The sequence below is a fragment of the Mesoplodon densirostris genome, chromosome 4 (genome assembly GCF_025265405.1).
Source record: "Mesoplodon densirostris isolate mMesDen1 chromosome 4, mMesDen1 primary haplotype, whole genome shotgun sequence".
In the NCBI taxonomy this organism is placed as follows: domain Eukaryota; kingdom Metazoa; phylum Chordata; class Mammalia; order Artiodactyla; family Ziphiidae; genus Mesoplodon; species Mesoplodon densirostris.
In genome coordinates, this window is record NC_082664.1 from 145,951,381 (window position 1) to 146,093,218 (window position 141,838).

At 50.1% G+C, this 141,838-nt stretch overlaps 3 protein-coding genes across 6 annotated transcripts; 1 reads left to right on the forward strand and 2 right to left on the reverse strand.

The window, feature by feature from the left end:
- Positions 1-43,156: 43,156 nt before the first annotated feature.
- On the forward strand, positions 43,157-106,075 carry ACAN (aggrecan). 4 transcript variants are annotated; one of them, XM_060097352.1, is made up of 19 exons: positions 43,157-43,528; positions 70,073-70,149; positions 71,894-72,277; positions 73,226-73,400; positions 74,716-74,843; positions 76,581-76,874; positions 77,886-78,290; positions 80,147-80,321; positions 80,821-80,948; positions 82,279-82,572; positions 84,364-84,579; positions 87,884-90,964; positions 91,790-91,900; positions 98,784-98,897; positions 102,123-102,281; positions 102,705-102,787; positions 103,650-103,794; positions 104,606-104,788; positions 105,161-106,075. In XM_060097352.1, the coding sequence occupies exons 2-19, from the start codon at positions 70,080-70,082 to the stop codon at positions 105,235-105,237; spliced, it is 6,222 nt and encodes a 2,073-aa protein (XP_059953335.1). In that variant the 5' UTR covers positions 43,157-43,528; positions 70,073-70,079; the 3' UTR covers positions 105,238-106,075. The 4 variants fall into 4 exon arrangements, with proteins under 4 accessions (XP_059953335.1, XP_059953332.1, XP_059953333.1 ...); XM_060097349.1 differs by lacking the exon at positions 91,790-91,900; XM_060097350.1 differs by lacking the exons at positions 91,790-91,900; positions 98,784-98,897.
- Positions 106,076-106,972: 897 nt separating this feature from the next.
- HAPLN3 (hyaluronan and proteoglycan link protein 3) lies at positions 106,973-122,680 on the reverse strand. Its single transcript, XM_060097353.1, has 5 exons — positions 122,549-122,680; positions 114,546-114,725; positions 112,313-112,681; positions 109,588-109,890; positions 106,973-108,668 (listed from the first exon to the last, which is right to left on the reverse strand). The coding sequence occupies exons 2-5, from the start codon at positions 114,667-114,669 to the stop codon at positions 108,382-108,384; spliced, it is 1,083 nt and encodes a 360-aa protein (XP_059953336.1). The 5' UTR covers positions 114,670-114,725; positions 122,549-122,680; the 3' UTR covers positions 106,973-108,381.
- Positions 122,681-125,858: 3,178 nt separating this feature from the next.
- MFGE8 (milk fat globule EGF and factor V/VIII domain containing) lies at positions 125,859-139,799 on the reverse strand. The gene is made up of 9 exons (XM_060097354.1): positions 139,602-139,799; positions 136,754-136,882; positions 136,236-136,367; positions 133,847-134,028; positions 133,271-133,426; positions 132,432-132,576; positions 127,961-128,145; positions 126,725-126,880; positions 125,859-126,603 (listed from the first exon to the last, which is right to left on the reverse strand). Exons 1-9 carry the CDS (start codon positions 139,672-139,674, stop codon positions 126,466-126,468), a joined length of 1,296 nt encoding a protein of 431 aa, XP_059953337.1. The 5' UTR covers positions 139,675-139,799; the 3' UTR covers positions 125,859-126,465.
- Between the last annotated feature and the right edge of the window lie 2,039 nt (positions 139,800-141,838).

The following is a 141,838-nucleotide window of genomic DNA, read 5'->3' on the forward strand; positions in this document are numbered from 1 at the left end:
GGGCCCACTTCGTTAAAGACTAAATCAGGAACTTCTGGCTAAGATCCAGCCTCATCTAGTGGTCTCTAGTTAAGAAACACTGACACCAAAGTGTGCAAATTTGGACAGAAGGGGGGTTTTTGGGTAGAGGCCCCCATGGCTCAGTCTTTGGTTACTGCCATCGATTGCTCTTCCTACAGGGGCAGGAACTGTGGACTTAGTGATTTGGGTGTCCTAGATACATGTTCGCAAGGCTTTTATAACAGGCAGAGCTGTCCTTGTGTATATTGATTGCTAATGTCTCATAGGCATGGTAGAGTCCACACATTCGAGGGAGGGGCCAGCCATGTCTGCTTCTTATTTATGTCCATTTAAACTCTAAGCACTTTGGCCTACATTATCACATCCTGATCCTCACTACACTTCAAAGCCAGTAGGTCACGCTGCATTATGCATTTTCAAAGGAGAAATGATTTAATGCTTAGAGAAAGAAAATTAGTTATCCCAGGGCCCACAGTCTGAGAGTTATGCTAAGAGTGGCCCTAGGCTCTGAGGCTGGGAGGTAAATGGACCTCAGAGTTTCTTTACATTCAGTTTGTCAGGGGAGGAAAGTACAAGGGGTTATAGAGGAAAAGGCCTGCCCAAGATGTGTGCCTTTGCTGGAGCATCCTGGAGAACTGGGGTGACTGGATAAAGTCAGAGCCATAACTGGAAAGCAGATCACCTACCTGGTTCTAGATCCAGTTCTACTACTGGCCAGTGTGATCCTGGGCAAATCCCCTCCCCCTTCTCCCATCCCAGACCTCCTATTCTTTAATACAGGAAGAACTAAGTGGACAACTTCTAAGGTACAGGCTGCCTCTAGGATATAGATTCTTTCTGTTCATCTTCATTGTATTTGGATTCTTATGGTTTATGCTTTTGGAAAGCAAATCAATTTGATTTCTTATTGTAAATACTTCATCTTCCTTCATATAAATACTGGTGAATATGAAGTTATATGTCCCCAGAGGGACTTTATTTTCCATGCCAAACCACAGTGCCTGTTACATGACCCAAAAAAGTGGCAGCTTTAATCTCCTATTAGAGATATATGCAGAGGGCAGAGGAGGCACTAAGTCAGACAATATCAGGATATCATCCCAAACTTCAGGCTTTGAATCATCTTCCAAGTGGGTTTCCAAGGCTATAAGTGAGCCCAAGGACCCAACACCCCATAAGAATAATGTTTTAAGAATAATTTATTAAGCATTCATTATGTGCCAGTTTCTATACATTTGCTTATTTAATCCTTGTAACATCTCTATAAAGTTATTGTTGTTCCCATTTCAAATATGAGGGAAATGAGGCACAGATAGGGTAGGTAACTTGTGCCAGGTCACACAGCAAGTAAGTGGCAGAGCTGGGATCCAAACCCAAGCATTCTGCTCCAGGCTGGTTTATCACAACACATGTTGGCACAATTTATAATCAATAAAATCAGGAAATTTTACTATGGGATGAGAATATTGCCACTGTGCTTATATAATATTTTGAAATGTCAACTGTGGTTTTCTTCCTTTGAATCTTGTATTTCTTTGGACGCCATGGCCATTTCCCTATTCCAGCAGACACAGCATGTGGGATCTTTTGCCTCAGAGAAGGGATAATGAAGCAGAATGATAGAGGAAAATAAGAAAATGAGTCTTTTCCTGGCTTCTGAGTTGAGGCCCTAGAGGTAATGGGAAGGATTTTAGCAGAGGCAATCAGTTTGGGAGAATGTTCAATGTCAAAGCAAGGCTTGGAGCCCAGGGCTGGATGAGGCCCATGATTACGGGTAAGAGACTGGATGGGGAGTGAAGAGCATTGAAATGCACGTGTGTCCATGGGCAGTGGGGCCTGTTCTGCCCCACCCCTAGTACAATGGGGGTGATAGAGCCCAGTGGGTTCAGAAAATCTGAGAGCAGTGGAGAGGCAGCAACAACTCAAAGTAGAAATGTCTGGGTGGGGTGTGCAGGCAGGCAGGTCTCAGTGAGATCACCAAGTTCCCGTGGCCCAGCAGAGCCGGCAGGCACGCACCTGTGTGTGCCAGGATGGCCCTGAAGGACAAGGAGAGTTATCCAACCTGAAGGGTCTCTCATACGGGGACAAGAATGACATAGGAATGTGTCGCTGCCCTAACCCCAGCCCCTTGACACCACAACCCAAGGGGGAAGTGAGAGGAACCACAGGTTGACTGAGAGTGTTTCCCCCATGAAGGGGAATCAGGACTTAGAGCAGAGATTCGTCTCAAAAAGATGAAGTGGGCTTCCCTGGTGGCGCAGTGGTTGAGAGTCCGCCTGCCGATGCAGGGGACACGGGTTCGTGCCCCCGTCCGGGAAGATCCCACATGCCGCGGAGCGGCTGGGCCCGCGAGCCATGGCCGCGGAGCCTGTGTGTCCGGAGCCTGTGCTCCGCAACGGGAGAGGCCACAGCAGTGAGAGGCCCGCGTACAGCAAAAAAAAAAAAAAAAAAAAAAGATGAAGTTACTCTTTTTTTTTGCACATTGGATTTTGCGGATTGAAATTTGCACGTCATTTTATACCACAGGATGTGGAAAGCATGAAATATGGATCCTGTTTCCAAGTTACTATCAGTCCAGGCAGGAGACAACTGTGTCGTAACAGCCAGAACCCAGGGTGCGTGAGGTCCTAAGGCCTGAGCTCAGGACCAGTTGCCCAACTTTCCAAAACAATCTAAGCTGCAGGGTCCTTCATCTGTAAACTTGGCACATGGCGCTAACTCACTAGGTATCAGGTATATGAATAAAAGGCATGTGAAGAAATTTTGATCATTATTATTGTTACCAAGACACATAAAATGATTACAGACCTCAAGACGGGATATCGTTCTGTGGTGCACAGTGAGTGCAAATGAGGTCCAAGAAGGACTGGAATATGTTATCAGGTATGAAGTGGGAATTTAAAATGCCCTCTTCACCCCCTTCCAAATTATTGTGACTGCACAGAGCCTTTCCCTGTGTAGAAAATGTTGCCACACACTGTTTAAGTCACAACCATTTATCCTGGTCAGCACTCTTCACAGGCTGGCCCTAGCTTGTTCCTGCTTTTCCTCACAAACCAGCTCCTTACTGCCTGTGGGCCTGAGCTTGGGCTGGGTTCCCTCAGTCAACCACACACTTCCCACATTTACCCGGGTCCAGGGGCCCAAACCCCCAGGCCCAGCCCAGTGCCAGGAACAGAGAGGATATAAACTCAACCTTTATCTTGAGCTAAATGGGGCTCTTGCTTCTAGACCCACTCCCACCTCCATTTCTTCGGTGAGACCCTCCTCACTTCTCTGCTTTGCCTTCCATTGGGAAGATTTGCTGCCTCATTTGTGACCTTACCTGGACTCTTGTCATTGGAGCCTTTGTCACAGCTCTGCCTACCTCCCTGACCAGGCAGCATCCTTGTGTCCTCACACGGCATGGCACAGACCCTCCCATTTAGAAGGTGCTTGAGAAAGAAAACAATGAAGGGCTGAGTGTAAAACACATGTGGGTTTTTAAGCCATAATTCAAGGACGTGTTCATGGCAAATATTCCAACAGTGACAAAGGGGATAAATGTAAAAAGCAAAATTCCCCCGACTCTTCTCTCTCAGGCCCGAGAGGTGGTCACTGTTGTCATTTTCTTGTGTATCCTTCTGGAAATGATCTTGTATTTTTGTGTAAGCCCCTTGTACCCAATGAATGGAGACAGATAACGAAGACAAATTAACATGGGGAGAGGGGGAGTGCAGGCCAGGGATCTGAATGGATTCTTTGCCCATTATAGCTGACACTATAAATGCTCTATCTTGGATCCCCTTTATTTGGTCTGTGAGTCCTCTCCAGGTTCTATGTGCTTTGCTTTTAAAGGCTTGCATCTGTGTTCTTCAGAGGGCTGCTCTGGGCTGCTGGAGACATTTCCCCTCCAAACTACTCACTGTTACAAAGCAGGAAGTGCCCAGGAGTTGATATCCACCACTCCCCCCCGTGCCACCCCACACCTCCCCTACTTGTTTCTCCTGGGAAAATTTTCTTAATAAATCACTTGCCCACAAATCCTCACCTCAGGGTCTGCTTCTGGGAAACCAGACTAAAATACTCAACATTATAGACTGAGTGTCTGTGTCCCCCCAAATATAGGATGTATATATTGAAATCATAACCCCTAAGGGGATGGGTATTAGGAGGTGGGACCCTTGGGAGGTGCTTAGGTCATGAGGGTGGAAGCCTCGTGAATGTGATTAGTGCCCTTATAAAAGGAACTCCAGATAACTCCCTTGCCCCTTCTGCCATGTGAGGACACTACAAAAAGATAGCCGTCTATGAACCAGGAAGCAGGTCCTCACCAGACACAGAATCTGCCAATGCCTTGATCTTGGACTTCCCAGCCTCCAGAACTGTGAGAAACAAACGTTTGTTGTTTAAGCCACCCAACCTACGGTAGTTTGTTCTGGCAGCCCAAACAGACTGAGACACTAGAAAGCTTTTATTCTAGTAGTGGAGATAGACAATAAACAAGAGAAAGAATTAAAAAAATATGTAGTATGTTAGTAATAAATGCAAAGTTGAAAATAAAGCAAGGAAAGGGGGAATGTAGTATTTAGAGGAGATTTGGATTTTAGACAGAGTGATCTGAGTAGGTGGTATTTGAATGCAAATCTCAAAAGAGAGAGGGTGAGCAATGGAGACAGAGCTCTGAGCAACAACACATGCAAAGGCCCTGTGGCAGGTGTGTGCCTGGTATATTCCAGGAACATCATGGAGGCCAGAGGAGCTGGAATGGAGTAAGGAAGAGAGTAATGGAGATGAATACAGAGAAGGAAAGTAGAGCCAGTGAAGGGGGGAGATGATAAATGGTTTTGAGTAGAGAAGTGTCATGATCTGATGTGGGTTTTAATACTGGCTTCCATATGAAGACTAAAGGGGGACAAAATAGGAGAAGAGAGACCTGTTAGGAGGCTGTTGCAGTAACTCAAAGGGGACATGATAATGGTGGGGACCATGGTGGTAATGATGGAAGTGGTGAGAAGTGGTTGGATTCTGGATACATTTTGAAGACAGAGTCAAAAATATTTCCTGACATATTAAAGATGAGGTGTGGAAGAAAGAGGTGTCAAAGTTGACTCCAAGATTTCATGCCTCAGATACTGGAAGGATGAATTTACCTCTAACGGAGATGGGGAAGATTCTAGAAGGTGCAGATTTGTAAGAAAGGATCAGGAGGTCATTTTTGGACACCATATACTGAGATGCCAATTAGACACCCAAGTGGAGATGTCAAGTAGGCAGTGGAATAAATAAGTCTAGAGTTAAGGAAAGGCTCCTGTTCTACCTAAGAGCTGTGGCTTACCTGTAAAATCTATGCCCAAATTTGAGGATGCAAAGCATCCATTCTGCAAGAAAAAGAACCCCCCCTTGAGAGAATGGGCTCTGACAAGAAGCACAAGGCCAGCCAAAGCATCCCACCACCCAGCATCAGCCAGGGAGGATGGGGGATGCCACACAACACAGCTTAATTTGCAAAAACCTCTCACAAGTGGGCAAGATGGAAATTTATTGAGTGCTAAGCATCAACCACCAGGAAAGAGACTTTCTGCTGTGTTTTCTCTTGAGGCCTTTTGGCAAGGTTGCTGAGGCCACCCACACTCCCTAGATCACATTGTCACCCAGATGCTGCTGCTGAATGCAGTTCTCAGACAAGTCAGCCTGGCCTTTTTGCTCAAAGAGATTCTATGTCTATCAACAAATATTTATTGGGGACCTAATACGGGCCAAATACTGATCTAGGCACTAGGCAAAAAGCAGTGGACAAAACAGACAAACATTCTTGCCCTCATGGAGCTTACATTCTATTGTGCACAGCAGGGGAAGAAGAAGAGACAGACAATTAACAAAATAAGTAAATGAAATATGTGGCATGTCAAGTGTCAATAATTGCAATGGAGAAAAATAGAGTAAGGAAGAGGAAATACCAGTATGGAAATGTGCTGCAGTTTTTTGCAGGGAAGTCAGGGAAGCCTGACTGAAAAGGTAACAGATGAGAAAGGTCTTAGAGGGGATGAAGGAGGGAGGGTGTGTGTTCAGTGAAAGGGTAATCCAAGAAGAAGAGCCAGCAAGTGCAAAGGCCCTGAGGTGGAAGCAGGGTTGAAAAGAAACACACTCTTGTTCTCAGAGCCTTGTCCCAGACAGACCTACTCTTAAACCAGACTGAAGACAAGAAGTCGTTTTCAGCTTCTGAGCAGCTCCCCTCCTCAGACTGATCAATTATTCCTTTTCCTGAATCAGCTGGGTATGTATCCAGGGGAGAAATGTCCTTCCTGGCCTGCTCCCACCTCAATCCCATCCTTGTAGGGACTCCTCTCCTGATGTCTGCTCTACAGAGGTGAGTGGTGGCAAATGCTCTCCTGGGACTCCTGACTTTGAATTCACCCCAAGGTCACTGTGTTGGGCAGTGGATGCTCGCAGAACATAGGCCCTGTTCCAGGTGCCAGCAAGTACCCACAACGGGAGGACTGCAGTTCCCACAGCCATCTGGCTGCTCTGTCCCACGTACTCCCTGTTTAAAACGAGGCCTCGAAGCCTTAGCAGAAGCCAGCAAGGCAGACTCTGGGGAGGAGCCAGGTGTGTGGAGGCGAGGCTTGCCTCCAACCTCCCCTCCTCATTCTCCTTCCCCTCACTTCATCCTCCACCGTCCCACTGGCAGGCCACCCCCTTCAGAAAGCCTCCTCCTAGCTGAAGGAAATTCTCTCTTCTTTGGATTGACACAGCAATTGCTCTCTCTCCGAAGCAGAAGCCGCAGCCTACTGTATTCCAGTTGGTTGAGGCAGTTTCCCCACTAAACTGAGGCTCCTTGAGGCAGGAATTGGACTTGAGGCTCCTTGAGGCAGGACAGGCCCTTACAGGGGGCTCTAATTCAATAAAGCCTTCTGGATTGACTTGTGACAGGCTGCTTAAACACCTTCCTCCCAAGCCCCCAGGCTCCATTCCTCAAGACCCAATATCCAACCTCTCCCTGGTGTGGTAAGGGCATCCTGGGGTATAGTGGCCCCAATCTCCTCGGGAAACCTCCAGAAGATCTGCAGCTCAGAGACCCAGGGTACTATAGGTCAGAGGGTGAGGCCACAGCTTTAAACACAGAATAGGCTATAATAGTAAAAAGATTAAGCATGAGTGTTTTGTCTCAAAACACAAGACTATGCCCATCTTTGGCATCAGAGCCGATCTGAGCTTTTCGCTGGTGTTGATTGGGCTCAGCTCAGGAGGCACAGAATGCTTTACAACTGTTTATAGGAAAAAGGGGAAAGCTCAGAGGGGCCAAAGAAAGGCCTACTGTTGGGAGACCAGATGGACTGAGGTGCCCAACTGGGGGAAGGTCAGCATCTGTGGTCAGCCCTAGGCCAGGGCAATAAGGTCACAGAGAGGAGCTTTTTCCTCAGGTAAACAATACCAGGCATTTGAAGCTGAAGAGGTACTTTTGTAACCAATACTATTCAAATGTTAACCCTGTAATAAGGAGGTGGATGGAATGGGGGACCCAGGGCGCAGCAGAGAAGGGTCATTTGGCTTGAACTTCAAATTTCACAAAGTGTTTCAAACTCAGACTTTTGAAATTCTCCCCAATAAGGTATTTTGTACAGTCACAGATATCAGCTGCCAGGATGGACAGAAGAGGATGATCATTACTTGGTTTCAATGTCCCAGGACAGAGCCATCAAGCACTGTGAAATAATATGGTTTTATAAATCCCATTATTCACTTGCAAGTAGCTCAATTCTACTATATTGCATTTTTATAAAAACATCAATTTATGTCAATATTTTAAATACACCACAACTTCAAGAAGCAAAGCCACCCTAGTAGCAATGATCATGCCTAATGCTCAGATCTTGGTCTATAATATTCTTCTCCACTAAAAGAATCAAGGTTCCTTAAAGAAAAGTCTCATTCCAGGCCTGGGGAAGGGTTGGTACAAGATGAGCCTGGAACATCTTGTTATGCTGGAAAGTAAGTGCTCAAAAAATGATGGGCACGTGTCAAAAGGATATGGGACCCAGCTTGAAGGACCAGCCACTGACTAAATCTAGAACAATTTGAGCATCAAAGTAATTAAGTACAGTGTGTTACAATTAAGTACAGTCATGAATTATAAACCATTGGGGAAAAATGGGAATTCATGTCCATGCTGATAATAAATAGGTACATAAATAAGTAGGGGACAGGAAGGACTCTTGGTTAAAATACAATATGAGAGTCAACTATTAAATGTGGTGGGAGTACAGGAACTGGGAAATCATCATTTTGCTGCCATGATGGTAAAGACAGGCAAGAAGCATTAGTGGATGCTAAATCCAGGGGGAGGTTTTGATGAGGAACAGGATATTTACATGGTCTTAAAGTGTTCCCCATAGTTGCAAGGGAGAAAATAATTATACTGCAATGAAAAAGTTAGAGAACACCTAGACTGAGGGATCAAAATTAGCATCATCAATGAGAGACAGAGGGGTATCATGTACCTCCAGATGTGATACGCTGAGGAAGAACATATTATCACCCATGCAGTATTCCAGCCAAGAATACAAATACCAATTTAATCATCAAGAAACATTAGGCAGGGCTTCCATGGTGGCGCAGTGGTTGAGAGTCCGCCTGCCGATGCAGGGGACACGGGTTCGTGCCCCTATCCCGGAAGATCCCACATGCCGCGGAGCGGCTGGGCCCGCGAGCCATGGCCGCGGAGCCTGTGTGTCCGGAGCCTGTGCTCCGCAACGGGAGAGGCCACAGCAGTGAGAGGCCCGCGTACAGCAAAAAAAAAAAAAAAAAAAAAGAAACATTAGGCAAACACAAAGTGAGGCACATTCAATTAAAAGAAGGGGAGGGCAAGCTGTATTCCTTCAAAAATGCCAATGTCATGCACGACAAAGGAAGCTGTGGAACGTTCCAGATTAAAGAAAGCTAAAGAGACATGACACTTAAGCCTTGACCCTAGGCAGGATCCTATATGGGAGGGGGGAAAATGTTATTAAGAACATTATTGGGTTAACTGAAAAAACTGGAATACAAATACTAGATTTTATAAAAGTATTGTATCAATGTTAAATTAATGAAGTTTATAACTGTACTATGGTTATGTACAAGAATATCCCTATTCTTAGGAAATACACACTGAACTATGTAGGGGTAAAGAGCCAAAAGGTAGTGGGTTGGCCAAAAAGTTCGAGTTTTCCCATATGATGGAACGGAAAGCCCGAACGAATTTTTTGGCCAACCCAATATATAACTTACCCTTGAATGGCTCAGAAAAGAAAATAGATAGATAGGTGATAGATGGATAGATAGATAGATAGATAGATAGATAGATAGATAGATGATAAAGGAGAGAAAAGGGGAGAAGCAAATGATAAAGCAAATGGGTAAGATGGTAACAGGAGGTGAATCTGGGTAAAGGGTTATAGGTATGTTTGTACCAGTTTTATTTTTGTATGCTGTCTGTAAGTTTGGAATTATTTCTAGATAAAAAGTTTTTAAAATTTGCCACAGTTTCTATAACTATGTTCTGGAATTTGTTTATTTTTAATATAGCAGAAGTCTCCAAAAACACAGAAGAGGCCCAGATCTCTCTCGATCTTTCAATCCCAAGAAGCTCTCACCTTACACCTTGTCCTCTCTCTCCATAGAAGGGGAGGGGCAGAGACTCCTTGGGGAGACTGGGCCATCTCAAGCACCAGCAGAAAGACAGAGGCTCAGTTGGCCCCATCCGGATTTTGATAAATTGGAGACACCCAGGATTTTGCTAAAGTTCTTAACCTAGAATTCTTACATATCACTAGGCACCTCTGCATCGCCGGGTCCCTGCCGCCTCCCTCTGTACATTTTCCCAGGCAAGATCGTCCTCTCCACAGCTCCGTTTACAGGGAGCTGACTCTCAGGTTTGTGTATCTAGCCCCAGCCTCTTCCCTGAACTTCAGACTCTCATATCCAACTACCTCCTTGAAAACTACATCTCAGAGGTAGCCCAAAGTCACTGTTCCCAGATGCAAACTCTCATCTTCTCAGCTGAAGCTTGTCCTTCTCCAGGGCTCCCTCTCATAGATAAAGCACCACACAGGTGCCGAAGCCAGGCCCTGCCTCCTAAACATCTGCCCAAGCCATCCACTTCTCTCCATCTCCACGTCAACACTGCAACAACCTCCCAGCTGTCCACATTCACCTTCACGTCCGTCTTCCAGCAACAGCCAGAGGGCTCTTTCCAAAATGAAAATCATCAAGTCCCCTCCCTCTCTAAAAGCTTCCCTCTGATTATTCTTGGGATAAAATCCAAAGACTTGAATAAGATCTACAAAATCTCACTCGAATGGTTGATTCCAAGAGCTTCATCTCACATTCCCTCCACGGCAGTTCTGTACACCCACTGACAGACCATGTCCAAGTGCCTGGCATGCTCCTTGTTCCCCAGCATCTTTCCGGGGGCCATTCTCTACATCTGGAAGATTCTCCTCCCCCACCCTGCCTCCCCCGTGACCCAGCTAACCTCCATTCATCCTTCGACTCCAAGCTGCCTTCTCCTCTTGTGCGCTCAGTGTTCTCTGCACTAATTAACTGACATAGAGTACGCTGGTCACTATAGCTGTATCTGGGTTGACTGGTTTGGAAAAAGAGAATTTTGTGGGAAAGGATGTGGAGTTAGAAGTGGGGTAAACTGGACAAAAAATATGGGGTGGTCAGGGAGAAATAGTCTCCCAGAAGCAGATACAAGACAGGCCTTCCAGAAGGGCTTGGTCAATCCTGTCCTCCCCAAAGCTTCCCAACAAAACTGTCACCGGCAAAGTCCATTAACAATTCTCAGTGAATAAACAAAGAATCTGGATAATAAAATAAAGTCTAACCTTTTTGTGTGTGTGTGTGCTTAGTCTCGTCACAGGGTACAGCGTGCAGAGGCCTGGGCCCTGGCACTTCAGACCAGAGTTCCTAGTGTGAAATGGCCGCACCCAACACTTCAGCTCCATGGGCGGTGTGCAGAAACTCTGTGCACAACACCTCAATTCAAGATGGCAGCATTTGGCCATGTGCTGGAACTCCAACCTCCTTCCCGCCGACAAAAGCCCTATAAAGCAGCCCTGCCAAAAGCTTTTCAGGGATAGCATGAACTCTAGAGTGTGACCGCGCACCTCTCTATTCTTTGATCAAAGAATAAAGTTTTCCTTTACTTCTGAACCTAACTCAGTCTCATTCTATTGCCCCGAGCGACACCAGAAGAAGGACCCTGTTGGAAACCGACCCAGGAGAGATGGTAACAAAACTTGTCTTAAAAGGAAGAAATGAGCAGTCAACCCAAAGGGACTTCAGAATCGGAACAACAAGGAAACTGTGGGTCCTACTGACCTGAGTGAAACCGCACCCCTTGTGGGCCTTCTCTAGCCTGTGATGCTCTCTGGGGCCATGTGTGGCTGCAGGGCAGGGAGGAGCCAGGCCAGGGGCAGCATGGAGAGCAGGACCTGGAAGTTTGACCCTGAGTGTGAGAGCGAGTAGGGGTGCAGGACCCAGAGGACAGAGCCCTGGTGGAATTTCAAAAGGTCCTTCAAAGTTCTCAGAGCTTTAACCCACCATTTCTCAGAGTGCGACAGTGTAATTTCCCACTGTAGCCACGGCAGTTTCTCCCATCCCACTTGCTCTTCTTAATGTGACTTTGACACCCAAGCCTGTCATAAAAGACATGTAGCTGCTGCATGGGTTTCTTGGAACACTCGCCTGGGAGCCCTAAGCCACCAGGTAAGAAGTCCGACTACCGAGAGGCCGCTAAGCCCAAGGCACGCGGATGAGACACGCAGAGGTGTTCCAGCTCCCAGCCCTGGCTGAGGTCCCAACCACAGCCAGCATCAACTGCCTGGCACATGAGTGAAGACAGCCTCCAGCCATAGTTACCCCCAGCCTTCAAGGCCTTTCAGACAAGGTCCCAAACAGCATGGAGAAGAGACAAGCCATCCCTCCTGTGTTCTGTTCGAGTTTCTGACCCACAGAATCTGGGAGCATAATAAAACGGTTGTTTTATGCCACTAAGTTTTGACATGGTTTATTACTCATCAACAGTAACTGAATACACACGATGTTAATAGACATTATGCAAAATAGAGTGGGGGGTCCCTCTAATTAAATGTTTTGGAAAGTGCTCTGTTACACAAATTCCAAGTGAAACAGGGTTTTATTTTTCTCCAGGACTCCTCCCTCACAGCCTTTAATACACAATGTGCACTGTGAATCTCCAAGAGGGAGATATGGTATTTGGTGTTCCCAAAACATACTTTTTTAAATGAGCTGTCATCCTGCAAAAGGCTGAGGGTCCAGCCCTAATGGGATGGAGAATCCATGTGAGGCCCAGAAAGGTCCAGAGACCCGTCCAGTCATAGGCAGAGTCAGAACTGGGAAGCCAGGTCACCCGGCACCTGGCTTGGGGCTGGTTCCACGGTGCCAGGCTGCTCCCACGGGGCCAGCTCGGTGTCGGGCACGTGGGCTGTGCAGACTCAAGTGGAAGTGTGCGGTCCATCTGTTTCCCCATCCCTTCAGCCTCTCCCGTGGGCTGCACCTCTCACCCCTGCCTCCTTCTCACCCCTTGCCTGCTCCCCCCACCTCTTCCTCCTGTGAGGTCGCCTGTCTTCCTCCACAGGCAGCTGGGAGATGGGAAAGGAGAGGCAGGGGTGGGGAGCAGCACAGTCCTCACCCCACCACAACCCAGGCACGCACCACACAGCCCACACACTGCCACCTCCACAGCCAACCTCAGCCCCTCACAGCTGGGCCTGCCTCCGTGAAAGCTGCTTCTCTGCCCTGAACACTGCCTGTTGTCCCATCCATGCAGCCTGGGGCTTCTCCTCCTGCTTCCAGCCCCTGCTGGAAGAGGAACACAGCCCTGCCTTGTCCCTCCTCTTGATATTTCCAGTAAAAGCACCTCGAGCACAATCTCGCTGCCACAGCCCTAATTATGTGTGAAATAATTTTTTTTTTTTTTTAGCTCGAAACCAAAGCAAACAAGCGCACACAGAGAAGCCCATTCTCTGCGGCCCAGGAGGAGCAGCCTCGCTCCTGTTGGGTTACCTCAGGCCTGCACAGAGACCCCGCTGTGTTTCGCAATCTGCCCGCCTGGCCAAGGTGCCTCCCAGGCCTGACCAGGGAGGCAGTCCACCCGCTCAGGGGAAAGAGTTTGTTTCACACTGAAACTGGGTTTCAGTTTGTTCTGCACTCTCCACGCAGGCTTCCAGGAGCCTCACACAGGCCTGGTATACTGTGAGGCCACAGGAAAGGCCTCTTTAAAAAAAAGTGGGTTCTCGGGAGCAACATGGGGCAGAGCGCTTTCCCCAGAAGACAAGTAACTGTTTTCCTGATCCTGTCAAATAATTATGCACCTTGGTGAAATTTTTATCATTTTATTTTATTTTACTATTTTGTTTTATTTTAGGGTTTCAGGTAGCCACAAGAAGATCATACGCATCCTTGTCCCCACATGGCCACTTTCTCTTGCTTCCATTTCTTCCTCTTCTCCCCAGATCCTCACTCCCAACCTTCTCCATTGACAACTGCATTCAAACTTGTTTAATATGCATTTTTTTATGTATGTGCCTTTGAAAAGATAATACTATGGTAAGTGTTTGTGATTTTAATTTATGTAAGCAGTACTGTTAGAGATTCACTCTATTTCTAACTTTTACATCATGGTCCTATATTTGGAAAGTGTATAGTGTTGCTATTTAGCCCTTCTACATATGACCACTACTGCATAACAGCCCACCACACGCCCCCACCACCTAGGTCCATTTGCCTGTTGATGGATACCTGGGCTGTCTCCAACTCCTAGCTACCACAAATAATGTAATGATGAACAGCCATGAACATGTCCCTTTATGGATCTTTGCAAGAAATTCTGGGACTTACATGTCCAGGATTTGGATTGCTGACTTGCAAGACACACACTCACTTGGTTTCACTAAGTATTGCTGGATTGGTTTCCTGAATGCCTGTAACCAGTTTACACTTTCACCAATAAGGTATCAGGGTTCCTGTTTCCTCACCATCTGACCAGCACTTGATATTATTCAGCTTTCTAATGATTGCCAATATTTGCATTTAAAATGCTATTGCTTTTTAAAATTATTTTTCTTATGGCTACTGAGGTAAAGTATCTCTTCAAAAAGTTCAGGTTTCACTTTCTGTAAATTGCCCCTTAATATCTTTTCTTAACCATTTTTCTAAGTTACACACACACACACACACACACACACACACATCTCTGCTGGAATTGTGATTGGAATTGCACTGGATATAGATTGATTAAAGGACAATTTACATCATTACTGTGTTAAGTTATACCATCTATAATCATGATCTACCACTGTGAAACAGAAATATAATGTGAGCCACATATGTAATTTTAACAATTTAGTAGCAATATTTTTTAAGAAGTAAAAAGAAATAGGTGAAATTAATTTAACCCAATATGTCCAAAATATGATCATTTCAACATGTGATCAATATAAAGAAACTAATGAAATCCTTTACATTCTTTTGTTATACTAAGTCTTTGAAATAAGTCTTTGAAATTCAGCGTTTACACTTATGCCACATTTCAATTGGAACTAGCCACATTTTAAGTGCTCACATGTAGCTAGTGGCTATGGATTGGATAGCATAAGTCTATCTCTTCATTTATTCATGTATTCATTTAAGACCTTAATTTTAAAATTGTATTTATAAATATCTCAAGCATTTTTTTGTCATTAAAATTTTTCTTACTATTGCAAATGTTATCCCATTTTCTGGTTGGTTTTTCCTGGAGTACAGAAATGTTGCTGATTTTTTTCAAGTTGATCTTGAATCTGGTAGATCTGTTCAACTGTCTTAGTAGTGCCAGAGGTTTGTTGATTCTGCTGGGTTTTTATGTAATTGATCATCTTATTTATAAATGATGACTGTTTTAATTCTTCCCTCCTAATTGTTCTCCCTATTATTTTCTTTTCTTGTCTTACTGCACTCACAGCACCCCAATTGCTATGTCAAATAGCAAGCATCCTTGTCTACTTCCTATTATGAAAAGGAATGTCTCTAAAATTTCTCTTTAAGTATGATGTTTTTGGTAGATATCATTTATCAAGGGAGCTTCTGTCCATTCTTAATTTTCTAAGAATTTTAAAAGTCATAATTAGGTGTGCACTTTATCAAAAACCATGTATATATCTATTGCACAAAACAGATAAGATTATCTCTTTGTCTTTGGTGTGTTTTTTCTCCTCTACTCATTAACATGGTGAATTGCATTGACTTTTTTCCCTGATGCTGAGCCATTCTTGCTTTCCTGGGATAAACTCTACTTCATTGTGATTTTTTAAAAATACATATTTAGATTAGTTCAATTAATGTCTCACTTAGGATTTTCACAGTTATGTTTATAAATTAAACAGGCTTATAATTTTCTTTTCTTGTGATGTCTTTTATCAGTTTTGAAATCAAGATTATACTAACCTCATGAAATCATTTTATTCATTTCATTCCTATTTTCTGGAAAACTTGTATAAGATAGGGATTATTTGTCCCTTACATGGCTCATATAATTAACTGATCTTAGGGCTTTTTGATGTAGGGAAGTATTTGGTTACTACTCTAATTTTTTTTTATTGGTTTATGCGGGTTTTCTGTTGCTTTTTGTGAAATTTCGGTCGAGCTGACTTCCACTTATGTCTCATGGCATAGAACTGGGCCCCAAGGCCACTTTACTTGGAATGGAAATTATGAGAGTAACAATTTAATGTTTCAACCTCTATAAAGAAAAGCAACAAGGAAAAAGGAGTTAGGAATAACACTTTATCTGTCACAGGCTCTGGAAGACAACATATTGCTTAATCTTGTTTTGTTTTCATTTTGTCATCCAATCTGATCAGTGAGTTTAACTCACATTTATTTTAATTGCTGGTATATTGGGACTTATTTCAGCCATCTCACTTTGTGTTTTACTGTATTTACCATCTTATTTTGTATTTATTCTATGTGCTTTCCCTCTTTGTCTTACTTTCCATTGCATGAATCAGATTTTCTTATGCTAGATTGAAAGTTGTATATTCTATTTTTATTCTTCTAGTTATTTCCCCTAACTTTTTAAGTATGATACTTATGTTTACTTTTCATTGTCAATTTCTTTTCCCTTGGCACTCACTCACCTCTTTCCAGTCTCTACATCTCCTCAACATCATCCCCACCCTGCCACACTGGTATCACTCAGAATTGGTTCTTAATTGTCACAAACAATTTTTATCCCTTTATTTAAAATTTTATTTTTAGAGAATGACAAATCTTAGTAAGTTATTTACAAGTCCTTCTTTCCCATGCCTCATTGCTTCCTGATGAGAAATCTGACGTCAGTATAATTCTTATATTTGTACATGATCTGCTTTTTCTTAAAGTAAACTTTCAGAATTTTCTCCTGTATTTGGTGTTCTGAGACTTCTCTGTAATGCCTCTAACTTGAGTATTTGTTTGTCTTGAGTCAATGTGCCCCATTTAATACTCTATGAACTTTTAAAATTCGATTTATTTCTTTCGATTCTATGAAATTCTTAGTCACTATTTCCTCTTTTCCATACACTTTTTTCTATCTTTCTGGAAATCTTATTTAACGATCACTACTAAGTACCAAGTACTTTTCTAGGTGATGAGGTTACAGTGCTGAACAAAGCAAAGCCCTCATGGAACTTGCATTATGGTGGGGGGAAATAGGCAACAAACAAATTCCTATGTAATATGTCAAAGATGAAAATGCCATGGAAAAAAATTAAGCAAGATAAAAGGGGTAGGAGGTCCCAGGTGGGGCTGGGGGTAATGGGAAGGTGTCTCTGTGCAAATGCCTAAAAGAACTAAGGGAGCATTAGTTAGAACTAAGCCATGCAGACATCTAGAAGAGCACTAGGCAAAGGCCTTGGGACAAGAGCATGCTTGGCTTGTTTGAGGAGCAGAAGGCAACCAGGGAAGATGGAATGAGTAAGGAAGGGACAGGGCAGCAGGGAGAGGTATCTGGGAGCCAGATCAGGTACATCCTTGTGGTCATAGTAAGGACTTGGGCCTTTATACTGAGAGAAGGATAGCCATCAGAAGGTTTTGACCAGGGCTTCCCTGGTGGCGCAGTGGTTGAGAGTCCACCTGCCAATGCAGGAGACGCGGGCTCATGCCCTGGTCCGGGAGGATCCCACATGCCGCGGAGTGGCTGGGCCCGTGAGCCATGGCCACTGAGCCTGCGTGTCCGGAGCCTGTGCTCCGCAGCAGGAGAGGCCAAAACAGTGAGAGGCCCGCGTACCGCAAAAAAAAAAAAAAAAAAAAAAAAAAAGGTTTTGACCAGAAGAATGACATGACCTGGATTTCTTTTTAAAAGACTTATCCTGAAGGAGAAAAAAAAAAAAAAAAAGACTTACCCTGGCTGCCTGGGAATAACATGGGGAGCAAGGGGGACAGAAAAATTAAGAAGCTATTACAATAATCCAAGTGAGAAATGATGGTGTCTTGGACTGGAGTGGGGAGTGTGGAGGTGGTAGAAGAAGGTCAGATGCTGGATATATTTTAACAGTAGAGCTAATGGAATTTTCTGACATACTCTATATGGAGTGTGAAAGGAAGACATGAATCAGCAAAATTCAAAGGCATGAAATGTCTGCAACAGTTCCAGGCATTACATCCAATCCAACAATGTCCAGTAGAGGAAGAGATTATCTCTTGCATTTCTCTCTTAAGGACTAGGAAATCTTCCCAGAAACCACCCAGCAGAATTCTCCTCATGTTTCACTGGCCAGAATTATGTCACATAACTATGCTTAAACCAATCACTGGCAAGGGGACTAACATTATCTTAGACCAGTGGTTCTTCAAATGTGATCCTTTTCTAAAAATTGTTTTATTTTATTTTTGTTCTTATTTTTGGCTGCATTGGGTCTTCATTGCGGTGCGCGGGCCTCTCATTGCAGTGTCTTCTCTTGTTGCAGAGCACGTGGTCTAGGTGTGCGGGCTTCAGTAGCTGTGGCATGTGGGTTCAGTATTTGTGGCATGCAGGCTTCAGTAGTTGTGGCACGCGGGCTCAGTAGTTGTGGCTCAAGGGCTCTAGAGCACAGGCTCAGTAGTGTGGCACACGGGCTTAGTTGCTCTGTGGCACGTGGGACCCCTTTAAATGGGTCTGTAAGATTAAAACAATTTTCATAATAATAATAATTAAAATTATTAAAACAAAATAATTAAAACAATTTTCAAAATAATATGACTTCATACGTCTTGTTCATGTTCATTCTTTCCTGAGTATATAGTAGATTTTCCCAGAGGCTACATGATATATAACGATATATAATGTCAGATAGTTCATGAAATGTATACTTGTGTATTGCTCTGTTTTCTAGAATTTTCTAAGAAAAGTAAGCTTAGGGCATAAATATCAATACAGGCATTTTCAGAGATTAACTCAGTTTGTTCTCAGTACTTCTACTGTGCTTTTATTGGCTATTTTTAGTTATACCTGCTGTATTCTGTGACCTCATTATCATCCAACAAACCATTATTTTGAAATCCCAAAGTTTCTTCTGCACCTACACAGAAATATCAGAAGTACAACTTGTTGCTCGTTTTGAAATACTATTCACTAAATGTTCAAAAACTTTTCTTAATTTTTAAATTGGATCTCAAACTCTTATTTAGAATTTAATAATATTTTATTCTGAAATTTATAAATTTATTTATAATATATATTTTCTTACACTTAAGAGTCAATCATTAGCTTTAAAAGGGGTGCTTAGAAGACTCACTTTCTCAACCCATCACTAAATCTAAAGATCCTGAAGAAGATGAAAGTGATATGTCAGAGAGTTGGCTGACTACTGATAGGAGGAATCTACTCCAAAGAAATTGGGAGGAACCGTGAACAAGAAGCAAAAATAGGATGAAAGCAATCTCTCCCTCAGCTTTATAGAAATTAATTATTTACCTCACTGTGCCTTATGCAACAGAACATTTCTGAATGGCATTATGGTGCCCAGAGCTAGTTCTAGCGGGAGGCTAGTGAGGTTCCCAGGGTGCAGGATGTCAGGAGGCACTCGCTCTCAGGCTCCTGCAAGTGCAGGGAGGCAGCGTGGGCACCTCCTTATACCCTGTGCCCTCGGCTCTCGCTTGTCTCACCCCTGTTCCAGCCCTGATGGGGCCATTTGAGTTGCGGCATCATTTTAAAACCAGAGTTTAAAGAAAAAGGAATTAAATATTTTAAACGTAGACGTTATGAGCTCTTAAAAAGCCAGAAATAGTTTGTTACAGCTCTTGCAACTAGAAGTGAAAAAGCCACAGAAGCATCTGACAGAATAAGTCATCAAACTGCATTAATCGAAAGACTACGAAAAGTCTTGTCCAGTGGACACTGCTGAATGCCTACTGAATGAAAACCCAGTAAAAAAATAAATAAAATAAAATATCACAGCACTGCCATTTCCCAGTGATACGACAACTTGTTGAATTAACAATTTACTTGTCAACATGAAGACTGAATTGATCTCTCGTTGGCAGAGTTGTACGTTTGTCTTATAAATGGACAAATGCACAGGGGTGGCTGTGTCAGCTGCTTTGTTTGTATTTGTTCAAGATCAGCACTAGCTAATCATCAAAGATCTTTTATGTGAATGCTCAGCAACAGACGAGTGGTGCTGAAATATTCAGTGTTGAAGAACTTTTTTTGAATCTTATGGTTTATCTTAAGGGTTATCAACCATGTTGACATTTGCACTGCTGAAGCAAAAGCAGTGGTGGGTTAAACTGCTGAGGTCTTAGCACCCAAGCAGTGGCAAACAGTAGTATCATTGTATACTTTGGTATCATGCTCTCCCAGTTAAAAAAAAAAGCCAGTTTCACTTTAGGATGTCCTTGATGAAGCAGTAAGAATTATTAATTTTATTAAATCTCAACACCTAAACACGTCTTTTTTAACATGATATTTTAATATCCTGTGATGAAATGAAAATTATGCATAAAGCATAAAAGCAAACAGCATGTCTGATGTATGAAAATGGTTGTCTAGAGAAAAAGCATTTGTGCAATTGAGTTGTAAACTAAACTAGCCACTTTTTTCAGAAAACATTATTTTTACATAGAACAACAATTGCCAAACTATAGTTATTCAAACTTGTGTATTTGGCAGACATTTTCTCAAAAATTAACAAAGTGAGCCTGTCATTTCAAGGAAAACAACTGACAGTGTTTGTGGCCAATGACGAAATTCAAGCTTTCAAGCGAAAATTCAAATTTTGGAAAACTTGTGTCTGACATCATGACTTTGGCAGCTTCCCAATAAAAGCTTTTTGGTGGTGATGTTAACAAATATGATTTTATTTTTTACGCTGTATAACAAAATGTGTCAACATTTGGAGTATGTGCATACTCAGTAAGCCAGTATTTTCCAAATATCACAGATGGGTAGACGATCCACCCAAAGCACAAGGTACACCAATAGATTTTCCTGCGACAGGGTATGAAAAGTTCTTTGACCTCCTTTCAGATAGCAAATTACAACTAACTTTTTCAAAACTACCTCTCGTTGAGTTTTGGTGTAGTATCAAAGAAAAATATCCAATTATATGAAAGAGCTATGCAAATATTCCTTTTTTCTTTCTTTCCTTTCTCCCGCAGCCTTATTGAGGTACGATTGACAAATAAAATTGTATACATTTAGGTTGTACAACATGATATTTTGATACTGGTGTTACATGGTGAAATGATTATCTCAACCAAGCTAATTAGCACATCCATTAACTCACACAGCTATCTTTTGTGTGTGTGGTGAGATTTACTCTCTTAGCAAGTTTCAACTATACAATACATGAATACTCCTCTCTTTTACAACTAGATAGTCCCATGAAATATTTTTGTGTTAGAAAATATACTAATTTGTCATAAAAAGTATGTTAACATGTAATGGGTCTACTGTTGTTGTTTTTTTTAATAACAGAGTGGAGGTTTCTTTGATGTTTGTTTTTATAAATTTATTTATTTATTTTTGGCTCAATTGGGTCTTCGTTGCTGCGTGCAGGCTTTCTCCAGTTGCGGCAAGCAGGGGCTACTCTTCATTGCGGTGTGCAGGCTTCTCATTGCGGTGGCTTCTCTTGTTGCGGAGCACGGCCTCTAGGCACGTGGGCTTCAGTAGTTGTGGCACGTGGGCTCAGTAGTTGTGGTTCACCGGCTCTAGAGCACAGGCTTAATAGTTGTGGCACACAGGCTTAGTTGCTCCGCAGCATGTGGGATCTTCCCAGACCAGGGCTCGAACCCATGTCCCCTGCATTGGCAGGCAGATTCTTAACCACTGCGCCACCAGGGAAGTCATCTACTGTTATTTTTTATTTTTTATTTTTTTTATTTTTTTTTTTTCCGTACGCGGGCCTCTCACTGTTGTGGCCTCTCCCGTTGCGGAGCAAAGGCTCCGGACGCGCAGGCCCAGCGGCCATGGCTCACGGGCCCAGCCGCTCCGCGGCATATGGGATCCTCCCAGACCGGGGCATGAACCCGTATCCCCTGCATCGGCAGGCGGACTCTCAACCACTGCGCCACCAGGGAGGCCCTTACTGTTATTTTTTAAATGAATTAATAAATAATTTTTAAATTCTCAGCTATAATTTCTAATCTGGTAAAATCAATTGATATATCACATAAACAAAAGCTCGTTAGGGGTCCTCAATTTTTAACAGTCCTGAGAACTACTGGTTTAAACCCAATCAGGGTTCACCCTCTGGGATCCAAGGGTTGTCCACCCTTCCCAGAGGCACATGGCTGCCTTGATGTGAAAGGGGCCTGAAAACCCTTGAGGTTCCCTGAGGAAGGAGGAGTGAATGTGGGTAAGTGGCCACTTGGTCTGCTACAGTGGCTGCAGAGTGAATGATGACCTGGACCAGGGACTCCTGAGACACCTCTGGCCAGCAGGGCTGCGTTAAGGCCAGTACACACTGTGGCAGACGGTTGGAGTGAGAGACAGGGGACCTTTCTCCTGTAGAACAAGAAGGCTTTGTGAGGCACGAGGCATCTGCTCTGCAGTGCTGCATGACCTCTTCTGTGAATGGGCAACCCCCTGGCTGTGGAGGCCCTTCTCTATAGAGTGCAACTATGTATTTTGACTTTCCATACAACACCCCCTCATCCCATCTTTTCACTATATTTGCAAAGTGAAAAGCCAGAGCCAACAATTTAGTTCTCCTGCCTAAACATACAATCCTATCACTTACCCATTCAAAATTCTGAAAAATCCAGTGTGTACAGAATAAAGCCCAAATTTTTACCATGCACTTAAAAGATTTCCACATTGTGGCCCCAGACCATCTTTCCAGACTTTCAGAATAAGTTTAACCTAGTGGTTAAGAGCATGCACTTAGGAGCCAGGCTGTCAGGGTTCAAGACCAAGGCCTACCAACCACTTACCAACTGAGTGCCCTGAGAATGTTATGCCGGTGAATGTTTAACAACTGGCTCTCGGGGTGGGCTTGACACCCTGATTTGTGGCATTTGCCAGTTTCCATTAATACTTCCACTATGGCCAGTTTCAAACTACCAATATGACATCACTAAATTTAGAGTTGGGAAGAGATGCTTATAATCTGCTCTCAAGAGCCAGTGCAAGCCAGCTCCAGCACCCCTCCGGACCTTGGGTAAGTTACCTTCTCACTCTGAGACAGCCTCCCCATCTGTACAATGGAGATAATGAGTGCCCGGCTATGGCGTTGTTGTAAGCATCAAATTGGATGGGGTAATGGTTCTCAGTCATTAGCATGCATCAGAACCATCTAGAGGGCTTGTTAAAACACAGATTGCTGGGCCCCGCTCCCAGAGTTTTTGATCCCACGAGTCTGAGTGGGGCTCAAGAATTTTCATTTCTAACAAATTCCCAGGTGATAACATTTTGAGAACTACTAGTTTGGTGCCTATAAAAGACTGAACCCAGTGCTAGCACAGAGATGCCCAAGCACAGAATTAGCTCTCCTTTGCCTGATGCATCCCCATGCATCCCCCATCATAGCCACACCAGGCCTCCCATCTTTCCCTGAACCCACAGTACACTTTCCAATCTCTGTACGTTTGCTTCCTCCTTTTCCCTGCACCTAAATGCCATTCTCTCTGCACCACTAACCTTTCCTCCCATTGAAATCTTTTTTTTTTTTTTCTTTTTGCGGTATGTGGGCCTCTCACTGTTGTGGCCTCTCCCGTTGCGGAGCACAGGCTCCGGATGCGCAGGCCCAGTGGCCATGGCTCACGGGCCCAGCCGCTCCGCGGCATATGGGATCCTCCCAGACCGGGGCACGAACCCGTATCCCCTGCATCGGCAGGCGGACTCTTAACCACTGCGCCACCAGGGAGGCCCCCATTGAAATCTTAATTCACCTTAAATACCACCTCCCTGCTAAAGCCTTCCCTGAATCTTCTACTTAGAAATAATTGTTCCTAACCTGTCCTCTCTCAAATTTGCAGTTGCTCTTATTCTTCTCATCAAAGTTTGCCTCAAACTGGAATGACTGCCTCAATACCATCTCTCTTACTCAAGTGTAAGTACCTGGTGTGCAAAATACTGTCACATCCATCCCTGTCACCCTAGCCCAGCACCTTATATATAGAAGGAAACTCCAATCGCCTCTCAGTGGACAAGCCTCTTGCTAGCAAAGGAAGGTGTCCTGTTCAGGGATATATGACCCATCCCCAAATTACAGGCTTCCTCATGTTCAGCAGAGTTGTGCTAAGGGAGCTCCCAGGCACCCTCTGGGGTTAAATGAATGATACATACATAGAAAATGTAGCAAACAAATAAAAATATTCTTAAGTAGAGGGAAAACAAGAAGTTCTGTAAGAAAAGAAAATATATGACAGTATTCTACATGGCTGAGCTGTGAAGCACATTTCCACTCTCATAGTAATGCTCTTACTGACTTGTCCAAAATTATGATTTAACTCTACCAGGAGGATGATGGGGACAGAAAGTGTGCACATTTTGGGAGATGGTGGTGAAAGAGAGCTAAATCTTCATTTCCAACACAATGAGAAGTCAATAGATAATGCCTAGAACCTAAAAACCAAGAAGTATTACTATGTTCATACTACTTAAGGATATAGAGATGAATTCCAAATGAAAAAGATAAAAGAACTGAAGAGGTTGCCTCCAGGGAGCAAAAAACAAAGAGAGGCAGGGTCTGATTTGAGAGGTAGAGTAATAAGCCTTAAAGTATAATTGACTCTTTAAGCTGTATTCACACACAGACACACACATACATCTGTGAAAAAACAAAAACTAAATGTTTTTTAAAGTGACAAAGAGGAACCTATGACACAGCTATAATAAGCAAAATGGTGTGGCACTGTCATAAAGATAGATATATAGACTAATGGAATAGAATAGAGACCCCAGAAATAAGCCCTTGAATATATGGTCAAATGATTTTCAACAAGGGTGCCATGCAGTGGAGGCCATTCAATGAAAACAGGACAGTCGCTTCAACAAATGGTACTAGGAAAGCTGGACATCCACAAGCAAAAGAATGAATTTTGGACAGTTTGTAACTGGCTTTGAACAGAAGGATAACGGCACCTAGGACCCAGCTTGGGGAATGTCTACATTTAATGGCTTGTGAGAAAAGAATGAGTCTACAAAGAAGACTGAGGAGGAGTGAGCCGAGAGGTAGAAGGAAGTCAGGAGAGAGCAGGGAGGGGGGACCTGAAGAAGGGAGTGGTCAGCTGTGCCTCCTGCTGTTGACAGGTCAGGAGGTCAGTCAAACAGAGAGTAAAAAATCCAACAGATTTGGTTACATGGGAGTTAAAAGGTAACATCAGCCAAAGCTGTTTCAGTAGACTGATGGAGGTGAAAGCCAGTGGTTGAAAATACAAAAGAGAGAAGGGATCACCAATGGGAGGTCCTGAGAAGATAGTGGGGTTGGGGGATGCATGGGTTCTCCGAGGTGAGCTGGAGGACTGGCCTCAGAGAGGGGGAAGGAGGTTCCACTATGGCAACAGGAAGGTTGGGGGAAGGATGAGTGAGGACACTGCTGGGTTTGGAAGTTGCAGAATCTTAATCTACAGCTTCAATTTTCTCTATAAAATACAGGATGGGTGCAGGAGTGTAGGGGGCTGGCAAAAGAGTTACTGAAATGATAGGTTGAGTAAGAGAGAAGGAGAGGGTGAAGACTAGAAGAAAGGCGAGATCCCACTGAGGATGTAGCAGGATGGGGGCCAAAGGTGGCCGGAAGGAGAAGCCATCATGGTAGGAAAGCAGGATGCTTGGATTGGGGGTTTGTGGGGATGACAAGCCCAAGATGAGAATCAAGGCTGAGTCGTGAGGTGGGACAGGAGAAGCCTAAAGAATAAGCCTAAAGCCCCTAGACCAACCAGCTCTCCTGAGTCACTGCCCTGCTCTGCCACTAATCACCAATCTGCGGTATCATGGCAGCATGCAAAGGACGGAAAACACAGAGCCAAACAAAGCCTATGCCCTTTGCAGCCTGTTCCCCAGCCTGAGGTACTATGTTTTGCACCCAAAAGGTGATCTTAGGGTGGACACTGGAAGAGCAACAGTTACAGCTGAAATAGGAATTTAAAGAAAGTGGGGTGAGAGACTTCCCTGGTGGTCCAGTGGTAAAGAATCTGCCTTCCAATGCAGGGGACGCGGGTTCGATCCCTGGTCAGGGAACTAAGATCCCACATGCCGTGGGGCAACTAGGCCGGTGCGCCACAACTACAGAGCCCACATGCCCTGGAGCCCGCGCACCACAACTAGAGAGAAGCCCTCGAGTCACAATGAAAGATCCTGCATGCCGCAGCAAAGATCCCACACGTCGCAACTAAGACCCAGCACAGCCAAAAATAAATAAATAAATTAATTAATTAATTAATTTTTAAAAAAAGAAAGTGGGGTGATACCCCTATAATTTTAATCAAAAACAAAATAGACTGTGCCATGTTTCATCCAAGGAGGCATGTCGACTAAGGTTGGCTCCAGACCCCCCAACTCTGCCTCACCTCGTCTCAGTGTTGTCCTTTTAGATAGAGCAGCTGCTCTCACACTTAGCAGTGTGTTGGAATCACCTGGGGAACTTTACAGATACTGTAACCTCCGATCCCACCTCCAGAGATCCTGGCTGAATTGCTCTGGGATACAGCCCGGGCTCCAGGAGCTTTCAAAGTTCTCCAGGTGAGGGGCTTCCCTGGTGGTGCAGTGGTTGAGAGTCTGTCTGCCGATGCAGGGGACACAGGCTCGTGCCCCAGTCCGGGAAGATCCCACATGCCACGGAGCGGCTGGGCCCGTGAGCCATGGCCGCTGAGCCTGCGCATCCGGAGCCCGTGCTCCGCAACGGGAGAGGGCACAACAGTGAGAGGCCCGTGTACCGCAAAAAAAAAAAAAAAAAAAAGTTCTTCAGGTGATACTCGTGTGCAGCCAGGGCTGAGAACCACTGCTTCTGACCAATTTCAGAGCTAAAGCAGCTGTGCCCCAGTGCCCAGGCTACCTCCACTTCCAGGACAACAGCCAGTTGCTGGAGTTTCTGGACCATTCTATGGAACAGCAAACAGGCTCCCCTCTCCTTACAGAACTGCAGGGTTCTAACCCAGACCAGAAAGAAAACCATGTAAAGCTGAGCTTGGTTAATGCCTCCAGGGCCTGGATGCCCTGTCTATTGAGCTGGGTTTGCACATTTTGAGCAATCAGGCTGGACAACGTGCCCAGAAGCACTGATCAGGTGGAGGAGGGGTGGGGGGAGAAAGGCCAAATGGCTTCAGGTGTGGTGTGAAATTGGGCAAGAGGGACAGTCAACCCTACTAGGAGAAGCAACCCAGACGGCAAACAAACAGGGCAGGGTGGACCAAGACCAATTTACGTGGACAGCTCAGCAGTCACAAATCCACCAGACCCAACAGAGCTGCCTTCTCTCAGCACCTCCAGAGACCAAAACTTTCCACTAGGGACAGAGCACTTGGAGACAGCCTGACGTAGCTGTCCCAAGACAAAGCCAGAAAGTTCACAAGTGTAGGGAACGTGACATGCAGTCTTAACCTCAAGAAGGAATTCACACTCAGACTCTAACCAGCACGGGGGTATAGCTAGGTCTCATGGGGGTCTTTGCAGGACAAAGAGAGGCTCCCTGTATCCCCAAACTGCAGCATCCACAGTGGCACCCAGGACCACCAGATTCACCCACTCTTCCCACAAGGCTCTGTCAGACCCATCTGCACACACGGGGCTGCACTGGCCTGTTTGCTTGTTCAAACAAACCTTGTTCACTGAGGCACCTCAGAGCCCAGCAGAAGAGCCAGTCATTATGTGTCTAAGGAACACACGAATGAAAAGGAGAGGATGTATCCATTGTTCTTAAGCAAAGAATCAATAGCTCTTAGTTGGGGAAGTTTTCTTCTGGGGGCTTACTCTAGACCTGCTAAATCAGGCCCTGTGAAGGTGGAGCCCTGGCATTGGGTGATTATCATTTCTATTCCTGATTAGGAACCAATGCCCTATGACGCAAGGGTCTCATACTTTAGCCAGTACACGAATCACCAAAGGTGCTCGGTAAAAATGCAGATTTGAACCACAAACCATTTGGGAAAAGAAATCTAAAAAGTAATATCATCAAGTAGCTTCAAAAACACATGATCCGTCCATGGATGAATGGGTAAACAACCTACAAGCTGATTTTCAACAAAAGGGCCAAAGTAATTCAACGGGGATAAACTAGCCTTTTCAACAAATAGTGCTGAAAAATCTGAATATCTGTAAGAAAAAAAGTTAATCTTAGCTCTTACCTCACATCACACAAAAAATAACTCAAGATGTATCACAGACCTAAACATAAAAGTTAAAACTATAAAACTTCTGGAAGAAAACAGGAGAATATCTTTCTGACCTTGGTAGGCAAAGATTTCTTAGGTGGGACACAAAAAACACTAACTATACAGGGAAAAAACTGGAAATCTGAACTTTATCAAAATTAAAGACTTCCACTCTTTGAAATTCACTGTCAAGGAAATGAAAAGGAAAGCCATAGACTGGGAGAAAATATTTGCAATATTTGCAATATTTATATTCAACAAAGGACTTGTAAAGTTCAGTAAGAACTCTTAAAGTTCACTAAGAAATTAAACAACACCTCCTACACACACAATGGGCAAAAGATTTGCACACGCATTTCAGAAAGATATATAAATGACCAATAAGCACACCAAAAAATGCTTACTTAGGGAGATGCAAATTGAAACCACAGTGAAGTACCTCTATACATGGTACATATCATGGAGGAATATTAAAATCAAGCTGAGCAAAAGAAATCAGACACAAAAAATTGCATACCACATGCATTAATTTCCTAGAGCTGCTGTGAAAAATTACCACAACCTTGGTAGCTTAAAACAAAAGAAATTTATTCTCTCAGAGTTCTGGATGCCAGAAGACTGAAATCGAGAGGTCGGTATGGCTGCACTCCCTTTGGAGGCTCTGGGAGAGATTCCATTCCTTGTCTCTTCCAGCTTCTGGTGGCTGCCAGTATTCCTTGGCTTATGGCCACATCACTCTAATCTTTGCCTCTGTCTTCACACTGATTTCCCCCTGTGTGTGTGTGGTATTCAATCTCCCTCTACTTCTCTCTTATAAAAACATTTGTGATGGCACTTAGGACCCACCCAGATAATCCAGAAGTATTTCCTCATCTCAAAATCATTAACTTAATCCAATCTGCAGAGACACTTTTTCCAAATAAGGTAACATTTACAGGTTCCAAGGATTAGGACACATCTTTGGGACTACCATTCAACCTACCACATCACATGTTTCCATTTATATGAAATTCTGGAACGAATCTCTAGAAACAAATAGAAGTGGTCATCTGGAGCCAAGTTGGGTAGTTGATTGACTGCAAAGGGGCAAAAGAGAACTTTCTGGTGTGAAATAAATGCTCTATATCATGATGGAAATGATGGTTACATGACTGTGTAAATTTACCAAAACTCATCAAACTTTATTACAATGGGTACATTTTGTTATACATAAATTATGCTTCATTAGCATTAATTTTTTTTTGATGTGGACCATTTTTAAAGTCTTCATTGAATTTGTTACAATACTGCTTCTGTTTTGTGTTTTGGTTTTTTGGCCACGAGGCATGTGGGATCTTAGCTCCCTGACCAGGGATCGAACCTGCACTCCCTGCACTGGAAGGCAAAGTCTTAACCACTAGACAGCCAGGGAAGTCCCAACAGTAATTTTAAAAGAAATTTAAAAAGTGAAGATTTGGGGGGCCAACCTTGGAAAGTCAGATTTGGCAAGTCTGGGGTGAATTCTAAACAAACAGCCCAAGTACCTGGAAGGCAGGTGGCCCTGGAACGTCCCCGGAGAAGCAGCACTCTGGAAGATGGCGAAAGGACCCACCACGTCCTGCAGCCTTCCCCTTGGCTTCTCAGATACCTGAGAGCCAGGTGCTAGGCTGGGAGTCCCCTGTGGTGGGGTCCTGTCCACAGAGAGATCAGGCTGTTGGGAGAGACAGCCGTAACTAACTCGAGCACAAGGCACCTATGAAAAGAACTGACAGATATAGAATCATAGAAGAAAGTATATTTTGATCCTAGATTACAGTAGAACTCTCTAGATGGGGTAGCATTTGAGCTGGGCCCTGACAATGGGGCAGGGTTTTGACATGCAGAAATATCAATGCCAGTTTCCTCTTGCTCAGAACCCTTTAGTGTGTCCTGGGTCCTCTTGGCCCCTTCCCCATTCGAGTCAAGCTTACTCAGGGTGGCCTCTCCAGGCATTCTATTCTGCCTCCTGTCTTTTGCCCATGCTATGCCATGTGCCAGTCATGCCAATGCCTTCTCTAGATTCGTCACCAACAAAGCCCCAACGACAAGACATGACCTTCAATAAGGCCCCTGTTGTAGACAAGCTGCCTGGTTGTCCCTTCTCTTGACTCCTCCACCCCAGGTTCCAATCCACAGCTCCAGCCAGGCGTTCATGTTCCCAGGGTTCTACTTCTTTGACTTGAATCCTTGGTCCCTTCCTGCATCTGTTATAGCTCTGGTTCCTCATGAAGTCTTTACCTGCCTTCGGGTGAGCCCTATCTTACATAGTGCAGGGGGTGCTATGGATGGTTAGGCCTTCTCCTATGACCTGGCTCCTGATCCCCACCTCCACTCCCCATTCCTGGCTCTTCCTAGGCCACAGTATTTCAACTCCTAGATTCTCACGGATGGACCCAGGCCAAGGCCCCATGGCTTCCCTGGACCAAAAATGAAGCAATTTGAGGCTTCTCAGGCTTTAGTCCCAGCACAAACCCTTGGATTTTGTTCTGTGTGCCTTGCCTAAGGAGACAGCTTGGAATCCCTTAGCCTATATCCTCCCCTTGTCCCAATAAGCCAGGAAGCTTCTCCCTCCTTTGCTGAGTGAGGAAGGGCAGGCTTCCTGGAGCCAGGGCCAAGCCGTGACTAGGAAGGCGGAGCCCTGTGGCTCCAGGTATGCCTCCCTGCATCCTTGATGTCACCGCACAAGATGCTCCATTCCTTTCTTACAATCATTCCTTGTTTGTATCATTTTTAGGTGTCATCAGAGCTCCTCACTGACCAGCTGAGCAGGTAAGCCTGCAAGAGGTCCCCAAATGGGAATAACCGGCAAGACCACAACCAACTCCAGTGATGCCTCCACCTTTTGGAGAGCCCAGTGGCCTCCAAGATCTGGTCCCAGAAGACAAGGAAGAAAGCCATGGGGAAGAAAAGGGGCCTTCTGCAGAGCTAACAATCCTAGAGTGAAGAGGAGTCCTCACCCTGGCAAGCACACTGAACCCACCACCTTGTGTCAAAGACTTGAACACATCTTAAGTGGGGCCTCCAGGTCCCAAATGCCCAGGTAAGGAACACAAGGAGGAGGCTGCCCTCCTTTCTTTCCAGAAGAGTGGGTCTAGACCACAGGCAAATGGGCACTAAATGGGGTTCCACCAAATGTCCAAGACCCTTGTCAGAGTATGAAGGCTGTTCTGGCAACAAGGATCCAATAATGGGGCCATCCAGGCTGCACCCCCAGCCCCCCATGCATCATATCACCCTCACCTACTCTGGGAGATATTCTGACCCCTAAAGAAAGGATCCCAGGGACCGAAATAGCCAGGTACAACCCAAACCTTATTCGACCACTGAGATACTGACTAGAGACAGTAATCATGCCTTTCACAATATTCCAGCTTTTCATCTACCTGGCACATAGGATTACACTTCCTCTCCCACAGTAGCTGGATAGGATCACCTGACTAGTTCTAGCCAGTAAGTTGTAACCAGAAGTGACGTGTGCCAGTTCTGGGCTGGAGCATTTAACTACTGATACACAACATTCCAGGGCTCTCTTCCCCCTTCTGCCATGGAAACCTGCAATGTTCAGATGGTGGCTGCTCCATCAGGCTGACCTGGAGGATAATGACCTGGTGCAAAGCTCCCAACTATCCACAGTGGACGTGGGCAAGAGCTAAATCTTTGTTATTCCAACTCACTGAGATTTGGGGACTGTTGTTACTGAAGCATAACCCAGCCTATCCTGACTGAAACATGGGCCAAACGCCAACCAGCACAGCACAAGGTCAATATCACTATTCCCAGTGACCCATGCTGCTTTGCTTCCCCATCATCCACTTTTAATTTGGGGTCCAAGTCAACGCCTCAGTCCTAACACAATGAAAGAGTAAGGATGCCACAGAATCCTGCCCAGCTTGAAGACTCCAAATCTATAACCTTCTCTGAGTCAAAGATGCCAACTCTTCCGGATTTGGTAGATTCTGGTTCAGTGTTAGAGTCAGGGTTAGGCAGCTACAGGTGGCAAACTTTAGGCTGCAAGCAAATGCCAGAAATTGAACCATGACATATGAACTGACGTCTGACGTCAGACTCCGGAGCTCGAACACTTCTTGCCAGGTTTGACTAAAGAAAAACTAACTTTACATCTTCTGTGGTTTCATCTTGGAAAAGGAGAACTCCCATCTGTGGGTCCTGACTTGACGGCTCTGCTGGGTCATCATCTTCAGCTTCACGTCCTAATGCATCCTAGCAGTACTCCTCTTCTCCCGTCAATTGTCTAACTTGCTATCTCATGCGATTTGTAGCTTCTAGTCATTTTTGCTCCCCACCCTTGCCAGCTCAAGCCTCAGCCCATGGCCTTGGCCTGTCATCACCCTTCTCTCCTGTCATTTAGACTTCTCCTAACCCCACCATGCCCAGGAAATTCTCCTGGCTGATAGAGGCTGGCTGATCAGTACAGAGGCCCCACCCTACACACCCTTAGAGATTTTATACCTTACACATCCTTCCTGTCTTATATAGCTCTAATTTGACCCTTTCAACCAAGTGGACAGGGAGGGGGAAAGGATAAATGAATGTTTATGAGCCTCTGCAATGAGCTAGTTGCTCTCCTTCACTCACTTCTCATTCAAGCAGGATGGTGAGAGGTTAAAGGCACCATCTCTGGGACCTAATTGTCTGGCATTGAATCTCTGCTCTGCCTTTCACTAGCTATGATTTACAGCAAGGGGCTTGACCTCTCCGGGCCTCAGTTTCTTTTTTTGTAAAGCAGGAATAAGTTGTGAGGGCCATTAACAAACAGTAAGATTACTATGGTTACTAAATGAGTTACTAGACATAAAATGTTTAGAACAGTGCCTAACACAGAGTGCTCAATGCATGTGAGTTATTATGATTCACTTCTAGATTCTCTAAATGTGCCAGACACAGCAGATACAAAGGAGAGCAAACTAGACCTACTCATTCATTCAACAAATATCGATTGGGAGGCTGCAATGCCCCACACTGAGATGGGAGCTGACGATATGTGTCCCTACGCTCCTGAAGCTCAGAGTCTGGTGAGAGAGGGCGGTGGACACTACACAAGTAAACAGCTCAAAATACACACCAGCAAGGCGTGGTCTAGCCCAGGAAGGGAAGGAATGAGATGCCGTAATAGAAACTGGGGGAGGCAGAGAAGTTAGGTGGTCAGGCAAGGCCTCTCTGATATTTAAAGTACAATCTGAGGGACTTCCCTGGTGGCGCAGTGGTTAAGAACCCGCTTACCAATGCAGGGGACATGGGTTCGAGCCCTGGTCTGGGAAGATCCCACATGCCGCAGAGCAACTAAGCCCGTGTGCCACAACTACTGAGCCCACGCGCCACAACTACTGAAGCCCGCGTGCCTAGAGCCTGTGCTTGGCAACAAGAGAAGCCACCGCAATGAGAAGCCCGCACAAGGCAACGACGAGGAGCCCCTGCTCACCGCAACTAGAGAAAGCTCGTGTGCAGCAACGAAGACCCAACGCAGCCAAAAATAAATCAATCTATAAAAAAAATAATAAAGTACAATCTGAAGGTGAAATGGAGCCAAAACACAGAGGGGAAGAGTAAGGTGACTCGTGGGGAGATGAGGTGAGAGAGGCAGGGCCAGTTTGCTCAAGCTCTGTTGGCCGTGGTGTCTTGAATGCAACTAGAAGCCACTGGATGGTTGTAAGCAGAGAAGCAGCAGGATCCCATCTGCATCTTTCTATGGGAATATTGAAATTCCTCTTTTACTGAGGTCCAAGGTCACATCGTTGGTAAACGGTACAGCTGGACCTAAAACAGTTCTCATAAGGCCAAGCTCAGGGAACTTGCCAGTTCGCCCTGCACTGCTCATTCATCCCTGTCCCATACAACGGAACCAAGTGTACAAGGTAAGAGCTTATTACCTCTAAAAGCCCTTCACCTGCTCGTGGGGTCATGGTGCCTGCCTTGGGGGCCTGGTGACAGTTTTCACACCAGTGGCTTCTGCAAACGAGCTGCTTCCCTGCACTTCTTGCCACCACTTTTTCCGTCCCCCACAGTCACCAGAGTTGACACCCAAGCCAACAACCACAGGTAAAGGTGTTTCTCCCTGGGACACAGAGTTAAACACACAACCACAGAGATGCGTCTTGGGCCCAGAATGGAAGGGGCCAAGGTGCCAGGGATGACAAATCCCCCAAGAATCCAGCTCCAAGCTCCCCCAAGAGAAACCCCTTCCCAAAATAGGCAGAGGGGTCAGGAACACTCGTGCAAACAGCTGATCCACAAAATCCCACTGTGCCCACGGCTTTCCCCACCTCAGCCCCTTCTATTTTTATCAGGAGGGTGAGAGGGGGTTGCCAGGTGGGGCTACACGGCTGTTTATGTCTGAAATTTGAAAAGATGCACAGTGTACTTGGGAGAAGGCATTTGCAGTTAAAGGAATTTCGGAGGAGAATTTCAAACCCAGCAGCGTGAATAGGGGCCTTGTGCTCTGGCTTTTGACTCTGGAAAAGCCACGTTTCCAACTAAGGCATGCAGAGGGGCCCGCAATGGGGAGAACATTTACGGGTGTGAGATTTGGACAGGCAGTGGGACCCAGCTCACCTGGGCACAGGCAACAACTGATTTGCAGACTGAGGGTACTTGGGGAGGAAGCTCTCTGCCCCTCCAGTGTAATTTCTATTATTTATCCCCCAGATATTCATAGACTTTCCTTGCCCTCTTAGTCTTCCCTGATTCAGCCCACTCAATGCTAACCATTCTCTCCTCTGCATTTGTCATTTATCACCTCTCAATCAGGGAGTTTTACTGAGTATTAATTTTCTTATATATACATATTTGCTTGTTATGGCTTTAAGTCACTCTCATTTGTCAATTTTCTGTTTTTGAATTCAATTGTAAGTGTCCCTTTGGTAGCTATATGGCTACTATTCTTTTGACACACACACACATACACAAACACACACACACAACTTAGGACCTGGTCGACGATTTTACTCTGTAGGCACAATAGTGGGGCTCAATGGTCCTATTCCTTCAATTGTGGAAGATGGGAGGCAAGAAAGAACAACAATTAAACGACACCACCTCCTAAGCTGAATGAATTTTACCATGTCTCTTTTCTTCATTTCTCAAAGGTTAAACTGGCTCTGACACAACTCTGTGGAGAACTTCTAGCCTGAACTATACATGCCCTTATTAAGCCAGGGATCCTCAGGAAGGCTGGGGTGACTTTTGCAGGGCTGGACTTCTGAGTTGATCTGGGACCTAAGGTGGACTTGATGCCGTGGTTCCATGGTGAGATCTGGCCAGTGTATATAAGGTCATAGCTGTTGATCTCATTTATTTGGGCCTAGGAGTAAGTGCCATGAAGCATCAGATTCATATTGTATTTGTGCTTATAGCTGCAAAACTGCAATAGTCATTCAAAAAATGAATTTAAAAATTCATTAGCTACACGGTCCTAATAGCCACAAGATGCAGCTGTCATGCAGTCAAACCCTAGTTTTGTCTACGGCTGCTGGAAGCTCACCGCTTGATACTTGTCCACATTTCTTTTTCTCTAGAACCCCTTTACATGCATCGCTTTTCCTTGGTGCGTCAGGGTCTCTGGCATTCCTTTCCTGTTTCTGCGCATCCTTGCATTTCTCTCCAACAGCCTCTCTTCCTCCCCCTTTTCTGCCCTTCTACTCTCTCCCTTAATTAGTTACAGTATGAAATTAAAGTATATTTTAGCATTTGTTGATTGGAATTTAATGTTCCCTGATCTTATATTAAAAACAGATGTGTGGAATCTCAGGCCCAGCATTTCCCCAAGCCCCAGCCCCACATTCCTCTCCGCCTGCTGGCCACCTCCTTCTGGATGTCCCTACACCTCGGAAAACCTAACTTGTCTACAAAGGGGACTCCCTGTCTTTTCTCCCCTTTTCTTCCCCTTTTCTGCCCTTCCCGACTGCCCGGCTCTTGACAGGGACTCCCCATTCCCAGTCATTCAACTTCAAAAGGTTGAGGCCATTCCTTTCTTTCTTTCTTTCTTTCTTTTTTTAAGTTCCCCATGGAGTCTTAACCACTGGACCACCAGGGAAGTCCTGAGGCCATTCTTCATTCTCGCTTCTCTCTCTCTCCCTCAAGATCCAGTGTCTCTGATTCTTCCTTTCAGATGTCCTTTCCTGTCCATTCTCACTGCCATCACCATAGTATTTATCCAACCACCCATAGATGAATTTTGCTTATCCTTCAGTGTTTTGACATGTACTATAACTTTTCAAATTAATCATTTGATATTCCATAAAAATCTAGATATTTGGCTTCTCAAGGAAAACAACAATAATAACTACTACTACTACTACTACATGACCCAGCAACATTGAGCCTGAACTCCTGAATGGCGACATTTAGTTGGAGCTGGCTAGTGGCTGTCCTTTGGGTGGGCCATACCCTCTCCAGTTTGCCTCTGGTTTGAGTGAAAGAAGCCAGACAAAAAAAGAGTACTCATGTGAAGATCACATTTCTATCAAGTAAAAAATAGACAAAACTGGTCTGTCAGTGAGGTTAGAACAGTGATCTTCCTGGGGCGGGGGCCGAGGGGGGAAGGGGGCAGGAGATGGTGTACTCACTAGAACACGCACAAGGGAACCTTCTAAAGAGCTGAAAATTGTTCTACATCCTGATTTGGTTGTGATTACAGTGGTGTTTGTTGATGTAAAAAAATTACATAGAGGGCCTCCCTGGTGGCGCAAGTGGTTGAGAGTCCGCCTGCCGATGCAGGGGATACGGGTTCGTGCCCCGGTCTGGGAGGATCCCATATGCCGCGGAGCGGCTGGGCCCGTGAGCCATGGCCGCTGGGCCTGCGCGTCCGGAGCCTGCGCGTCCGGAGCCTGTGCTCCGCAACGGGGGAGGCCACAACAGTGAGAGGCCCGCATACCGCAAAAAAAAAAAATAAATAAAAATAAAAATAAAAAATAAAAAATTACATAGAATAAAGTGCATACTTAAGATGCACTTTATTCTACGTAAGTTATATATCAAAAGAAAGAAAGGGAGGGGGGAAAATGGTACAATGCCTAGCCTAGTACCAAGCACATAGGTGCTCAATAAATGACTGATATTGACATTTTCTTTAAGCATGAGAGCTCTGAAGCCAGGTGGCCTGAATTAGATGCCTGGTTCTACCATTTAGCAACTACATGAACTTGAGCAGCTTACTAAACTTCCTTGTCCTCAGTTTCTTCATCAGTGAAATGGAGGCAACAAGACCTCACAGGATCATTGTGAGGTTTAACAAAGCACTTAGCACAGGGCCTAGCACATGGTAAGTACCCAGTAAATACTACTGTGAAATAAAGAAAATTCTGACGCCTGCTACAACATGGATGAACCTTAGAGACATTAGGCTAAATGAACAAGCTGTCAATAAAGGACTAATGCTGTGTGATTACAGTTATACGAGGTACCTAGAGTAGTTAAACTCAGAGACAGAAAGTAGAGTGGTGGTTGCCAGGCGCTGGAGGGAGAGAGGGCATGGGGAGTTTACTATTTAATGGGTACAGAGTTTCAGTTTGTGAAGATGAAAGAGTTCTGGAGATGGATGGTAGATGGTGGGGGTGGATGCACAACAATGTGCATGTACTTAATACCTCTGAACTAAACACTTAAAACAGTTAAAATGATGAAGTTTATGTTACTTATATTTTACCACAATAATAAACATTAAATATTATAAATAACAAATAAACAAACCAATAAATATTACCACGATGATGAGGCTGTGCTAGCCCATGAAGAAACTGAAATCCCAATTTTAAACTTGGGATTTTTGAGACCAGTCAGAGAACCCTCCAACATTTTTAATGCCTATTTTTATGACTCTTTCAAGATTAAAATGCTAACAAGTAAATGTCCTAAGAATAAAAGATAATCTACTTAATTAAGACTTTTTCTCATATTCTGAGTTTTCTTATATATTCTGAGTTTTCTCCTCTTGAAGGACTACACATTAAAAAACCAGATAGATCAGGAGAAACAACCAAAATGTCAAGATGACTATTCTCCAGCACCGTATATCAAATGAGTACCAAATTTTGTGGGGAAAAGTCATGCCTGTGTCTTAGCAGATCATTTTCAAACTACGGAGTTGCTGTCTGTCCCTCTTATATTTCATTTCTAGCAAGCATTTGTTTGTGGGGTACCATATTTGTTCACTTTATACATATTTTGTATCTGTACTATAATGTGTAAAAATCCAGGAAAAAATTTCCAGAATAACACAATGTTTACCAGTGAAAGAAAATGAAAACCTCAAGCCCAGTGTGACAAGGGCTGGGCAGTCAGTCCCCAAAGACTCTGATGGTTGGAATAAAGGGAAGAGCAGAGAAGAGCCAGCTCAGCTCAGGCCCGGGTGTGGGAGGTGCCCCATAGGATGCAGGGTGGGAAAAGGAAAGATGGGGAGGCTTTCAGGAGCTTTGGGGCCTGGAGTTACCTAGGGAAGCATCCTTCTACACCTCTTCCTACCCCAGACCTGCTTGAAAAGTGTTTTTGTAATTGGTGACAATGATGATGAAGATGATGATGACGACTATGATGGTAGAAACCAACACGGTAACACCCCACTTAGCATCACTCCCTGCATATTCTCGGTGATAAAACACAACTGAGGGACTTTCCTGGCAGTCCAGTGGTTAAGACTCCGCACTTCCACTGCAGGGGGCACGGGTTCGATCCCTGATCAGGAAACTTAAGATCCCGCATGCCGCGCAGCACGGCCAAAAAATTAAAACAAAACAAAACTAACAAACAAAAAATACAAGTGAGTCACGAGTAAAATGCTTGCCCTGATTTTCTCTTTTATAAATGGGGTTTCTTGAAAATGGAATCTGCGATGAATTCGGGAGAAAAAAAATCAAACTGAATCTTCAAGAAATGAAAGTTTCCTTAAACGTGCCCTTCAACTTCTATGTCTTAAATGACACAGCACTTTCCTGTTACTGTACATCGTTATTCCACACAGTCCAGTGTGGAATTGTAAGTGTTTCATTAACGTACCCCATGCTCTTTATTATTAGAACATTTCCCTCTGAGTTTGTCATTCGCACGGTGTTAGAGAAATAAAACGGCACTTTTCAAATGTTCCACTAGTTCTCAGAAGACTGCACTCCCCGGCCCAGTTCTGCAATAAGAAGGCTTTTCTCTATCATGTTTCTATGGCCCTTTGCTTCCAGAAAGGATCACAGTGTTTTCTACACACATTACATATAGTATTAATCATTGACACACTCCTATGAGGTGAGTATTTTTAGCTTCTTTTACAAACCCAGAAACCAGCCTACAGAAGAGAATGCACTTATTCAGGGACATCAAACCGCAAAGAAGCACAGCAGGGAAGAAAACTAACCACCTTGCACCTTGAGCCAGATCATTTGCTAGGTGCTAACATCCTAGCTCATCCTAATTCTCACAACAATTCCATAAGGTAGCTCCATTTTTCAGATGAGAACACCAAGACCCAGAGAGGTTACAAAACTTGCCCAAGATCTCTGTGCCAGACATGGGATTCACATCCAATGCTCTTGAACATACAAGGAACCTTCCCCTCCTCAACCCTGTTTTGTTGCTTGAGATACACAGGAAGCCCTTTCGTGGTGGCCAGCATGAAAACAGTTTGATGGTTTCAACTGTCCACAAGTTTCAATATCAACCAAAAGCATAAGCTCAAAGACTCACCAATCTTTGGTGGCACCAATAGGAGCAGAATGCCCAAACGGTGAGAGGGAACTGTTGTCTTTGCTCTTCCCTGGTCAGTCCACAGCTGAGCTTGGGCATCCAATGCTGGGAATTACACATTTGAGGGGCACCACAAACAGGAGTTTCCAGAGAGTGAGGAAATCAGAAGGAAACTCCTTTGGGAAATAGTTGAAGGACCTGAGGGCATTCTGCTGTGAGGAGAGACATAGAGGGATGATATGAAAAACCCCTTGGTCTAAATGAAGCCTGTCCTGCAGAAATTGAGACAGATGTGTTGTCCCAGAGAGCAGATTAGACCCCTTACTCATACAGGGGTACTGGAAAGATGCTTCAGAGGAATTCTGAAAACACCTTCAACTTGGACTTAGTGAGGCATTTACGGTATCACCATGTAAGGAACAATAACATGATGATACAGTTAGATGGACTGGGAGACTGGCCATCCTCTAACAGTCAGTTTAATGGAGGGTAGAAGCCAGATGCCTCCAAGACGCCTCTCGGCAATCGCCATGCCCTGGTATTCACACCCTTGTATGTCCCTTCCCACACTAATACAGGGCTGGCCCTATGTGACCAATAGACTACAGTGGACATGACCATGTGTGACTTCCAAAGCTAGGACATAAAAGCATTGTGGCTTCCCCTTCGGCTCTTGTATCACTCACTGTGGTGGAAACCAGGTGCCATGCCATGAGGCAGCTCCACCAGAAGGCCCTGTATGGAGAAGATCTGAAGCCACCAGCCAATAGCAAACACTGACTTGCCAGCCATGTGAGTAAGCCACCTTTGACCTGGATCCTCAAGCCTCGGTCTAGGCTTCAGATGATGGGCCTGCAGCTGACATCTGACTGCAACCCCATGAGACAGCCCAAGCTAGAACTGCCTGGGCGAGCTTCTCCCAAATCCCTGACCCATAGAAACCATGAGAGATAGTAAATGAGTCTTAAGCCAGTAAGTTTTGGGGTGATGTGACACACAGCCATAATTACTGGGATATGGAGCCGTGGCGTCCTTGGAGGGCTGTCTCCAGGGCTCTGCCCTAGAACTCAGTCCCAGGCTGAGTGAAGACCCAGAAAAAGTTGTCCTCAACATTCTCTAAGAGCCCTTCCTAGCTCGGAGATTCTCTTGTTCTGCAATGAGTAAACCTGCTGAACAATGCCAGCACAGTGCTTCTCAAACATCAGCAGGTATAGAAAACACCTGAGGGGTCTTATTAAAATGCAGATTCTGAGTCTGGGGTGGGCATGAGAGTCTGCATTTCCAACAAGCTCCCAGCTGACTGTGCTAGTCTATAGACTACTCTGAGCAGTGAGAGGTTAGAACTTGCCCATGATAGCAGACCAGGTCAGGCAGCCTGGAAAAGGCAGTGGGCAGCTACAAAGTATTTGAGCAGAGGAGAGATGACCAGGATCAGAAATACTACATAAGGAGTTCCCTTGTGTAGACTCCTGCATTGAATAGGGGAACGTCCATATGCCACCAAGGGCTTTCAGACACTCATGTCCTTTGATTCTCTCAACACAGTCTTTAAAGTATCCAAATGCTTTCCCATCATGCAGCCTGTAAAGGTAGGCAGTGTGGAGTCATGCCAACCTGCACTCATTCACTACCTGGGTGGCCTCTTAATCTCAGCTTCTTAGTGTTTAAAATGGTAATAAGAGCCACCTGCCAGGCCGTGGTATCAAGCAGTGTCTGGCACACAATAGGTGCCTATTATAGGCTTCTTAGTTTCGTTACAAACTAGATGATCAATAAACATTCATTCCCTTCATTACAAAGATTAATTAGCTAATTAATATTTGTCCTTGAATTGAATTGTCCTTCACTAAACCCACGTGTCTTGGGATATATGTCAGATATGGCCCCATTTCACAATGAGGGTGCGGTTTGTTCTCACCAAGAGCATCTGATGAATGAATACTGACATGAGAATTCATGACCCTCCTGTTGGAATTTTAAAGATTGTTTTTTTCTAGAAGGGTCATGTCCCCTGGTCCCGACATTAGGGCCAGTAACTAATAAGATTTCATCCCATTTCTTTGAAAGTTGCTGTTTCCGCCTAAGGGGCTCTGGTCACTGTCCTGTCAGCAGTGCCCAAAGTGCTCTGCAACTTAGAGACCTGACTCGGAGAAGCCAACAGACTCAGGCAGAACACTGGTGAAGCCAGAATCGCCAACCAGTGGAACACCTTAACCCCAGCTCCCTGGACCAGCGGGTGGAGTGGGCACCACGCCCTCCCTAGGCTTCACTGTCCTGTGCAGGGAAGGGGTGGTGGGCGGCTCCAGAGAATGTGCTGGGCCAGGGCCAGTCCTGCCCCGCAGAAGAAACGGCCAGTAAAATACCCACACAATTCCAGAGGACTCACGCTGGGGAAAGTGAGGCACTCCGACTCCTTTTAACCAAGGAAAAGCTGGGTCTGTTATCTACGTAATGGGCAGCCCGCAAAGATCCCACTTCTTGTCCTTCTCCATTCAGTCCCTGCCCAATGAGGGGTCTAGCGGCTTCTACCACACTGACCAAGGCCACTAAATCTTAGTGTCAATCACCAGCAGCTTCCTCCATAAGGACCTTGAAGGCCACCAGCCAGCCTGGGTCCCCCAAAGTGCTAAGGTTGAACCAGCAGCTTGTGTAGCAGCAAAGAGTATGACCTTGGGTTTGAATTCAAACCCCACCTTGACTGGTAACTCCATTGCCCTCTGAGCCTCAGTTTTCACATATTTTTTTTTCTTTGCAAGGGGAGACTAGTTGTAATATTTACGTGTATTTGCCGCATTGGGCTCTTTGAGAAAATTAAATGAGACATTAATGTGTATTAAACAACCAGCTCAGAAGGTCTTCAAAACCTGTTAGTTCTTTTATTCTTTTGCGTGGAAACAAAATTAAGGAGGGTGGTCTCTGCAGCTACTGGAGAATTCCTGCTTCATTTGAGATGTCCTTGGTCTCCCCTAGATTTTGAAAACCCTCAGCCTTTGGTCTTGAGGCTCCCAGCCCCAGCACGCCTCCCCGCTGTCCCCTAACTTCCTCCCCACCACCACCCCCAGCCCCGCTCCGCACTCCCCTGCCATCTCGCCGCACCCCATCCCCAAAAACTTTCAGCCAGCTCTTCAGGAGGGTCCTTCCGAATTGTGGCCTGGGAGCAGGGGGCCACGCCCCTCCCGATCTCATCTTGAGGGGCGTCAGCTGCAGACCCCCGCGCGGGCGCCGGGGAGCCCTGTCCGGTCGCGGCGGCTGCGGAGCCGGGCCCGCAGGGGCTGCCAGTGCGGGTACAGCCCTCCCGGGCCCCTCCGACTGAGGAGCGGCCGACCGCATTGCAGACGCGGGCGCTCCAGCCCTTCCCGCGCCGCCGTCCTCCGGCGGGCGCCGGGGCTGCCGGGGCCGCACCGCGGCGGGGAGCGCTCCTCTCACGCCCTGCGCGCCCGGCGGCTTCCCTAGCCGCGCGCCGGTCCGGAGCTGGCGACCAGCGCGCTCCAGACGCCTCTGCCTTCCCCTCCCCTTGTCGGCCGCCCCTCTGGTCCCCCGGGGGTGGGGTTTCCCTTCGCGCTCGCCCCCTCCCGCCCCCCTCCTGGGCCTTCCCCTCCCCCGCCCGCCCCTATGTATGTGTCACCGCGCGCCGTGCCCGCCCGCCCACCTACCTTCCCGCTGTTCCAGAGGGGGCTCTCAGAGCTGAGGACGCGCGCAGCGCTGCTCAAGTCTCTCTCTCAGCACCCTCGCCGGCAGGCATCTGACACGGGTGCCAGGGGGCTACGGGCGCCTTTCAGTGTCCCTTCCCTAGGCCGGCCGGGACTCCGCAACCCAGACGCTGCCGCTGCGGCCACGGCCCGAGGGGACCTGCGGACAGGACGCCGGCAGGAGGAGGGGTGCGCAGCGCCCTCCCAGAGCGTCTCCCTCTCTGCGCGGCGAGACCCGGGCCTCCTGGCCCCAGGAGACCCCGCTGCCTCGCCAAGTGTATGGGACTGAAGTTCTTGGAGAAGGGACCCAACTCTTCAAGGTAACCGTCTCCTGCCCTCCAAAGAGAGGCTCTCCCAGGGCGCCTGGCGAGCAGGGAGCGGTGCTGTGGCTGCCCCCTCTGTGCTGGAGGCTGTGCTGCTTCCGTCTCCCCCCACCCGCCGGGGAGGTGTGTGCTGGGGGCCCAGACATCCACCGGCTGCGTCCGCAGTGGACTTGAGCAAACTTTCTGGCTGTTGCAGACTCAGAGTGAATGGGGCGAAGGGACACGTGAGGAGGGGCTCTTGTCTCCTGGTCCCCAGAATTAAGGGACCCACTTTTCAAGCCCCAGTGTCTGGGAGGAGCCATAGTGGACAGAGTAGCAGCTCCAGAGTCAGGAAACTGTGGGTCCAAATCCCGCTGTGCTATTTTTGAGCTGGGGGAGTTGATTCATCTTCCTGAGCCGTGGCCTGCCCTCTGTCAGGGGCGAAGGAGGAGGCCTCTTCAGCAGCAGAGTGGCTGAGGAATAAACGAAATGACACGGCAGTGTGTCAGATACCCAGCAGGTGCCTAAGTAGAGGCTGGGAGAACCCTTTGGTTCCACTTTCTTGGCCACTGGGCACCCGGAGGGGTGGGGGAAAGCCAGGAGGAATTGGCAGAGCCTGGGACAGGGCTTCTGAGCTGCCAGCAAGGGAGACAAGAGCAGCGCTCTGAACATGCCACCAAGAAGGGGCATTTCTCAAGGAAGAGGAGGGGAGGGGAGGACACATGGCCATGGGTTGCCTTTCCATCTCTGGATCCCTCTGCAGAAGCCAGTGATGGTGGAGCAGGAATCCTTTCTACCCCTGGGGTTGGGTAGGCAGTTGACAATGCCAATGGAACCCACATTCTATGCTACAGCAAACTGTAGGGCTGGGAGTCATGTCCTATTGGGGGACAGGATCCAACCCAAACTTCTTCATCATTCTCCTCCTTGCAGTCATAGCGGGGTTCTGATGGGGTTTTTCTAGGGTTTCACCACTAAGGAGCCCAGGTCTCTGCATTTTGATTGATGCGTAAATCCCAGTTCTGCGGGGGTGGCTGGCTACCAGGAGGGAAGGGAGGAAGATGCAAAGCTGAATTGGGTTAGTGTGGCATTTTGGTTCCTGGATGCTGCGGTGGGCGGGTAGCTGACAGTCTGAAACACACTCATCTCATCTCATGATAAGTGAAAGTGAACCTAGAAAGGTGTGATCATTCACTAAAGGTTGCACTGTGACTTAGGGGTAGGGGTAGGACTAGAATCTAGGTTTTCTGAGGCCATAGTTGATCATTAGTACTGATTGAAGGGTCCGGAGGTCTGGGATCAAATCCTCCTCTCTCTTCCTTGTCTTCTGGGCTGCCAAGGAGAAGGGGCAAAGGGGCTTAGGAGGCTCTGTGAAGATCCATGCTGGTGTGTTGGCCTGTCAGCCACTGAGCCAGGAAGAGACGACTCAGGAATGGAAAAGCAATGGGGGAGAAAACCCAAAAGCTTGTTAGGGGTGGAAGTGTGGGGTTGGGGAGACGCTTCTAACCTGAAAGAAAAAATTACAGAACCAAAGATCTCTCCAGTTTAAGAAGTTTTGGATAGAGGAATTATCAAAAGGAAGAAAATCTCTCTCAGAGAAATGCTGGAATTCCTCAGGTTACATCAAGTTGTGTTTAAATTAGATGTATTTCTGTGCAGTTTCTAGCTAAACGCATGGTATATTCATTCATTCCTTCTGACATCTACTAAGCACCACCTAGGTGCCAGGCTCTGTGCTCAGTGCTGGCCCATAGCGGGTCCTCAATAAACAGAAGCTGTGATGTGACCCAAGCAAAGCTCTTAGTACAGTGCCTGCCACTGGACAAGTACTCAAAGCTGTTCGATATTATTATTATTACTGATTTTAATCTTAAGTAGAAGTTTTTCCTTCCTAGAATTTTCAGTGAAAATCATACTTAAATTGGCATTCTTCCTTTATTATTTGAAAGCCCTCTGATCAACACAAGAGCAAAGAATCCAGAGGAGAAAACAACATATATTATTACTTCTTTGGAGGAAGTCTGTGCGCTTGAGGGGTGAGCTCCTGCTCTGTCTGGTGTGAGCCACACCTGTCCCCACGCCCTTCCTCACACCCAGGCACACATTTTGCCCCTGTCACCCTCTCACACACACACTCCTATCCCAGGCAGCCTGTACCCCCGCCTGCCAAGATGGGGCACTCTCCATCCTCACAGACCCAGAATGGCCTGTCAGACTCCCCAATCTGAGAGGGAGTCCAGGAGAGAGCTCACCTGCTGAGCTGGTGGGTAAGAGCCATGTGGGTGGGCAGGCAGCCTGCCGGCCAAGGCAGACCCGGGTTCAATAGCTACATGACTTTGTCAAGGTTTCCTTGACAAAGGAAACTCAGTTTCCTCTTCTCTAAAAAGGGGATGAAAACCTCCGATTGGGGATTTTTGTGGGGATTAAAAGACCCAATGTGGGTGCCTTGTTCGGCTCTCAGCAGGTACCACAAACCTGAATTCCTCTCCTCTAGTGGATTCTAGGCCCCTTTGGGGTCCCAGTTCTGTCTTAGTAAAAGACTGTGGGTCCAACTTTTGGTGTGGATTTTTTTTAATGATCCCTGCTAGAACCTGGTCCCCCCAAGGCCCTTCTTGTTGGATACTAGGAAGACCTCAGCTGAGCCAGGGGAAGCCCGCAGGACCCTGTTCGGAGTGTCATTTTTAGTCGGCTCCCACGTGAACATCTAGAACAGGAGTGGTCCAACTGCTGGTTTTGAAACCAATTTTGTGGAGGTTTAATGAAATAGGAAAGAATAATCTCATAGTGCCTCCCATGTCCTGAAGGTAAGTATTGCTTCTGGAAACTTTTCTTTCTGATATATACTTATGCAGGTCTACATAAGTATATATATGTTGATAATATATATGTATACACACAAATAGACACAAATTTGATATTTGTATAATGTATTTCTTACTGCGGGTTGTGATCAAAAGAATTTGAAAGACTCTGATCCTGATGATATTTCTGTCTCTGAGAAATTCCTGCCTCGTGGCTCCAGCTGGTGGACGCTGGGGCATATCCTTGCTGGTCCTATAGGAACAAAACCCTTAAGTATCGTGGGAGTAGAGGCAGCGAGGGATGGAAGCTGGAGGTGGGAGTGAAGGGCAAGTTCAAGGAAGAGGACAAGCCTGCTTACAAGTGGAGCAGAAGAAGCGACAGGGCTAATGGACTGCCCTGGTAAAGGGGGTCTGTGGATGGGAACACATCTTGAAATGGGAGCCGGGAGCCGTCCTCTCCTGCTGTCACCAGGCTGCCTCTGGGCCATGCTTTGGGTCCTGACAGGAGCTTTACTACCACCCTCCTTCCTTAACAAAGCCCTGTTCCAGGAGCCAAAGGTTGGGCTGTCCGTGTGGCATCTCCCCTGGGGAGGCTGCTCTCCTTCTCCTGACCTAACAGAACAGCCCCATCCCTGTCAGGGGGTCTGGGCCCCTGGGCACGGTGGGAGCTGGAGTGGAGACTGCAGAGGATGGGCTGCTGGGGGTGGGCAAGGGTAGGGGTAGAGGGAGGGAGCGGGATTGAGGCAAAGGGAAGACCAGAGAGATGGGAATTTGTAGGGAAAACGGTAAAACGGTTCCTTTTTTCAAAAGTTGAATCCAGGGCAAGAACGGAAACGGTAGAGTTTACTTTTAAAAACTCAGAGCCTTCTTGTAAGCGGCCGAGTATGTGTGTGTGTGTGTGAGTGTGTGTATGTGTGTGCTGGGAGGGAGGCCCTGTGGGCTGGCCTGGGCGTGTAAGAGGCGACTTTTCTCCCTCTCAATGGCCTTACAGTGTATCCTAAAGAAGCTTTTTGTTAAACTCATGAATAGGTGGATTTGGGGTGTGTGATGCTGGGCACCGTGATTTGGATATTTGGTTACCTTTGAGGTTACATGTTTTTCCTTTTAAGACACACACCCAAAAAAGGAGCCACCTCTGCTGCATATGGTCTTGGGGCGGGAGAGGGCTGGGTGGGGGGGGACTTCGCGTCTCTCTGTAATTGATTTGACTTGGGGAGCAAGAGTAGGAAGGAGAAACTCAAGACTGGGCAGATCTCAGTGTCCAGCCTGGGAGAGAGCCCCTCTCCTCAACCCCTGGACTCCGGGCCTCTGAGGTGGAACATGGCAGTTCCCAGGCCACAGACATCCAGGGCTTCAGGGCCAGTGAGGACCGTTATTTAAGAGATGGCAAAGGGGACCAAGGCCTAGAGAGGAAAAGGTATTGTGCTCCAGGCCAGCCCAATGCAGGTCAGTGAGGATCTGGAAGGGAACCTAGGCCTTCAGGCCCTCATCCTGAAACATACCGTGTCCGTGGAAACTACTCGTTCATTCATTCATTCTTCTTTCAGCAACACTTGTCACACGCCAGGCACGGCACTAGATGTGGGTAACACAGCAGTGAATAAAACAATTCACTCTTCCTGCCCTCCAGCCACTCATGGTCTAATGGGGAAGACAGGTTATAATCAACTTGACCCTGACCCCTCATTTCTATAAAGCAGTGGTTCTCAACTGGGGAGCTATTTTGTCCCCCAGGGCACATTTGGTCGTGTCTGTAGACAATTTTTGTTGTCACCGTGGGAGAGGAGCGATACTACTGGCATCTAGTGGGTAGAGACCAGGGATGCTGCTAAACATTTACAATGCACAGGACAGTGCCTTCTCCTCAACAAGAGAGAATTATACAGCCCAAAATGTCCCTAGTGCCAAGATTAAGAAACTCTGCTCCAGATCTTCATTTAGTCATTGGGTCAGGCCATGCCCCCCCAGCTGTGTGTAACAGCAGGAAGGTAAGCTGGGGGTAGGAGGGCAAGAAGGGAGAGTTTGGCAGGCAATGAAGAGGAGACAACAAATGAAAAAAGAGCCAGGGGCACAGAGGTAAAGTAGAGAGAACTTGGACTCTGGTGGCCCAGAAACAGGTTGAAATCCGAACTATGAGCACTTAGACAAGTCATCTTCTCTGAGCCTCAGTTTCTGCACCTGTGAAACTGGGCTTGTGAGACAGCTGAGAGAATTCAAGATAAAGCAAATAAAGGACTTGACACAAAGTAGACCTACAATAAAATAGCAGCTGTTATGATTATCTGAGGTTTTTAAAGGTCCCACTATGGAAAGTTACAGTATCAGCAGGTACGGACATGTGAACATGAGGTCAAAGAAGGTTGTTGTTTGGGACACGGTTGCCACAATAATGCCTTCTGCTTCTGGGGGTGCAGGGTCAGCACCTCCTCACACACACAGCTCCCAGCAAGGGGTGAGAAGATGGGAGAACGGTTAGCTGCAGCAAGAAGCCCAATGTGTGCATCCTCCAATGTGTGCAGGGGGAAGAGCACTGACTTGGAGTCACATGAACTGGGCACTGACTGGCTGTGTGATGTGGGGAAGTTGTTTCACCTCTCTGAGCCTCAGGTTCCTTATCTGTAAAATGGAGATACTAAGCCCTGCCCTCACAGGTAGAGATCCAGTGAGAAATTACTGTCCAGGAAGCTGCCTTCTGGGGGTGCCTGTGAAGCCCAAGCAGGACTCTTTTGTATCTGGTGAGCATTGTGCTCAAACCAGTGCTAGGCACAGACAGTCTGAATGAATGAATGAACAAACCAGTGGACCACTGCACTATAAATTCCTCTCAATTCTTGACAAGGAAAGTGCCAGCAACACCCAAACAGGCATCCTCCACTTTGCCACTCTATCCCAAGAAAGCCAGAAGCCAGGACCTGTGGTCCCCAGTGCCTGCTAGGGTCAGGTTACCGCACCAGGCAGCAGTGCCCTCTAGAGGGAACTGCAGATACAGCCATTGAGCTGTGACAGTCCCAAGAGCAGGATCCCCATTGGGGGAGGGAGGTAGGAATGGGACATCAGAACTGAGGAAGCTGCTGAATAGAGGACCAAATCAGGATCAGGAACCTGAAGACTTATCTCAGTGCAGGCATGTCATTGAACACCTCCATTTTCCTTTCTTTAAAATGGAACCATTACTCAGCCACATGGAGTTGAAATCACAACAAATCAAGGCCTAACTGAAAGCCACTAGCCAAATGGGTGGATTTGGGAAATCAGCAAACTTCCCTGAGCCTTCTCAGAATCATGAAGCATTAGAGCACAGGGGGACTAAGGAGACATTTAAATCACCTGGCTCCTTCATCATGCAGGTGAAGAGACTGAGTCCCAGAGAGGGGAGGGCCTTGGACTGGGAGGGCACAGGCTGCTCTTGGCAGAGCCACGGCTTTAACCAGGCTTCTGAGGCTCCTCCCTCCACATCATATGTCACATCCAAACCAGTAATAGGAGGTGCTAGTTCACATAAACACTGTGCCATCCCATCCAACCGTGGATACATTTTGTCCTGGGACTACCCATTGCCCACCCTTGGGCCACCTTCTGACTCTGTCCTTCCAGGGTCCTTCCTGGCCCCAGGGTTGCTTTTGGGAAGAAAACCCTTTAGAAGGGAAATGTCCAAGGCAAGGGGGGAGCCCAGACTCCCATCTCTCTCAAGAAACCTGGGCTTCCTTGTCCTGGCCACCACCCTGGGTCATACTTAGGGGAATTTTCCCCAACAAACCCTGGATCTTCCCTGACCTTCCCCCCGCTACTTCCCTTCCCCATCAAGGGTGCTCCTTCCTCCTCCCAACCAAACCCCCTCACTTTGACCTGCTTATTCAGATGGTTCAGGGGAACACCTGGATTTTAGGATGACTCAGGGATGTAGCAGATGTTTGCCAGTTTTACGAGGCACTGAAAAAGGGGCCTGGAAGGCTGTCACCAGAGGTAACCTCTGTCCCTAGAATCAGAAACATTTAAGGAGCTTTTGAGAAACAAGGGTTCCCAGGCCTCATGTGCCCCCAGAGGTTTTTGGTAGTGGGGGGCAGGTTAGTAATCTGCGTTTTTCAAAATCTCCCCAGGTGATGCTAATGCAGTCCTGATTCTGAACCCCTAGTTTAAAGCCCAAAACAGTTCCTCTTGTTGCATTTGGTTCTAAGCCCCTCCCTCTAGCCCTGCCTCTCAAGGTGTCTTGTCCTCCCTTCCCTGCAGACAGAACTACAGCCTCTGGCCTCACCTTTGTCCTTTAGGGGAGTGAGAAAGTGGAAGCCTGCCTCCCCTCTCCTGCCTGAGACAGGGACCCTTCTTCCTTAACACAATTGTCCTTGACCCTGGATTAAAGTACATTTGTCCCAAGGGGCAGAAAAAGCTAGGCCAGGGTTCCCCAACGTAGAACATTCCTTCCAGGGATGTCAATAGTGTTGCATGTAAAAAGGATCTCATCCCTAAGGGTTAAACAGAATAAAAAGTGCCCCTTTCTTGCAGGACTTCTCAATATGCTAAGGGGCATTGGAAATCTCCATCAAGTTCCTCACGTTGAATGTGACCAGAGAACTCTTCTTCCCTAGAGCAGAGTGAGGGACTCAGTCTAGAGATGCTGATCTAGGCAGTCAGCCAGGTCTGATGCTGCAGCAGGAATGAGGCTGCTGCACCAGGGCCCCAGGGCCAACCCAGGACAAGGGAGACCCCACCACACAGAGCTTAAAACCCTAAACTTCAAACGTATTCACTGATGCAACAAGCCCTCTCCACCACCAGGGCAAGGCTGGACCCAACCTCTCCTTTTCCACCTCCTACCTGCTACCTTCCGTTTAAAGGTTGGTCATGTTGGAAGTTCGTTTTAGTTCCTTTTTTTCCCTGGATTTAAAAGAAAAATGGGGAGAGGGGTAGAACATTCAGTGTGGTTTTCCAGAGGGTGGGGCCTTGGCTCCTTGGCTGAGTCCTGCCTCTGAACACTTTCTCTCTCCAGACCTGACTGCCCTGCCGGCTCCACACACACCCCTCCTACCCCATCGGCTGCAGGCCTAACCCTGTGTGCTCTACTGGCTGTCTGACTCCAGGGGGCACCAGTCTCCCAGAAGTCTCAATGAGTAGCATCCCCAGGGGGGGAATGGCAGCCCCAGAGCTGAGCAAAGAGGTGCCCTGTCTACCTACCTGTCTCTGTCCCCTGTCCTCACCACTCCATCGGTGGGCATCACCCCCACCCAGGCCCACACAGCCCAGCCAGGGGACTTCTTCAGCCCTTTCCTCAGCCCTTAATTCCCCTTAGGGCAGCCTCATTCTGGGATTCCTACTTGCTTCCTAAGCCCAGCCTGCAGTGGCTTCTGCTGTAACTCGCTTTGGTGATGTTTTAAGAGCCAGGGTCCCCCTGGTGTGAGGGAACCTGATTGCTTAGATTGTCTTCAAACCCATCCCTGAGGGAGAGGACTGCTATGTAGACGGTTTGGGGATTGGAGTGGCTTTGTTAGTCAAGGAAGCTCCTAGCACTGACTCAGAGCCTTGGCCTCCTACTGCCCCCTCCACCCACCTCGGCCTCCATCGCTCGTCTCTCAGGAGCTCCCTCTGCCCTCTCAGTGCCTGGGGGTGCCCGGGCTTTACCCACGGGGGTCAGCAAGACTCTTATATACACCAGATAAGGCTCAGGCAACTTCGATGGCTGGAAACTGGCAACTAGTCTGGACTACTCCTCAGTCACTGCAAGTACCCTGTGGGATGACCTACCCTTAGATGCAGGCAGCAATCATGCCTGCCTCAGCCCTCTGGGGATTGCAGGGGCTCTTAACAGGCCATAGAGATGTGGTCCTCTCACACTAAGCATAAAGCCCAATCCCCTTCTTTGGCCCAAGACCCTCAGGAGCTGTCTCCCTGCCGTCTCAGCATCCACGATTCACTCTCCCCTCACCCACCACCATCCAGCCACTGGCCTCCCACTTCGTTCCCACCTCAGGGCCTTTGCCCATATGGTCTCCCCTGCCAGGATGCCCTTCCCACATCACTTTGCTTAGCTGGTTCATTCTGGTCATTCAGGTCCAAATGTCACCTCCTCAGTGAAGCCTTTAAGTTGGCCACCCAATTTCAAGAAGATGAACACCTCCACCCCAACGCCCCAGCAATCCTTTGTTGCATTTTCTCTGTAGCTTATCACTATCTAAAAGTTGCTGCTTGGTTGTTTTCCTTGGTGGTTGTCTGCCCCCTTCCCAGCCCCTCCAAGAACAAAAGCTTCATGGGGCAGGAGCCCTGTCTGTCTTGATCGTCTTCTATCTCCAACACCTAGAAAATGCTTAGCATGCAGTAGGTGCTCGGTCAAAGTCTGCTCAGTGACTTCAACCCAGTGCTTTTCAAACCATGCTCCACAGGGAGTCGGCATGGGGGCGGGTGTCTCTGACACCCCTCAGGGGCCACAGAAGTGAGTTGAGAGGGGCAGTGATTGTGAGGGTCTGTGTCAGGTTCTATGAGAACAACTCTGATTTTATGTCTTTTGAAAGCCATCCTGTGGTGCATCTTTCTCTTGTCATAGATATGAAAGCTGGGACCTAGAAAAGAGTATGTCCTGGCTAGAGGTGTGGCTGTCAGAGCTGGAACTAGGGCCCAGTCTCCCAGCTCCCAGTGCTCTATCTCTGGAACATGGCGGCTGTCTAAGAACAGTCCCCACTGGCCCAGCCACCTTAGTAGCCCCATCCCAACCTCGCCAGGGCCCAGGGACTCTGCATAGTCACCTGAGCCAGCTGATGTTCTGCCATCAGTGGGACCCAGCTGAGGAGAGGAATGGCCACTCCCCTTCCAAGCTTTCCTTAGCAGTTCATGATGACTCGAATGTCTTGGGGAGCAGCTGCTTCTAGAAATAAATTTACATTTTTAGGTTCTACCACCTTTGGAGCTTCAAATTCTATCATTGGGCCACCCAACATGGACCATGGGCTATCTTTCATCTCATTCCCTGTACATCTTTCAAGCTGCAGGGTCCCAGCACTACCCATGACATGGTAGGAGGTAGGCCAGGCACCGGGGAGAGGATAGAGAAGAAGACGAGGTTTCCTTGGCCTCAGAGCTCAGCGTCTTCATGATTCTGAAGACCTCGGTGGGCAGCTCTTCTGCGCCTTCATTGTCCACACTGAGCAACATTACCCCCGCCCAGCTCTGCACCTGTCCTCTCAGGCCCCACCCACTCTGGGCCTTCCTTGAACTCCAACTCCACCTTGTCTTTCTTTTGTGGTGGAGAGTCCAGCGTATTGTCACCTACGTTTTATTCCCAGTTCCCTTCCTGATGACATCTAGCCCTTGGACTCACCAAGAAATCCATCAGGCCACTGTCTTCCAGGGGTGGAGTCAGGTCAAAGGGCTCCAGGCCCAGTTTGGCCAATTCGCCAGCGGTGTGACCTTGCCAGAGTTGATTAGTCTTGTATGCCTCAGTTTCCTTATCTGCAAATTGGGTATAATGACTCTCCCCTCATAAGTTTATTGGGAGGATAAAGCAAGATAACATAGCTAAACCAAGGTACGTAGCACAGAGCAAGTGCTCTCAAAGCACTCTCGAAGCTGTTCATCATGAATATCCCCGGGCCCATTCCTGGTGTCTCAGAACCTGACGTTTTGTAGCAGTGGGTTGGATGATCATGTGACTGCCTCCTCTTGCCCAAACTGAAGTTCCTCAGCTGCTTTCCTGCCCACTTATGCTCTTAAGGTAGTCATAAAAGCTTGGAGCAGGAAGGGACCTGAGGGATGCAACAAGAGCCTTATGTTCCCTGCCACCTTGAAGCTAGCACAAGTCTCCCCACACACCTGGAAACTGCTGCAAGCCTACTGTACCATTGTAATAACTTCATCTTAACTTGATTATATCTGCAAAGATTCTATTTCCAGATAAGGTCACATTCACAGGTACTGGGGGTTAGAGCTTCAACATATCTTTTGGGGTGGGGGAGAGACAAAATTCAGCTTATGGCATCCTTTATTGACTTGCTATTATGTTTTAGATCTATGCTTCATTTGTAAGGTATAAAGGAAGTTCTGTCAGTGAAGGCAGATTAAATAAATGATACATCTTCCAATAGGTCAGTGCGTGTAAGCTAACCAGAGACTGGACAAGTTGAGTACAAAGGATATAAATGCCCTCCCATGACCTGAACCAAACTCCCCATGTACACACACTTCATGCTGAGTCAGCAGGAAGCTCTATGAAGTAGGTCTAATTATCCCTATTTTATAGATAGTGAAACTGAGGCAAAGTTGGTAAGTGGTGGGGCCAGGACTTGCACTCATGACTATCTGATTATAAAGTTTATGGTTTCCTGGCTATTCCGTGCACTGTGCCCCGAGAGAAGATGAATTTCCCAGATCAGACCCTGACATCTAGCATAAGAAAGAGAAGCACCAGGGCTTGTTACCCAGTCTGGGGCCTGTCCTTCGGGGGTGTGTGTAAAGCCCTGTTTATTCCTGCGCACCATGCCCTTGAACTTCATGGGGATTCCTTGGCTCAGAGTCAGGGCCACCTTCAGGAGAGGGAGCCATGAGCTGGAAAGACCTTGGGCCTAGAGTCTGTTGAACACTCACTGTGACAGAAGAAAATTCTGTTTCCCAGCAGGTTTCCAAGACTTCTAACACATAGGGAACTGTCTCCCTCCTCCCTTCCTCCCTGAGACACTCCTCCCCACCTCCCCACACCAACCCTAATTGGCTGTCACCTTGGTCACTGGGGAGTCCGTTGGCTTTGACCCACAAACTCCAGTTCTCCTAACGGCCTGGCAGGACTGGAGCTTATTTTCTAGTGCGATTGTCCTGAATGTAGATTCTTTAGAAGGACATCAGCTCAGCTTTTTATTTATTTATTTATTTATTGGCTGTGTTGGGTCTTCGTTTCTGTGCGAGGGCTTTCTCTAGTTGCCTCAACTGGGGGCCACTCTTCATCGTGGTGCACGGGCCTCTCACTATCAGGGCCTCTCTTGTTGTGGAGCACAGGCTCCGGACACGCAGGCTCAATAGTTGTGGCTCACGGGCCTAGTTGCTCCGCGGCATGTGAGATCTTCCCAGACCAGGGCTCGAACCCGTGTCCCCTGCATTGGCAGGCAGATTCTCAACCACTGCGCCACCAGGGAAGCCCCTAGATTTTTTTAAAGGATATAAAATTTCATTTTATTTTTAGAAACATTTTTCCTTTAAAAAATAATAAAGAACAACATAGAAAGTTTAGGAAATAAAAATGCTCAAAATGGAAAAAATTAAAATCTACTATAAACTCTCCTCCCAACAATGACCAGAGTTAAATTTCTGTATATTTTTCTGGTCTGTTTTCTGTGAATAGGTATACATAAGAACAGAATGGAATTGCATTCTACATATTATTTTGCAACTTGCTTTTTGAGCTTTATGATATAGGGTGAACATGTTTCCAAGTCAGTAAACAGTTTTCCATAATTGGACTATTCTACATGCCAGGCTCTCTCTTGGACATGGTAGGGAATACAAAAGGAGAAATTAAAAGTTTTCCCTGACTTTCCGGAAAGCCCACAAGCTAAGTCGGAGAAAGTGATGTGTGCTCGTCATGTGATGCAGAGAGCCCTAGTTTCTTGCCCTCGTACAGCTGATTGTGCAGCTGTGAGTGAATTTTTCCATCAAGGGAAATTGGCATCAGGCTCTCCTGGGTTGGAGGCTCAGCTACAGTGCAGTGGCGGTCACTGGGAGAGAGCATGCTTTAGTAAAAAACTCTGCAGGCATTCCGCTGATGGGTCTGTGTTCCCAGTGAGCCAGAGACAAGGGGCTCAAATTTGCTGCTCCCAGAGTTGGCCTCTGTTCCCTCATTTCTCTGAGTGAGAGCATTTTGAGGCACCACACGTGTATCTAGTGTTTCATGACATGTATTCCTCATACAACATGGCCCTCCTAACAAGCAATTCATCTGCTGCTCAGATAAACAAACAACAGTCTCACCCAGTAATGGAAGAAAGATGATGTGTTCAACTCTTTAGGAGAGAATGTCGGGGGCTCCACCATGACACCTTCCTAAGAGATTTTCAAGGTGAGTTTTGATGGTACCTGGTTTCCATCTTGTGTGCGGCTTTAGAGCCCAACCCCATGAAGATGCAACTCCTCTCTGGGGTATGTGAAGGCGTCCCAGGATGCTGGAGGCCAGGTGGTACCCGGGAGAGCCCTGAGTATGTGAAGGCCTCCTTGGATATAAAAAAACAGTCCAGAAAAACATGGAAACTGTCCAATAGAAATAGCATGCAAAGATCTCTAGATGTTTCCAGTTACGGATATATATTTGCCTCCTCAAAAGGAAAGACAGTAGTCCAGTTCATAGAGACAGAAAGTAGAATGGTGGTTGCCAGGGGCTGGGCGAGAGGGGAGGAGGGGAAATGGGAGTTATTGTTTAATGGGTACAGAATTTCAGTTTTGCAAGATGAAAAGTGTTCTAAAGATGGATAGTGGTGATGGTTAAGAAACAGGGCTTCCCTGGTGGCACAGTGGTTGAGAGTCCACCTGCCGATGCAGGGGACACGGGTTCATGCCCCGGTCCGGGAAGATCCCACATGCCGCGGAGCGGCTGGGCCCATGAGCCATGGCCCCTGAGCCTGCACGTCTGGAGCCTGTGCTCTGCAACGGGAGAGGCCACAACAGTGAGAGTCCTGCATACCGCAAAAAAAAAAGAAGAAAAAGAAACAATGTGAATGCACTTAATGCAACTGAACTATAAAATATATGAACTTGAAAATAGTTAAGATGGTAAATGTTATGTTATGTGTATTTTATCACAGCTTTTTTAAAAAGGAGGTCAATTTGTTAAAAAGAGAAAGGTAACTTTCTTGTGAGGACAATGTTGTTGAAGAAACCCTGACTGGGAGGCAGCAGATGGCATGAATCCCTCGAAGGCGCTTTCATGAAGCTCGCGGCTCTGGCATCCTGTCGGGAGGCTGTTGGGCACCATAATCCTGACAGCCTTGCAGGGCACAGTTACACAGCCAGGAACAGCTGGCAGAGAACTGGGGACATGCCGGGGACATGCCAGGGGCAGCTGGAAAGGGAGGAAACGGGAACGGGGTGGGGGCAACATCATTTCATGTCGATGTTTGCGCCTCTTCGCCGACTATTCTCGAACAAGTCAAGAGTCAGAGAGGTCTGTGAGGGGCTCAGAGAGCAAGCTCTCTGCCTCTTGTGGGGTCTTATTCTATAGCACCGAGGTGCCTTGGTGCTTTGAGTCAAAATGTGAAGCCTCCCCGTGTAGGAGGCACACAACCAATGTCCGTTCTTTGAATTGTGCTTTTAAGCTGAGGCCACAGATTGTCAAAGGTCTTTGGGTGACAAGAACAAACCCATGACAGGCTGCATCCTCAGCACCTGCCCCCATCCCTTGCACGGGCATGGGAAGCAGAGAATTGGTTAGGAGCACTGGTTTTGGAGTCAGACTAATCTGGGTTTGAATTCTGGCTCGGCCACTCCTTGGCTGTGGGATTTACGGTAAGTCATTTACCCACGCCGAGCCTCGGTATCCTCCTTTCTAAAAATGGGACTAGTAATGGTGCCCCTCCCAGGACGATTGTGAGCCTTGAATGACATGATTTGTTTGTTCACACTGCTGCTGTGCACCATGCCCAGCCTGGGCTCAACCTTCAACAGACAGCCATTTTTAGAGGAAGTAGTTATGGTAGGTGCTCGTGGGTGAGGGAGACCCAAGGATGGGCAAGCCCAGTGTACACCCCAGTGGGTGAAATCTCCCAGCAGAGGCAGACAAATGCTCTAGGAGCATGTGCTCCTGCTGTAATGGAGGAGGTGAACCTGAGCACCATGGGAACTTCACAGAGCAAGGATCAGCCAGCAGAGATAGTGGGGGCTGTGATTTCCTCCTGACACACACCTTAGATCGGGTCATTCCCCAAACCCCTGAGAGCCCCCCATCACCTACAGAATAAAGCCAAACTCATTAGCCCAATCATGGAGGTTCCTCAGAATCTGGCCCAGCTTTGTTTCTAACTTTATTTGATCCTTCACCAGTTGGATCCACTCCTTTTGCCATGCCTTTGTTCATGTGGTCCCTTCCTCCTAGAATGCCCTCTCCCTACCTCCATATGCCCAGGGTGTCCTCATCTTTCAAGGCTCAGCTCAAAAGCCACCTCTTCTTCAAAGCTCTCTCAGGTCCTCCCAACAGGAGTGATTTCTGTATCGTAGCTTCTGGAGACCTCTCATTGAGAGAGGCTCCCCTCTTGTACTGTAGAATTTATTCCCACATCTTATCTCCCATCTCCCACAGTGAGCCTCAGGGGTGGATTCACACTGGTCCTTCCTTAAATCCCCCTCATCACCTGCTGCGGAGTTTTCCACATGGTGGGTGTTTGACAGAGGAAACGAGAGAGGGAGGAGGGCCAAGAAGTTCTTGGAACTTTTCCAGATGAAAGGCAATTATTCCTTCCACATGAGGGCCAAAAAAAGAATGCTCAGCTCTTCAGAGCACATGCTCCAAGAAGGGAAAGCAGTGTCACTGACGGACGGCTGTGGGAAGAAGAGGGCTTGTCCACTGTCTTGTCCACTCAACCCACACTGAACCACCCTGGGCAGGACAAACTAACCTGAGGGAGCAGAAAGGTGCAGTTTCAGGAGGTCTCCAAGACCTCCTCCTGGCCCAGTAATTCACCAGAAGGACTCAAAGAACTCAGCAAAGCTGCTTTGCTCACGACTTATGGTTTATTACAGCAGACGAATACAGATCAAAATCAGCAAAGGGAAGAGGCATGCATCACAGGGTCCCAGAGAGACCGGGCATGAGCATCCAGATGTGCTCGCCCAGGGCATTATGTGGACAATGCTTACTTCTCCCAGCAACAATGGGTTACAGCATGCACAGAGTGTTGCCAGCCAGGAAAGATCACTTGAGCCTGGCTGTCCAGGGTTTTCACTGGAGGTTGGTCATATAGACATGGCTGACCACCCACATGGCTGACCTTAGTCTCCAGCCCCTCCAGAGGTCAAGTTGATATCACATGACCCAAGACCCCCACCGTAAATCACCGTAAATGTTAGCATAGACTATCCAGCATGGCCCAAGGCCCCCAGCTAAATAAGGACTTAGAGATTACCTCCTGGGAGCCAGGTCCACAGCTCCCACTGGCTCTTAAAGAGAAGCATGACCCAGAAGGAGCTAAGTGGATGTTCTCTATGAAGTCTTCCCAGTCCTGGAATCAGGGCATGCAAACTAGAGTCAAAAGAATGAGGTTTGATTCCAAATGACTAGATCCCAGGACTAAACTCCAAGAACGTGCATCTGCCCCTAGAGTTTAAGGGGTTGGGCTAGTTGCCTCTTGTTTCCTTTCAGCTGCATCTCAGGCACCTGGCCCTCTGCTTTGTTCAGGAATTTGGCTGTAACCCCAAATGCCTGGTGGCCCTTTCTGGCAAGGACCCTTGGCTTCTAGAAACCTTTACTGAAGATAATTTTTGAAACCTGGGCTCAGCTTCCACCCAGAGAGGCCACCAAGGAGTCATGCTGGGTCCCCTAGCCCCTTCTCAAACTCCTGCCGGAAGGAGCACTCTGTCCTGCCAGGTTGGTGGTCAGTGCCAAGTTGAGGGAACTCAGTTCTTGGCCCAAGATTCCTGCCCCAAGAAAGGTGCTTGTGCCTGATGGAAAGTTTGGGCTGAAGGATACTCTTCCAAACTCCCAAGTCTGATATTTACACAACGTCTGAAATTAATGCAGAGAAAACCTCCAAAGTGCCCGGGCTGGAACGGAAGCCTGAGAACAGGAAGGGGTATGTCCCAAGTACCAGGTTTTTTTCCACAAAGAGAGCAGGGCAAAGCTCAGTGTCCCTGGGTGAGTGAATGAGGAGCCATTAACCTTGCCATGTACCACTCTCCACTTTAAACTGGTTTTACAAGGAAATTGCAATTGGGAGTGGGGAAAGGTGGGAATAATGGGGAAAGGTTGGTGGTGTTGAACTGAATTCTTCCCTCTGGTGCCCACCCTGGTCCAGTCATAGCCTTCAGGGACAGGTTTGGCTGCTTCCTTCCCACCCTAGGAAGTTCCATCATGGCTGGCCTTCCTTCCCAGCTCTGGACTTGGCTCACTTCCAGCACCTTAGAAAAGCAGCCTTCATCAGGCTGCCAGCATGACTCTGAGCTCTGTTTTGTCCCTGGATGCTATCTCCTGGGTCACCCACCACTCCCTGCTTGGTGGCCCCTGGGCCCATCCTGACCACTCCTGGTCCTCTCTTTACAGGAGAGGAGGGTGGATGAATCTTTCCAGGGGCCATGGCATGCTCTAGGCTACCCCTGTTAGCCGCATTTGGAGTTACCCTTCCTCCTAGAGCTTCTGACATATTCCAGGACTGCGGAGGCAAGAATGCTTTGAAATCACTTGCAACAGTTATGATCAGTCTTAAGCTTAACACTCCTTCCATTCCAGAACTTAATCCAGAAAGAACATTGCCCATTCATGAAGCACCATTCATTCATTTATTCAGCAAATATTTGTTGAACACCTGCTATGTGACAGGCACTGTTCCAGGCACCTGAAGTGTGTAGAGTAGTAAGCAAAGCAGACAAAAGTCCCTGCCCTCATGGAATGTATATTCTAGGAGGGGAAACAGACAATAAACAAACAAACAGAAAATGGCAATAATTTCTAATAATGATAATGATGTAAATAAACAATAATAGGGTGACATGATAGGGAGGCACTGGGTAGGGGTGAGGGAACAGGGTGGTCAGGGAAGGGACCTTTGAACTGAGGCTGAAATGATGAAAAGTGGCCAACTAGGGAAAGATCCAGAAAAGTGTACCAGGAGGAAGGAAGAGCAGGTACAAAAGCCCTTAGAGGGAAACAAGTTTTTATGTTCAAGAAACAGCTAGGGGCTTCCCTGGTGGCGCAGTGGTTGAGAGTCCGCCTGCCGACGCAGGGGACACGGGTTCGTGCCCCGGTCTGGGAAGATCCCACATGCCGCGGAGCGGCTGGGCCCGTGAGCCATGGCCGCTGAGCCTGCGCATCCGGAGCCTGTGCTCCGCAACGGGAGAGGACACAACGGTGAGAGGCCCGCGTACCGCAAAAAAAAAAAAAAGAAAGAAAGAAAGAAACAGCTAGAATGTGGCTGGGAATAGAGGTAGGATGAGGTGTGTGTAGGAGCGAGGGCATACCATGTAGGAACTTACAGGCCATAGGCACGGGCTGGACTTCATTCCAACGACATTCGTCCTGTTCTGCCATGAAATATAGGCCAAGATCCCTTTTTTTCCCCCCAGATTTCTGGATCTGAAATTCAATGAGAACATCCCCTATCTTCCCTTTAATTTAAATATGTTTGTTGACTGAAGAGTGGAATGAATAAGTAAAACTAATGAATGTAGAGGGGCTGGGAATGTTGAGAAGAAACATGGAATTGATAGCCATAAGACCTGGGTTCCAAGCCAAGTCCAGCCACTTACTATCTGTGTGACTTTTGGCAAGTTGCTTAACCTCTCTGAGCAGTCATCTCACAATCTGTAAAGTGAGGATAACAAAACCAATCTTTGAAAGGTTTTTTTAAGCATGGCGTTATGTACCATTATGATCAGAGTATAGTTCCTGGCACATAGTAAGCCCTTCATAAAGGTAGTCTTCAGATGGTCCCTGAAACCACTGTATAAGCTGATTCTGACTGTAAGATACTCACTGTTGCCGGAGGGTGGAACGGGGAGGGCCGCCCTCAGTCAGTGAACATGCAGAAGCTCTGAGAGTGACAGGTCTTGTGTCACTGGATACAACACCAGCAGCATTAGGATCTTACATACAGTCCAGAATTTTACTTGAACCCACATCCTGTGCCCAGGCTTGGTGCGAATGCAGGAATGAGCCTAGGTTAACCAAGTTGGTGGGGGAGGGGGTCCCATGGTTTGTTATCATTGCAGATCAAAAGTCCATCCTCATGGGGCATCATTTAAGTTAGATCGAGGCATAAACTGTATTTGGGTGTAACTTCTTATCAAGTCAGCACGTGTTGGTTGTGGGGCTACTATGTGCAGAGCCCTGTCCTTGGCGACCACGGCAGGTGCTCAGTGCGTCTATGCTAGACTGAATGCCGTGATGGGTGTACATGATGCAGCTATTCTCTTCTCCCTCCTCAATGAGGAAGGATTCAGTTGGACAAGACTTAGGAAAGGAGACAAAATTTACTGAGAGCCACACAGTGTCTCTCATTTAATCCCCACAAAAGCCCTATGCGATAGATCCTATTTGATCATCACTTTAGAAGTAAGGAAATAGATCCTTCAAGAGGTTAAATAATTGAGCCAAGGTTTTATGTTCCCATATAAATATCAGGACTGCGATTTAACAGCACCTATGTGACTCCACAGCCATCTTCTCACTACACAGCCCTGCCCTCCACCCAAGCCATTCCACCCAGCCACCCAGCCACCCACACACCCCCATAAGTGCTTGGCCTGGTAGTTTAAACCAGCAGTGGGAAAGAAGCCACAAGCTGGGTTGTATTTGTTAATTAATTGGTGGTAACAACAAGGAATGACAAGAACATGGGCAGAAAGGAGATGGTTTCAGGCCAGGGTACCTGGAATTTCCCAGGAGGTAGTATTTGCACTGCATTCAGAGAAGGCTATGATTAGGTCAGATATAGAGCTGTTCTACAGATGTAGAGTCTTCTGGAAAGAACAAACTGTGTGAGCAAAAGGAAGGATGGGAAAGTGCAGGGCCAGACCCAAGCCAAGGGCACTGTTGGGAGATAAGCCCATGGCCACATTAGCAGAGATACCAGGTATGACAACATCTGGACCTGTGTCATTTCTTGATTTCTTTATTTTTTCTCCCAATTCCACCACTTGAGCCTTGCTCCTCCCCTTAGAGCCTCCTCTAATTCCTCTGAGACTTAGGCAGGACCTCCACAACCTCACAGCTCCCCTCTTTGCATCCTGCTGCCCCTCACTTCTTCCCCAGCACATCGAGGGCACAAGGGACATCTTTCCAAGTGGGCTTGAACTTTCCCAGATAATGCTGATCTTAGTGCAGGGGCAAGTAACAGATGAGCTGGTTCTTAACCATGGGGGAGGCTGTGATGTGACTGTGAGATGTGACTCACTCTGACCCCATATCAAATGAGTCTCTCTTCTGAACTGTGTGGCGCTGGCATTTAGAATCTCAGAGAACTCCAGGGCCAATTTTCCCACTCTGCCCCATGTCAAAGATGGAAAAACTGATGCTCGGGGTCATACAGTCATTCTAGGCAGGGTCAAGGTTAGGATCCAGCGCCCACTCACTGATGTCTGCTACCTCTGGGTATAGGTTCGTCTCCATCCACGAGGCTATAAGCAACTCAGAGGAAAACCCTTCCTCCCCACCTCATTGTGCCCTTCTGTCTAAGCACAGTGCTGCTTGAGGCCAATCCTAGACAAAACTATGGGCTTGAAAGGTCGATCTACAGCCCCACACCCACTGCCAGCAGCCTTTTTCAGAGGACCCACTTAATTGCCCAGAAAGCAGGAAAACATTTGCAGAATTTACTATGCTTTGGTGATGACCAAGCAAGTAACATAATAGGAATAAGGAAATCAACTATATGGAAAGAGATATAGATGGAGAGAGAATACAGAAAAGGAAGAGAAGAGAAAGAGGAGGAAATACAAAAACAGTATTAGCATCCATGAAAATTACCTTCACAGCGTTCCTGGGGTGAAGCTTGCATTCTGATTCCAGTTTGCAGTTAGGAAAACTGAGGGCTTGCATATGTTCTCCTGGAATCAGTTTCCTGGCTCCCCTTTTGCACACCGCCCCCCACCATGTCTATTTCGAATATGTGGAAAATTAGCAGCTGCAGTTGGGGTCACTCTGGCCAGATGTGTCCTTGGTGTGGGAGCCCTACCACTTCCCCTATGCTGGGTTTAAAACTCCAATCCCAAGTGCATATGCCACCACTTGTATGCATGGATCTGTGAGTGGTAAGAGAAGAGGCACCACTGGGAAGTTAGCCTGCAAATAAATGATGTGCTGGAGGCTGGTGTCTAGGGGAATGGCTGACCTTGGTCTTCTTGAATTCCTCCTCAGGACTTAAGTCACAGACACAGAGCTCCTTGGGTACTGGCAAATCTTACTGGTCAACCAGTCTACTAAATTCCAGCATCCACCCATTCGTTTAATAAGTAGGTGTCAAATACCATTTTTTGTCATTCCTGACCCCCAACCCACTCCCCACCGGACCCGCACTGTGTGAATTAACACAGGAGGACTTTTTTTTTTCACTTAAGACTTGATTTTAACTTTAAGGAGGTCACAGTCTGCATGATGAGGCCAAGCTAATGTATGTAAAACAATAGAGAAAAATAAGTGCCAAAGTGGCTGTACAAGCAGTCACAGCTGGGAGAGCAGAACTGAGGGGCAGGGCCTGATGAGGCTTCATGGAGGACACAGGGGCCCTGCAGGGTCAGGGAAGGGGGAGTGAATACATTCACTTAACCAGCAAACATTTGCTGAGTCCACACTAATGTGGCTGTCAGGCTGGGCCTGGGAATATGACATGGAGATGACTGTGACCCCACCCTGCCCTCAGGCTGGCAAACTGGCCTTGGTTTCAGGGTCAGCTTCAGAACTCATGCAGGACAGCAAAACGAAGGAAGAATAAGGCTTCATTAGAAAAGGAGAAGTGCTCATTACCCTTCCGCCGGCCGCCTTCTTTATTTAGTGTTAGTAACTTCCAGGAGTGTGCTGGTAAGCCCACTCTCAAAAAAGGAAAGAAAAAAAAGAAAAGCCCTTGTCTGTAGTGTTTCCTGATTTCCATGGTGTAAATACTCCCATCGGGACCAATTTCAAGCACTGGCTCTCCCTGGAGCCCTGGGAAGGGAAGACCCTGGGGGGTCACACTCCTGGACTGCACCTGGACTATGACCTTCCCAAAGTCACACACTGTACTGATGCACTAGCGTTAATCATTACTGCTGTGTGCATCACAAGCAAGCAATATATGTCTCTAGCTGAGATTTCTTGACTGCAAAATGGTCTACCTCAAAGGGCTGTGTCCCTCATGGGTGCTCAACAAATGTGGGCCTCCAGCCCAACCCTCCTCCCTCAGAGGCCTGGGGTTGAAGGAGGTGACTTCTAAGGTTCTTGGGCCTCCATTTGTTCATTCATACATTAATTCATTTGGTAGATAATTCCTGATTGCCCTCTCTCTCTGCTGGGGGCCAGCGAGACAGTGAGGAACAAGCAGACACGGTCGCCGCCTTGTGGAGCTCACAAACCTGGCATTACGACAGCCAGTCCTGAGAACTCGGGACCAGAACGCTGGTCCTGGCTCCGTCTCCAACTTATTGTGTGGCCTTGAGCAAATCACTTACCTCCTTGGGCCTCAGTTTCTTCACCTGTGAAATGGAAGAGTTGGACTTGATGTTCACTAAAGTCTATCCCAGCTTTGACCTTCTGTGGCTCCAGGGAGGGAGGAGAAGCCACATGAGGAACATTTGAAGGAACTAGGAATGTCTCCATAGGAGAACAGCAGATGGGAGAGCAGATTAGACCCCTGAAGATCTGGTATGAGTCCCATAAAAGAGGAGTGGGCTTGTTTAGTGTGGTCCCTGAGGGTAGAACTCATGGGTGGAAATTGTAATAGGGGTGGGTCACCTTGACTCCGTCTTGAAATATATTGAGCACAATTGGAGCTATCCAGCCATGGGTGGGTCACCCCATGAAGGAATGAGCACTTCCTGTTCGATTAGAGGCTGAAGACCACCTGTCCCAGCCACATAGAAAGGATTTCTGGCAGTGAGGTCATGATTGTAAAACCCCAAAGCCATCAGTTCTGAAGGAACCAAAAGCAGTCATTTGGTCCACCGTGCTATGTGGAAGAAGCAAATAGGATGCAAAAAGATTACAACTCCGTGAAACGCAAGTAGATGCCTAAGGAAAAAGACCAGAAGGAAAACTATCAAAACACGAATAATGGTTGGATTAGGACTGAGGATTATGGTGATTTATTTTCTCTAGTTTCTTATTTTCCAAATGTTTGGTAGGGTGGTGATGTTGTTTTTGAAGCAAACGCAGTTTTATTCTTTATGGAAAGTCATCTAGTCCAACCCTCATCCCAGGGCAAGAAGCCTCCCTGTAACCGCTGAACTCTCTCCAGTCCCCACGTTCTGAGGGACTCACCCAGGCCTGACACCAGGGAGGTGGGAGGAGAGTGGCGCTGGTGGATGCCTGATGAGTGCCAGACCCTGGGCTGGGTACCAAGCCAGAGACACAGCTCCCGCCCTCCAGAAGCGGGGCCTGCCTGGCACATTATCCTGCTCAGTCTCTGAAACAGCGGTGAAGGTGGGTCCTGTGTTATTAGAGCAGGAGGTGGCCGAGCCAGGACTGGGACCCAGGTCTGGGGGTCTCCACTGCACGTTGCTGGAATAGGAATTCAGGGCAAGCAGGCAAGTTGCGCATTCAGTCCCATAATCTGATGGAATAAAGGTCAAAGGCCCAGCAGGGTTGGCAACCATGGGACAGAGTCTAGCTGATGAGGAGGTGGAGGGTTTTCCTGTGCTCAGCTATGGGTCTCTCTCTCTCTCTCTCTCCCTCACACACACACACGCACACACACACAAACACACAGCCTCAGCTCAGGTTCAGAGCACTAGCAAGCTTACTTTTCCCATCAAGGCTCCTAATAATTCTCTCCTAAAAAAGCCGATTCCTTGATGATGAACCCAACCTCACACACATGGCTCCCACAGAAGGTCCACTCACACACCCCGGCCTTCACCCAGCATCCACTTCCCACTCTCCAGGCTCCTCTTTCCCTCCATTTCAGACGCCCCCTTCCCCCTTCCTCAGTCCCAGCTACCCAATCCCCTCGCCACACCTAACTCTGCTTCCCACGGAGAAAGGCCTCCCTGTTGATGGGACTGGCAAAGTCCATCTCCTCACATAAAGACTCAGTGAGTCCTGGAGACACTTGGAACCCAGACAGAATGGAATTTCTCCCTATTTTCTTTACAGCTGAGAAAACACACACAAACACAAGAGCATATTTATTGCGATATTTCTATCCCAAAGTTTGTCTTAAAAAATAGAAGAAGAAATAAAATTAGTTTCTCTGCCCACACCCCACCCCCCCCATGCCCACTCCCTGCCCTTTTCATTCCTGGCCGAGGCCAGGGAGAAAAACAGAGCGGGCCCAAGCCCCACAGAGAACCATTGCCTCCCGGACAATGTCAGGCTTGTTCAGAGAGTGAGGAAAGAAGCACAACTCCGAAAACATATACAGAACTTCTCCGTGAAGGGTGTTCCTGAGGGAAGAAGAACAGGCGGTCTTGTGTCTGGACACGGTTTCCCTGAGGCTCTGGGAAGAGGGGTGCCCGCAAGTCTAGCCCCCTCCTCACAGTGGAGGAGACACCTGACCGTTTTAGCCTCCGGGGGAATATTTCTTGGCCATGACGGATCACACTGGACCTGAGAGAGCCAGAACCGGGAGCCCCAGAGATTTTTCTTTTTGAAGACAGCTTCTAAGGAGAAAAATCCCTGTGGAGAGGCAAGGGGCTGCTTCTTAAGCCTTTGGGATTTCCCAGACTTCCCACTCATTTTGTGCCTCATGGCTCCATCTCTGGGGCCCCAGCAGCACCCATACAGACAGCCCTTCACCCCTCAGGTGCCCAATGTATGTGGAATGAATGAAGGATAGCAGTGGAAAGATCACTCAAACGACAGACTGGGATCACCCAAGAGGGTCCCCAGAGTCCTGGGCCCTGCCTGCCCCTCCCGCACAGATTCCAGAGATGGGGACCACGGGAGGCCCTCATCCTCGCATCCATCCGGCCCCAGCTGACGGTGACTGAGCCAATAGCGACGCCTGCTGGGCCATCAGATGCTGACAGAGTCAAGGTCAGGGACACTGGCCGCAGCCTCAGTTGAGCATTACTCTCAGCCTCTGAAAGCTCCCCTCTTGTCTTCAGTTCCAGGCTTCCTCCTTCCTTCTGGCGGAGCATGCAAACACTCATTAAACCAAGACTAAATGCTCACAGACTGAGAGGAGGGCAGGGAAGGCGCCAATGCAGGTCCATCCAACAGAACAGCTCAGTAACCATCCTCGGGCACGTGTCATGGGGTGCAAGTCACAGGTGTCGGCAGTGTGACTGCCCACATCCTGGCTGCACGTTAGAACCTTCTGGGGAGCTTTTAAAACGTCTGAGGACCAGGCTGAAGCCCAGGTGATCTCAACGTGCAGCCAAAGTTGAGAACCACCGCTCTGGTTGATCTCTCGCAAATTCAGATGGGTTTTCTTGGGGTCTACCTTGCACTCGCCCACTTGGGGTCAGGATCCCAGTAATGCAGGGGATGCCCTTCAAAGATTAGTATACTTAGCGTGACAGTTTTCCAGCAGATGGCAATAAGGAAAGTTTGTTTCTCTAATTCACATGAAGTCATTGTTTGGGCCAGCAAGAGAGCTCCAGGGATCCTGGGCTCTCATTTCTCTCCTAAATGATTAATCTGTCCATCCCACAGAGCTCTCTGGGTGAGCATCCTTCCCCTGACTTGAACCAGGCCCCTGAATTGTGCCCCAAATCTTGGAGCATCCTCCATCCTAAAACACACAAGATTCCTGAATTTGAAATTGGTGGCAGGTCCAGATTTCATCAGGGAGGTTGGGTAACTCATGTCACTTTTCTGGGCCTGGGGACTTGTGTTAGTCAGGGTTCTCCAGAGATATAGAACCATTTGGCTGTGTGTATACATATAGAAAGAGATTTATTCTAAGGAATTGGCTCACATGATTACTGAGGTTTTTGGCAAGCTAGAGACCCAGGAGAGCCAGGGTGTTGTTCCAGCCTGAGTCTGAAGCCTTGAGACCCAGGAAGAACCAATGTTTCAGTTCGAGTCTGAAGGCAGTTTGAAGGTCATCAGGCAGGAGAAATTATCTCTTATTCAGGGGAGGTTCAGCCGTTTTGTTTGACTCAGGCCTTCAACTGATTGGACGAGGCTCACCCCCATTAGCCGGGCAATCTGCTCTACTCAGTCTGCCAATTTAAAAGTTAATCTCATCCTTGGGACTTCCCTCACAGTCCAGTGGTTAAGACTTCACCTTCCAATGCAGGGGGTGTGGATTTGATCCCCAGTCAGGGAGCTAAGATCCCACATGCCTCACAGTCAAAAAAAACAAAACATAAAAAGCAGAAGCAATATTGTAACAAATTCAGTAAAGACTAAACAATGGTCCACATCAAAAAACAAGAAAAATCTTTTTAAAAAATGTTAATCTCATCCCAAAACACCCTCATAGACCCACCCAGAATAACGTTTGACCAAATATTGGAGCCTGGTCAAGTTGACATAAAATCAACCATTGCAGGGATCCTTTAGGATGAGCCTTTGTTGGTCAGAAGATGAGAGGTTCCCTAGAAAAGGTAGGAGGAGGTTTCCAGCCTCACACTGGTAATTAAACTGAGAAATCCGTGAAGGTTTTGTGAGGAGGGGATTCTTGGAGAAGATATCTCTCGAGTCACATGCAGCTTCCTTACCTTTTTTTTTTTTCATTTTTATTGGAGTATAGTTGATTTACAATGCTGCATTAGTTTCTGCTGTACAGCAAAGTGAATCAGTTATACGTATACATATATCCACTCTTTTTTTAGATTCTTTTCCCATATAGGTCATTACAGAGTACTGAGCAGAGTTCCCTGTGCTTATACAGTACAGCCTCCTTATCCCGATGCAAGTTCAGAACCACAGGCCAGGAGTTTATCACACTTGTCATGTGACACATGACCCTCATCCTCACTGTATCTGAACCTCCGAATAACTCCTCTCTTCCAGGTGAACTATGACCACTTTACTCTTCGTGTTTGTGACTCTGAGAGTCATCGCAGCAGCCATCTCAGTAGAAGTTTCAGGTGAGGACATTCCCACTCATGTCTCATCTACCCAGCAGGCACTGAGGACTGGACTCTGGGGATAGGGGAACCGAACCTAGTCCTGCCAGAGTCCTGGTGCTTACTCTGGGCCATCACCCTAGAGGCCCCTCTTACCCTCCTCCAGCCCCAAAGCTCTCTAAAGAATGAGGAATCTGTAGGGCCAGTGAGATGTGTCCGCTCAGGTCTATGCTCCCTCTGGGTACCCAGAACGCCCAGAATTCCCTGTCCACCTGGACCCAAGTCACATTCAGGGCTGCATGGTTCATTCCTCTGGGTCCATCCTCCCATGGAGGAACCACGCCTCCAGTCTGAGAGGTGAAGAGGTGGCTGTTTGAGTGTAGACAGAGCTGGGATGTGAGGACTGGGGTACACACAGACCCCTCAAAGTGCAGAGCTGTGGTGGGAAGAGAAGGGGCCCTGATTTCCCCTCCTCCAGCTTGGCCAACACGTCTCAATGCAAAACTCTAAGGAATCCAAGAATTCTAAATTTGAATCCGGCTTTTCATTTTGAAAAGTATCACTGTCAAATAAGAAGATAGAACATGTTTTACTTAACAATCTGTTGGCTTGATTTATAGCTTTTAAATATTTAGACATATGGTCCATGGGTCTCCATCTGTACTCTTGCTCTGGGACCCACAAATATCCGCCCCTGGCTATAACCTGGGGTGGTTTGCCCACACAGGCCACCCAGTTCACGAGGGTTGGTTGAGAGCTTTAGAAACTTTAGAGCCAGGCGCTGCTGACACTTCCAGCTGTCCCCAGAGAACCACCACCACTGAAACCACACTGTGTCACGTGCTAGGACTGAGTATCAGAGGGAGGTTTCTGTGAAGGGCCTGGTGGTGACCGGCCAGGACATCAAAAGGTTAGAGTTCACCCCAAACATTCCTGGCTCCCCTTTCCCTGCCTTGTTATGTATCTGCCACCCACAAATACCTGAAACATTTTTATCTTCAACCTCTAGGTTCTCCTGGGAAAAAAGATTCAATAAGTGTATGAATCTCCATGAAAGGTGCTATTTTTTCAAAGGCTCTTTCTTTCCAATTCCAGGAAGATCTTTGACTTCTAACAGGATTTGGCAGACATGCTGCATCTTCCCTATCAATGCTCTCCATGTGTTTTTGCGGAGTCTAATCATATCCCACCCCACCCCAGTCTAACCCTTTGCAGACTTCAATGTCTGATCCTCTCATGCTTCTCCAGCTAGGCTCCCGATCCCCCAACAGCAAAAGAGAATGATTCATCCTTCTGCAAGGTCAGGATGGAGCCTGAAGCAGACCTCCTTAAGTATTTGATATTTTTATATCTTAGCTTTAAAATTTGTGTGGATTTTTTTCCTCCCTATAATAATTTTTTCTATCCCCAGGTAATTTTATGCCAATTTTTGAGTCAAGCTGTCACTCCAGGAAGATGGGGTCTGTTTATCCTATGGCTTGGCATCGCTTTGGGTACCCCAGTTTGAGAAACAGAGAGGTGGTCTCCCCTCTGAAGCTTCCCCTGCCCTCCTCTGCAGCCCTTTCTGGCTCCATAGTTCCTGTCTTGAGGCACAGAGACCAGAGGTCTTGAGAAAGCTGCTCTGGAAAGAGAATTCCATATGGCACAGGATAGACACCAGCACACTCGTGGGATTTTGTCATTTCCAGAAGCACTGACGGGGCGGCTGGGTGGTCCTCTCTGGGCACTAACAGGTCTGTCTCCCACCCCCGTGTCTCCCGCACAGAACCTGACAACTCGCTGAGTGTCAGCATCCCTGAACCGTCCCCGCTGCGGGTCCCCCTGGGGAGCTCCCTCACCATCCCCTGCTACTTCATCGACCCCATGCACCCCGTGACCACCGCCCCCTCCACCGCCCCCCTCGCCCCAAGAATCAAGTGGAGCTGCATTTCCAAGGAGAAGGAGCTGGTGCTGCTGGTGGCGACTGAAGGGCAGGTGCGGGTTAACAGTGCCTACCGAGACAGGGTCACGCTGCCCAACTACCCGGCCATCCCCAGCGACGCCACCCTGGAAATCCAGAACCTGAGCTCCAATGACTCTGGGATCTATCGCTGCGAGGTGATGCACGGCATCGAGGACAGCAAGGCCACCCTGGAGGTCGTGGTGAAAGGTGAGAGCCTCCTCCCACAGGGGCCCTGCTTCACCTGCAGGAAGAACCAGAATGGTATCCTCTCTCGGGCCAGGCTGTCTGGCTTTCAAATCCTGGGTCCTCCCCGTGATGGTTTGCACCTCAGTCAAGTTACTTAACTTCAGTTGCTTCCCCTGTAACACAGAGCTGGTAACATCACTCTCTCTGGCATTTAAATGAATTAAATTCTTCAGGGCCACAGTCACATGAAAATTACAGTCTATTCTTCCCATCAGTCCTGTGATTCGGTTGCCTTGTGATCATCCCCATTTTATAGACAAGCAAACTGAGGTTAAGTGACTTGCCTGAATGAAGTTTCCCTGGAAGTGAGCCAGAGCAGTCTCCTGACTCTCTACCCAGGTGTCTTTTCCCTCCCCCGCCTCCAGTTCCAGAAGCCAAAGAAAGGGATGAGGACTCCCTGGTTCCCTTGCTCTCGATGGACCAAGGAATATGGTTGTCCTTGATTGGCTCTAGGACTTCAGTCAGCACCAGATTTTTTCTGCTGGGTGACTCTGCCAAAGACAGTCCACTCCTGCCTGTGCCTTAAACGGGATTCCCACTAGGATGCCCCTGGGCTGAGGGTGCATGGAGCTCTAAGTGTCTCTTTCTGCAAAGCAAATATAGGGTCCTGCAATGACAAGAAAAAATTATAAGGAGGCAGATTTTAGTTCAAGTCAAAGAACTTTCTGATTATCAGAATTATCACAGGTTTCCAGAAAGATGCCTTGTGAGGTAGTGAGCTCCCCGTTACTGGAGGTGTTCCAGGAAAGGCAGAAGGACCACATGCAAATGTGGAGACAGGAGCCACCCATCAGCTAGGGGCCCGACCAGATGTCTCTACATCCCCTTGACTCCTGCCCTAATTCTGCAAGGGCCTGGGTGACGGGAGGCTGTGCCTGACCTGCTCTCTTGCCGTCGCGTGTCTTGCAGGCATCGTGTTCCATTACAGAGCCATCTCCACACGCTACACCCTGGACTTCGACAGGGCGCAGCGGGCCTGCCTGCAGAACAGCGCCATCATCGCCACGCCCGAGCAGCTGCAGGCCGCCTATGAGGACGGCTTCCACCAGTGCGACGCCGGCTGGCTGGCAGACCAGACTGTCAGGTGAGCCCCAGGCTACCATAGGAGTAGGGTGGATGATGGGCTGGAACGTTGAACAGCACTGAGCTCGTGCCAGCCAGACACAGAGCCCAACCTCAGCTGGGGCTGAAGGGACGCCTTGACCAGTTCTAGGTCAGGCCCCGATGACCTGTCCCAAATCCTTGGTCTTCTGTCCTGCGGTGGAGTGAGTGACCACTAACAACTTTGTGCTACACGAGCATTTTCTCCATGCAAATTACACATGATTATTCTTCCTACTCATTTTTCCCTTTGCCGTGATTTCTTCACTTACATCTTTTTAAAACTTTGTTGTTTATACATTTTTGTAAACCACTTTACATTCAGTTTGTCTTTAATAAGGCAAGACATACGTAAATTAAGCTTCTCGGTGCATTTTTCCCTGAGCACAGCTGCTGAGGAATAGGTTGCGCAGAAGGACAGTCAGAGCCCTGCCTTCAAGGGGCTGCAATTGTGTGAGCAAGCCTGTAAAAGCAAGATGAGACAATTCATTGGGGATGGATCAGAGCTCTAAATGCAAAAGCCAGAACCACAAAGCCACAAGAAGAAAACAAAGGGAAATACCTTTGTAAATCTTGGGGTAGGCAAAAGATCTTAGGACACAAAACCCATTAGCCATTTTTTTTTAAAGCAAGATAAGACAACAGCCTAGCATAGTGCAAGAGCCCACACCTCAGCCTCAGAAAGAGCTGGGCTCAAATCCCAACTCTGACACTTGGAAGCTGTGTGACCTGGAACAAATTGCTTCACATCTCTGGGCCCCAGTTTCTTCCAGCTTAAAATAGAGTTGTTATAGCACCTCATTTGGTTGATGTGAGACTCAAATGATACAGAGCAAGGGTCAGCAAACTATGGCTCATGGGTCAAATCCAACCCACCCCTTGTTTCTGTAAACAAAGTTTTATGGGAACACAGCCACTCCTGTTATTTTGTCTGTGGTTGCTTCATTCACACTACAATGGCAAGGTCACAATGAAGACCCTACGGACTGTAAGACCTAAAATATTTACTATGTGCCCTTTTACAGAGAAGATTTGCAAGCTCCTGATAGAACATGTTTGGTACCAATAAATATTCAGTAAAGGGGTCCGCCTTTAATCACCAGTAACGATGAAAACATATATCTTAATAAAGTTGGGGGAAAAGCTGTAGAAACAAGTAGCCCACAGATCTAGGCAGATCTCAGCAAGCACATCAGTAAGTCACCGTTTCCTCCCACAAGGGAGGAGGATACAAGGGCACGGGCCACTGGCCCCCTCCATCCCCTGACAGTCACATCCCTACTTTGGGTTCCTGGCAGGTACCCCATCCACACTCCAAGGGAAGCCTGCTATGGGGACAAGGATGAGTTTCCCGGTGTAAGAACCTACGGCATCCGTGACACCAATGAAACCTATGACGTGTACTGCTTCGCAGAGGAGATGGAGGGTGAGGCACCCCCCCCAAGAGCCGGCTCCCCAATCCCTTCATCCTGCTGACCCTCAGGATCACAGGGGCCTCCTCCTGGGCAGGACGTTAACCCAGGACATCACACCCTCAACACCCCCTTCCTCCCCGCCCCTGCCCCTCCCCCCTCCCTGGCCCCCAGCCTCATCATGCCCAGCGTGGCTGGGGGAGGGAAGAGTTCAGGAAGGAAGGGTCTGGCCCCCTCACTCTCCGCTTTGGGGAGGGCCTCAGTGGCCCCAGGCACCTGCAAACTGAGCCATCACTGGGCCCAAGAATATTTATAGCTGGTCTCTCACCTGCGACTGTTCCTCCCAGCCAGGACCCCCGCTGCTTGACCAGCCCATCGCTGTCCCAAGCTCCACTGCACAATTAAAGCCCAGCTCAGCCTTGTCACCCTCACAAAGGACCCCCTCCCACCCAGGCCACTCCAGGGGGAGCCTATCAGAATTGTCATTCCCAGGAGAGCTGGCCTCCCAGCCACCCTCTCTCAGCTTTTGTGCTGCCAGCCCCCAGCCCTATCCAGGCCGCCCCAATGGGCTAGTTCTGGAGAGCACCAGGGGCAGCGAGAAGGAATCTATAGTCTTTCTCTGGTTTGTAAAGGGAGTTAAGTTTGGTCACAGTCAGAGCTGAGCAAGTTACCCAGGCAAGTGGATGACACCCCTTCCCCCATCAGCACTCATTCACCCATTTTGACATTGCAAACTCTGCGCCTCCACCCCTACCCCGAGATCACAGCTGCGCCCAGGCAGGAGAAGGGCTGACAACCTGGCCCACTGTGAGGCAGGGAACGTCCCCAGCTTCCTCACCACCGTGACCCCTTTCCTCATTCTCACCCCAGGGCCCAAGCCGGTAGATTAAGTAACGAATATTTGTGTTCCCACTTTGGGCTAATTAAAGACACTGATTAGGGCCAACCAGAGCTGCCACTGAGCAGGGACAGCCAGAACAACCCCCGGGAGCGACGCCCACCACCCTATCCCTCCCTGCAGCACAACCTTGTTAGGTTTTCAGAAACAGTAAAAAGAGCCTACAGGCCCCCACCATTGCCCTTATGGACACTTCGGGGCCTAGAGACCCCAATTTGGGAAACACTGCTATTTGGGTCAAAGTCTGATGCCTGCTTTTCCCATCAGAATGTGGAATTGTAAAAAGGAGTGCTCCAGCGACTTCCCTGGTGGCCCAGTGGTTCAGACTCTGCACTCCAATGCAGGAGCTGTGGGTTCAATCCCCGGTCAGGGAACTAGATCCCACATGCCTCAACAAAGATCCCATGTGCTGCAACTAAGACCTGGCGCAGCAAAATAAATAATTTTTTTTTTTTAAATCAGTTTAAAAAAAAAAAAAAAAAAAAAAAGGATTGTTCCAGTGGGCAATGCTTGACTCATAGGAGAGATGCCCCAGTGGTAGGAAGTTCCATAGCGAAGTGTGGGCGAAGATGCTTTCCGGCAGGAGTTTCCTCCCGGGCCTCACATTTGCTCTGCACTTTCCTCACTTCTTTGTCTTTTTGGCAGCTTCTTTATTGGTCCCTGTTTTAAGAAACTGACATCACCCCACCCAAAAGCCCATAGGAAGTGGAGGGCAGGATCTGAAATACAGACATGTGGGACCAGGGCTTTGAGAAGTTAGAAGCCAAACCCCGAGGAACCACATGGATCTCCCTGGGGGCGCGGGGCAGGCGTGGGAGGGAGCTCCTCACCCTGCCGGCTGTGTCTTTCGCAGGCGAGGTCTTTTATGCAACATCCCCGGAGAAGTTCACCTTCCAGGAGGCAGCCAACGAGTGCCGGCGGCTGGGCGCCCGGCTGGCCACCACGGGCCAGCTCTACCTGGCCTGGCAGAGTGGCATGGACATGTGCAGCGCCGGTTGGCTGGCTGACCGCAGCGTGCGCTACCCCATCTCCAAGGCCCGGCCCAACTGCGGGGGCAACCTCTTGGGCGTGAGGACCGTCTACCTGCACGCCAACCAGACGGGATACCCCGACCCCTCATCCCGCTACGACGCCATCTGCTACACAGGTGGGCTTGGGCTGGAGGCCGGAAGGGGGATCGTGCCACCAAAATTCGGGCCCAGAGGATGAGATCTTAGAGTGGGGGGCTGGTTTCTACCCCCTCCAAAGGGCCACTGGGTACCTGAACCCCTTGTCCTAGCACCCCCTATTTTCACGGGTTCCTAGGGGAGCTAAGGTAGAAGCACTGGAGGCTGCAGCGTACCCAGCCCTAAAACTAAAACTTTAAAAAATGTTTTTATCTTATATTTTACACAGTCTTGGTTATACTTACAATTAAGTGCTAATTATTGGAGGGGAATAAAAACAATGAATAATTCGGAGTTGAGTAAATTTTATCACAAAACTGGTACTAGCACAACAACATAGCTCATTTCATGTTTAACTTCCACAGCCTGATCTTACATGAAGAGGGTTACTTGTGCAAAAATAATTAGGATTTCCCCCAAAACTTCTCTTAACCTTTCAATATTCCTGCCACGCTGTTTGAAGTTCTAGCATCCTCATGGTTTCTTTCTTTGTTAATTACTAAATGGCTTGTTTCTGCAAGACCCCCGTTTGTTCATGACTGAGGCAGGCAGTTCTCTCAAGGCACCTTCATCAACTTCATGAGCCCCTGCATCCTTGGGAAGATGTTTCCATTTCTCTTTGTAGCTGATTTACATTGTCCGGTTGGCTAGTTATAACATCAAATGGTCAACAGATACTCACAAGATAGGTAAGCAGACAACTGGCTGGCATTAATCAGGAAGGGATGTTGGAACAAAATGGCTTTACAAGCAGTGAGCTGATTGGTCAGTCTTGTGCTCTGGTGACTGCATTCTCTTGCAGTCTGGAAACCGTGGGCACCCCTATAATAAATACTCAAATCATTGAGGACACCTGCAATGGGCCTGGTCAGGTACCAGGCACACAGTAGGTGCTTTCCTTCCTTAGCAGAGGAGGAGGCGATCCATTGCTCACCTCCCCCAAGCCAGCCCCAGGCTGAGCACTAATGCCTGTCTTTAACACCCGGCCCCAGGTGAAGACTTTGTGGACATCCCAGAAAATTTCTTCGGGATGGGGGGTGAGGAGGACATCACCATCCAGACGGTGACCTGGCCTGATTTGGAGCTGCCTTTGCCCCGAAACATCACCGAGGGTGAAGCCCGAGGCAACGTGATCCTCACGGTGAGACCCGTCTTTGACGTCACCCCTACCGCCCTGGAGCCCGAGGAGCCCTTCACTTTTGCCCCCGAAGTAGGGGCCACTGCCTTCTCTGAGGCCGAGAACAGGACTGGAGAGGCTACCCAGCCCTGGTCCTTTCCTGAGGAGTCCACACCTGGCCTGGGCGCTCCGACGGCCTTCACCAGCGAGGACCTCGTCGTGCAGGTGACCGCAGCCCCAGGTGCAACTGAGGTCCCTGGGCAGCCACGACTGCCAGGGGGTAAGTGCCCGCCCCTCAGGGGGCTGCATTGGGGGTAGGTGGAAAGAGCTTGGCCTGGGGGTCTTCTATACCTTTAGCTTAACCTGGGACCTGGGACAAGCCTCCCTCCTCTCAGACCTGACTCTCCTCATTTGTGAAACAAGGGGGATGGGCCAGACCAGTGATACACACGCTCTTTTGTGTGTCTATGGCTCTTTTGCCACAAAGCATTTCCTTCCAATGAAGTCATAGGTGGTATATATCAACAGGTAGAGGTGAAGTGTGGTGGAGAATGGGGGCTCTTTTTCCCAGGGGCCCTCCTAGCCCCATCAGGCACTTCCACAGAATAAAACCGCTTGAGATCGGCTGCACTGGGTGACCCCTGGGCCTCACACAGCACTGACCCTCCAGGACAGGGGTCAGCAAACTGGCCCATGGACCAAATCCAGCCCATCCTCTGTTTTTATATGGCCCATGAACTAAGAGTTAAGAACCTTTTTAAATACTTGAGGGGAAAAGTCAAAAGAAGAAGAATACTTTGTGACATATAATGAAAATTATATAAAATTCAAACTTTAATGTCCACAAATAAAGTTTGATTGGAAAAAAACCACACCCATTTGGTAAAATGTTGTCTGTGGCCATTTAGGGCTGTCATGGTAGGATTAAATAATTGTGCAGAAACCATTAAGCCCACAAAGCCTAAAATGTGTTCTGTCTGGCCCTTTCCAGAAAACGTTTGCCACCCCAGTTCTGGGATGATGGTGTTTCAGGTGCTTAATAAGTGTCTGGATGATTGGGATGTCACATCACATAAAGCCCAACTTGTCCCCAGACTCAAGTCTGTGATCAGGAAGGACGTACTGGGGTGGCCTCCTTAAAGACCTTGGTGGTGTCCCCTCCTGGAGTATGGGCAAATGGACACTGCCATCCACCATCACACCCACGATGCCACCAAGTGAGATTTCAACCTGAATTGCCCAGATTAATACAGTAGGTTGAGAAGGAAGAGTTGTTTAGAAGTTTTGGAGTAACACCAACAATAGCTGAGTCCCAGGGTTGGCCCAGGGCTGGAGAGACCCTCACTCTCTCCACGTGGCCACCACATGGGAAGGTGCCAATGGACACATGAACATCTAACCCAGAACAGGACAAGAACAGGGGCAGACTCAGATTGGGGATCCACAGCTGTGACATAAACTGGCCAGTCACCCAGGGGAGTGTCAAAAGCAAATGTGTGTCCAGCTGAATGCAATGGGGGAGGCAGAGTAAGTAGGGGCTCCGGGATAAGCTGTGTGGACCCCAGACCCTTTGGGAATCTGGCAAAAGCTATGAGCTCACTCCCCAGAAATACACCCGGTGCACCCACACAAACTCTTGCAGCCACTTTCAGGAGGACCACCCATCCCCTGAACCCTGGACCCTGGGCCAAGTGGAAGAAATGCAGTGGTTGTTTGATTTCTTCCTTATCCTTCTCTATATTTTCCAAATGCTCTGTAATGATTGTTTATTCTTTCCATAATAAGAGAAAATGCATTTGTTTTAAAGAGTAACGGGAACAATGAGCAGCCTAGGAGTGGGGAGCCCAGAAAGGAAGGTTGGGAAGACTTACGGCAGAAGAGTCCTAGAAGGCTCTCTCAAGGAGGTGGCTTTCAGGAGTGGTTTGAACAAGCAGAGAGGACTAGCTTGACTAGGAATCAGATCGGGAGTAGGAAAGGAAGGAGGGGATGAAGGGAGGTCATTCCTCAAGAAGCCAGGGCTCCCTCCACACCTGCAGAGCCTTGAGAACCAGGCACCATGGTCACTGGCATTGTGGCACCTGGTCCATGCCTTGAGCCTGACCTGTCTCTCCTTCTCTCCCTCTCCTCCCCACCCAGGAGTTGTGTTCCACTACCGCCCGGGCTCCTCCCGCTACTCACTGACTTTTGAGGAGGCCCAGCAGGCCTGCCTGCGCACCGGGGCCGTCATCGCCTCGCCCCAACAGCTCCAGGCCGCCTATGAAGCAGGCTACGAGCAGTGTGACGCCGGCTGGCTGCAGGACCAGACCGTCAGGTGACAGACTAGCTGGGCTCCCCTCTTAACCCAAACCCAACCATGAGAGGTCAGGCTTGGGGAGCCAGAGCGGGCACTCATCACATTTGCATGCCCATTAATTAGTGGTTTCTGGCTAATCCCTTAATTTCTCCCTCAGAATCAAGGCATATTCTGAGACAGTGGGAATGGGCCTCAGGTGACATTAACTCCTTGGCCATTTCACCACAAGAGACATAGAGAGAGCTCCTTGTCAAGCCCCGCAGTCCTCCCCAGCTTGGCCCTTCCATGCCGTGGGTTTTCTTCTGAAGCCAGGAATCCCCCAGGGGCCCCCAGACCCTTCCCCCAGCCACACAGGGAATGTGCTGCATGAGAGGTTCCTTCCTGGTTTGAATCCCACTGGACAGCAGAAGACACACCCTGCCCAAGTCCCCAAGTGACCTGCTGGCCACACTCTGAGGCTCTGCATCCCCAGCCCCCTCAACAGGCCTTCATCAGCCCCTCCCATCCTCCTCTGCAGATACCCCATTGTAAGCCCACGGACCCCGTGTGTGGGTGACAAGGACAGCAGCCCAGGGGTCCGGACCTATGGCGTGCGACCACCATCAGAAACCTACGATGTCTACTGCTACGTGGACAGACTCGATGGTACAGACCAAGTTCTCACATTTCGGTCTCTAGACAGGCAGGGGGCTGATGGGGTGACACAGAGAAGAGGGAATTACCATCCACCTAATCCCGTTCCCACCTGGGCAGGGAGCAGGGGAAGGATCCTGTTTAAGAAAGAAGGGCTTCCCAGCCGGTCTCTCAGGTCAGGCCCCTCCTCTCCCTCCCAGATGGTTCATGTGGATTCCCCAGCATTGCAGGGGAGCATAGGTTTCTTGAAAAAGCAATAAGTTCTATGGATAAATGGATTGATTTACTTATACCAAAAAGTATTATATACACCTTCTGCCTCATGGAGAATCCCAATGCCCATGAACAAATCAAAGGCTCTGACAAGTCCTGCAGTAAAAAAAAATCTCTTTAACTCTGCTTAACAAGCATCGCCCAAGCTTAGTTAAACACAGACCCTTGGGACTTCCCTGGTGGTGCAGTGGTTGAGAGTCCGCTTGCCGATGCAGGGGACACAGGTTCGTGCCCAGGTCCAGGAGGATCCCACATGCCACGGAGCAGCTGGGCCCGTGAGCCATGGTCACTGAGCCTGCGCGTCCGGAGCCTGTGCTCCTCAACGGGAGAGGCCACAACAGTGAGAGGCCTGCGTACTGCAAAAACAAACAAACAAACAAACAAACACAGACCCTTTGTTTGGTCTTATTTCATTTCTTTTCATTTCAATTAAAATCACCAAATTACCATTCCAGTGAACCCAATTTTGGAAATGCTCATATTCAGGAAAGAGCTCAACATTGCCACTCACTTCTTTTGGGAACTGGACAAGTTACTTAACCTCTCTAGGCCTCAGTTTCCTCATCTATAAAATGTGGCTGATTTATGCTTATGTCAGAGACTTTTTTGAGTATTAAATAAGACGTGCATGAAAAGTGCCTGGTATAAGCAGGTTTTCAGTAAATGTGAACTTCCTTCCCCAAAATCAGACAGAGACCCGGGTATTGTTCTGGGTATTGGGACCCCAACCCCCAACAGCGGCTACAGGCCCCGCCTCCTGCCCTCGATGAGCTCACAGGGTGGGGATGACAGTGGGGCGAGTGGGTTGGCAGGTCCACAGCATTCAGTGCTCAGTGATTAAATGCTGTGGTTTGGGGGAGCACAGGGTGCCCAAGGGAGTTCTTCTGTTAGCCAGAGGAGGGGGTGTCTAAGTGTGACTGGAGAATCCAGGAAGGAGGGAAGGAGGGGAGGTTCTTCCCATGGTGAGAAACCAACTCGTCTTACTTCAGTTCCCCTGCCCCTGGGTGAGCAGAGGCTACTCTGGCCGTGAGGGTGGAGGGTCACACCTGCCATCTGCCTCTGCCCCCAGGGGAGGTGTTCTTCGCCACACGCCTGGAGCAGTTCACCTTCCAGGAAGCACAGGAGTTCTGTGAAACCCAAAACGCCACACTGGCCACCACGGGCCAGCTCTATGCTGCCTGGAGCCACGGCCTGGACAAATGCTACGCTGGCTGGCTCTCTGACGGCAGCCTCCGCTACCCCATCGTCACCCCAAGGCCTGCCTGCGGCGGGGACAAGCCAGGTGTGAGAACCGTCTATCTCTACCCCAACCAGACAGGCCTCCTGGACCCGCTGTCCCGGCACCACGCCTTCTGCTTCCGAGGTATGTGCCCTCACCTCTCCTTCGGCACCCCTTCTGTCTGGGCTGGTGACTCCCCTGGCTCATCCCTCCCGATCTCCGTCCATCCATCACAGCAAAGAGGAAAAAGTCAGTTTTTCTGGGCAGGGGCAGCTCTGGAGCTAGCATGACCTTAGGCTTTGACCCCAAGGCAAGCACATCCTTCTAAAATGCTCCCAGAGACACATAGAGAGACATGAGTAAGAACTTGGGCTCTAGGATCAGGCAGACCTGAATTTTAATCATGGCTCTGCTGCTTAGTAGCTATGTGACCTTGTGCAAGTCACTTAACCTCTCTGTTCCTCTGCTTCATCTATAAAATAGTGATACAATAGTTCCTACCTCAAAGAGTTGCTGGAAGGATTAACAAGGGTAGTGCACACAGAATGCTTGGCATGGTGCCTAGGACATAGTAAATGCTCAATAAATGTTACCTTTATTATTATAACTAAATAACACACACACATATATATACATAGACTGTTTTAATTTGTACACCTTTGTCAAATTTTCACCTTCTAAGTATTTCTGTGATGAGTTTAGTCAAATTATTATTCTTCACCAAGCACCAAAAATTCACATTTTAAATTGACCCATGCTGGGTACTCGATGCCATGCTACCAGAGTTCTGAGAGTGACATCATCAAACAACTCAGTGGGCATGGCCAGGGCATGGCCAAGGCCTTGCTGGGTTCTGACTGGATGAGTTCTCACAGGGTCCATGGGTCTAGATGCACTGCCTAGTGTGTAGATTGTAGTAATGGCTTGTACCATATTTTACATATTATACATCAAAACTCAGTGTGTTTGTAACTGCCCATGAATCTGTAATTATTTCAAAATAAAGTTAATTTTTAAAAAACCCTGAGTGCCCCAAAGTTTCCCAGACTTTCAGGTCCCCTTTTAAAACCTAATTCAAAGGAAGTTCAGTCCCACTCTGCCAGCCTAAGAAAGCCAATCCCCTCCCAGAGGATTTGATGAGGCTCTTGCCCCAGTACCCTTCTCCCTGCTGTGGGAATTAGAAGCCAAGCCAGTTAGCCTCCCAGTAAATTCCTCCCATGCATCTCCACCATCAATGCCCAACCCTCCGTAAACTCAGCCTCTTATATAACTGCCAAGAAGTTTGGCTTCCTTCCCAATCAAGCCTACTAAACCAGAACAATTACCCCCAGTCAATGAATCCTGCCTTCAGCCATCAGTGCCAGGATGGCTTCATGCATTTTAAATAGAACTCTCCTGATTTTGATCCAGACACACTTGGAATATAATTTCTGATCCCAAGAAAAGCAACATCATTGCAGTACTTGAGAGCAGAGAGTCTGGCACCAGATACTTGGATCCAAAGACTAGATCTATCACTTAGAAGCCACTGATACTGGACAAGTCACTTAACTCTGTGCCTTAGTTTCCCTATCTGTAAATGAGATAATAGTATCTGTTTCACATGGCCATTGTGGGATAAAATGATTTTATATACATAAGACCTTTAAACAATGCCTGGCAGGTATAATAGATTCTGCAGAAGAGGTGCCCCAGACCACCCTGAAATAAAGTGCCGATGGTGTGTGCATATTGATATAGCTGATGCAAACGGCTCTTATTAATTGAGGACAAGAGCCATCCTACTGGACTGGGTGGGGTGGTGGGAGGCCGAGGGCCAGTAAGGTTTGTGCACAGGCCTGGCCCACCTCAGGATCCCCTAGTTCCCCTCAAGAAGGGCCAGCCTGGATTGGGTCACTGGTAAGAAGGAACCCTCACCACCCGCATGCCCTTTAGGCATCTCGGCGGCGCCCTCTCCAGGACAAGAGGAGGGTAGCGCACCCACAGAGCGCCCTGAGGTGGAACACTGGATCACTACTGAAGTGGGGCCCAGCGTGGCTGCTGTCCCTGTTGGGGAGGAGACGACTGCAATCCCAGACTTCATCACTGAGCCAGAAAACCAGACGGAATGGGAGCCCGCCTACACGCCAGCGGGCACTTCCCCACTGCCAGGTCTGTGTGGCTCGGGCTCCGAGCCACGTCCCGATGAGTCACACGCCTGGCAGCCTAGGGTGTGCCCCGGTGGGGGGAGGGCAGGGTGGTCCCCTCCGGGACTTGTGCTCTGTTTCCCCAGCCCTTACACTAGCTAAGTGTGCCACTGTGGGCAACTTCGGCCACCTCAGCGAGCCTCTAGGACCAACCCCCAAGGGAGAGAAAGGGCAGCTTTGTTCATAAAACACACCTCTTTCCCTCTCTCTCTGTCTCTCTGTCTCTCTCTCTCTCTCTCTCTCTCTCTCTCTCTGTCTCTCTCTGCACTGTCTTCCAGCTACACACCCCAAATGCCCAGCACTGTGTCAATCAGAGGGCTCTCATTCTGTGCTCCTGCAGTTACACTCCTACTCTCTAACCTCTTAAAAACTCTCTTGCAGGAGGAGCTCCAGTAGAGGGGAAAGGGCCTGGGAGGGGGTGGCTGTGGGCAGTCTGGCTGTGACATGTCTCCTTGCCCTGCTTCTCCTTCCGTGTCCCTCTTCTGGGCCAGGCGTCCCCAGTCAGAACTTGCTGACAGCATCTGTTATGATTAAATCAGATGGGACTTGATGGGATGAAATCGGAAGACCCCAAACCCTATTGGAAAAAGCGTTTTCTAGCCATAAGGTTTGGGAAGTCCTGGCTTACAGGAAGATACAGATTTCCCCCACTGCAGACCTTCTCAGAGCCTTGGATATGCTAATATGCACTGTAAGGCAGCGGGGGGGCAATGTATTCAGTGTGTGCCAAATGAATCTGATCACAGTGTCTTTTTCTTTTTTTTTTTTTTTTTTGGCGTTACGCGGGCCTCTCACTGTTGTGGCCTCTCCCGTTGTGGAGCACAGGCTCCGGACGCGCAGGCCCAGTGGCCATGGCTCACGGGCCCAGCCGCTCCGCGGCATGTGGGATCCTCCCGGACCAGGGCACGAACCCGTGTTCCCTGCATTGGCAGGAGGACTCTCAACCACTGCGCCACCAGGGAAGCCCACAGTGTCTTTTTCTTTTCACGGAGCATTTTCATTTTTTTAAAATTAATTAACTAATTTATTTATTTATTTATTTAGGCTGCGTTGGGTCTTCGTTGCTGCACGTGGCCTTTCTCTAGTTGTGGCGAATGGGGGCTGCTCTTTGTTGCACTGTGTGGTCTTCTCAGGGCTTCTCATTGTGGTGGCTTCTCTTGTTGCAGAGCACAGGCTCTAGGTGCACGGGCTTCAGTAGTTGTGGCTCGTGGGCTCTAGAGCACAGGCTCAGTAGTTGTGGTGCACGGGCTTAGTTGCTATGCAGCATGTGGGATCTGCCCGGACCAGGGCTCGAACCCGTGTCTCCTACATTGGCAGGTAGATTCTTAACCACTGTGCCACCAGGGAAGCCCCTTCACGGAGCATTTTTAACATGGCCCACTTTGGGTAAGGCTGAATTAGAGCAATGCATAGTAACTTGTGTGCACCTTTTAGAGTCAGCTCTCCCAGGGGTACATGCATTTGAAGAAAGGAATATATCAAAGCTTCCCACTAATTTATCCAGTCATTCAGTTCCCAAGCAATTTGGCCACACCAAGTGCTCCTCTGGGTGCTGGAAATGCAAAACCAGAAGGTAAAGGTGCATCAGTGGAGCAGGTGGGATTCTAAACCTGAGACCTCACCCAGCAGCCATACCTGCTTGAGGCCCTTTCCTTGACCTTCACAAGAACAAGAATGACCAAGTCCTCTTTGGCATGAGTGTGTGGCTTGGCACAGGACTCGGGCAGCCACTAACAGGAGTTATCCATGGGAGGGGACTCCATTGGCCCCATAGAAATGTTTTCCAATATTTCTTCAGTTCCCCACCACCTCGCTGATTTGAGCCTTACCGGGGAACCATCTCTACTGCTATTAACTCTGTATCTTTTTCTTTAAATTGACCTCCTTTTGAAAAGAAATGTAGATGTATTTCAAAGAGAAACGTTATATCATATCTGTAAGTGGCTATTTTCTGATATGTGATATATATATATATGGTTGGCCAAAAAGTTCGTTCGGGTTTTTCCATAGCCTCTTACAGAAAAACCCAAACGAACTTTTGGCCAACCCAATACATGTATGTGTGTGTGTGTATATATCCATTTAAAACCATCTTACATGTCACCACTGCTATATCGAACTCCCCACCCCCCTCCAGGATTCTCCTTTAGGTGAGAGTAGGCTGTAAACCTGCCCACTGGGACCAAGTACCCTCTCTGCTCATGTTCTCTGCCTGGGAAATTAGCCCAAAAATACATGCAGGTTATTGTTAAATGCCAAAGGAAGCAAGACAGAAAGAAAATAATGTAACCATGATTATTTAGGATGGTGGGGTTTTCTTTTCTGTTCTTTTCTTTTTTTTCTATATTTTCCAAGTCCTCTGTAATAGGGCTCTCAGAATTGAAAAAGTTGACGTATTTTTGCAAACATCACCTGACCCTCTCAGCCTCAGAGGGATTGGTCCCGATGAACAATTCCCACTTTCAAAGAGTATCAGCATGGTAGGGAGAACTTATTAAAACACATAGTGCGGGCTTCCCTGGTGGCGCAGTGGTTGAGAATCTGCCTGCCAATGCAGGGGACACGGGTTCGAGCCCTGGTCTGGGAAGATCCCACATGCCGCGGAGCAAGTAGGCCCGTGAGCCACAACTACTGAGCCTGCGCGTCTGGAGCCTGTGCTCCGCAACAAGAGAGGCCGCGATGGTGAGAGGCCCGCACACCGTGATGAAGGGTGGCCCCCGCTTGCCACAACTAGAGGAAGCCCTCACACAGAAACGAAGACCCAACACAGCCCTAAATAAATAAATAAATAAATAAACTTAAAACACATAGTGCCATGTCTCGCCCCAGAATTCCTAAGTCAGTGGAGCTGGGGTAGGATCTGAGAATTCGCTTTTCTGTCAAGTTCCCAGGTGATGCTTGTGCTGATAGTCTGGAGACCACACTTTAAAAATCATGGTTTTAGATAAATGAGGTAATAATGTGGAAGTACTTGAAAGGTGACCTTGACTGTCTTCAGTGGCAGCCAGTCCCCCACATTCTGTAACTAGTGTGAATGGCGCCCCCTAGGGTCTCAAAAAGTATAGCCTGAGGGTGGCGGGGAGTTTCCTGGTCCCCATCCTTCCCAAGAGGCTGTGTGAGGTTCCATTAGCAAATGTCTGGACACATCTCTGAGCTCTTGAGAGAAAAGTTTTACTGTGGAAGGAATGGAGTTCAGCTTCTCTGCATGAGCTTAAAATGGGGCAGAGTTACTAAATCCACACCTCATCTTTCTTCTTCCTTTCCTCCAGGGGTCCCTCCTACATGGCTTCCCACTAGCACAGCAACAGAGGAGAGCACAGAAGGCCCTTCTGCAACGGAAGTGCCCTCAGCCTCGGAGGAACCATTGCCCTCAGAAAAGCCGTTGCCCTCAGAAGAACCATTCCCCTCAGCGGAGCCATTCCCCTCAGAAGAACCATTCCCCTCGGAGAAACCATTCCCCTCAGAGGAGCTGTTCCCCTCAGAGGAACCATCCACACTTTCAGCCCCAGTGCCCAGCAGGACTGAGCTGCCAGGCTCTGGGGAGGTATCTGGGGTGCCTGAAGTCAGTGGTGACTTCACAGGCAGTGGAGAAATTTCAGGACACCTAGACTCCAGTGGGCAGCCCTCAGGGGAAATTGCAAGTGGACTGCCCTCTGAAGACCTTGACTTCAGTGGGCTCACCTCTACAGTGGGCTCAGGCCTGCCTGTGGAAAGCGGACTGGCTTCAGGAGATGAAGATAGAATTACGTGGACCAGCATTCCTGAAGTTGACAGGTTGCCCTCTGGAGGTGAGGTCCCAGAGGGCTCTGTCTCTGGAGTAGGGGACCTCAGTGGACTGCCTTCTGGAGAAGGTCCAGAAGTCTCTGCCTCTGGAGTAGGAGACCTCAGTGGACTTCCTTCTGGAAGAGAGGATCTAGAGACCTCTGTCTCTGGAGTAGAGGACCTCAGTGGACTGCCTTCTGGAGAAGGTCCAGAAGCCTCTGCCTCTGGAATAGAGGATCTCAGCAGACTTCCTTCTGGAGAAGGTCCAGAAGCCTCTGCCTCTGGAGTAGGGGACATCAGTGGACTTCCTTCTGGAGGAGAGGGTCTAGAGACCTCTGTCTCTGGGGTAGAGGACCTCAGTGGACTTCCTTCTGTAGGTGAGGATCATCTAGAGACCTCTGCTTCTGGAGTAGGGGACCTTAGTGGACTTCCTTCTGGAAGGGAAAGTCTGGAGATCTCTGCTCCTGGAGCTGAGGATCTTAGTGGGTTGACTTCTGGAAAAGAAGACTTGACTGGGTCAGCTTCTGGAGTCTTGGACCTTGGCAGAATACCTTCTGGAACTCTAGGAAGTGGGCAAGCTCCAGAAGCAAGTGGCCTTCCCTCTGGAGTTAGTGGTGAGTACTCTGGGGTGGACCTTGGAAGTGGCCCATCTTCTGGCCTTCCTGACTTCAGTGGACTTCCATCTGGGTTCCCAACTGTCTCCCTAGTGGATACTACATTGGTGGAAGTGGTCACAGCCACCACTGCAGGTGAACTAGAAGGAAGGGGAACCATTGGCATCAGTGGTGCTGGAGAAACATCTGGGCTGCCCTTCAGTGAGCTGGACATTAGTGGAGGAGCAAGCGGGCTCTCTTCAGGAGCTGAACTCAGTGGCCAGGCATCTGGGACTCCTGACATCAGTGGGGAAACATCTGGACTCTTTGGTGTCAGTGGACAGCCATCAGGGTTTCCTGACATTAGTGGGGGAACATCTGGACTTTCTGAGGTCAGTGGGCAGCCATCAGGGTTTTCTGGGGAAACATCTGGTGTGACTGAGCTTAGTGGACTGTCCTCCGGACAACCAGAAATCAGTGGAGAAGCTTCTGGAGTTCTTTCTGGCATTGGTCCACCATTTGGCATAACCGACCTGAGTGGAGAAACGTCTGGGATCCCTGATCTCAGTGGGCAGCCATCAGGGTTACCAGGGTTCAGTGGGACAACATCCGGAATCCCTGACCTGGTTTCCAGTGCTGTGAGTGGCAGTGGTGAATCTTCTGGCATTACATTCGTGGACACCAGTTTGGTTGAAGTGACCCCAACTACATTTAAGGAAGTAGAAGGTTTAGGGTCCGTGGAACTCAGTGGCCTCCCTTCAGGAGAGGCAGATCTCTCAGGCACATCTGGGATAGTGGATGTCAGTGGACTATCTTCTGGAGTAATTGACTCCAGTAGGTTTACACCACAGCCTCCAGAATTCAGTGGCCTGCCAAGCAGAGTAGCTGAGGTCAGTGGAGAGTCCTCTGGAGCTGAGAGTGGGAGCAGCCTGCCCTCCGGAGCATATGACGGCCATGGACTTCCATCTGGTTTCTCCACTGTCTCTCTTGTAGACAGAACTTTGGTGGAATCTGTAACCCAGGCTCCAACAGCCCAAGAAGCAGGAGAAGGGCCTTCGGGCATTTTGGAACTTAGTGGTGCCCCTTCTGGAGCACCAGACATGTCTGGAGACCATTCAGGACTTTTGGACCTAAGTCAGTCTGGACTGGTAGAGCCCAGTGGAGAGCCATCAAGTACTCCATATTTTAGTGGGGACTTTTCTGGCACCACTGATGTAAGCGGAGAATCCTCTGCACCCACGAGCACAAGTGGGGAGGCCTCAGGACTTCCAGAAGTTACTTTAATCATTTCTGAGTTCGTGGAGGGTGTGACTGAACCAACTGTTTCCCAGGAACTGGGCCAAAGACCCCCTGTAACATACACCCCCCAGCTTTTTGAGTCCAGTGGAGAAGCCTCTGCATCTGGGGATGCACCAAGGTTCCCTGGGTCTGGAGTAGAAGCATCATCAGTCCCAGAATCTAGCAGCGAGACATCTGCCTATCCTGAGGCTGAGGTGGGAGCTGCCCCCGAGGCCAGCGGAGGCACTTCCAGGTCCCCTGATCTGAGTGGAACCACCTCCGCCTTCCATGAAGCTGATCTGGAGGAAGCCTCAGGCCTGGGAGTGACAGGTAGCACCTCAGCCTTTCAGGAAGGCCCCAGGGAGGGCTCGGCTGCCCCGGAAGTGAGTGGAGAGTCAACCACCACCTATGATGTGGGCACAGAGGCATCAGGCTCACCTTCGGCCACTCCCGTGGCTTCTGGAGACAGGACTGAAATCAGCGGAGACCTGTCTGGTCACATCTCGGGATTGGATGTTGTCATCAGCCCCACCATCCTGGAATCCAAGTGGATTCAGCAGACCCAGAGCCCTGCAGAGGCGCATCTAGAAATCGAGTCCTCAAGCCCCGTGCACTCAGGAGAAGAGACCCAAACAGCCAAAACACCCACCTCCCCAACTGATGCTTCCATCCCACCCTCTCCAGGAAGGACAGATGAATCAGAGGCAACCACGGCAGGTATTGTTGGGATTATTTTCCTTTAAATGGTTTGGGTAGTTCAGACTGTAGCCATGTAGATTCAAGTTCTGAGCACAGATGAGCTGTGCAGCCTCAAGCAAGTTTCTTAACCTCTCTGAGAACTGTAGAACAGGAATAGTACCAAGGAAGATTAAGCAAGATATAAATATGTAGAGAACAAGTGTCATACTTTGCACACAGTGCACACTTGTAGATTCGTGATTATTATTGTTACAGTGGAGTTACATGACACAAACATTTATATGTGAATTCAACTGTCTGTACTTGGCACGGGAAACACTATTTAGATAGTGCTGGAAATTCTGCTCATGCCCCTTTCCCATGGAGTGAGTGTGAGTTGAGAGAATGAATCTGCTGATGACATTTATGCCCCAGTATTTGCTTTGTGCAGGGTGAAAACCTGCACAGTTCAAGGCACTATGTAGTGTCATTTTGGCCGTGTCCTGCCTTTAGACCCTGCCTCCCCACCCTCACCCTGCACAGGTGAATCCTCTGTACTATAGTGATGGCCTCACCTTGACACAAACCTGGCACTGAGCACCAGAGGCTGATGATTTTCCTTTGCTTTTTGCGTTGGGATCCCTTGCCTCCCGCTGTGTACTGAGAGACCTTCCCCAGTCAGAGAGCCCCCAACCGCTCCCAGATGCTGGGACTCAGGAGGGACAAAATCCTCAGAAGCGTGTTGACCCAGAACCAGCCTTGTGGGCCTCTGGGGCCTCAGGCCCCACCCTCGAGGTTGTAGAGGCTGCGCTGTACCCCAGGCAGCTACATTCTTGATGCTCAGCCTCTCCCCGGGGGTTGCAGACCCCACCACCTGTGCCAAGGAGCCCTGCGGTGCTGGGACCTGCCAGGAGACAGAGGGACACGTCATATGCCTGTGCCCCCCTGGCCACACTGGCAAGCACTGCGACATAGGTAAGAGCCTCATCGGCCATGGGGGGTGCAGGCAGAGGGATTGGGAGGAGGCAACCAAGGTCAGTTGGGGCTCAGGCTTCTCACACTGGGAAGGAGAGTACACAGTGACGTGCTGAGTAGCAGGCACAGGGTAAACATGGCACGTCTTTCTAGAGTGTCCGGTCTACGTGGCAGTTTAGGAGAAAAAAGTCAAGTAATTAAACTGAGAAGTAGTTCGTTTTTTTTGTCAAGCCAATGATTGTTTTATGAGTAGAATGCAAAACGTGCTGGAATTTTGAAGATAAAACTTGAGACTTCAAAGAAATGTTGAGCTAGGGTGTGTGTTGAGGAGACCCCATCGTGCCCCACAGCTCCCAGGAGGGAATCTCCATGGAGGCTGTCTTGCATCATGCAGAGTGGAGCCCTCCAGGAAAGCCCCTATGGTCCCCTCCATGCTTGTCTCTGGGTGGGGTTTGGGTCCCCTTCTGGCCCTGAAGGAGATGACACAGTCAGAGCTTGTCACTCCCAGCTCCAGGATTCATGGCTGCAGGTCAGCTGTGACCCAGCAGTGCCCCACCCCTGGGCACCCACCACGCTGGGGCCCTTGTTTGCCCAAGCAGCTTGTGGGACGAGTGAGGAGCCTGGGGGATCCTCTGATTGGAGGTGGCCCTGAAAACAAGATTAGAATCTACCTGTCGCTCCCTGAACACCTTGAGGACTGTGGCCATGAGGACATCTCAGCTCATGAACACCACCACCCCTGAGAAAAGAAACGCCCCGTCCCCTCCAAGCTCAGATTCTTGAGTTAGCTCTCTGCACTGCTCCCAGGCCCTCAGCCCTGCCCTGTCTGAAGTCAGGCATCAGAGACCCAAGGCCTTCCCTAAAAGGGCTTCATACCTAGGACACATGCAAAATACCTTTACATCATACACAAAGAAGCCTTCTGTGTTTATAGACATTAATGTATATATGCAAAATAACACCTCATAATACATTAGATACTCATAATATAAAGATGCTGTATCCTTGGCACTTAGACAGGAAATATGTATGTTTATATAAACAGGCACTAAGATGAATACCTATTCACTCTCTCCCGATTTGGGGTCAGCCTCTGCCCACGTGTGGGGGGCCGTGACTGAGAACACTATGGGCCTCCGTGGCCAGAGAAGGTAGGCTCTCCTAGGAAGGTCCTGGCCTTTCTACCGAGGGGACAGTGTTTCCACTGAGCCATAGTGACCCCAGGGGCTATAGACATCCCCCTCTGTCATCCACCCCCAAGGGGAAGGAAGAACACTGCCTTTGAAAACTTAGGGAGACCTTGTGCGCTTTCCAGCACACAAAGTCTTCAGTCAGCGGTGGGAGTGGCTCTGTCTGTCCCGTGAGCAGTGCCCCTGGGGGGCATCGTGCCAGGTGTGCAGACACATCCCCCCCTGGGTCTGGGTGTGCAGGTGGAGAGCAGCAGGGGGCCCATCTTGGGTGAAGTGTTGTGGAGCTCAGCTCTGTCGGCCAGCTCATCCTGGGTCAGCGAGGAACAGACTCAGAGCCCGATAGGACTTCCGGGGTGGGGACAGCCGCCGGGACAAGAACCCCCTTGCCCTCTTTTGGTATCTTCTGACACCTCTCTCCATTCTTAGCAACTGCTTCCCCAACCTGATGCTTGAAACAAAAATGTGACACTGGTATCAGAAGTCACACAGCAAGGCTCATGTCCTGGCACCTCTGAAATTAGAAGTAGGTGACAATGGCCCTTAACTAATCTGCTATAAGGACAGCTTTTCTCTAATGGTGTATATTTCCAAAGGGCTTTCTTTCCCACAATTTCTTCCTAGGCAGCTCTGAGAGCTTGGTAATCATCCCCATTTGAAACTGCAGCACAGAGAGGTTAAGTGATTTGCCTAACTTTACTGAGCAAGTCCAATCAAGAGTTGAGGTGTTCGCTGTTTAACACACTCGGTTAAATAAGAAGCCTTCTCTTGAACATAACAACCGGTTGTCGGTCTTAAAGAGCTAGAAGCCAGACTTCAGGGGAACCAGAATGAAGAACAGCTGTAGAATTGGAGTTGGTCCAACTAGACACACAGACAAGCCCTCACTACCTCATTAGTAAATAGGGTCAAAGGTAGTGGTTCTCAGCTTTAAAAAAATTCTGATGCCTGGGTCCCACCCCTGCAGATTCTGATTGGAGTGGTTCTGTGGCCTTGGCACTGGGTCCCATCCCCACAGATCCTGATTGGAATGGTCCTGTGGCCTTGGCACTGGGGTTTTTTAAACTCCCAAGTGACTCCAGTGTGCAGGCAGAGCTGAGAAACACTGCTATGAGAATTAAGATCATCTGACCAGTTCCCCTTCCCCATCTCTCAAGCCACTGATTACAAAAAGCTTTGTCATCTCTAAAGGGCAAGTGGTAAGAGTCATCCACATGCAAAATCTGGGGTCTCATTGTCCATGACTCTACCCCTGGGGTCCCAGGTTGCTCCTGTTCAATTCAAGCTCAAGATCTGGTGCTTCCAAAAGGACTGCAGAAGGTGTCCAGTATCCACAGATCACCCACCTGTCATTTGGCTCTAGAACTGGGAACCACAGGTTGTTAAAAGACCGTATAGATCAGTGTCATCTTGTTTAGTCAGCATTCCACAAATAAGTTCTTGATAAATAATTAATCTCTACTCTTTACATCAAAATAAATATGTTTAATGAATACTTAGATTCTTTAGCAATTAAAAGCACGACTGGGGACTTCCCTGGTGGTCCAGTGGTTAAGACTCTGCGCTTCCCACTGCAGGGGGTGCAGGTTTGGTCCCTGGTCAGGGAACTAAGATTCCGCATGCCTATCAGCGTGGCCAAAAAAAAAAAAAAGCAGGACTATCCTATTCGGATCCACTTAAAAAGCAGAAGCATCCTCCCCACCTCCATTGCTAATACAGTATTTCCTGTGGGGATTAGATTTCTGATTCTGAGGCTTCAATCCTGGCTACTCCTTAGAATCACCTGGGCCCCGCCCTGAGCTATTCTGATTCACTTGGTCTGGGGTGGGGGGGACTCTGGTGCTGGTGATAATTCTTTTTAATCTAAAGATTAACTACCACCGTGATTCTAATGGGCAGCTAAATTTGAGAAATCAGGTCTCACGTCCAATTTCCCAGGAATCACTGGCATTGCCTGGATTTCTCTAAACTCCGTGGTTAGAAGGGCATGAACTTAAAATTTATTCAGCCTCTTTTCTGTTTAACTGACTTGGGGTTCTGATCTATGACCTGACCCTGTCTCTCCCCCTAGTGGGGTGATGTTTGAATTCCAGTGACACCTTATCCCTGGGAGGTGGGGGGAAGTGCTTTCCAAGCAAGTGAAAATACAGGGTTACGAGTGAAAATACAAATTACACCTTCTTGACTTGACTTAACCAAGAAGTCCATGGACAGATTTTAGCAGGCAACTAATTGAATTTAGCAGGATATTAAAGTTACATTCAAGATCAAACTTTAAAAATATGAACAACTTGATAGTATAAATAACCATAACATACTTTTAATCTAATCATGTTTGTTTTTAAAGCAAATTGGAACTGATAAATATGCTCTTGTAATCCTTCTGTTGATTGTGATACACCAGAAAGTGGCTGTACGTATTCAATTCTGTTCATCCTGATTGATCCTAGGTCTTTGCAGGGTGCAGAGCATCTGTTGAGCTAAGAAATTGTCTCTGTGCTTCTTGAGGAGATTTTCCGCCTATCCTTGTCCAGGAAAGTCATGTCCAGGGTCACTACATACAGCTGCACAGGTTGTACACTGAACAACTTGAGGGGTACCATTCATACCATGCTATTTACGAGTGGCAACCCTTTTGGTTGGGTATCACTTAAGTAAAAGCGCCTGCTGTCACTTCATTTAACCTTTTCTATGAACAAAATAAGCTCTAACTTGGAAATCCTGGGCTCTGACCCAGGCAACAGCTGGACAAGACCCCTTCAGGGTGGAGACCTGTGGTCTCCAACTCAGAACCCTCACCTTTACCAGGGTTCTCAGTTATTTTCTCCCTTAAGTTAGAGATATCACTAGAGGGCCTTGTTCAGGAACAAACCATCCCTTTTGGTTGGACTAGAGAGAAGAGGACGCAAAGTCCCTGCTTAGTGATGACCGGTGAGCCCTTGGCTGGGGCAGCAGAAATGGTAATGAGATGCTGAGATCCAGGACTCCAGTGTCTTTCTCTGTCTCCATGTGGAACAGAGGCCCAGCTTTCATCCTCATGGTCTAATTCTCTCCTCCATCTTCTCCAATCTGTCTCCCCCACTTACCAGCATGGGCAGGTCACTTCATTTGTTTTCTTATCTGTAAAATGGCCCAGCGACGTGCATGTCATAGGGCCGCTGGGAGGATAAGTGTGTGTGAGACATAGCGTCTGGCTCAGAGAAGATTTTTGGGAGATATTGGCTCCCTCTCTTTCCTCTCTTCTTTCATACAGTCTGCCCATTGCCCAAAGCCCTTCCCATCCTCCATCTGCTGTCACCTTGTCTGGGGTACCCAAAGTACAGCAGGGCCCAGCCCAACTCTTCTCATGGTTCCAGAAGACAAGCAATGTTCCAATTGCCTTCACAGAAAGAGGTGGGCAAATCAGGGCCAGAGTGGCTCTTCCAGCCAGTGGAAGGGGAGAGGACACACCACAAGCCTGACAAGGCCCCACACAGGATGCTCAGCCCTCTCCCTACTGCTGAAGGCCTCTCTAAGCTGCCCCAGTGCCACTCACAGGCTCTCTGGTCTTCAGGATTATGGCCCTTCCTTTCCTCCTCATCTGTGAATTCAGGGCCCTGCATAAAACAGCTTCTGAGCCCGGGAACCTGGTTCCTTGAGTTTCAGTCCCTGCAGCCTTCTCAGATCCTGTGCCCCGGCCAAACACCAAAGGAAAACAGTCCTAGACCTCAGGCCGCCTTGCAGGGGCGAGTGATGTGAAATAAGCTTCTGGGACCACTGGAAGCTACCTGGCCTGACCTCCCTCGGGGCCTCCGCCCTCCCACCCTCTCCCGCATGGGTTGGCCAGAGGCCCCAGGGTTGATGTCTGGCTCTTCTCCCCACGGGCCACTCCTGTCCCCTGCTCTGTACAACTGCTTTAGCGCCTCCATTTGCTTAATACCCCCTTGCCCAGTGCTTCCCATCTTCCATAATGACGCTAATGGACGAAAGACAACAGTAGCTTTTCTGAAGCAGGAGAACCTCCCCCAGCTTCCGCCCACCGGCCTGACCTATTGCTGCTACTGCTGCTGCTGGGAATCCTGGTGCATGCTGGGAATCCAAGTGCATGCTGGGATTTCAGTCTGTTCCTCCATGCATTTTGGTTTTGCTTGGAACAGTTTCAAACTTGGAACTGTTGGTTTCTAGCCCATGGTGTACACTCCCTGAACTAAAGTCAAGAACTTCGTGGGAAGAGAGACATACCTGAGGACTTGAGATTTTCAGGCCTTCCATTGCACAAACCCAGCTCTGGTCTAGATAACATCGGCTATGCACTAGTGAGAAGGATCCAGAAGAAGGTGCTTTTATCTTCTTATCAGAGGATTGACTTTAAGATCTAGTCTGTTCTTATGAGAGGTAAGAACTAAGTCCTGGAACATATTTAGGGAGCTGCTTACGTGGAGACCACCCACAGACACGCCAGGTCCTGAAGGTTGTATGAACATAGCTGTACATATCATGCTGCCCCCATAAGCGAGTGGAACCCTTTCATTCCAGAATTTTATTAATCCCCTGGGAAGAGGAGCTTCACAATACCTTTTATCATGTTCCCAGAGGAAGTACCCCAGCTGGTGTTTTTGGAGAATGAATACAAAGAGAGTAGAAGGATCCTCTAGGTCTCTGGCTTCTCTGAAAGTGCAGAAAGACCAGATTAGGAGTTTCAGTTCTCACCTTGGCTAATGGATGAAAATTTGAGGCAAAGGCCAATGACTTACCAATGTAAGTCCCACAAAGAAGTTGGATCACAAAGCACATCCTGGACCAGAAGAACAGAAGGAAAGAAGAGTCTTCTGGGGAACAGAGGCTGATGGGGACCTGCCAGTATCCCAGGCTGGTGCTGGTGGGTGGCCACTTACTAAGTGCCTTGCTGGCTTCAAACCCTGGTCTCCCACTGGCCAGGATGCAGCCCTTCGAGAAATCATGACTCATTGGAGATGTCCATGTTCTGAGGCCTTAAACTGGAAGGAGATTACATGGGGAAATATTAGGCTGGGTCTCTGTCCCTCCCCCCCAAGATAACAATGTTGGCTTATCTTTATAAGATACTCTTGAATCTTATTTACTGAAGACAAAGAAGGTGTCTGCAACCAAAAAAAAAAAAAAAAAAATCTACCAAGTCTCATGCGGATATCCCACACTGCCATTTTCTCATGATCCTGTACTCTGTGAACCACTTCTAGCTTGTTTGTTCTAGTACTGCACGGCCTTGTCCTCTTTCCTTGGTTCATAACTACAGAAGAAGCTAGGAAAAGAAAGAGCTCTAACCAGCCTTCAAGAACTGGAATTCCAGTGTCCTTGCTCACCGCCATGTTTGAGAGCCAATTCAGACCTCAAGGCTTCTTGAAATATTCACAAGAGAAGACGTCCTGGAGGAACGCCAAGCTCACTCTCACAGTATGCATTTGCCCTCAGAAGCAGCAGATCCCTTCACCCACTGGGAAACCTGGCTCCAATGCTCCAAGCTTGCCCATCCAGAACCACACACATCCAAGAAAACCCTTGTTGGATCTTTGGCTCAGCACTCCAAGATGGCGGCAGCAGCAGCAGCAGCAACAGTTCTTAGGAAATCCAGGGCTCTGGAGAGCAGCAGGGCTGGCCACCCATAAAGAAGCTGCAATGCAATTGTGAAGCTGGAGTTGCCGGCAGGAGTCCTAATGGTGGCCCTTGGTTTCTTGCAGACATTGACGAGTGCCTCTCAAGCCCTTGTCTGAATGGAGCCACCTGCGTGGATGCCATCGACTCTTTCACATGCTTATGCCTTCCCAGCTACCAAGGGGACCTGTGTGAGATCGGTACGACCGTCTCGGCTTCAGCTAATGTTACTAACTGCTGCACCCCCTCTTCCTCCCTCATCCTTCCCTGCTAACCACAGGTTCTAGGCCCTGTGGGGCCCCCAAGATCCATCCAGACAGCCACTTCAGGGGCCACAAGTGAGAAGTCGGCCCCACTCATTCTCACTCCTTCTCTTGCTGTTCCCTGCGGAAACCCTCCTCTGGGGCACTGGCTGATCTGACTGCAGAAGAGACACGCAGGCTGGGCCAGCCTGCACTTTGGAAGGTGGGGCTCTGGGGAACCTTTCAAACACTAACCTGCTCCAGGGCTTCCAGATGCCACCAGCAAAGTTGGTGCATGCATCAGACTAAGAAGACAGAGCCAATTCCATGCATTTGTCTTGAAGGACACTATGGGTGGGAGTCATAGGTTCTTGCTCCGGATGAGAGCCCAGGATCTTCCCAGCATGGCCATGGGCATGTGTCTGCCAGCCATATTGCCCACGGGACCTCTGTGGCCCCTCCATGGCCTTGGGAGCCACCATGCCACACTGGTCAAGCTGCCTTCCTCTTCTTCTCTGGCAAGAGCTATGGTCTGTCTGTCTGAGAGCTCCCGTGTCACCAGCATGCTCAAGTCATGCATGCACAAGGACAGCTGCATGTCACCTTGTCCTCATTGCCACCGTGACAGCTGCCACGTCAGTGCTTCCTTGCTCCCTCCCTGGTGCAAGGCAAAAGGCTGGCCAGAGAGAACAGAGCCTCGCTGCAAGGGCTCTGAGCTTCCCCTCTTGGGCCTTGCCAACCCCTCAGTTTCTGCACCTGGGCCAGGCCCTGCCAAGGGGAGCTGTGGGCCAGGAACTTCCTGAGGCCAGACTGAGCCCACAGCCCTCTCACCTTCAGTGTTTCCTAGTCTCCCCATCTCAGGGCCACCCCAACTCAGAAAGGGGGAGATGGAGCTTACAGTTGCTAGTAGCAATGGTCCGTGCAGAACTGGAAGTGTTTAGGAGCTCAAAACCATTTTCAATGAACTCTCAATTTAGACATCCCAGAAACTTCCAGACAGCAACTGAAACTCCTAATCAGAGTGGGAAGGTAGTTTTGGATTGCATGTTCCTTGGAGGCACTGCCAAGGTTACAGACTGGTGGAGGAACTTCTGGAAGAAAAGACTTGGCCTGGACCCTCCTTCCCTGCAGCCTCCCATTCTCCACCTTCACCCCAAGACTCCAAGAAATTGGTGCATGGGGTGTTGTCTGGGGTGGGAGTGGAGAGTTACAAGGATTTCCTCCCCAGGGTGCCAGAATATTTGCCACAGGGAGAAGGGCATGGAATGTCCACACAGACAACAGCTCTTGGGTGTCAGACTGGGAGAGGAAGTGCCCTGCTGGAGTGGAGGCCAGGCCCGCAGAGGGCTCTGCACTCTGATGGAGCAGAGGGAGGGTGCCAGAGCTCCCGAACCAGGCCCTGGGCCTGGGCCTGGGCGCCCAACTGAGCAGGGCTGCATCTCTTCTCCTGCTCCAATCCTGAGTGCTCACCACCCCAAGGGTGCTTCAAGCCTTGGCTCTGGTCCTGCTCCTCTTGCAGCCTTCCTGGAATTGTGTTGCTGTTTCCCCAGAGCCTCCATCCTGCATGGCCCTGGCCCCTCCCAGCACAGCGGCTGCCTCCAGCTTTGCCCACCCAACTCAGTCCTTAGGCACTCAGGTGGCCCAAAAATGGACCCCACAATCAGCCCTGGGATGATATGTCTCTGGCCTCCTCAGGCGCTCAGCTACCTATGAAGTCTCTCTGCCTTTCTTTCCAAACCCTGGGGAAGGCATTGGCAGCAGGGAACTGGCAGCATCTTCCTAAGCCTTCCTGCTGCTCTGCCTCTTTCTTCAAAGGCTACTGGCCTCAAACTCTTCTCTCTCTCTGCTCTTCCCAAGCGTCTGTCTTCCAACCCTGCCAAGCATCCACCCCTTCAGCTTAAGCATCCTTCCCTTCAGGTACTGGTCCTTTCTTCCTGGAACAGCCAGACCAGGGAGGCTGCCATACAGCCTGAGGGGTTCATGGCCCTACACTCAGCCCCAGGGCCCTAGGGACAGCCCTTCACCTGTGAGGCACCAGGGAAAGAAAGAAAAGAGGGTCTTGGAATTCCCTCTGTCCCGTACTGTGCTGGCAGATGTTTAACAACTGACTCTCAGAGAGGAATGAGGATCCCTGATTTGTAGCATCTGCCAGTTTCTGGGGTATAACACTCTCACGAGGGCCAGTTAAAGCTACCAATGTAATGTCACTAGAAGCCGAGTTGGGGGACTTCCCTGGCGGTCCAGTGGTTAAGACTCCATGCTTCCACTGCAGGGAGTGCGGGTTCAATCCCTGGTCAGGGAACTAAGATCCCGCATGCCGCACGGAGCGGCCAAAAATAGTTAAATAAATTAATTAATAAAATAAAATAAAATAAAACAATAAAGACCGAGTGGGGAAGACACACTCCTAATGGCTTTCCCAAGCCTGAAGGAGCCAGTTCCGGCACCACCTGCCTCTGTCTGTCCCTCCAGGCTCTGCTCCAAGAGCTCCACATCAGTGCCTTCTGCTGGACTCAGAATCCATTACCAATGTAGGCTTGGGAGGAGAGAAGCCCTTCCCCTCTTCCCATCTGCCACCAAGAAATAGAATGAAAAGCCAGGGTCCCTGGGTCGTGGACCCTGAGGCAGTATGATGTGCTCGGCTAGAGCCAGCTCTGATAGGATAGACTTAGAGCTCTGTGTCTTCTTTGGACCCAAAGCAGACATTTCTGCTCCTCTGTCCCCACCCAAGTTTCCATTTCGTGCCCCCAGCACTGCCTGTTGCTGCCCCCTTCACACACTTCCCCGCAGCTCCCTCTCTCCCTGGAGCCCCTCAGAGCCTCTGAGACATGTTTTTCCTTAAGCCTCAACACCTCCTACCTTCCCACCTCTTTTTACCTGGCTGCTGAGCTCTGCCAGCCCTGCAGAGCAGACTTCAACAGGAGAAAAGCTTTGGGGGTGGGAGGCAATATCAGGAAAAGAAGGGGTCCCTGGCATTTCCCAGAGGCTCCTGGGGGAGGAGGGGGCAGGGCCAGGCCTCTTGGCTTCCAACTGGAGCCCCGATCCAGTCGGGCCTCTCCCTTCCTTTGGGGAGTGACCCGGAAGGCAGGGTGAACGCAGGAATCCCAGCCCTGAGACTGGCAGCAGACGCCATCCCCAGTCGGCCTCCAGGCCCTCTCCTCAAGCCCCTGACCTGTGTTGCAGACCAGAAGCTGTGTGAGAAGGGCTGGACCAAGTTCCAGGGCCACTGTTACCGCCACTTCCCCGACCGGGCGACCTGGGTGGACGCTGAGGGCCAGTGCCGGAAGCAGCAGTCACACCTGAGCAGCATCGTCACCCCTGAGGAGCAGGAGTTTGTCAACAGTGAGTGTGGCCGGGCCTCAGGGGCCCAAGCGGAGAATGGTCATGTGGGTGAAGGATCTCCCTTGACAGCAGTCAGCGAACTTGGGCCCAGTGAGGCGGCAGGGGTCAGGGGCAGGGAGGGAGGGAAGGGCACTTCCGCCGCCTGAGGGGCCACGGCTCTGGCTGCACCCAGGACAGCCCACTGTCTGTCAGAGTCAGCCCTGGATTAACCCCGAGTCTGTCACCAGTCCATGTCAGCTCAGGGAGATGGTCCAAATGCACTCCAAACATGCAGGTGCTAAGACCCTTGTCAGGACCCTGGAGGCAGGTGTCACGCTCCTAGGAGCCCACCCAGCTCCTGCCACCCCTCCATCCCCTCTGCCTCTACGAGCTCAAGTTTCTCAGACACCTTCAGGGCACCCCATACCCACGTCCTCTCTCCAGACAATGCTCAGGACTATCAGTGGATCGGCCTGAATGACAAGACCATCGAAGGAGACTTCCGCTGGTCAGATGGACACTCCTTGGTGAGTTCTGCTGGGGGCACCCGGGATAGTTGGCGGCCCAGAGGAGATGAATAAAGACCCCCAGAGAGAGACACATTCAAATCACATGCAAACATTCGCTGAGCAGCTGCTGGACTGGGAGCCCTGAGATCAGAGATTGTGTCTCGTTCTTGTTCCTTTAGAGACCAGCCCAGGGCTGGACAACTGAATAATGACATGAAAGGAAGGGTGAGGGATGAGGAAGGCAATGAATGAATGAAGGCAGACCACCGAGAGGGAACATGGAAGCTTTAGAGTGGTTCCTTGCCCACAGAGGACTCGAGTCCACTCAAGGAGACAGACAGACAGATAGAAAGCAACATAGATGCCTGCTGAACAGTACACATAGTAAATGATGGAGGTCAGCAAAGGACTCAGGGAAGGCTCCCTGGAAGAGGCGAATATGAACAGGGTCATGGGGGAGGGGAGCAGTTACATTAGAGGAAAGGGGACTTGTTTGTCCCTGAGTCAGGCTAGAGCGAGAAGACTGGGAAGGAAGAGTCTGGACTTGGGAGCCATAGCTCTACCTCCCAGTCCTGCCCAAGCAGGCAGCCTGGGTGACCAGCCCCGTTGGCCCATATGGAAGAGGAGAGTGTCGTCAGCTCATTAACAGGGACTGTGAGTCCTGGGGGCTCTGAGTTCCTGACAAGGACCACAGCCAGGCGGTGTGAGCAGTTCTTTGGAGGGCCCGTGGGTTCCATGGCACCTGGGACAACCCTGACCAGACTCCCAGCAGTCTTTGCGCCACCACCAGGAAGGGGCTTGATGGGGAGGGAGAGCAGGGGTCCGGCCAAGCTGTACTGCTGCTGCCCCCTCCTCACCCCTTCCCCACTCCCACCCACAGCAATTTGAGAACTGGCGCCCCAACCAGCCTGACAACTTCTTTGCCACTGGGGAGGACTGCGTGGTGATGATCTGGCATGAGAAGGGCGAGTGGAATGACGTTCCCTGCAATTACCAGCTGCCCTTCACGTGTAAAAAGGGCACAGGTAAGCAGCAGCCTGGGAGGGATAAGCAGCGTGGAGAGAATCAAGACTCCAGGCTCCTGCTGTGTGACCCGGGGCAAGTCACCCGTACTCCTGGCTGTTGAGGTCACCTCACCTGCCCAACTAGCAGATTGGAGCTGACCTGGGGGGCCACTCCCAATGCCAGCATCCCAGAGCTGATGGCAAGGGCCAGCCCACTAGGGACAGGGAGAGGGTGAAGGCCACAGGAGGACAGACCCCCTCCACACATACGGTGCCTTGGATATTAGCACAGACAGTCACCCACAATCACACATAGGTTGGGAGCCTCCCTCTCTGGGGTTCCCAAGCCCGTCCGTCGCAGAGTCGGAGTTGTCAGCCTTGATCATCAGCTTTAAGTCTGTGGACACCTAGGTGCGGGTAGGAAACTCCCCACCTGTTCCCGCTCCTGGCCTCGTTCCCCTCCCTTGCTCCCTAGTCCTCCTTTAGTTCCCACTTTCCCCTGCATCACTGTTTTCATAGAGAAGTCACAGACAAGTCTGCCCGGCTCTCGCCCTCTTTCCCCACCTTTCTCCCTTTTATTCCCTTACTGCTGCTCTAAATCATCCAGGAACCCAAATGTTAGAACCACTGTTTTCCAGATTCTTAGTGCGGCATGAAAGCACCCCTTCCCCAGCAGTCAGGGCTCACTGCTGGGTGTTCAGTTTCCGTGCCCCTTCCTTGGGCTCTGAGCCCATCTCCTCACGGCCAGAGGGCGCCATACTGGCTCATGACCAGCATGGGGCATCACGGGAGACCCTCTGAGAGCCCTTTCTGAAGGGTGTTTGCCCCTCAGTGGCCTGCGGAGAGCCCCCCATGGTGGAGCACGCCAGGATCTTCGGACAGAAGAAGGACCGGTACGAGATCAATTCCCTGGTGCGGTACCAGTGCACCGAGGGCTTTGTCCAGCGCCATGTGCCCACCATCCGGTGCCAGCCCAGCGGGCACTGGGAGGACCCTCGGATCACCTGCACAGACCGTGAGCATCGCCCCACACGGCGTTAGATACCGCCAACACATCCTCCTCCCCGCCCCCCGCTGTCTGCACCATCCGTGGGCTCCATCACAGATGTCCGCTGCCCCCAGGGAGGGCTCACTTGCACTGAGAAGGTGAAGACGAAAGCGGGTGGCCCACTTTCCTTTTCAACACCAGCCCTGAAGCCCCTTAGCCCAAGGTGGTTCCAAGAAAAATCAAAACCAAGAAGTGGGTAAAGCCTCAGGCTGCCTTCGTGAGCCCATGGTTTCTGCAGGGAGGGGAGCCAGCGGAGAAGGGGCAGGACGGGGAGAGGCTGGGCTGGCCCACTTTCTTCCCAGGGTTCACCCAGATGTTTCCATCTCCCTTTCACCCCAGCCTCCACCTACAAGCGCAGACTACAGAAGCGGAGCTCACGGCCCCTGCGGAGGAGCCGCCCCAGCACGGCCCACTGAGAGGAGCTTCCAGGACGTGCCCAGGATGCTGAGCCCAGGAGCCTTGCCAGGCTGACATCCCACAGGGATGGTGTCCTCTCCTTGTCGCTTTCTGTCATATAAGGAATTCCATTAAAGAAGGAAAAAAAATAAATCCCACATTGTGTATGCACCCACCCACCCTCCCAAATCGCCAAAACTGCATCTAATTTTCCTCCCAAATGCCAAAGCAAAGCAAACGTATTGTAACCCGTGGACTGAGTTTAGAGACGTTTCTTCAATCTCCCGTTGTGCCTTTCCAGGGACCAGCGCAGGGACAGGGGAGAAGGGGAGGGGTTAAGTTAAATAAAGAAGGTAATTTTTTGTTTCCTGACTTTATCCAAGAGCAGTGCAATCGTTGGTTCTTTCACCTCCAGGGAGAGCTAGGGAGGAGGGAGGAAAGGGCAGAGGCCTGAGGGCATGAAGAGTTCGGAACCGCAGCTGAATGTATGGATGAGACGGAGTCGGAGGGCTGCGCCATCTGTGCGGGGGAGAAGCCTGGGGGAGAGGGGGTGGCTTCCGGCCGCAGGTGAGCGTGCAGGAGAGAGCCATCGAGGGATCTTCTGAAGCGTGGGGGTCGGGTTCCCTCCGAGGGTCCCTTCTCCAGAGTCCTCTCACCCGGGTCTGCCACCCTAGCTGGTGTCGATCTCGATCTCGGCAGGGCTGGGCGGGGGGCATTTCCTTCCCGCTGGGAGTGCCGCCCACCCCTCCCCCCTCCCTCCCCCACCCCCGGGACCGTGCAGGCACCAGGGTTCCGTGCACCTATTTATATTTTTGAAAACTAAAGATTATGATAATTATAATGATAATAAAGACATTGGAAGAGATCTATTTCTTTTCTTTTCCCTTCTTTTCTTAATTTAAAGAGAAGGCGACCATGGTCCAGGGTCAACTGAAGGGGCTCTTAGGTATGGGGGCAGTGGGGACACATTTTGATCAAATGACCCCGAATTCTTGCAAATCCTGTCTGATCAGAAAGCCTGGGACAGTCACACTTGTGGTGCTTTATTTTCACAAGTGTACCTGTGCATATGATGGATTCTGTGTGTGTGTGTGTGTGTGTGTGTGTGTGTGTGTGTGTGACAGCCAATGGGTGCTGTGTATGGATTTGCCAGTTGGCATGCTGTCAAAGAACAACTCAAGTGAGACATCTGGCCACTATCCAGAGTTTGGTCCTTTGATTTACACTGTTTGCTCACATAGGAAGAGTCGATTGGTAGAGAGAGTCCAAAAACAGAAGCAAAATCAGGACTTGTAGGAGGGAAGAAAAAAATTGCAGACAGCCTAGGAACAGTGAATCTTGCTTATACATTTTTGAGGTCAAATGGTTAGCTAGCCGCTAGCACAAAGGTCTGGGCATCCTGCCCTTAAGTAGGCTGTAGGATATCAACGAAAACGATTTCGACTCTTTATGGATTTCCCTCAACAGACCTTGAGTCGAGTTGGAGTGTGCACGCCAGGCAGTGACCCTCCGCCAGCCTCCTCCTTAGAAGGCCAGGTCGACGCCACCCTCTCATGAGACTTGCTCAGCGGGCATTGATTCTGTGTTTATGAAGGTGTCTGGGTGTTGGTTAGTGTGTGCCAGTGTGAGTCTGCTAGTGTCTCTTTGGGTGTGTACGTGTGTGGTTGAGTATTTGTTGGTGAATATTTTTGTGTACCCAGGTTACCTACAGATCTGGAAAGGATCAGTGGACAAAAGCAGAGGATGCAGCAATGGTCACATTGTAGGAACACAATAATCATGCAATTTATTGATTAATTAACTGATTCATTGGGAACACAACTGTGTCAGTGGTTTTCAACCTTGAGCCTGCATCAGCATCGAGAGGGCTTGTGCTGGGTCCCACTCCAGAGTTTCTGACTCAGCAGATCAGGGGTGGGGTCCAGAAATTTGCATTTCGAACACGTTCCCAGGTGAAGCTGGTGGTGCTGGCCACACTTTGAGAAGCACTGGGCTACTTGAAGGATAGAGTGAATTACTGATTGTGGGTGACAGAGGTGTGCCTGCGCAGAGGCAAAAGGTCTGGTTTCCTGAGGCTGACATGGGGGGCGGTGGGGACAGAGGGTGAGGCACAGAGAGGGCTGGTCTCCAAGATCCTCTGCAGGGCACAGCTTCCTCTGGTCTCCCGAGAGGTACCTCCCACTCTTGGGCTGTGTCCACGCAGACTCACAGCCGGGAGTGAGATGGTGGGACAGCGAGCCAGCGCCTCCAGCTGCTAGGCCAGCCCCCGAGGCAGGGTGTCCCCAGGGCAGGCAAGGCCAGACCACGGCAGCCCAAAGGTGCAGCCCATGGCGTTTCCCACCCACTCCAGTGGACAGACCCAGTCGACCTTTGAAGTCTGGGACAGAATGGTCCCCCATTCCCACCAGGCAGGGAGCTGGGCCCTAAGACTGAATGAGATAAAGAGTGAGACCCAGAGCACGGACTCGGGGTGGAGGAAGGGGTCACAGCACCATTTGTTGTCCAAAAAAAGTACACACACCTGAGGGCTGCTCCCCAAATAGGGAAAAATGAGAACAAAATATGGACTCTTTGGAACTAAGAAAAGGAAAAAATGGGGAGGAAAGTCTCTCTCTTCCCTGGGATGTCACACAGAAGCCCAGGGGCCTGCTTCCAGCCCTAGCTCCTCCGCCATGCTGATGTGGGCCAGCTGCTTGCCAAAGAAGTACGAGAGGGCAGGAGGCTGCAAGGCCCAAAGCTCGGCTCCAGAGCCGCCCTGGATGCCCTCTCCTCTCCTCAGGCTGAGGCGGAGGGAGGATTGCAGCCACCACGCCCTGGCATCTCGTGCCACTGCCAGCTCTGGGCGCCAGCCTCCCAGGAGCAGGGAAGGGGTCTGGGCTCAGCAATGGCAGAGAGCCCTCGTGAGCCCATGGACCTCAAGTGTCCTGGAGGAGAGGGGCAGGAGGATTCGTGGAGGGGGAGAGCCTTGGAGTGTCTACCTGAGTAAAGGGAAGATCTGGGATCTGTGGGATTTACAAAAAAAAATAGTATTTCAAAAATTTTTAAGTTGAAAAGTATAAAAACAAAATGAAAATTGCCCCAACCTGCAAGGGAAAATGAACTACTCAATAAATACAGCCCGTGAGCGGATGGGGTAGGCGTGAGTACAGAGCTGGAGCCCGGCGCTAGCGCGGCCGGTAGCAATAGACGCCATACTTGCGGCTATGTGGGTCTGGGAAACCGAAGCTTCGGACCCCAGGCTCCAGGGACCCACAGTTGCGACGTGGGTGAGCCACAGGGTAGCGGGCACTGCCATCTGCCAGCCAACCAGCGTCGCAACGGTCCAGGCCGTGGAACTTCCAGGCGGCAAAGAGCTGGCCCACCTTGGCGATCTGGGCACCATCTTCCTGGCAGGCCTCCTTTGCCTCTGCCAGTGTCAGCTTCTCAGGGTGCTCCAGGTAGTACACCTGCCCTGTGGGATGTGGGGCGTGAGAGCTGGGCAGTGGAGTGGGCAGCCAGAGAAGACAACAGGGCCTGGAGCAATGCCAGCCAATCCAGACCCCACCAACCAGCCCCCAAAGACCTGACAGCTCTCTGAGCCTAGGGAGATGCCAGGCTGTGGGCATCTGCAGTGGATACTGTTGGGGGATAACTTCCCAGTCCTCATCCCCTCTCTGAGAGTGCCATCCTACCTGCCATGGGGCTGGGGTTCCTCCAGTCATATCGGTACTCCACCCCAGCCTTCCCTAATTGCACCCTGGGTTGGTGCCCCACCTCTGCTGGACCAATCAGAGTCTCTCATTCACTCAGACATTTACTGAGCACCTACTATGTGCCAGGCACTTTTCTAAGTGCTTGGGATATGGCACGGAACCAATTTATTTTTATTCATTTATCTTCCCATGAAATGAGCTCCTCTGTGAGGACAGACTGTGTTTTATTTGTCTATGATGACCAGTGCCTAGCCTTGGCCCCAGCACATAGTGGGCACTCAGGAAATGTTTGATGAATGACTAAACCAATGATGGGTGTGAAGCAACAGCAGCAAAGCACTCAAAACTCAGCTGGGGGACTTCCCTGGTGGTCCAGTGGTTAAGACTCCACACTCCCAATGCAGGGGGCATGGGTTCAATCCCTGGTTGGGGAGCTAAGATCCCGCATGCTGCAAGGCGCGGCCAAAATAAATAAATAAAATAAAGAGCATCCCTAATGAACACAGGAAACTTAAAACAAAACAAAACAGAACAAAAACCTCAGCTGGACATGGCTTCAACATGTACAGGTGCTCCAGACCTCCAGGTGAAGGTGCCAGCAGGGTGGGCAGAGAGGTCTGAAAGCTCCCCAGACGCTGCCCTTCCACCCGCAGGCCTGTGCTCAGCCATTCCACTCACCCCTGAGGGCAGCAGCAAAGCAGAACACATCATAGCGGTGCAGGCGGCGGTGGCGTGGGCCGTAGCTGCGCACGCCAGGTGCCAGGCCCAGGCCACCGCAGGGGTGTCGGGCCTGCGTGATGGGGTACTGCACAGAGGCGTCCTGCAGCCAGCCTGCGTTGCACCAGTCCAGGCCTTCCTCCCAGGCCCGGAACAGCTGCTCAAAGGAGGCCACCACCGCGTCCTGTTCCTCGCAGGCCCACTGGGCCTCGTGGAAGTTGAACTGGTAGCGCCCTTGGGGGTGCTGGTAAGGGAAGACCACACCTGGGAGGGAGGAAAAAGCAGCTTGAATGGATGGGCTGGGCCCAGCTGATTGGAGACCCAAATCTATTGGGACAGACGCTCCCCTCAACACACACACACACACACACACACACACACGCGCGCGCGCGCGCGCGCGCACACACAATCCCTCAGAAAAACTCTGTAAACCTGTCATCTCCTGTCCAATATCCAAATCTGAGGCAGAGCCTACATCTGCTTTACATCTCCCTCCCAGAGCTAGACTGGCACACAGCAGTACTCAGAAAACTATTAGCTTGTTAAGGTAATGAATTAATCAGCTAACTAATATCCCCAACTACAGAATGAGACTAAGGCCTAATTCACAGGGCTGTTGCAAGAACCCCAGGGCTATGGTCTCGATGTGTTCCCCCAAATTCAGATGTTTAAATCCTAATGCCCAATGTGTTGGTATTAGGAGGTGGGGTCTTTGGGAGGTGATTAGGTCAGGAGGGCAGAGTCCTCATGAATGGGGTTAGTGCCCTTTTAAAAGAGACTTCAGAGACCACCTCCCACCCCCAGCCCCTTCCACCATGTGAGGACACAGCGAGAAGTCTGCAATCTAGCAGAGGGCCCTCACTTGACCATGCTGGCACTCTGATCTGGGACTTCCAGCCTCCAGAACTGCGAGAAATGAATTGCTGCTGTTGTTTATGCCGCCCACACTGCGGTATTTTATTACAGCAGCCTGAGCCAAGACACCAGTGAGGAGGTACTGCCATCTACAGGAGAGGGTGCACTCTTGGGCTCTGGCTCTCCCTGTCGCTAGCTGAGACCTCATCATCTACATTAACACTAACATTAATGTGGAAGCTTCTTAGGAGAATACAAGTTTCTACGTGGGGAAGACGGATTCAGGGGAAGAGGAGGGATGGTAAAAGGTCTTAATAAAGGGGAGGCTCAAGGTCAGGGAGGTCCTGGGCAGGGGGCTTCCCTTTCTGGTGCCAGAGGCTTATAGGTACCATAGGCTCCCTCAAAAGTCACCATTCATGTTTGAAACTTTACCATAATAAAAAAATTTTTAAACACCCTAGATCCAGTCTCTACCAAGTCAGATGAAACCTTAAGGAGAGGCGGTATCCCTAGTGCCTGGGACTGGCATTGTTTAGAAGCAGGGCCTAGAGTCCTTAGAATCTCCTTCCTGTGGCCAGGGGCCTGGGAACATCTGGGCCCCACACCCCCAATATCACCTGGGGCAGGAAGCCAGGCCCCTGGGCAGAGCCAGGTTGAGGGGGCAGAGAGGCCCCTGGGCCTCGACCATCAGCACACAACCTCCATGTGTGTTTGCAGGGGGCTTATTTCATGCCTGGTTCCGTCCCAAATTCCCAGCCCTTCCAGCCGCAGGAACACGGTGAGGGTTCCCTGTTTCTCTAGGCTGCTTCTGTGGTCCCCAGACAAATGGCTCTCACAGGCTCCCTCCCATCCCCCACCATCCCCAACGTCATAGGCCACCTCTGGGCCACCATCTAAGCCACGTGGACTGGGGATGCAGCTGCTGATGGCAAAGATCTGCACTGACTGATAGGCCCTTGACTCACATTTATCCTCATCTCCTCGAAGGAGGTAAAGGAGGAACTGCCCTTGTTCTTCATTTTACACGTGAGGGGACTGCAGCTCTGGGGGTGAAGCACTGACCCAGGGTACCACAGCTGGGATGGGATGGACATAGAGTCAGGTCACCCTTCTCTACATACCCCCCAGCTGCCTCCCTAACAGGTAGGAGATATATGAGGACACACAGCCCCATCCTAGAGACAGAGAAGGTAGGAGTCATGTAGAGATCACAACAGGGACCCATACGTAAGATCTAGTGTGTAGAGTTTGGCTGGCTTGCACAGCACTGGTTTGCTTTTTTTTTTTAAGTTAGATTTCACATAAAAATATAAGCTTCTCTTTTCAAATCAGAAAATCTGGCTGCACTAGGCCTGCTTCTGATGTGGCATCATCAGCTGGGCCTGAATAGAGCAGCTCCTTTCGGATGGGATGAGGGCTCAGGAGTGCGCCCCAGTCCCCACCACTCCCTATCACTCACCCTGGGCTGCCTCATTTGCTTGTGTTGCCTGCCAACCCTGCTTGAATCTCAGCTCTGTCTCCATCAGCTGTGTGCCCCGCTCTTGTCCCCCTCTCTCTGAACAGGATGTGAGCAAGAGGGAGTAGAGAGTAGTAGATTCTGAGGCCAAACCCCTACTCGGCCATTTATGAGCTGTGTGACCTTAGGTAAGTGACTTGACCTCTCTGTGCCTCAATTTTTTCAGCTGTACAATGGGAGTGAGAATAAGAGCAGCTTCCTCCTGAGGTTGTTCTGAGGATTAAATGTTTATCTGCCAAAAGCACAGAGGTTTGGATGCTTTCTCAGAGCCCTCTCCCTGTAGCTCCCAGGACCCAGCCCCCATTGGGGTCTCACCCCGCAGCTCCAGCTCCACCAGGCCACTTTCATCCTCCAGCCCATCAATGACCTCGCAGCGGTAGCGCCCATAGTCCTCCAGCCTCAGGTCCCGGATCTCCAGTGACACTTCACGCTCCCTCTCCTGCCACAGATGTACCCGGCCTCGGTAGTCTCCAAAGGCGCGGTGCCTCAGCCCAATAGCCACCAGCACATCCTGCTCCGGGGCCCCATTCTCTGACAGTTTCCACCATTTGATGCGTACGGGCCGAGGAGAGACCAGGGCCGGCTCGTAGTGGTAGCGGCAGGGCAGGGTCACGTTGGCCCCACGGTAGGAGAACAGGATCTCCTCAGGCGTCTCTACCACCAGCTTCACTCCATTGAAGATGCCTGGGGGGAGAGGCAGGTGCAGATGGGGACCTGCTGCAGCACGTCTGTACCCCTGCAAAGGCCAACCCCACCCTCACTCCCAGCTCCCGCCAGGCCCAGGGTTCTAGATTACAAGAATGGCCGCAGTGCTGCACCCCTCCCTGTATCCACACGCTCTGCAACACAACTTTACATCTCCTTCCATCAGGAGGTGACTCTATGCACCGCCCCCTGCCACCTTGAATCCTTGCTGGCCCTGCCACTTGCTTTGACCAAATGAATGTGGTGGAAGTGACTGTTCTGTGGTGCTTGCTCTGAGCCGAGGCTCCAGGAGGCCCTGCTGAGGCTACTCTTTCTCCCGGAACCTTGCCAACCACCATCAGAACAAGACTGTGCTCACCTGCTAGGTGAGAACACGCAGAGAGCAGAGACAAGCCATCCCAGCTGAGGCCATCCTAGACCAACCAGCCCCCAGCTGATCTGCCTGCCAACCGCAGGCACGATCAATTAAGTGAGCACAGCCAAGACTGAAGAGATGGAGCCCAGCCCAAAATGCTGACCAAAATGGAATCATGAGCAAAATACATGGCTGTTGTCTTAAGCCACTAGGTTTGTTAGGTATAAGAAGCAAACTGGGGGACTTCCCTGGTGGTCCAGCGGTAAAGAATCCTCCTTCCAATGCCGGAGACACCGGTTCGATCCCTGGTCGGGGAACTAAGATCCCACATGCCGCGGGGCAACTAAGCCCGCGCACCACAGCTACAGAGCCCACGCGCCACAACTAGAGAGAAAAAACCCGCACACCACAACTAGAGAGAAGCCCGTGCACTGCAAGGAAGATCCCACGTGTCACAACTAAGACCCAACGCAGCCAAAAATAAAAAAAGATAAAATAGAAAATATTTTTTTAAAAAAAGAAGCAAACTGGTGTAGCAGGCAGCAAGAGCACCCCCAGATGGGTGGGTGGCTGGGACTCTAATCCCCCTGAGTCTCCTTCCCTAACACACTGGCCACAGGAGACCACAGCCTGCCCCTCACTCTCTGTCCACTGTCCACCACGACTCTTCCCAAACACCCGGAAACACAGGTGAGATGAGGCCAGGACTTCTAGAGATTATAGTCAGGGCTCAGGGGGACAAACAAACACAGAGCCTCCCGTGCACCACAAGAACCAGGTTTATGGGCTAAGGCTGGCCCATCTCTAACTTGAGCCCCTCTATAGGGGGGCCTCATGGTCTTAGGATCTTGGGTCTGGACTTGAGACCTTGGAGGTACACAGGGTGGGGGCAGGGGGTAGCCTCGGGGGTAAGCAGGAGACAGACAGGGAGGCTCCCTGCAGAGGAGCTCATGCTGAAAAACAGCTACACCTAACAAGGCCTCGCCTATGTCAGGTTTTCTGTGAGGATCATACGAGGTAACATATGTAAGGCACCTAGAAGCATGCCTGACACATAGTAGGTGTGTAAAACCACTGATAAAAAGTCACCTGCCCAAAGCCACGTAGCCAGTAAGTGGCAAAATTGAGATTCAGACTCACATCTCCCTAACCCCAAACCCCCTTTCCACTGGGGAGACCTGGGGAGGTGATGTTTAAGCAGAATCTTGGAAAATTCGGCAGGACTTTGGGGAAAGTCTAAAAAGCAAAAATGACTGTCCTACAGTGCACTTGGCTCCACATCTGAGGGGCCAGCAAACACGGAGTAACAGAACCACACCTCTTCTGCTCATCTTAGAAACGAGGCTGGACCACTGCACAGCTGGGAGAGGGGCTGCTGGCTTCGTACCCTCGCCCCTGTCCCAACCTGGAACCTGCACATCACAGCAGGGGCCGGGACAGGTCTTCATCACCTGGCCGAGCCAGAAGTCGACCCAGGAGGCCACCCACCTTCGCCGTGGCCCTTGCCCGGGTTCCAGCCGTGGGGTCTATTGGAGTAGTAGAAGCCGTTGTAGAAGGGCAGGCCCGAGACACAGCACAGCGGGAGGAGCAGGCCCAGGGCCGGCAGGCCCATGACGTCATGCACGTGGCAGCGCCCAGGCGTCGGGGAAGGCTGGGGGCTGGGGCGAACTGGGAAGAGGAGAAAAACAAGCCAGTGAGAGAAGCCCTGAGGCGGGGGTCCAGGGACCCCTGGGTTCCAGCACCCACTCATTCACTCGATCAACAGGAAATTGTAGAGCATCTTCTGTGTGCCACGCACCCTTCTCGAGGCCAAGGAGACAGTGGTGATGAGCTAGTCCCTGCTCTAAGGGGACTGCACCCTGCAGGCAAGATGGGCAACAAGCAAGCCAACAAGTCCTAAACAGGAGTTAGGAGGCAGCAAAAAGACCATGGAGAAAATTAAGCAGGATGATATGACAGTATCACCATTTTTCAAACAACGGGATTGAATTGGAAAAGTTGTGAGCAGCATTTTTTAATGACATCCAAGAGACTAGACTAGACTAGAAAACATCAGGTGGCATTCATGGTTAGTGAAGATGAGTCTTGCACTGCAGAGCTTTTGTTTCAGTCCAGAAACATCTGTGGGGATGAGGTGGGGGGGGAGGTCACAGTGTGAAATTATTTCTTATCTTGGGTCAAGGTAAAAAAAAAATTTAATACCATGCTAGAGTACTTCTGGGGGGCTATTCCAAGTTCAGTGGACATGCAAATAAAATAGGCAGCTGGCCCATGGGCTGTAGTTTGTTGATTCTACTTTTTTGTATTGCATCAAAATATTATATCTTTTTAAATTTTATTTTATTTTTGGCTGCGTTGGGCCTTCGTTGCTGCACACAGGCTTTCTCTAGTTGCAGCGAGCGGGGGCTACTCTTGGTTGCGATGTGCAGGCTTCTCATTGCGGTGGCTTCTCTTGTTGCGGAGCACAGGCCCTAGGCGCGCGGGCTTCAGTAGTTGTGACTCGCGGGCTCTAGAGCGCAGGCTCAGTAGTTGTGGCGCACGGACTGAGTTGCTGCTCCGCGGCACGTGGGATCTTCCCGGACCAGGGCTCGAACTCGTGTCCCCTGCATTGGCAGGCAGATTCTTAACCACTGCACCACCAGGGAAGTCCCAAAATATTATATCTTGATTATTGAGGGTTTTTTGCACACACACTCCCCTCCCTTAAATTTGCACATGAAGCTAGTGCCTCACTCACCTCCCCCCATCCCTGTCCTGCTCATTGCCATTTACTGAGTACTCTCACCGATTAAAAGGCCGGGTGACACCTTGGAGGAGCTCAGTCCAGGAAAGGGGCAGAGTCACAGGCAGGAGATATCGTGTGGTGAGTACAAAGATAAGGTACAGAAAACTAGACTTGAAGACACAGGAGGTAGCCAGGTGGAAAAGGACAGCAGGGTTTGCCCAGGAGGGGGCGCAGCAAGTGCAAAGGTTCAGAGGCCAGAGAGCACGTGGAGGGCTGGGGTGTGTTGCCAGTTGTCCATGTGTGCGCCCCCCCCAACTCCCTGGTCCATCTCTGCTCTTTTCTACCCTGCACTGATCACTCCTCCCAGGCCCCCAGGCCCTCTGGCTTCCAGCTAGATTCAGCCAACAGGAGGCACACACAGGAGATGGGCAGGAGGGGAGAGAGGTTGTGTCTCTGCAGTACCCGTGTCCCGTCAGGATCACAACTCCGCTCTCATGGCTCTGTAACACTCTTTCCTCCCCTTTCCCCCCGAGGCCAGGGGGGCACCGACTGCCATTGCTTGTCTCTGCACCCCGACTCCCTAGTTTGTTGCCTTTACTCTCCTCTCTGAATGTCATCGCATCATTAGAATCTCTTTATTGGAAACATCTAGGGTGAATTCTGCTTCCTGCCAAGGCGCTGGCTGATATAGGGGAAAGGAGGGGAGAGGGCACGGCAGGACCAGAGTCTACATGCCTTTGTGTGTCAGACCCAGCAGCCTGTCCTTTGTCCCCAAAGCCCTAGGGTGCCAGTAATGGCTTTAAGCAGGGGAGCCACAGGATCAGACCTACATCTTAGAAACATCCCTCTGGGGGCTGAGTGGAAAGTAGAGCAGCAAGACCTGAGTTGACAGCAGGCATTTGGAAGTATGACTGTGATTATCATGCAGCAACATGGAAAGTGCTTAGGGTATCATTTAGAATAGACAAGGGAGAACATAGACTTGCCACTCTGCTATGATTGTAAGTGTGTGGCCCTAAGAATGGCTGTGAACAGGAACCAGAAGGGGAGGGAGCAGCAAAAGGAGAGAAAGGGAGAGGAAGGGAGGGAGGAAAAAGAAAAGAAATGCATTGGACTGTAAGGGTGGTGGGATTGTGGGGGAAACATTCTTGTTTCCAGAACAGTTAGGAGCTCTTGCTGGAGAGGAAGGAATGGATGTGAAGGAAGTTGAGGGGTAGAATTCACTGTTCCCTTAGGCCTCTTTGCAGAGAGCCCAAGGCCCAGACTTGCCCTCTGTGCCTTGCACAACAGGAGGACACTGTGAGCCTTGCTTCTTGTCCAAGAGGAATCCCCAGGTGACACCCACAAAGCCTCTTGGTGACTTGGATCTGGGCAGCCTAAGCACAAACAACCTAATAGAGAAGTTTGGACCCCTGGTAATGCACTTTTCTGTTATATGTATGCTGTGCAGTTAATATGCTCCCAGTTAATATGCTTGTGAGCAAAAATAATACATGCCACATGCAGGTCTTACACTGAAAACGATCTGGGATACCTTTCCTTCGTATTCTTTCCCCCAACCTGTTGGCAGCCAGAGTAGCCACCTTAGACTCAGAGATGGAAACCACAGGCTTAATGACAGAGCCACCCCACCAGCCCTGGACCTCCCCCACCTACACTGTGTCATGAGAGAGAAAGAAAGTCCTATTGTATTTAAGCCACCACATTTGAGTCTCTTCATGAACGTAGCTTAGCCACACTTGGCCTAAGAAATAACTCCACAGGGCTGCTATGATCAGCATAAAAATATTAACAGCTGACTTTAATGAGCACTTACTATCTCACTTAATTCTCACCACAACCTCTAGAGGTGGGATCTATTGGTATCCCCATTTTACAGATGGGAAAATCAAGGCACAGAAAGATTAAATAATCTGCCCAAGGTCATCCAGTTAGGAAGCAGCAAAGCCAGGATTTGAACGCACTCCAGCTCCAAAGCCTGGAACCACAATATCAAACTAGGGAAAGTGACATGTATAAAGCACATAGTCCAGTGCCTGGCACAGATCAGGTCCTCGTAGGAGTTAGTTTCCTTTCCCTTCCTTGGGTTTCCATGTTTAGAATGCAGAGAAAAGTGGAATGAGGTTGGAGAGGCTGGATGTCCCAGGGTCCGCCCTGTCCCTGGGCACCCAGAGCCTCCTGGAGCAGAGAGGTTCCCCAGCCTCCGCCTGCAACGTTTCCAGCCTCTTTCCAGCACCTCATCTAGTACAGATGCTCCCCAGTGAGAAACGGCTTCCCCAGGATGAGCAAATGCAGGCATTTCTGCCACAAAGTGATTTTCGTCTGCCTGGGGGGAAAATGTGTATTTTTGTAAAATCACGCATTAAAAAATAACAAGGTTAGGGGAAAAATAAGTTTGGGGCAAACTACTCAAAACATATGCAACTTTATAACCAGAGCACTAACAAAAACAAGAGCAATCCTAACAAAACAAAACAAAACAAAACACCAGCATCGTTAACACTCCACTGACACTGGCACCCACGTCCCATCAATCAGTACTTTGCAGACTTCATGCACCACTGGGGCAAGTGCTTCTTCCTTCAACATGTAGGTCCTTGGGGGCATTGGATTCCAATTTTGGTAAATTCCAATGGATTTACCAAAATTAAAAATCTGACACAGGGTGAAGTCACCTTCTTCAATGTTCTGTTTTGTTTTGTTTTGTTTTGTTTTAACACAGAGGAAATGTCTTTGCAACTTCTTCAGCTGGTTCCAACTTTTATCAGAAAACTTTATGCTAAGTTCTGTTAAGCAGCTAAACCAGCTGTACAAGCATTCCTCCCTCACCAAATCTATTGCATCCTTGAGGTGGGATGGCAAGAGTTTGGATATTAAGAATTTGGGGGATCCAGATAGGGAGGGATGCTGTGTTATTCAAATCTATTTGGTTTCTGTGTTGGACAGTGAATAGCAAGCATTTGGATAGTGAGGGACATCTGTATTAAAGAAAGGCACTTTCTGCAGGACTGGCAGCATTTATCTTAAGGAATTCATACATTGCTAAGGTTTTCTCTTTAATTGTGAGAACTCTTGTTTCAGTCACTCCAATACATTAGCGAGCTGGAAAAAAATCACCACCAGACCAATGCGATTTCACCGACGTTGTTCCCCCAGGGTTCTTACCACCCATGGATGAGGTAATTCACAGTTCAGAAACATGAGCTGAGGCAGAACAGACCGTTGCACCTTCTGGTGTCTCCAGAACCAGAGTTCTGCCCTCCAGAACCGCAGAGCGTAAGTCTCTGAGGCACCCTTTCCCAGCCTCAGAGACCCCAGCACACACTCACAACCTTGAGCCTGGGCACCACACTTTCTCCCTGGCTTTTAAAGGGCTTCCACATCCAACAGCTCCCTTGATCCTCCCAAGAGCTCCCCACCCCCACCTGATCAGCAAGGAGAATTTCATTCTCCCCAATTAATCCACAAGTGAATTAAGTGAACAGAGACACCGAGGCATGAAGCAACTGTCTAAAGGTGACACGGCCTGGAGGTGGTAGAGGCAGGACTCTGTTGAACTCTTTTTAGCCAATCTCCATAACAATCTGTCATACTTAAGGGCTGCCTTCTACTTGTCAACACACTTTCATGAACATCATTGCTTATAGGCCTCACAATGTCAGAATTATTACCCCCATTGTACAGACCAGGAAACTGAGGTTCTGAAATGTTAGGCTGCTTGGCTAAGGTTACCCAGGTAATAGATGAAGGAGCTGGGACTTGATCGCATTCACTCAACAGATATTTATCATGCATTTACCATGTGCCAGGCATGGTTCTAGGCACTGGGGTTTCAAACCAGGGGTCCTTGTGGGGTTTACACTCTAGTGAGGGAGACGGACAATAAACACCATGTGGGATAATGTGATGTGAATGAACATGTGGCACGTGATAGAAGAGGATGAAGCAGGGGGGTGGGGGGGTCCTGTCAACAGGATGGGTCAGGAAGGCCTCCCTGAGAAGGGGATGGGCAGTGAAGGCACGAGCTTTGAAAATCCCAGGGAAAAGTTTTGCAGGAAGAGGGAACAGCAAGGGCAAAAGCCTATGGCAGGAGCAGCTTGAAGGCCAGTAAGGTGGGAGCCCAGAGACAGAGAAAGGGAGGGTAGCAGGAAATGAGGTCCAAGTAGCAGTCACAGGCCCCAGGCTGTAGCCCTGAAGGGAAGTTACGGAAGAGTTTTCCACAGAGGAGTGTCATGAATCTGATTTACATTCTAAAAGGATCATTCTGGCTATCTTTGTACCTCAGTCAAGTGCATGTCCTCATCCTGGCTCTTCCTTTCCAGCTACAAACAGCCCTAGTTCTCTCCATTACTTCTCTGGTCTGAGGACCCACCTTGGTTTACTCCCTGGCTTATTAACATAGCTGCAAATGGAGAGGTGTGATCTGGTTAACATCCCTCTGAGATGTCAACCCAGCAGTCAAGCAACCTTAGAATAGGTGGGGGGGATGCCAGGAAAAACAAAATGAGTCTGAAGAAAAGATCAGCCTGTGTCCAGGAGCTACAACCCTCCTTAGGAGTAGTGACCCTGGGCAAGTCATTTGACTCATCTGAACAGAAGTCTCCTTGTCTCCAGAGAATACTAACAGAATACTAACAGGCTCAGGGGCTGAGCACAAGGACCACCCTGGATGTCAAGGCTAAAACACAGAACAGAGTCCTGGGTGTGAATCAGGGGTGGCAACTGCTGCCTAGTTGCTGCCCTGCCCCAGGCCAATCCCCAACCACAACCACCAAGGGGAGCGATGGACAGCCTCTGCTCCCTGAGGCTAGCTACCCTGCCATCAGCCCCTCAGGACCACCACAGAGATGTCACCAGCTGGAAGGTCCATGTTCAAGTCCAGCCCTTGGCAGTGAGTGGCTCCAGCTGATTTGGGGCACCCAGACTTGGGCACACAGGTCTGGGCCCAGCATTAGGGCTGGACACACCTGCAGCCTGCTGTGTGACCTTGGGCAAGTTACTCAACCTCTCTGGGCCTCCACTTCCTCCCCTGTAAAAAATAATAATAGTAGCACCTCCCTATGGGTCTGTGGTGAGAATTATAAAGATGAATTTTGTTCAGCCCCGGACACACAGCAGGTGCTCAACAAATAGTAGCTAATACATATTGGTGGAAGACACAGTGACAGGCTTCAGGCTCTAGAATCAGATTGGCCACCTGGAATCAGTTCTGGCTCCACCCACTTACTAACAGTCTGTCACTGGGCAAGTCACGGAGCCTCAGTTTCCTCATCTGTAAAGTGGTAGTCAACAATAATACCAACCAGAAAAGCTTTTTGTGAAGATTAAGGAAGAGGAGGGCTACTGAGCACTTTGAAAACTGTCTGGAGGGGGCAAGCACTCAAAAAATATTAGCTATGATTACTACTGTTAACAGTTTACAAAGTGAGTCTCACAAGATTTCAGTAGGTTGTTCTCTCTCATTGTCTAGAAGAAAAGCAGCCACTGTTGGGGAAACTGAGGCCAAGGGAGGTGAAGACCCAAGGCTTTATCTTTGGAAAACAGGTTAGAGAAAACTCAGGTCTCCTGACGGCCCATCCCCTTGCTTTTCCTAGCACCACTTGCCTTGGGACCCCTCCACACACCCGAATAAGCTGAACCCTGACTTGGAAGGAAAATGGAGCTCCACCGGACCACCCCGACTACACAGCTGGGGAGTACAGGTCTCCCAGACACCAGCAGAGGGCACCATTGCCCTCCAGGTCTCCAACAGACCCGGCTCCCCGAGAGGAATTTGACTTCGGTGCCCCCTGTTTGGGCAAGGCTTACAAGGGCCTTTGAAACCTGCGGTTCCCGGAAAGTGGAAGCTGGAGGTGTTTCCTACCAGCATTCCCAGCCCATTGGCCCATGCAAGGCCGCGGGAAAGGGGCCAGGGCGCCTGTCAATCACCTCCCCCCCCCCCCCCCCCCGTTGCAGAGGGCACTCCGGAGGTCGGCGCTGGACGCCAAGGTCCAGACCGGGTCACAGGCTGCTGGAGGCCACCCAGCGAGCTGGTGACAGAGCTGGGTCCAAGTGCCCGGAGCTGTTTCCTTCCTGGCTGCTCAAAAGCCCTAAATTCCTCCCTTAGCGATCCCATCTCCCACCCAGGGCTCTACCCTCCGCCCTCCCTGCCCCTCTGCTGTCCCTAAGACAGAAACCCCAGTGAACCCGGGCCTGAAACCGACGGGCATCCATTGCGTTTGCCCTGGGATGGCCAGAGCAGGCCGGCAGAGGCCGAGAGGCGCAGGTCCGCCTGCCCGCTGCCTCACGAGTTGTCCCCAGCCCCTGCCAGGGTTCCCGCGGTCCCCGGAAGCACTGGACAGATGCCCCGGGGCAGAGCCTGGCGGGCGTTGCGCTGTGCTGGAGGCTGCAGGACCGCGGCAGGACGAGACGGGAAGGGACCCGGTGGCTCCCGGTGGGAAAGAGGGGACCCGAGTAGTGGTCTCGGAGGCCACTGGTTTCCCTCGGCATTTGCCTCCTCGCGAACAAGGGTCTATGCACAAGGGTTCCAGGCAAGTCAGCCCGCGCCCCGCGTTGCTCTCAACCCACTGGGGCCGGAGGAGCAGCCCCACCGGCTCTGTCGATCACAAACCAGCTCCGCTCTGGCCCCACGGTGCCCAGCTCACTCCTCCGGCCGGTTCCCCAACCCTGCCCCGGGAGGCGTGGGGCCTGCAGGAGACCCAAAGCGGGAAAGGAGGAACCGGCCCACAGGGGGCCCCAGGAGCCCGGCGACCTCTGATCCACGTACCGTCCCCAGGCGGCTCCTCGACGGCTCGAGCGCTCCAGGCTGCGGGCTGACAGGGTCCGAGGAAGCAGGCGGATTTCGGTATCTTGAATGGCCAGAAAGGAAGCGGCAGCGGACAAATCCCCGCGCTCCCGCCGGGCCAGCCCCTTAAAGGAACACACGCCCCTTTCCCTCCCTCGGGCTGGGCCCAAAGGGAGGAGGTGCTACAGACTTGGGCTGTCTCCAGACTCGGCTGGAAACCACCCAACCCGCAGAGCTGCTGGCCGCGCTGTGAAGGGAGAATCCAGGAGTTGAGGCTGTCACATCTGGGGGAAGGAAGTCGGGGAGGATGGAAGCGGAGCGTTTGTAGAGGGAGGGTCTCATTAGAACGCTCCGGTTTACCAAAAGCATTGGGACTAAGCAGGTGGAGCCCCTCTCCACACTGCAGGTGGGCTATGGCTGCCCCCACCTTCAGGAGAGGGAGGGGTGAGCGTTCTGTATACCCGCCTTTCCCCCTATAGAAGGCAAGGGGGCGCTGACATCCCTCCTGCCTCTGAGTTTGACCGTCAGGAAATCACCAGTCAGCCTCTTAACTCAGTGTCAGGCACAGGGATGCTGCCCCTAGTAGGTGGGGCTTGAATGAGCCCTGGGAGGAGGGGGAGCACAGGATGGGGGATGGTGATCCCAGCAGCCCACAGGGGCGGTCAGAAGCCTTTCTGACTGGTCCTCCAACAGCGGTGACCCTACCTTAGAATCCTGACATCTGTCAGCACAGCCATCAAGCAGCCACCTCCCAGGATGCCTCTGTTTGGACAGGGTGTTTTCTTTCCCCTCCAGACAAACAGGAGGCCTGGCCTGGACAGCCCCTTTGTTTCCTCAGCAGCAAAGCCTAAGGAGGTCCTTCAGCCTTGGCTAAGTGGTCACTGAACCCAGAGCCTCTTCCTAAATACACCTTGACAGTGTGTGTGTGTGTGTGTGTGTGTGTGTGTGTGTGTGTGTGTGTGTGTGTGTGTGTGTGTGTGTGTGTGTGTGTGTGTGTGTGTGTGTGTGTGTGTGTGTGTGCGCGCGCGCACGCGCACGCACGCATTACATACCCACAGCCAGGAGCAATTCAGAGCACAAAGAGCTGTGGTGGACAAGGCTAAATTGCACAAAGTGAATGCCAGCTTGATGAGCAAAAGGGAGCCAATGAAAGTTCCTCCATAAGGAAGAGAGACCAGTCTGTGCACTGGATGCAGGACGGAATGGAGGGGGAAATAAATAGGACACGAGTTCCAATTAGGAAAGTTGCAAGCTTTTCTAACAACAATGACCAAAGTTTTTGAGGCCTCTAATGGGCCAGGCTTTACATCAGTGCTTATGTACATTCGCTCCATCAGTCTCAAGGCCATGGAGGTTCTATTATTTCCACCTTACAGATAGGGAACTGAGACCCAGAGAGATTTAAGTAAATTGCCCAAGGTCACTCAGGGCCAAGATTTGAACCCAGGTTCTCCAACTTGAGGCCCTGCACTCCCCGTCACTCCACTATATTTAAACCAGGAACGGAAAACAATCTAGACTCCTGGGAGAGGCAGGTCAACAGATGCCAGTGCTGACAGCCACATGTGTAGGGAGAGGGATGGACAGCAGAGAAGTTCAGTTTTGTAACAGCTAAGCAAGTTTAATGTCCCAGCCAGTGGCAGGGCTGGCCAGCAGGTGGAATCTCAGAGCTGGCTCTAGGGACTGCAGTCAGGAATAAAAAAGTAAATTTGTGGAGGTGATAGTGAACACTGTGGAAGTGGAAGGGGCTGCCCAGAGAGAGAAGCCAAAGACAGAAGGGGTCATGAGGGAGGGGGCCCAGGTCCAGGGTCCCAGGAAGGGGACTTTCAGAAGGCTGTGGCCAACACATCCAAGGCTGCAAAGATGAGCAGGAAGAAGGGACTGAGAGGTGGCTTAGGCAATTCCATAGTCACCTTGGATCTCCTGGTCCAGGTGGGGGGCTTGTGACACCAGCCCACCCAGCCAACCAGCCAGTGAGACTGGCCCACAGAAAACATTCAACGCCACAAAGAAAGACAAATTGACAGATGGGAGTGACACTTGGTTTCCCCTTCTGCAAGTGGGACTCCTGCATTCTAACAAGGCCCGAGCTGCAGTTACTTACTGGGGAGGCATCCAAGAGCAGAGATGCAGGGAAAAAGCTGTTTCTCCCACCGTCTGCTAAGTCCCCAGGAGAGGCCTGAACAAGTTGGGTGGTAGGAAATGCTCCCAGGAGGGAGACCTAAAGCCAGCAACCACCCAGAAAGACTGACTTCAAACCCAACCCATGCAGCTCCACAGAGGAGAGCTCTGAAACCGGAAGGAGTGAGCCAATAGACCCCCAGGGGTGGGGAGCCCCACAAACCCATTTCATTCAGAGACCACAGCCTGGGCCTTTTATTCCATCCCTGCCCAGCCAAGAAGCCCTGGCAACAGGAGCTCTTGGGGGGGAGCCACTTCCAGACTAATTTCTCTGATGAACTTCCAACAAAGCCACACCCTCCCTTTGGCAGCCACATGGCCAGATCTGCTGCCTAGAGGTGCCTATGTGTACGAAGGCATGGCTCCCAAAGTCTGTTCTGGAAAATCCATCTTGTGTCCCAAGGCGTTGAATACTAGGGTAGTTTCATATGCCCCTTCCCAGCTAGTCAGTCCCTCTTTTTTCTGCAAGCCCCACTTCCAGATCACTGGCCTGCACTGCCTCCCACTGGCCACCTCCTAATGGCCCCTGCATGGTGTGAGGGGGTGGGAGGAGAGGGGTACCCCTGGAGCTCTCCTCCCAGCCCTGGAGTGGAGTTGCCAGTGGCCTCTCGGGAACCAGGGCGCTGGGCCAGGAACGCCCCGCCCACTTGGCAGAGCCCTGGCCCCTCCCATTCCACACTGCACCCCGCCCTGGGGCTCCTACAGCTCTGAAAGCAGCCCAGGTTCACTGAGTTTCTAATAGTTTCTCCAGCCCACCGCTCCAGTTGCAGAGAAAATGGCAATTGCCGCAGGGGAAAACCAGCAGCCTCTGCCTGTCTTCCTGGCGTGGGAAGGGAGCAAAGGCATGTGTGAAGACAGCCTCTGCACGGGCCCCGCCCCGGGCACTCACCTGGCAGCAGCGATGGCCCTGGGGCTGCACGGGTCTGGAGGAGGAGAATTGAGGGGAAGAGTCCTGGCCCCTCCAGTGGGACCCCCCCCCCCAGTAGTCTCCTCCCTCTCTATAGTCGGGCAGGTGACACAAGAATGCTGGGCCTCGGAGAGGACTCAGGGTGGGGACACCAGCCCAAGTCAAAGCCCATTTTGACGGAGCAATGATGAACCACAGCGAGAGTTCAGGGGGTGATATAAATATATTTTGGAAGCTGCCTGTGTACTCAGGGGTGAAGGACCAGCACAGAGGGTCACCCAGGCCCAGCCACCTCCTCCCCCATCTCTCCACAGACCCACCCCACCCGCCTCTGTCTCTCTCTAAGCTTCAGGAGGAGGGTCAAGAGGGGTCTCCAGGGAGACGAGGGAGAAGTGTCGGGGGGCTAGGTGGCAGCTGCAGAGTGGCAGTATCATGCCCCAGGGCTGAGGGGCAGGAGACCAGCACTCTCCAGCTTGGGGCCTCAGGGCCTATTCCTCCAGGGCCTTGGGAATGGAGGGTGTGGGAGAGGCGCTACGGAAGACCCACGTGCCCTACTTCGCCCTTCCCTGTCCATCCCAGACCCACTCAACTCCCACCGTGCCTAAGAAAATGGGATGGCATGAGGGATAGGCACCAGGGGCACGTGGCGGGGGGGAGGGAGGGAGGGAGAGACGACTGAAACCCCCGCCCCCAGGGCAGCTACAATCAGGAGGGCAGGTGGAAAAGGCAGCAGGTCCCCAGAAGGCCAGGAGAACCAGGAAAGGGGCAGGTGCCCCCTCGGCCCTTGCAGTCACTGCAGCCGGGCCTACCACTAACAGCCCAGCAGCTCCACGCGAAGGGTGATGCGGTTGTGCCAGGCCACAGGCAGGATGCGCACAAAACGAGCCAGGAAAGGCGCCTCAAACATGTTCTTCTTGTGGGAATTATTGTCCATGTTGCCAGGGAAGATCTAGAAACAGAGAGGGGGTCAGGAGGGCCCCAGAGCCAGCCTTCCTCCCCTCAGGGCCCCGGATCCCATTCACAGGGCACCCCTGGAGTGGGGAGGGAAGGACAGCTAGACACACACTCACCTTGCTTTCCACGGCCCCCTGGTCCCTGTACTCAGTCCAGTTCACACCATCGTCACCATAGGCCACCTTGTAGGCTGCCACATATTGGATGTGGCCAAAGTCTCGGGCCCCCTGGGTGATGATGCCAGTCACTCGCTTCTGAGAGCCCAGGTCAATCTACAGGAAAAAAAAATCCACCCCATCTTCTTTGCTTGGACCATCTCCAGTAAGGTGGGAAAAGGCAGACACACTGGGGCATACAATCTAGTTTTGGTAAAACTACTTCACTTGGTAGAGCCTCAGTTTTCCATCTATAAAATGGGCATAAATAATGCCACCTACTTTGTCAGACACTGTTAAGCACTTTGCTGCAATGAAGCTCAGATTTCAGAGCCTGGGCTCCAGCCAACTCACTGCCAACCCCTCATAGGATAGGAACAGGGACAGGGGAGGCCATAGCCTATGGGGACATGAACTCCTCCTGAAGCCCCTGCAGGGCTGTCCACAGCCTGACATTGGTCCTGTGGGACTCCAAAGGCAGGCAGCTCCTCACGGAACCCAGCCCCACAGGCTAATGTGCTTGTTGGGGCCTAGAGATGCCCCTCCTGCCCCCCAGTTCCCTGCCCATCCCAGGGAGCCTGCCAGCTGCCCCTGGGCAGGCAGTGCCAAGACCCAGGCTGCAAACCCAACTCACTGCCAACAAGCGGGTGAGCCCCAGGCAAATCCTCACCCTGCCGGGACCCAGTTTCCTCATCTATAAAATGAGTGGATGCTCTGGTTTTCCATGACTCTCCTGTGCTTCCCAATTTCAATGAAATCCAAGGGCTGTCACATGGTGTGTTCTCAGACAGCAAGTTAGAGAGCATCCTCTGAGTGCAGGCAAAGAAATCCTGAGGTGTCCCTCCTCCATCCTGCCCTGCTGTACGTGGGCTCAGCCTTATCACCTTGTGGCAGCCAATGGAGGTGGCCCTACCCCTACACACACACACACACACACACTCACCACCTGGGGCTGGTGGCCTTGGTGGAAGCAGCACTGAGCTCCCCCACCATCCCCTCCTCTGGAGTTACAGAATCAGGAGAAAGGTGGGGATATGAGAGGAAGGAGCAAAGCGAGCACAAAAAAGGCCGTGCAGAAACTCCCTCTCGGGGAGCAGAAGCCTGGGTTGGGCCAGGGTCATAGATCCAACAGCCCCACCCAAACCCACCCAACGCCAGTCTACTCCAGCCCTGCACCCCAGGGGGAGCCTGACCCACCTGCAGCCACTCAGAGGCACTGTTGGTCCGGGCGGTCCAGGCGTTGAACTTGCCCTGATTATCCAGCCGCGCATAGGAGGGATACCAGCTAAAGGCACTGAGGCCCCAGGTTTTGTAGAAGCTGGAGGCTGTGATCTGCTTGTTGGGGATGGTGTTGTCCTTCAGGCCTAGGGGTTCGGCGCATCCTGCCAACAAGGGGGGTGCTGTCACCAAGATCTGGGGTCCACAGCCTCCCAGGGGTGTGAGTGTGAGGTGGTGAAGGGGAAAGAACTCTGTGGCTCCTGACCGACCTCTGGCATCCTCTTGGACAACAGAGGAAGATCCTTCCACCTTTTAGGGCCAACTGTTCTATTTGCTTACTGACAGCCCCACCCACTCCTCAGCTCAGCTCCCACCCCGCGCCCCTCACTTGCTCTGCACAGATCACCCACCGCTCTTCTCCCTCTGCACCACAGCAGGCCCTGATCCACAACCTCCACCCTGTTTCAAGGCCTGACTCATGGGACACCTCCTCCAAGAAGCCTGCCCTGACCACCTCACTTGGGTGGGACTTCTCCCTCCTCTGGACTCACAGCACTTCCTCTGTCACTCCTACAGTACAGCTGCTATTCACACCGCTGAGTCATGGGATAACCGTCAAGAGTGCTAATAACAACCATCTCACTGACTCAGTGCTGACTTAGTCATTTAATCTACCACACAAAAACCGGAACGAAGAGGATATTAGTAACCCCATTCCACAGATGAGAAAACTGAGGCTGAGAGACATTAAGCATTGTGCCCAAGTCTCACACACACACACACACACACACACACACACACACACACACTCCTAATCACCATGTCACACTGTGACACTATCTCCACCATTCCTGCACCCACCCAGAGCCGTGAAGGCCTGCCTGGTGGTGACCCAGCTACGAGCAGGACAATATTCCTGCTCTCTAGCAGGTGGAAGCCGAAAAGTCAGAATTCCTGGGGGAACAACCCTGTATCCCTGCCCCACAGCCCCTCCCAGAGGGCCTTCACACACTCACTACCTGGCATGCTGTCAGAGAGGCCTGGGAGGGTTACCTGAGAAGCTGGCCTTGGTTTCACTCAGGCCTGCTCCAAACACTCAGGAATGTGCCGGGCTGTTCTGCACCTGCAGGCGGCCAGAACAGTTGGGAACAGGCAGGAGATAAAACTCCCAAAAGAACGATGGGCGTGTCTCACACGTGGCAGAATCACCACTGCACAACTGCCTGTCCCTTTGCAAAATCAGGAGTGGGAGAGTGGGCTTGGAAAGTCATGGCTCCATCTGGGAGCTGACTATGGTACCCAGTGCTTTACCTCACTGTCTCCCCACACGCCCGCTCCCTTGCCACTAAAGACATTTGCCTCCAGAGTGTGCTGGTGCCGACCAATCGTACCATCTCCTCGTGACGGTGGTGCACCAGGTAACCTCCACCCTGCTCCCACAAAGAGAGGCTGCTGGGCTGGGAGGTGGCTCATCCCACGGCTCCAGACCTGGAGGGCCATGAGACCTGCCCAAGGCTGGAGCACTCTGCAGAGGACGCCGAGGCATCATTTGCCCACGGTGGCCCCTTCTACAGATCATCTGCTTCCAGCAGTTCATGCCCCCATCACTTAAAGCATGTCAGACAGCCTTCCACATAAAATGCACTGGCAGGGCACCAAGCCGAGAGCAGGACTCTCAGCTTCACCACTCGCTACGTGACCCTGGGAAGTCCCTCCCCTCTCTGGTCCTCAGACTCCCCATCTATAAAATGAGGTACCAGAGCAGTGCTTCTCAAAGATCACCTGGGGACCTTGTTAATATGAGGATTCTGTCTCAGAAAGTCAAGGGTGGGGCTGGGAGTTTGCATTTCTACAAGCTCCCAGGTGATGCTCATCCTGCTGGTCCATGGAGCTCACTTTAGTAGAAGGCTCTAATCTCCCCAATCCATTGACTCCACCACCCTGATCCAAGCCACCTTATCTTCCCCCATGTCTCTTCCCTCACTCACAATGGCCCTCTGCCCCCATTCTCCCTATACAGCCTCAGGGATCTCTTCTAGACCCAACTCTAATCGTGTCCTATTAGCACTCCCTCCACAATGGCTGCCCCTTGTTCTCAGGATAAAAACCTGAATCCTTAAAATGGTCTACGTGGCCCCTGCCTGGTCCATCTCTGCCCACCTCTCCAGCCTCATCACCCACCAAGCTACCCCTCATTCTCTAGGCTCCAGCTCCATTGGCCTCCCTTCTATCCAGGGCCTTCGCATGTGTCAATTCCTTGCCTGGGATGCCCTTTCCAAGTTCTTCACATGGCTTGATCTCCATCATTCAAGCCTCTACTCAAACGCCATCCCAACACAGCAGTCCCCATGCCGCTCCCTCTCTTCACCCCAAGTCACCCTCATCACATCTCCCTCTAATGTTTCCTTCATAGTTCTTGCTGCTATCTGACCTTTCTTTTATTTGCTCCTTGTCTCACATCAGCCTCCCTCGTTAGAATGCAATTTCCATGAGGTCAGGGATCTCACCTATATTGCTCCCTAGAGCCAGGCACTCAGAAAGAGCTTAATAAATATCTTAATAAATGTCTACGGAGTTAAATAACTAATCAATTCACCAAGGACACCTTGCCTGCTGGTGAAGAGGAATCCTGGTGCAGGCCATGCCCAGAAATGCCCAGACCTCAGCCCCACACATGTGCACACAGGCACACACCAACACTCTCTCCAGGTGACTGGAATGCCTACAAGGGAAAGGAGATGGTCCAGTCCTTGAGGGAAGCAGACAGAAAAACTTCACTTCCTCAGCTCGCCAGACTCACCCTCTCTTGGCCTTGGAGGTAACTGGCTGTGACAGGCCTAGGCCGGCAATTAGCCAAAGGCTTCAGACTATGACAGTGAGTAGTGAGGGACTCCAGGGAGAGGAGCCCAGGGTGGGGGGGCCCCAGAACTCTCTATGTCCTTTACCAATTGCCTGAATTTCCTTTTAGCAAAAGGCAAAGTCTTTAACTCCCCACTTAAAAGAGTTAGGCTTGGGGGACTTCCCTGGTGGTCCAGTGGTTAAGACTCCACGCTCCCCATGCAGGGGGCCTGGATTCGATCCCTGGTCGGGGAACTAGATCCCACATGCATGCTGCAACTAAGGATCCCACATGCCACAACTAAGACCTGGCGCAGCCTAAATAAATAAATATTTTAAAAAAAGAACAATTAGGCTCAAAAAGCAGTGACCCTGGGAGCAAGAATATGCTGGCTCAAGTTCATACTTTAAAAAAAGACTAAACCCAGACAGTCACTGAACTGAGCTCTGAGTGGTATTGGGCAGTAACTAAAACGGGATAACAGAAAGAGGTGCCACAGAGGGTGGAAGGGGGAGCAGAGGGTGGGTCTTGGGTTAAGACGAGAAAGACAGAGAGCCACCTCTGCTCTGCAGCTCTGCCTAGTGAGCCCTACAGTTCTGCCGGTGGCCAGCAGGTGGCACTGTGGCTGCAAAAAGAGGGAAATATCCAGACCTCAGAGAAGGCAAGGGCTGGGCTGAGCTGGGCAGAGACAAGGCCCTCAGCCCAACCTCTGCACCCTGATCTCTCCAGTGGTGAGATTTTTTATGACTCGGCAGAAACCTATCCCCTTCTGGTCCCCCATCCCTCCATCTGAGAATCTCTCCAGAAAGAGCAACAAGAATCACCATCCCCAGGGGACTTCCCTGGAGGTCCAGTGGTTAAGACTTCATCTTCCAATGCAGGGGGTGCAGGTTCAATCCTTGGTCAGGGAGCTAAGATCCCATATGCTTCTCAGCCAAAAAACCAAAACATAAAACAGAAGCAATATTGTAACAAAATCAATAAAAACTTTAAAAATTGTCCTCATCAAAAAAAATCTTTAAAAAAAGCACCATCTCCAGCCCTATGACCCTAGAAGTCCCCATGTTTCTCTTGAATGCAGGCTACAGGTTTGGGGGAAGAAACAGTGGATGGGTAGGTGTCAGAAGCCCAGGGATTCAGACCAACTTTTAATACCTACCAGCTGTGTGTCCCTAATAAACAATTTATCTGGGCCTCATTTTCCTCATTCATTCATTCACTCACTCATCCATCAATATTTACTGAGTGCCTATGAGCCAAGCTCTGTTCTAGGCATTGGGAATGTAGCAGTGAACAAAACAAACTCCTTGCCCTCGTGGAACTGACATCTGCAAAACAGAACTAACGCTACATGTTCTAGAAGCTCAAGGAACCAATCAGAGTAAGTGAAAATATTTTGAAAATTGAAGTGGTGTCTTTTTTCCTCTACCAACCAGCAAAGAGCAAACACCTGGGCAGGACTGCTGATGGCCAGGTGATCCCTCTTGTGGCCATCTCCTGTGACAGCCCAGGTTCCTGGGCCTTGCTGCCACCCTACTCTGCTCAGCTTGGCTGAGAAACGAGGGGGCAGGGAAAGCCATCTCCGAGGATTACAGAGCCTCCAGCACTCACCATTCAACTCACAGCCGAGGAGCTCAAAGCGAAGGGTGCAGCCCCGGTGGCAGATCACGGGCACCAGTCTCACATACTGCACCTCCAGAGGGGTTTCAAACAGGTTGACCTTCAGGCCGTTGTTGTCCACATTACCCATAAATATCTAGGAGGGAAGAGGCAGATTGGAGGAGTGGGTCAGTGTGGGCAGTCCCACTTCCTGGGGTGGTCTCCCCTTCCTCTTTGGGCCTGGAGGCAGAGGTGGGCTTAGCAGAGCCAGGAGGGGCTCAGCCCTTCCTCTGGCCACCTCACAGCCCTCAACACAGATTCCCCTTTTCAGATCTTCCTTGGTCACCATGGGGCCTGGGCATAAACCCCTGTCTTTCGCACAGGGCCACCTATGATCTATAGGGTGCCTCTGTGCAAATTAGGAAAAGGTACTCCTTTCTCAAAAGACTTTTTTATAACAATTTTCCCACAGATGGAAGTACACAAACATGACGTGAATGGTGCTGACTTAGTAATGACACCCTTGAGCAGTATACAACCTGTATGACTGTACACGGTATCCCTGACGGCTCTGAATGCATCCCATATCCACCACTACTGCCACCCTCAACAAGTCACTGAACCTTTTTGAGTCTCACTATTCTTATCTATAAAGTGGGGCTATTACTTTTAACCACAGAGCACGGGCACAATCTGGGTTTCCCAAATTCTTCAAACCAAGATACACCTGAAAACCCACCTCATGGCCAATCACCCAGGGCACCCTCACCTCACTGGGGGCCCTCAAACAGCGCTGGGGCCCCAGGGGTTGCTGACCACAGCCCTTCTTTAGGGCTCACAACAAACCTCACCTTATCTCCTGACTCCCCTGCACCCTGGATGAACTGGAACTTGCGCCCATTGGTGCTGTAGGCCACCTTGAAAGTCTTCAGATACTCGGCACTGCCTGCGCGGCTAGCACCCTGCGTCACCACGCCCGTCACCTGCATCTTCCGCATCAGGTTCACCTGGACCAGGACAGGAAGGACAGAACCCCTATCTCCCAGGTTCTTTTCACCCCCATCACTGCCCCAGCCCAGAAGGAGAACAACCCAAGCAGGACAAATAAGGGCGGCTTTCTCATCTGGCCCTCTCCAGGCTTTGGGCCCAGTGCTCAGGGAAGCACACAGGGACAAGCTTCCAGAGGCCTCGTACAGTGCAAAGAGCCCCTCTACAGCCTAGTGTTCACTCCCCCTCATCCTGCCCACGCACTCCAGGCCCCCCAGAGCTGCCCTCTACTTAAAGATACTTCACCCGTGGGAACCTGCTACCATGCTACCTGGACCCCAGTTATGAACCCTCCCGTGGTGACCCCCAAATGCAAGCGCACTCATCCCACCTTCTCCATTCCCATCACTCTACGCACCCCTGAGCCGTCCCTTCCATACCTGGATCCAGGGGCTTCTGTCGTAGTTGCTGGATGTCCACGCGTTGACAATGCCCGTGAGGTGCAGGCGGGCCAGATACGGGGCCCAGCGCTGCAAACCCATGAAACCCAAGTGCATGGACGAGGCGGAGATCTGGGAGTCGGCAATAGCGCCCGTCTCCATGCCCAGCGGCGAGGTGCAGACTGAGGGGGGAGGGGGCAGTCAGAGGGCCACCCGAGCAGGCGGGGCCCAGAGGACACAAGAACAAGACATTGTGGCCTCTGCCAGGGACCCAGAGCAGAGACCATGAAGGGACAATGAGGGCCAAGGAGGAGGTACCAAGACAAGGTGCACAGTGAGGAAGAGAGGGGCCGGGCAGAGTCACTGGGGATTGGGACCCTGGGCTGCCAGAAGGTTCTAGGGCAGGCGGGCACTCATGGTACTGCCATGACTGGCAGCTGGTGTCCCCCACCAGGCTGCAGGAGGTGGTCTCGTTTTTACAGGATATGGAGCAGCAATTATTCGAGGGGGGTGGTGGGCTGCTGAGCGAATAGCAGCGTGGCCTCCTCTTCCTTCATGCCCCCACCCCATCAGGAGGACCGCCACACCCAGCCCGGTCCCTGGCTCCCCCAGGAGGATGGCTTCGGAAGAAGCGACGCCTCAGACAGCAGTGAACAGTACTCGTACTACACGTAAAGCAAGAAGCACATCTGCCTGGAGTTTTCTAGAATCCCACTGGCAGGAGTTTTCTGGATGGGGTGTGAGTGCCATTCTGTTTGCCCTCATACCCTTTGCCCCTTCTAGCTACTGGTCCTGACCCAGCCATCTGGGAAGCTGCCCCTGGCCAAGCGATGTGGTCCTTGGGGGCCGAGCCTGTGTGCCTGGGGCTCAGCTCCCTAGCAGAGAACCCGGGACAGATCCACTCATATTCCAACACCCCAGGCTCACGCCGAGCTCGGTGTCTGACATTCTCGCAGGGAGAGTGAGGCACAAGGGAGGCCATACACCGAGATCAGAGCCGGCCACTGGCTGAGCAGAGACCTGAACCCAGGTCTGCTCTGCTCTGTCCTCACAGCCCCCATGCCCACACCCAGAGGGCCCCAAGCGTGCATTCTTTGGGCCTGGGGTCCTGGTGGGCTCCAAGGAAACACACCATGTAACAGATAAGGAGGGGCTGCAAAGGTCTCTCTGGGAGTGTTCCTCCAGCTTTGTGGTCGCCACCTGCCTTCTGCCCCAGGTGCTGCCATATCCAGCCTGGGACAGACCCCAGGCCGAGAAGCAGAAGGAGGCTAGATGAGTAATCCCCACTCAGGCACACCCAGGGTTACCTGGGCTCCCAGCACGGTACTTAGTGGGCCCACCTGGCCCCACCCAGGGCTCCATCGGCTTTGGTGACCCCGCCCCCCCGCATTCCTCCACCCAGTATCTCAGACACATCGGCCTCAGCCCAGGGCCCAGGGCCCAGGCCCTCGGGGCTGTCTCCTCTAAGATGAAGGGCATCACAGGCACTTCATCTGCTCTCCCCCAGGAGCCGGCTCCCACAGGGCTGGCCCTGCCCTCCCTCCTCCTCCTGGAGCCCAGCCCCACATCTGCCTACAGCAGGACCTCCTGCCCCCTGCCCGCAGTGCTCAGTGACAGACCCACCGGACTGCAGACGTCTGGCACTGCCACCCCTACTTCCCCTACCCCTGCGCCTAGACATGGCCTCACCCACCCCACGGCAGGTGAGGAAGAGTCCTGGTTTGTGGGAGGGACCCCAGCCAGGCCAGGAGGGAGACGGCGTGCACAGACAACGCTGACCAGGTCTGCCGGGTACCCGCCCAGCGCCGTTCTGCGGCCGCGTGGATGACCAAGCAGGCCAGGCGGGTCAGCCCCTCTGCACACGCAGGGCCTCTGAGCGCCTGACCGTGAGGGGATGACCCAGCCTGCCCAGGCCTCTCCCTCTTCCCAGAGCTCTGTGATGAAGCCAGAGGTCAAACCTGGGCCAGAAGTGTCAGATCCTGAGGCTCAAACCTTATTAACTAACCTCCTGGGCCCCAAAAGATTAAGAATCTGTTGGTTTTCCCCTCTTGGTAGAAAAATGCCAAGACTTTACCCTAATGCTGTGTGTCTGGCTCATGGTGACAGAAAATAACACTCCCACGACCTCTGGGGTTACCACCAACCCTCACTTCCCTGCAGGGACATCAGGCCTGGCCTGCAGTCCCAGGAGAGAGGGCCAGGCAGGAAGAAGCCTGGGGAGGGACAACAGGGTCCCCCGCCCCTCCCCCCCACACCACCCCAGCCTAACTGAGGCTCTGTCCCCTGCCTCAGTGCACCCTGACGCAGGAATAAGGCCAGCACACTGCCTGGGCTGCCAGGACTGTGGCTCAGGGTCTGCCCCCTGGAACAGGCACCCCCAGATACTCACCGATCTCACAGTGGATGCCTGTGTAGCCATGAGGGCACTTGCAGATGTAATGGGTGAAGACATCCCCTCGGTGGAAGTCGTCAATCACCTGGCATTCAGCATCATTGTGGCAGGGATTTGGGAAACAGGGACCTGGGGAGAGGGAGGCAGGTGAGACGGGCAGGTGATCAGGAAGGAGCTGGGGACAGGCAGCAGCAGATGGGCCAAGCCCAAAAGGACCCTCCACCCAAACTCGGCCCACTGCCCGCCTCCCCCAACCATCTGGTCCCTCCCCCTTCCCAATCTGCCCGATGGGGCCTGGGCCAGCCTGGAGCCAAGAAGGGTCACGGGTAGGTGAGTCAGCCCAAGTGAAGGAAGCACCCAGCTTTCCAAGTGGCCTGGGAGCTTCCAGGGAAAAGCTGGCGGGCAACAGGAGGGGTGCTGGGGACCAGTGTCCACTTCGGGAGGAGCTCAGCCCAGCAGCCTGGGCTGCAACTGGGAGCCAGTGGGAAGCGGCAGGTATGGCCCAGGGCGGGTACCTCTCTCAGTCTCGTTGCATATGAGGCCCGTGAAGCCTTCAGGGCAGAGGCAGTGGAAGGGGGGTTTTCTGTCCTGGTCCAACAAGCAGGTCCCACCATTCAGGCACTGGCTGGAGTCACAGAAGTCACCTGCAATGACAGTTCTGAGTCAGGAACAAGTCGTTCACTGAGTAAATATCTGGGGGGCCAACTACCATGTACATCCTGGGCCCCTGAGACAGAGAAATCAAATGCAGTCTAGGCCTCAAGAAGCCAGAGGAAAGAGGCAGACAAGTCACGATGTAATGAAGAGGGACCATGAGCTCTGACAGAAGCCTGCATGAGGGGCCAGCGGAGGATGGTTTCTGCCAGGGAGCAGGAAGTTTCAGAGGTGGGGACATTTGAGCTAGTTTAAAAGTCAGAGAGGGAGGGACTTCCCATCCAGTGGTTAAGACTCTGTGCTTCCAATGCAGGAGGCACAGGTTCGATCTCTGGTCAGGGAACTAAGATCCCACATGCCCTGTGGCATGGCCAAAAAAAAAAAAAAAAAAAAAAAAAAAAGTCAGACTGGGAGGTTGTCGGGCTGGGGAATGAGGAAAGAACTTTCTTCAGAAAAGCAGAAGCACAGAGGACATGGTATGCTGGAGAACACTAAGACATCGCTGAAAAGGGAGACTGGTAGGGACTGAAGAATAACAAGTTTAGACTTTTCATCCTGCAGAACAAGGGCTCTTAACCTTCCTTTAGTCTCCCCACCATTGTCCACCAGGAAAAAAAAATCAGAGATTCTCAAGCATGAGGTGGGAGTGGGGAAGCCATTTCTTAGTTGGGGATGGAGAATGTCAAGCAAAGGCCATCTGCAGAGATGTGGATGCGCTGCCCAGGGTGGGGAGGCATCTTGTAGCTACACAAAGATCCCTCTGGCTCTGTGTGGAACTATGCCGGGAGCAGGTGCGGTAGGAAACCAGGAGAGCATCAAGGAGGCTGTCACAGGCCTCCTGGTAAGACAGGAAGTCAGGCGAAGGGGTGAGGAAGAAGGACAGATTTGAGAAAAACTGGACAACGACTAGAGGTGGGAAGAGGGCTAGACAGGACATCACAGCTTCTGGCTGGGGGCCTGGCTGACAGATGTGCACTGTTAGCCTGTACCCAATCCCTTGACTCGAGTGAACTTCAGCCCACTAGGTCAGCCAGGCCTGCGGAGCACCTTCTAGCTGACCTTAGCATCCCAGAAGGGCTGCCTCAGACCCCACACCCAAACCCGTCATTTGGGGTAAAACATGAGACATCTTTTCTCCTCCCTGCAGAGTCAAGTCATCCCAGGCTGGAGGCCCTCCTGAGATCCCAAAGCCCCAGAGACCTGGGCCGGGGCTCCAGAGAAGGGGACACTGTTAATGAGTGAGGGAGGCCTGAGAGTTCCACCTCAGCGTGGGCCTCAGGAGCTTAAGGCGGCTCCCAATGAGCTATTAGTCATTGGCTTTAAATAGCAGGTTAATCCCCTCCCTGACCTGACAGGCGGCGGGCACTGCCACGGCAGAGGCTTGAGAATGGCCAGAGCCCTGGGCTCCCCTGGACCAGGCAAGGTCCAGCTCCCCTCTCTCCCCCTCCCAAAGTGCCCTCTCCCTGTACTGCTCCAGGGCAAAGCAGGTGAGTGGGAAAACGGGAAAGGGAAAGGTCTCCCCTACCTGGCAGGCCCTTGCCTGACTCACCTGCACACTGCAGCTGTGGTACTTCCCCCTTCCCACAAAGCCAGGTCACCCTCCACAAAACCGCCTTTGGGATTTCAGGGTCCTACCCTCTTTGGGAGATTTCCCCAGGGACATTTTGCCAGGGCTCAAGCTCTGGGGCCAGAGAGGAGTGGCAAGGGACTTTTAAGACCCAGCCAGCTCTCCATGTCTCGGGGGAGCTTGGAGTGGCCTTAGGCTTCCACTCCTGGCCTGGGGGTCAGACTGGCACCGGATGGCAGAGCCAGGGTTCATCTGGGACCCACCCCCGCCCAACTTACTTCAGCCAATCCTATTTCTATGAGAAAATGATGGAGGGGGTGCCTGAAGAGTCTTTGTCATCTCCCCCCAACCCCGTGGGCACCCTTTCCTCAGCCCACTGTGAAGCGAATAGGGCATCCCCATGACCACCCTGCTGGAGGCCCAGCTGCCAGCAGGATGCGTCCTAGGCGGGGGGAGGAGGACCAAGGAAGATAAAGCAGCAGCCCAAGGCCGCAGGGGGAGGGGGGTAGTCAGGAGCCGCCACCTCAGGAGGGAGCCCTTTTCCAAGTCCCTCCCCAGGCTCCTTGCCCCCTCTTGGGTCCCAGCTGGAGGCCCTTCCATTCCACCGACTCCCCAGCCCTTCGCTTATCTGACCAGACACCTACTTTTAAACAGAGGATAAAATTCCAGTGAACTGACCAGCCGCCAGGGCTGGGAAGGGAGTTACCAGGGAAAGTTGGCTGGAGAAGACTTATCAATACAAAAGTCCTAGAAACTTCCTGGTGGAAGGAGGGCGCGAGTCATACACAGTTCAATGGCCTCATTTTACAGATGGGAAAAGAGAGGCCCAACACAGCGGATTCCTTTGTTCTGTGTAAGCCATATCCCTGGGGGAGGCTGGGCTGTCACCCAGTGTCCCGAGTCCCCGCCCAGCGCTCAAGCCTCTATCACCGGCCAAAAGCCCTCCGGCGCGGAGACAGCAGGAGAGGCCGAGAGCATCCCCGCCTCCCTCCCGGGCGCAGCCGGAGAGGTCGCCCCTCCGCTAGGCGCCGGCTCTTTGACCAAGTTTGTAAACAGTGGAAGTAGAGGGAGGGCGCGGCGGCGAACTTCCGAGCGGCGCGGAGAGGAGGGGCGAGAGCGAGAGGGCGGTGCGATCGACTCACCGGAGAAGGCGAAGAGTCCCGAGGCGCAGAGGAGCGCGCCGCAGAGCGCGGCCAGCAGACGGGGACACGGCATGGTGTGGAGATGCGGGCCCGAGACCCGGCCCTTGGGCTGTTCAGACCCGCCGGTTCTCACTCCTTCTCTTGGACGGGAATAAATCAGGCAGCGCAGCACCTCCCACTGGGCCACGTGCTCCGCCCAGGCCCGCCAGAGGCGGACTCGGGGCGGGGCTCCGCGGCTGGGAGGGGATTGGGGGGAACCGAGGGCTCCGCGGCCACCCAGTCCAGCTCCGGCCACGCCCGGCATCTCGCGTGGTGTTGGTGACCAGGCCCTGAGTCCTGAGTCGACTGGGCTAGAAAGGGCTCAGAAGGAGTTGTTTGTCCTTTGCTTTTTGATTTTTTAACTGTTGGCTTCAGAAAATATGCTAAACCTTATTCATAATAAGAAAAACGCAAATTACGAGTACCATGTTTCAGTTATCAGATTGGCAAGTATCAGATTATTAGCGCACTGTTAGTGCGAGGCTACGGGAACAGGCTCAAGGGAGAAAATGTAAACTGGTTCAAGTTATCAAGAGAGCTGTGTGGTAGTATCTATGAAAATGACAAATGCTGAGACAGTAAGACCTAGCAATTCCACTTATAGGAATTCACTCTACCAAAACTCACACGTATAAAGTGACATATACACAATGGTATCATAGTATATCATAGCAGCATCCTTTGAAATGGTAAGAGACTAAAAAAAAAAAAAGGAATCAGCATACTTTTTCTGTAAAGGGCCACATAGAAAATACTTGAGGATTTTCAGGCCATAAAGTCTCTGGGGCAACTATTCACCTCTGCCCTTGTAGCAGGAAAGCACCTCAATATTCCAGGAAATGAGCATAGTGGTTGCTAAAGGGGAAGGTAAGCAGGGTGTCAGGGTGGGAAGAGACTTGCTTGTCATGGTTGACTTTTTCCTAAATGATTCTCTTTTATCATGTGCAGGTATTACCTATTTACAAAAAATAATAATAATAATTTTAATAATAGTGCTCTAGTCAGACTAGACACAGGAAAAAAAAAAAAAAAAAAAAGCAGCCAGATATCTCCCCTACCAGGTATGTTGATACCTAAGTTGGGACTAGAGTCAGACATAGCTACTGGCAGGAGGCCCTTCTTAAAACTATTCAGAAGGAAAATCACTACCTATGATCAACTCAATAGCCACAGAAAAAGCATTTGGTAAAAAACCCCTTCATGATAAAACAATCAACAAACCAGGAGTAAAAGGGAGCTTTCTCACCTGATATAGAATATCTATGAAAAACTCACAACTAATATCATGCTTAATGGTGAAAGACTGAATGTTTCCCCTACAATCAGCAACAAGATAAAGAGATCTGCTCTCACCCCTTCTATTCAACACTGCAGTGGAGGTTCTAGCCAGGACAATTAGGCAAGAAGTAGAAATAAAAGACATCGAGGTTGGAAAGGAAGAAGTAACACTATCTCTGTCTCTATTCACAGATGACACACTCATATATAGAAAAATCTAAAAAATACACACACCAAAAAAAAAAGTCTATTAAAACCAATAAATGAGTTGAGCGAGGTCACAGGATACCAGGTTAATGTACAAAAATCTTGTGTAGTTTTTACACTGGAAATGAACAATACAAAAATGTGATTAGAGTTCAGTGGGATGGTATCTCCTTGGCCTGAATACTTTCTTACCCAGTACTAGATAATTTCAGGTCTTAGTTAGTGCTGCAAAGACAACACAACAATATGATGTGATTTGAATAAGGAGGAGGAAAGGGGGACATGTTTAAACAGGGTGGCCCAGAAAGGCCTCTTTAAAAAGGTAATTTTCACACTGACCCTGAATAAGAAGCCAGCCTTAGAAGGATCTGAGGAAGCAAAAGCTCTGAGAAAGGAACAGAACAGAGAGCTCAGAAATCGACCCCAATGTATACACCGATATGGTCAACTGAATTTTGACAAAGGTGCCATGACAATACAATGGAAAAAGGATGTTTTTTTTCAATTAATGGTACTGGAAGAATCAGATGTCTATATGCCAAAAATAAAAAATAAAAACAAAGTTAAACTTCACACCTTATACAAAATTTAACTCAAAATGGATCATAGACCTAACTCTAAAATGGAAAACTATAAAACTTCTAGAAGAAAGTCTGCATGACTTCTGTTTGAGTGATGAGTTTGAAATGCAAAACTAAAAGCAGGATCCATGA

Excerpts from the sequence above, each read along its gene's own strand:
- HAPLN3 (XM_060097353.1), bottom strand. The coding sequence starts at position 114,669 with ATGGGCCTGCCGGCCCTGGGCCTGCTCCTCCCGCTGTGCTGTGTCTCG. Across the intron at positions 109,891-112,312 it reads GGTGGAGCTGGAGCTGCGGG|GTGTGGTCTTCCCTTACCAG; the intron begins GTGAGACCCCAA and ends CCTCCCTCCCAG. Across the intron at positions 108,669-109,587 it reads CTTTGCTGCTGCCCTCAGGG|GGCAGGTGTACTACCTGGAG; the intron begins GTGAGTGGAATG and ends CACATCCCACAG.
- ACAN (XM_060097352.1), top strand. The coding sequence starts at position 70,080 with ATGACCACTTTACTCTTCGTGTTTGTGACTCTGAGAGTCATCGCAGCA. Across the intron at positions 73,401-74,715 it reads CTGGCAGACCAGACTGTCAG|GTACCCCATCCACACTCCAA; the intron begins GTGAGCCCCAGG and ends GGTTCCTGGCAG. Across the intron at positions 74,844-76,580 it reads CTTCGCAGAGGAGATGGAGG|GCGAGGTCTTTTATGCAACA; the intron begins GTGAGGCACCCC and ends TGTCTTTCGCAG.
- MFGE8 (XM_060097354.1), bottom strand. The coding sequence starts at position 139,674 with ATGCCGTGTCCCCGTCTGCTGGCCGCGCTCTGCGGCGCGCTCCTCTGC. Across the intron at positions 136,368-136,753 it reads ATGCAACGAGACTGAGAGAG|GTCCCTGTTTCCCAAATCCC; the intron begins GTACCCGCCCTG and ends CCCTCTCCCCAG. Across the intron at positions 133,427-133,846 it reads ACAGAAGCCCCTGGATCCAG|GTGAACCTGATGCGGAAGAT; the intron begins GTATGGAAGGGA and ends GTCCTGGTCCAG.